Source organism: Orcinus orca, chromosome 17, assembly GCF_937001465.1.
Source record: "Orcinus orca chromosome 17, mOrcOrc1.1, whole genome shotgun sequence".
Classification (NCBI taxonomy): domain Eukaryota; kingdom Metazoa; phylum Chordata; class Mammalia; order Artiodactyla; family Delphinidae; genus Orcinus; species Orcinus orca.
Window position 1 is genome coordinate 36,817,445 of NC_064575.1, and position 144,179 is coordinate 36,961,623.

At 40.8% G+C, this 144,179-nt stretch overlaps 1 protein-coding gene and 2 pseudogenes across 1 annotated transcript; 1 reads left to right on the forward strand and 2 right to left on the reverse strand.

The window, feature by feature from the left end:
• Positions 1-9,821, forward strand: part of LOC125961806 (UDP-N-acetylglucosamine--peptide N-acetylglucosaminyltransferase 110 kDa subunit-like) — a 12,686-nt pseudogene extending 2,865 nt beyond the window's left edge.
• A 1,719-nt stretch (positions 9,822-11,540) lies between these two features.
• LOC125961679 (ferritin light chain-like) lies at positions 11,541-25,370 on the reverse strand (annotated as a pseudogene).
• A 4,398-nt stretch (positions 25,371-29,768) lies between these two features.
• On the reverse strand, positions 29,769-79,983 carry LOC125961680 (metabotropic glutamate receptor 7-like). Its single transcript, XM_049700484.1, has 8 exons — positions 79,859-79,983; positions 78,848-79,667; positions 69,510-69,591; positions 67,457-67,547; positions 64,969-65,030; positions 55,817-55,945; positions 44,871-45,169; positions 29,769-30,019 (listed from the first exon to the last, which is right to left on the reverse strand). Exons 1-3 carry the CDS (start codon positions 79,981-79,983, stop codon positions 69,556-69,558), a joined length of 981 nt encoding a protein of 326 aa, XP_049556441.1. The 3' UTR covers positions 29,769-30,019; positions 44,871-45,169; positions 55,817-55,945; positions 64,969-65,030; positions 67,457-67,547; positions 69,510-69,555.
• Positions 79,984-144,179: the final 64,196 nt, after the last annotated feature.

A 144,179-nucleotide genomic window follows, 5' to 3' on the forward strand; every position in this document is an offset into this window, starting at 1 on the left:
GTTGCAGCTTCCCAGCTCACTTGTTTAGGCTGTCTTGAGCTTATTGCTCAAAATAGACAAGAATATGAAGACATAGCTGTGAAACTGGGAACTGATCTAGAATACCTGAAGAAAATTCGTGGCAAAGTCTGGAAGCAGAGAACATCTAGCCCTCTGTTCAACACCAAACAATACACAATGGACCTAGAGCGGCTCTATCTACAGATGTGGGAGCATTACGCAGCTGGCAACAAACCTGATCACATGATTAAGCCTGTTGAAGTCACTGAGTCGGCCTAAATAATGACTGTGTGCACAGGAGAATTACCCTGTACCTGAGCCTCAACCTTCTGGGGGAAAGGGAACTACTTTTTCCTTATCTGTACAATACCATGCTGCAGATGGGTGACAGACAATGATAAGAAATAGCACAGCCAGACTTGCTTCCTGCATGATCATGATCACGATAGGGAGAGACACAAGAGATGGGAAACTGCTGTTCCACAAGGAGTCTCCATAGAATTTTGCAGCAGCCAGGTGTCTGGAAGGTCTGGAAGGTAAGTCTGGAAGGTCTGATCTCCCTTGGTCTTCCATGGGATGGATGGTTAGTGTGGAAGGGAGATAGAGATTGCCCAGCCGTTTTGTGATTATCATGGATTGATTGAGTCTTCTGAATTAATATTTTTCTTTATATTTTGGGTATTGGAGCTTTTAAAAATGTTTGGTTTCAGGTATTTTTATTCATGTGAAGTGTGTACGATTCTCTTGAGATAAGCTTTTAAGCTAAAATATTCCTTGTTTTAGTTTCTGAACTCGACAGATAAATGGGGACTTTGCTGGTATAGTCTTTTTATAGGTTTTGTAAACCACTTGAGCCTATATCAGTCATTTTAGTGTCTGACATAATGTTCGGAACTATCAGTGCTTTGTTGGTTTATAGATGATGGCTTAAATTCTTTTCCTGGTCCGTTTCCTTCTTCCCTTCCGCCCACTTTAAAAATTCTCCTGTAACTTGGCTAACAAAAAACCAAGTCTGATTCAAAACCTCCCAGAGTGTTTCTCTTAACCGCATCATCTGGTGCCAAATGAAGAGTCTTAGGAGTGATTATTAATTCTGAAGGGCACAGTTGTGGTACTGTCACTGATGATAATAATAATGGATTTTTGGCCTAGAGTTTTGACCTATTTCACCAGTGTTTTACCGTTGGCTGCCCCGCTATGCTGCTTCCAAAAGTCATAGTGTGTGTTAAGATTTTTACTTTCATTTCTAATGTTTGTTTGTTTTTTTTAGTGAGTCCTGTTCTACCTTTTTCTTTCAGCAGAAATGAAATCCCAGGTAAGTATAAGTATTCAAATATTTGATCAGTAAGTCACAGTTATCTCCAGTACATTAAATAACTTTCATCAAAAAACATGTTATAGGTAAAAAGCTCTGAAGGACCAGCTATGTATATGATAATTATGTTTCAGACCTTCTAGGGTATTATATATAATAACTTGTCTTCTGGACGTGGTCTTGAAGTCTTTATGGATTCAGTCTCAGTAGTAGCGAACTGCACTGCTACTTGGTTTGGAGTACAAATTAGACTTTAGCCCTCCTGGAGGTTGAGTTTTTGGTATTGAAAACCATAGGAATGAAATTATTGTATTTCAACAAAGGATCGAGGGCTTGAGGCTTAAACAAGGCAACATACGTGTGGGAAGCAGTCAGCCTTGAGGGCAGGTAAGGACATGCCAGGCATGCGGCCGCTGCTCGAAGGGACTGTCCCTACTTGTTCCCCTCCTTGTTCCATTCCATGGGAGATAAATCACCAGAGCCCAGAGATCAGAAAGAATGTAAAATGAGACAAGCAAAGCTGTCTCCCCCCTGCACATGCAGGTTATTTTTGATGCTTCTGGGTTTATGGGTTTCCTCCCAGGGAAGTTAACCTTGAGCCGAGACAGTCTGTAGATAATGTAAACCACCATCTGGCAACCTTCCGATTTCTAGTCTATATAATCTGCAACTGTAGCATAATAAAATTTGCCTTGCAACCATCAGTTGTCTTGGTCCTTCTGACCCCATCCGTCGGTGCTACTTCAGTTCCTTACCCCTTCCCTTCTGACCCTGGGCGGTGAGATCCTCTTTCTCCGGCTGGTCCGCGGCAAGTGGCACTCGAACAGGGACCTGAAGCGTGAAGGCAATTAAAAGAAAAAGAAAGTGCAGGTAAGAGAACCCTTATGCAAAATATGTGTGGCCACCAGTAAAAGTGAAACGAATAGAGGCATAAGGCAATAGTCAGAAGTAAAATAAGATGGGGCAAAAGGGCTCAAAGATGCATGAATTATTTGCTCAGGTTTTACTTTTGATGCTTAGAGCTCGGGGTAATAAAGTTTCTGAACTTTATTGTTGACTGAATTTTTACAGCATATCCATGGTGTATCTCCCTGGTTTCCTGATGGCGGCTCTGTTGACATAGAAATCTGGCAGAAAGTTGGAGAAGATTTAAAAAATTATTACGAGTCTCGAGGGCCTACTCATACTCCTGTTGTTACATATAGTTTGTGGAATCTGATAAAAATATGTTTAGATTCTTCTCATGATAGTGTTGATTTGAATGTAAAGTCAGAAAAACATAAGCCTCTGACAGAAGGAGAGACTGTATTATCAACTACTGTGTCGCCACTTCCTAAACCGAAAGAGCTAATTAATTTAAATATTTTAGATGAAGAGGAACATTTTGACTTAACAGATGAGGCTTGTAAACATAAAAGAGAGAAATATCCTGAGGATGATTTTCTAATGGCTGTGATAGATAAGTCAGTGAAAAAGCTGCAGGTTAATAAGGACTGTCTTCCTCAAAAATCCACATCTGTAAAAATGCTCAGTCCCTTGCAGCGCGCTGTACAAGGAGCAATAAAACGAGGAGAAGATCCTATTTTCTGTTGTCCCGTCATAGAAAGACCTGATCCTAATAATCCTCAACAAGCTACTAGGGAGCATCAGGCTCTCCCTTTGAAAGTTTTGAAAGATTGAAAATCTGCCTGTGCTCAATATGGGCCCACTGCTCCTTTTACTACTGCTATGGTTGACAGGAGAAGCTCTTCCCCCCGCTGATTGGAAGTCTATTGCACGAGCTTGTTTAAATGGTGGAGATTATTTAATATGGAAGTTTGATTTTTATGAACGGGCTGCTGAACAAGCAGAAAAGAATGCTGCCCATAATATTCCAGTTGATTATCATATGCTGATTGGGGAAGGACAATATCTTTCTTTACAAGATCAATTAACTTATCCCTTTGTTGCTTATCCTCAAATAAATCATTTGGCATTACAAGCCTGGAGGAAATGACCTTCTACACACAAAACTGAAGATCTTTCAAAACTTAGACAGGGACCTGATGAACCATATGCTGATTTTGTAGATAGGTTGTCACAGGCGGTGGGGAGACTCATTGTGGACGGACTCACTGGTACGATTGTAGTTAAGCAACTTGCTTTTGAAAATGCTAATAATGAGTGTCAGGCTGCAATTCGACCTTGGAGAAAACGGGGAACATTGGAGGATTATATTCACCTTTGTGCAGACATTGGGCCTACTTATATACAGGGTGCTGCTGTGGCTGCAGCATTAACTAAAGTGGGGTTTAAAAACAATCAAAAGAAAACAAAGACTTGTTTTAAATGCGGAAAGGCAGGTCCTTTTGCTAGAGAATGTAGATCTTTTAATTCTAACCCTAGTCCTTCCTTCCCTACTCAAAAACCTCCAGATGGTCAGAAAATCCCTGGTTTATGCCCTAAATGCAATAGGGGAAAACATTGGGCACAAGATTGTTGCTCAGTGGCCCACAAGGATGGGCCACCACTGTCGGGAAACTCTTCCCAGGGCCTTCCCCGGCCCCAACAAATAATAAGCGCAATGTCTGTGTATCCTCCTCAAATTATCAATCAGACATTAACCAAAAACAAAAACATACAATATCCTCGCTCTCCAGAGCAACACCAGGAAGCGCAGGACTGGAGCTCAGTACCTCCGCCCGATATGTATTAACTCCTGAAATGGGTCCTCAGGCCCTCTCTACGGGCATCTGTGGACCTTTACCCAAGGGTTTGATGGGACTATTATTGGGAAGAAGTAGTGTCACCATGAAAGGTTTAACTGTTATGCCAGGAGTCATAGATTCTGACTACGAAGGAGAAATAAAAGTCATGGCACAAACTATTAAAAATATAATAACTGTTTCTCCTGGTGATAAAATTGCACAATTGCTACTTTTGCCCTTTGTACCTCATGGACAAATTTTACAACATCAAAAGAGAGAAACAAAGGCTTTTGGATCGTCTGATGCTGCCTACTGGATTCAGAAGATAGGGAAAGAACGTCCAGAAATGAAATGAACCATTAATGGAAAGGTTTTTTCAGGTTTGTTAGACACTGGAGCTGATGTCTCTGTTATGACGCAGGTACACTGGCCTAAACGTTGGCCCATTAGTCCTACTATTACAGAACTTCACGGAATAGGACAAAGTTCTTCTCCTATGCAAAGTAGTCAGTTTTTTTTATGGCAAGATAGTGAGGGCCATTCAGGATATTTCCAGCCTTATGTTTTGCCTGGGCTGCCTTTAAACCTCTGGGGCCGAGATATATTAAAAGAAATGGGAGTATTACTTTATAGTCCAAACTCTCAAGTCTCTAATATGATGTTGGATCAAGGATTTCTTCCCACAAAAGCGCTGGGAACAAATCAACAAGGAACTGTCTATCCTATTGATGTGAAAATAAAAAATGATAGACAAGGTTTGGGTTTTTCTTAGGGGCCTTGGATTCTCCACTCACTGCTGATCCAATTACTTGGCTGACTGATGACCCTGTATGGGTGGACCGATGGCCCCTCACAAAGGAGAAATGAGAAGCTGCAGAACAATTAGTACTGGAACAATTAGGGCATTTAGAAATTTCCAGTAGTCCTTGGAATACTCCTATTTTTATTATCAAGAAAAAATCTGGAAAATATAGGTTATTACAGGATCTAAGAGCTGTTAATAAAACTATGCTAATAATGGGAGCTCTTCAACCAGGCCTACCCTCTCCAACAGCCATACCACACAATTATCATCTTTTAGTTATAGATTTAAAAGATTGTTTTTTCACTATTCCTTTGTTTCCTGAAGATAGAAAACATTTTGCTTTTAGCTTGCCTGCCTTAATTTTTAAGGAACCCATGAGGAGATTTCAATGGAAAGTATTGCCTCAGGGCATGGCAAATAGTCCTACATTATGCCAAAAATATGTGGCTCAGGCCTTGACTCCTGTGAGAAAAAGGTTTCCATCGTTATATCGCATACATTATATGGATGATATACTTTTAGCCACTGATAATATTTCTTTATTAGAGACTGCTTTTCAATTTTTACAACAGTCCTTACAATCATTTGGCTTGGTCATTGCCTCAAGAAAACTTCAAAGACAATCTCCATTTTTATATTTGGGAAAATATATTGATAACACTACTATTAGGCCTCAAAAACTGCAAATTCGAGTTGATAATTTAAAAACATTAAATGCTTTTCAAAAATTACTTGGAGATATTAATTGGCTAAGGCCTGCCTTAAAACTTACTACTGCTCAATTACAGCCTTTGTTTGATATTCTTAAAGGTGACTCAGATCCTTCTTCTTCACGCTCTATGACTCCAGAAGGATTTCAAGCTTTACAAATAGTCAATAGATCTATCAGTTCTACACAATTAACTAGAATTCATACTCACCTTCCTATTTTCTTAATAATTTGTCCAACTCCTCATGTGCCTACTGCCGTCTTATGGCAAACTGTTGGAATTATTGAATAGATTCATATGAAATCTACACCCTCTAAAGTTATTAACCCTTATTATGAACTTATTAGTAATTTAATAATGCAAGGTAGAACTAGATGCTTACAACCTATAAGTATAGAACCTTCTCAAATTATTATCCCTGATTCAGTTAGTCAACAAAATTGGCTTTTTCAACATAGTAATGAATGGGGTCTTGCTCTTGCAGGATTTTCAGGTACCTTGGAATGCCATTGCCCTGCTGATAAATTGATCCAATTCAGCAAACTTAACTCATATCTTTCCTTCTATAATTAGGCAACAGCCTGTCCCTCATGTACCTTTGGTTTTTACGGACGGTTCTTCTTCAGGAGTGGCCACTGTAATCATTGACGACGGAACAAACCTCGTTAAAGAAACTTCCTTGACTTCAGCTCAACGTGTTGAACTGTATGCTGTCATTATGTCTTTTAAACATTTGCCTTCTATATCTTTTAATTTGTTTTCTGATAGTAAATATCTTATTAGCTTGTGATTTCTTCTGGAGACTGCGAGCATAGGACATACTAATGACCCTGAATTATCATCCTCTTTTCGTTTGCTTCAACAGCTTATTCGTTCCCATGATGGTCCTGTTGCAGGTCTGTATATCCGTGCTCATTCTAACTTGCCTGGTCCATTGACTAAACTTAATGCGACTGCAGATGTTTTAACTCGATCTAAACGTGATCTTTATCCTGTACATTTTCCTCCCAAGAATAGAGTTGAAGTTACTCCTCCTCCTCAATCTCTTTTCCCTAAAGCAGGACATGTCCCAATTTACCGTACTCCTCCTTTCCGTTCGTCATGCTGTCAAGAATGGCTAATATACTGCATTCATTATCTCCATACTCTTGATACTCATGGTCCATGTCCTGGACACCCTCATATTATGGTAAGTTATGATCAAACTGCTTCACAAGCAGCACAGCAGTTGCACGCTTTACACCGTCAGTCAGCGGCTACATTACACACACAATTTTCCCTTACTCGTGAAGCCGCCCCACAAATTGTTAAGCAATGCCCACAATGCTTACCTCACCTTCCTGTTCCACATTATGTTGTTAATCCTCGTGGATTATTACCTAGACATTTATGGCAAATGGATGTTACTCATATCCCGTCTTTTGGGAAATTACAGTTTGTTCATGTCACTATCGATACTTATTCTGGTTTCCTCTGTGCTACAGCACAGACCGGAGAAGCTACTAAACATGTTATCACTCATTTATTACACTGTTTTGCTTTCATGAACCTTCCCAAAATTATTAAAACCGATAATGGGCCCGCTGCTTTTGCAACATTTTGTAATTCATTACAAAATTACCCATATTACAGGCATTCCATATAACCCTCAAGGACAAGGTATTATAGAACGTGCAAATAGATCTTTAAAGCTAACTATTGAAAAAATAAAAAGGGGGGAATTGTATAGAACAACGCCACATAACCTTATAAATGATGCTCTGTTTATTTTAAATGTTCTCACTGTTGACAAATTTGGCTGCTCTGCAGGGGGAAGGTTGGTGGCTGAGCCAAGATTGGCCTCTCAATCTCCGGAGGTCCTCTGGAAAGATCCGTTAACCAGCACTTGGCGTGGTCCTGATCCTGTGTTGATTTGGGGACGTGGTCACGTGTGTATGTTTCCCAGATCAGCGCCTGGACCTCGCTGGCTTCCTGAGCGCTTAGTCAAGCAAATAGATGGCTCGCCACAGCTCACCTAGTTCAGAAGATGAAGAAGCTCTGCACCTCTCCTGAAAATTTGACAGTGTTGATTGAGAAAAAGAAGAAGAAGAGGAGACCACTTGCCAGGACGACCCAAAGGAGTGATGTTCCAACTTGGGGAAAAATTAAACAACTGGTTTCATGAGCTCAAGAGTCAGTGAAACAACAGAATAATCCTGTTACACCTGTAACTTTATTTTTGGCTATGTTGGCAACCATTTCATGTGTTTCCTCTGTTAATGCAGCAACTTACTGGGCCTATGTACCTGATCCTCCACTATTACAACCCATATCTTGGTCTGAAGCAGAGTTTCCTGTATTTTACAATGATAACTGTTTATGGGCCTCTTATTGGGAATATAAAACAAATCAATATGTCTGTAAATTATACTAACTGGTTTAGTACCCATCCTGTCTGTCTTAGCCCATTGAATCTGGAAACTGGATGTGTAAAGGCTATTAGTTATGAGCATACAGATGTTTATGAGGGAACGGATCAATCAATTAGTTTGTCAGGCTCTCCAGGCATCCTTCGTTTTACAGGAACCAACACTACTCTTACATGCCACGCTACCAGCCGACGAGAGGATCTTAAGGATACCATCATTTGGTATAAAATGGGCAAGCTATTAATATTAGAGGTCAAATCTCATACGCCTCACCACTTAGGGATTCCGCTATTACTATAGCCAAGGTTACAGGTGAAGATTCAGGAAATTATTTCTGTATGAAGCGTTTACTTGGAGGACAAGGGATACTTATAGCTGAACATAAGGTTACTATGCTTAACAGAAAATCAAAAAATCAATTGCCTCCCTTTATGACCGTTAACTTTCCTGGATCCAATTTTGAACATTGCAATGCATCTTGGAATAATAACCAAATATGGTGTACTATAGATTATACCAAGGTGTCAATTCTTATCTCTTCTTTTCCCATCATAGATAGGTTTATCACATTTCAAAAGAACTGGGATATATGGAAACTAGCTCTAACTTATTCCAATACACCTGTTATAACTTGTGTTGCTCCTCCATATACACGTTTGTGTGGTTCTATTAACATTGGTAATTCTTCCAAAGGAGCATATAATATTAGCTGTGTTAATTGTATTTTTAGCAGTTGTATGTTCCCTTCTGCAGGAACACAATCTGTGCTTATACTAAAGCAACCCATGTATGTTATGGTGCCTGTACATCTGAGAGAACCTTGGTATGAAGATACTGGAGTACAGGCATGGGTGGAACTCTCTAAAGCCTTGCAGAGAGGAGACAATTTCTTGGGTGGCTAATAGTAAGTTTACTTGCCTTGGCTGCTCTGTCTGCTACCGTGGCTACTGCCGGTCTTGCTCTTTCACAGAGTATTCATCATGCTCACTTTGCTAATTAGTTATCTCAACATAGCAGTCTTGCTTTATCTTTACAAAGTCACATATATTTACGGATTAATAACAAGTTAGATGAATTTAAAAACGCAATTTTGGGGATTGGAGATCAGATGGCAGCATTAAAATTGAGGATGTGTTTAGCTTGTCATGCAACGTATACATGGATGTGTGTTACTCCTTAAAAGTACAGTGACTGTATTTGGGAATGGGAAAAAGTAAAAATGCATCTGCTGAGTGTTTGGTCAGATAATAATATTAGTCTTGATCTTAAGAAATTAAATGCTGAAATTCAGGATATACAAAATACACATCTTGATGATGTTTCGCCAGAAGATGTAATTCAAACTTTACTGGATCATTTAAAGTGGTTAAACCCTCAGTCTTGGATTACTGGAAGGTTGTCAGGATTTATTACCCTGGCCATAATTTGCCTATTATTGATAATAATCTTCTCATGTCTCTTTCGTATCCTCATGCAACAGTACACTACTCTCGGCACTAAACTTCATGGAATTATTTTGCAGCAAAAGTTAAAAAATAAAAATGGGGGACCTGTGGGAAGCAGTCAGCCTTGAGAGCAGGTAAGGACATGCTAGGCATGCCGCCGCTGCTCGAAGGGACTGTCCCTACTTGTTCCCCTCCTTGTTCCATTCCATGGGAGATAAATCACCAGGGCCCAGAGATCAGAAAGAATGTAAAATGAGACAAGCAAAGCTGTCTCCCCCCTGCACATGCAGGTTATTTTTGATGCTTCTGGGTTTATGGGTTTCCTCCCAGGGAAGTTAACCTTGAGCCGAGACAGTCTGTAGATAATGTAAACCACCATCTGGCAACCTTCCTTTTTCTAGTCTAGATAATCTGCAACTGTAGCGCAATAAAATTTGCCTTGCAACCATCAGTTGTCTTCGTCCTTCTGACCCCATTCGTCGGTGCCACTTCAGTTCCTTACCCCTTCCCTTCTGACCCTGGGCGGTGAGATCCTCTTTCTCCGGCTGGTCCGCGGCACACATGAATATATGTTTTTGTCTTGCTGTACTGCACCTGTGCTGTCTAGTAACAGATATTTTGTCTGCTAGTAGTGTTCTAGATTATGTCTTTCCAAAGCGCTGAGGCAGTGCACCTAGTCTGTAGTTGCAGCTGATGCCTGAATGTAGCCTAGCTGACAAATTATTGATTAGTAAGAACTTGAATTTCTCAAAGATTTGTACTGTTAACCAAAATCTGAGCAAGGAGTCTCAAAAGTAATTCTTAGCCAGAATTACATGTTAATGAACCATTTAACAGTGTGAATCAAGGAACATCAGTGTAAGGATTTCTTTTAATTTATTTTTTACCTGCTTGAAATATCAGTTAAAGTTTGCCAGCTTGGTTGCAGATGAACGGACGTTTGAAGTTCACCAAACTACTTAATGTGGGATAGGATAATAGACTTCCAGCGCCCTCAAGACTGCGACCTTGCAGCCATTTTACATAGCACATCCTCCTCCTATAGGGATGAACCTTTCCCTGGCCCGAAAAGTAGCAGCTCTGTTGAAGCTTTGCTTATTGTAACAGGCTTTTGTTTCCAGGTTACATGTCTGTGGAAGACTTAATTCTGAATAGAGATATAGATATTACTGGAAACTAATTGTTTTTTCTATTATACTCTGATTTATCAAAAAAGTAAAACATTTAAATGGTGCTACAGAAATTCAGAAGTTGTCTTGCAATCTTTAAACAATAAATGAATGAGTTGCCCTTAAAAAAAAAAAAGGATAAAGCAGTTAAGCTGTTGGTCCCACATCAGACAAATTTTCCTATACCTTCTGTCAATATTGTTAACAGAGACTGTTATTTTATTAATCCTTATGATCCCATGATTCTTTCTTTCATGTTTCAGGGCACAGCAGGTGAGAGAGTGGATTTGTTAAGCTGGGTGGGTTTATCCTTCTTTTATGCGTTCATTCAATTTTATGTTCATTTGCTTATTGTACACACATGGCAATAGAAGCTGCTAAAGCAATCATTGCTATTCTGCAAAACAACAAGGCACAGAAGCAGATGTCTTATTTCTGAGATTTCTCCCCCCAGGATTATTATGATTAAAGATCCTTTCCCCCACTCCCTGGAGAGGACAAGGGGCTGGCTGCTCGCTGGAGGTTTTTTAATGACTTGGGGAAAGGCTCAAATATCCCCCCATTATGGTAATCCACCCCAGGGGCAAACCACACAAGAATATTATGAATTTATTTTATTTTTCTATCCTTGCAAAGGTAATACTCAGCTCATTAGAATATGAAAACTATACTGTCAAATTTCAGAATTACATGGATGAAGAAAATCACCAAAGTGGCATCATATCACGTGTGTTATAGTTGTATTTACTATATTGACTATATTAACTGTGCTGTGTTAAGAATATATTGTATAACTAGATATTGAAAAGGCAAAATGCTGTAACTTATTTCAGAGAAAATAATTATGTTGGCAAACCCCAAATTGTACATTGTAGACAGGTCCTAGGAAAAGAAGATTTAATTCATAGTGGACAAGAGGTTAGCTTCTGTTTTCAGCCATGTGCTATTTCAAGAATTAAACGTCATGAATAATACAGGATATAAGAGGAATAGTCTAAAGACGGAAAAGCACATTTTGATTAGGAAAGAGAATTTATGGCTTAAGTCTTTTTTTTTTTTAAGGAAAACTGCCTTATTACTATGAGATAAGAAAATTGTTTCCTTCTTTTCTTCCTTGCTTTCTTCTTTTTCTTTTTTTTAACCTTTTTAATTTTGGATATTTGACCTCTAAGCTGAGATGACTGAAAATGCCTCCTCTGGGCATCAACCTTTTTGAAAGACTTTTTCCCCCTCCCTAAGGGCTATTTGTCTCTTGGAGGCATTGCCTACATTACTCACCAAGAGGCAAGCACTTGTCCTTGCACTAAATGCTGACATCTCCTGATAAGAGGGAGGCTGCAAAGTAGAAGAATTGAAGGTCAATATGTTGATATTGGTCTCAAGAGCATTGATGTACATTTGTGTATTGGGGAAGGGGAGAGAAGCTTGAGAGTGGGCCAGTGGGGAGGGGTAAATATTTTGTGATGCTGTCTACCTATGGGCTTATAAAGTTTACAGCTGCATTAGGAGGACAAGCATTACCATTAGCATGAAAAGTAGGGCAGACCTCAGTTGCAAAAGCTTCTAGCCATACACATAGGGCAATACGTAAACGATACACCTTATTGCATTCACCCATTCACCCTCCCCTGTTCATGCTAATTGGAAATTTCAATCCATTTCAGAGAAGTAACACAACTATCGATCATTTTCCCTGGCACGAATCTTCCTAGAGCTCACGCACTAGCCCATGTGTCTTAGATTTAATATCTGATCACTAGCTGGATTGAAGCCAAGAGGTGGTTCCCAAAGTTGCTGCACATTAGAATCACCTGGGGAACTCTGAGACCTCCCTGTGCCCAGGCTCCTCCCTAGACCTACTGAATCAAAATCTCTGGGGCTGGGACCCAGACACCAATGTTTTTCTTAAAAGCTCTTTAGGTCATTCAAATGAGCAGCAAAGCTTGAGAAGCAGCCCAATAACGGGAACAACTTATTTCACACAGATAAAGTGGGGCAATTCATATGTTAAAAGAACATGAATATATGTCCATGCCTCTCTCACGCTTTGTCACAGTTTACCCTTCCCCCTCCCCATATCCTCAAGTCCGTTCTCTAGTAAGTCTGTGTCTTTATTCCTGTTTTACCCCTAGGTTCTTCATGACATTTTTTTTCTTAAATTCTATATATATGTGTTAGCATACGGTATTTGTCTCTCTCTTTCTGACTGACTTCTACACTGTTGGTGGGGATGTAAATTGGTGCAACCACTATGGAAAACACTATGGCAGTTCCTCAAAAAGCTAAAAATAGAGCTACCATATGATCCAGCAATCTTACTCCTGGGCATATATCTGGACAAAACTATAATTCGAAAACATACATGCACCCCTATGTTCACAGCAGCACTATTTATAATAGCCAAGACATGAAAACAACCTAAATGTCCACTGACAGATGAATGGATAAAGAAGATGTGATATATATAAAATGGAATACTACTCAGCTATAAAAAAGAATGAAATAATGCCATTTGCAGCAACATGGCTGGACCTAGAGACTATTATACTAAATGGAGAAGGAGAAAGACAAATACCATATGATATCACTTATATGTGGAATCCAGAATATGATACAAATGAACTTATCCATGAAACAAACAGACTCACAGACATAGCACACAAACTTGTGGTTCCCGAGGGGAAGGGGGAGGTGGGGGAGAGATGGATTAGGAGTTTGGGATTAGCAGAGGTAACCTATTATATATATGATGGATAAACAACAAGGTCCTACTGTATAGTACAGGGAACTATAGTCAATGTCCTGTAATTAACCATAATGGAAAAGAATATGAAAAATTATATATACGTATAACTGAATCACTTTGTTGTACAGCATAAACTAACACAACATTGTATATCAACTATACTTCAGTAAAATAAATTTTTAAAAAAGAAAAAAACATGAATATATATATATATACACATATAGATATATATATATATTTCTTTTTTTCCTCTTTATTCTGTTTGTGTTTCAAATAGGCTTTTTTTTTCCTTCTGCAAAAAGCGTTATTGTTTCCATTTGGTCCAAGGCTTGGGAGAGGGCTCCAGGGCGGTTACAAAGCTGCCTAGTAGCTGCAGAGCAGGGCTTCAGGCAGAAGCTCTGATGCCAGAGGGGCTCCTCAGAGGCCGCTGGACTTCAGAGACTCCTGTTTGTGCTCGAGGGTGAGCCTTTCAAAGAGATACTCGCCCAGCACAGCCTGCGGACCAGCCAGCCTGCGGAGGTTGGTCAGGTGGTCGCCCATCTTCTTGATGAGTTTCACCTGCTCCTCCAGGAAGCGGCTCTCCAGGAAGTCACAGAGGTGGGAGTCTGCGCGGGCGGAACCCAGGGCGCGCCGATCTGATAGTGCCTGGTGCAGGCTCTTCTCCCTAAGAATGGCGGCTTCCACAGCGTCCTGGGTTTTACCCCACTCATCTTGAGAAGGCTTCCGCGCATCCTGGAAGAGGGCGCGGCCACAGCATTGGTTTTGCATTTTCAAGAGATGCTGGGCGCCCTCACACTTCTCCTCAGCCAGTTGGCGAAAAATGTGGCCCACACTGTCCAGAGTCCCATTGTTGCTGTCAAAATAGAAGCTCAGAGAGAGGTAAGTGTCCCCAGATGCATGTTGAACAGGCGGTGGACGGCGGCCTCCACCTCGATGGAATAATTCTGACGCACCTGGGAACTCGTGGTTGATCAGTGAGAAGGAGCTAAGCTCAAAAAACGGTGTTGGCCTGTCCTGGAGGCTGAGGATAGCTGAGTGGCTGATTCCAAAGGTTGCGACAGGAAGAAAGGTTGGAGGGTGGTCGGGGGCTGGAGCAAGGAGCGTCCCTGGGTCTGTTCATTCCAAACACTGTTGAAGCAAAAGACAGAACTGCAGGACTGCCGAGCGCACTGCCTCAAATAGGCTTTGATATAAATGAACAAGAAGTCCAAGCAAGGACAAAACTTACCCTTCCCCCCACCAAAATAGCTGGCGATACTAGAATCTAGACCTGGGAAGGGATTCTTCCATTACTTTCTGAACATTCCAGGCCACTAGAGCAGTGGTTCTCAAAGTATGGTCACCTTGTAACCAAGCAGTACCCTATGGGGCCTTCCTAGGACAGACGCATCCCCCATATCCTCTGCTGTAGTTCCTCTCTGAAGTACTCAGATAATAGTATCTCAGGCATATTTCTTGAGTTTTCAGATGCTAAAAACCACCGCCCAGTGGAAGAAATTAACTCCTTGATGATCATGAGCACGTAGCCCCCAGACCTTCTGGCACCTAAGGATGGATAATGTTACCTGCCCTGTGGCCTCCACATCAACCAATCAGAGGATTGTGCACGAGCTGATCACACTCCCTGGGACGTCCCTCCCTCACCTGGCCTTTAAAAATGCTTTGCTGAAATCCTTTGGAGATTTCAGGGTGTTTTGGAACTCGGGCCACCCCTCTCCTTGCTCGATCCTGCAGTAAACCTTTCTCTGCTCCAGACTCCAACCTTTAGGTTTGTTTGGCCTCTCTGTGCTTCAGACACACGAACCTGCATTCGGTAACAACCTGACCAGTTTTACCAGCGTCCCCTGATAATGTGTCAGATATTCAAGTTTTAGGGCCCTGTCCCAGCCCTATGGAATCAGCAACTCTGGTGGGGCTCAGTGATCTCTGTTATAACAGGCCCTCCAGATGATTTTTATTCACCTTAAAGTTTGAAAATATCTGCATTGTCAGCTGGCCAAAGCGTCCACCAGCAGGTGAAGGGGAGTGGTGCCTGGAAAAGATAGGGACCAGCCAAGGCAAGTACAGCAGCATTTGCCGTGGTAGTAATGGAGAATGCCTTTTCTCCACTGGTTGGCACACACTAGGATCTGGGAACAGTGGCAGGGTTATTTAGGATGCTTTACATTTCAATGTAGAGGGACCGCTGTCCTGGTTTGCCAGGGACTTCCCCTGTGTGAGCACTTTAAATCTCATCCTGGCAAACCCCTTAGCCCTGGGTTTGAAAAACGTAGGGAATAACATGAAATTTAGGGGAAACATGATCTAGGTTTTGGGCAAGTCACAAGTGCTAATTAAAGCTAAGCAAGTATGGACAACACTAGCGTTCTTTAGCCTTTTGCGGGGAGGTAAATCTGATTGGGTGAAAGGACTTACTGTTAAGAGATCTTTGTAGAAACATCCCCTTCTGCTTAGTCCGCTGGTTCTCAGTTCTGGCTAGACATTGGCATCGTCTGAGGAGATTTAAAATGATTTTATTGGTCTACGATGACCAACCGTCAGTGTGAGGGTTTTTAAAAAGTGCTTCAGATGATTCTAATGCACAACCAAATTTAGGTGCCACTGCTTAAGCTTTTGAACCACTGCTGCATATTTTCACCTCATCTTCCTATGAGAATATCCAAGTGTAGTTGAGGTTTGTTTTTTTTTCTTTTTCTTTTTTTAACTGTCTTACTATAAGATTTACTGTCTTAAATAAGGTTGAATGTACAGAAAATCTTGCTAGTCCATCTGGTATAGCTGGATACTTAGAATAATATCGTTAAGATATATACCATTTAAGTATTGTGACTGGCCTTTTTGAAATTAACATATGCATTGAATTAGTATGTTCTCTTTTGAAGTTGTTATGTTGGGGAGCTATACCTCTAATCTGCTGCCATTGCTAAATATCTGGACACCTCTTATTAGGAATTGCTTTTAGAAATCTTTAGGAATTAAAACCAAGATTGCTGTATTATTTGTACTGGAACCACAAAAACCTCACAGAGTTCCCCCGCTGTACCTTCTACCCCCATCTCTAACCCTTGGCAACTTCTAATCTGTTCTCCATCTCCACAGTTTTGTTATTTTAAGAATAATATGTAAACATAATCATGAATTACTTAATCTTCGGAGATTGGCTTTTCAAAATTTTTCCCTCGGCATCATTCCCTTGAAGTTCATTTCAATTTTTGCATATATTAATAATTTGTTCCTTTTTGTTGCTCGGTAGTATTCTATCATAAGATTTTATCACAATTTGTTTCAACATTCATCCACTGAAAGACATTTGGGTAGTTGCCAGTTTTTGGCTATTATAAATAAAACTGCTATGAACATTTATGTGTAAGTTTCTGTGGGAACTTAATTAAGTTTTTGTTTCTTTTGGATAAATGCTCAAGAGTACAATTACTGCGTTGTAGGGTGAATCTACTTTTAGGATTAAAAGAGACTGTCAAGCTGTTGATCAGAGTGGCTAAACCATTTTATTTTCCCACCAGTGATGTGATATAATTTTTCTATGTACTCGCCAGCATTTGATGTTGTCACTATACTTTAATTTTAGTTACTCTCTGATATCTCATTATGGTCTTAATTGGCATTTCCCTAATGGCTAATGATGCTGAGCATCTTTTCATGTGCTCCTTTGCCGTGTGTATATTCTCTTCCATGAAATGTCTGTTCCTGTCTTCTGCCTATTTTCTAGTTGGATTTTTTTAAGTTGTTTGGAGAGTTCTTTGTATATTATAGATACAAGTCATTTGTCTCATATGGGATTTTCAAATATGTTTTCCTACTGTGTAATTTGAGTTTTCATCCACTTAAAAGGATCTTCTATGAAGCATTTTTAACTCATTTTGATGAGATCCAATTTATCAGTTTTTGCCTTTATTGATCATACTTTTGGTGTCAAGTCTAAGAATTATTCCCCTAGTTCTAGATGCCAAACATTTTCTCCTATTTTTTTTCTAAAAATGCCCTGCTTTTACATTTAAGATTATGATCCACTTTGATTTAATTTTTGTGTAAGGTGTGGAGGTTAAGGTTCATTTTTTGTTTGTTTGTTTTTGTCGAGGGATGTCCAACTGTTTCAGTACCATTTTTTGAAAAGTCTATTCTTCCTTGATAGCTTTTGCACTGCTGTCAAAAACAAGTTATATGTATTTATGTCAGTCTATTTCTGGGTTCTCTATTCCATTCCATTGATCTATGTATCTACCCTCCATCATTACTGCAAAATCTTGAAATTGGGTAGATTAATTCCTCCCATTTTCATCTTCCTTTACAAGTTGTTTTAGCTATTCTTCAGCCTCTTCTTACCATATAAATCTTAGAATAAGCTTGTCTAGATCCACAAAAACCTTGAGGGCATTTTAAGAGTAATTGTGTTAAGCCTCTTAACTTGGGGAGAATTGACATCTTTATCATGTTGTGTTTTCTAATCCATGAACAAGGTATGTCTCCCTATTTGTTTGGGACTTAAAAATTTTTCTTCATCAGCATTTTGTAATTTTCAGTCTAGAGGTCCTATAAATGTCTTATTGGGCTTAATATTTAAGTATTTATTTAGGTCAGTTGTAAATGGCATCACATATTTTTATTTAAGCTTCTACACATTTGTTATTAATATATAATTTGATAAAATTGTGGTGATCTTGTACTCTAAATCATTTACAAACTAATATTATTTCTCAAGCTTTTTGTGGATTCCTTGGTATTTTCTCCATTTAGATTATCATCTCATCTTCAGATACAGACAGTTTTACTTTTCCTTATTCAGTATAATAGGGTATATTACTGTTCAACATTCAGTAGGATATGTTCCTTCCTATGCAACGTAGTAGGAATAGTCCTTTTGTCTTTTAAATAAACTTTTTAAAACTTTAACTTTTAAATTTATGTATTTATTTATTTTTGCTTTATTTTCTTACTAGAACCTCCAGTGATATATTTAATAAAAGTGGTGAGAGCAGATATCGGTGCCTTGTTTCTGATCTTACAGAGAAAGCATCCAGTCTTTCACAGTTAAATATCATGTCGGTATAGGTTGTTTGTAGATCATCTTTATGAGTTTCAGTATGCTCCTTTTCTATTCCTAGTTTGCTTGGAGTTTTTTTTCTTCTTTTTTTAAAATCATGAATGGGATTGGATTTTGTCAGATGCTTTCTCTGCATTAATGGATAGGATCACATGACTTTTCCCCCTTAATCTATTGGATATGGTGGATTACACTGTTTAATTTTCCAATATTTAACCAACTTTGCATAACTGGAATAAATCCCACTTGGTCATGGTATATTATTCTTTTCATATATTTCTGGATTTAATTTGCTAATATTTGGCTGAGGGTTTTTCAGCCAATTTCATAAAAAATATTGGTCTGTAGGTTTCTTCTTTCTATACTATCCCTGTCTGGTTTTGGTATCAAGGTAATACTGGCTTCATAAAATTAATTAGAAACTGTTCCCTCTACTTGTATTTCTTATCAAATCATGTAAAATTGGTGTTAATTCTTTAAGTCTTGGGTAAAAGTGAAACATCTAAGCCTAATCTAATCTAATGTTTTCTTATCGCCCAGTATATGGTATATGAGTGAATGTTCCATGGACACTTGAATATGTATTCTGCTCTTACTGAGTGTGTTCTTTAAATGTCAGTTATATTCCTGTTGATTGATGATGTTTTCAGTTCTTCCATATCCTTGCTGATTTTTCTGTCTGGTAGTTGTATAAATTGCTGTATTGAAGTCTCAAATAATAATTGTGGATTTAAAACTTTCTCCTTTTACCTTTTTCAGTGTTTGCTTCATGCATTTTGAAGTTCTGTTGTTTGGTGCACACACATTTAGTATCACTAGGTCATCTAGGTGGATTATTCCTGTTATCTTTATGTAATGACCCTCTTTGCCCCTAGTAATTTCCTTTGCTCTGAAGTCTACTTTATCTGATATTAATATAGCCATTCCTGCTTTTTCTGATTAATGTTCACATGATATATCATTTTCATCCTTTTACTTTGAACTACCTATATCATGATGTTTAAAGTAAGCTTCTTATAGACAGTATATAGTTGGATCATGCTTGCGATTTTTTAATCTACTCTTCCAATCTCTGTCTTTGACTTGGTTATTTAGATCATTTACCATTAATGTAATTATTGCCATGTCAAAGATTTGGTCTACCATGTTATTTTTTGTTTTGTCTTTTACCTTAGTTTCTCAATCCTGTGTTTCCCTTATTTTTCCTTCTTGTGGGTTACTTAAACATTTTTTAATAAGTCCATTTTAATTTAATTCATTTATAATCATTTGTGTATACTGTTTGTATAGTTTTCTTAGTGGTTGCTTTTGGCATTACAGTATACATATGTAACTTATCATAGCCTACTGGAATCAGTGTTTCATTACTTCAAGTGAAGTTTCAAAATTTTACTTCCATTTAGGTCTCTTAATATTCCCCAGTTTTAAAGTATGATTTTCTGTAGTATTTCCTTTCTCTACATTGAGAACCCCATCAGATGGTGTCATCACTTTTGCTTTGACCATCATATAGAATTTAAGAAACTCATGAGGCTAATGATAGTCTCTTATATTTACCCCATTTGTTTTCACCCATTCCATTGTTCCCCTTTTCTTTCTGAAGTTCCCAGTCTTCTGTTATTGTTTATGTTTTCATAACAGTAGGTGATATCTTGGATTTCCAGTGCAACTGGATATGAGTTTCAGGAAACACTGAGCCTGGCTCACTTAATGCTACTGAGTTGGAGGGTTTGTATATGTTGGGCCTGTTGGCACAGCAGATGCTAGCAGATTAGACTAATGTTGATGGGACTAGTGCCACAGGAGGATGGGTTCCCATTCAGGCTATGCTGCTGCTACAGTAGATCAAGTCCCCCTCTACCCCAAGTGTGGGCCAGTGACCTGCTGCTGTCACTGCTTTGTATTAGGCTCCTTTTGCCTCAGGTGTGTGGTGGGATCCCTTGGAAGCTGCTGGTGCTGCTGCTGTCAATCACAAGGTTAAATTCATTTCAGAAATACTTAAGTATAAATATATAGCCTGGCTCTTGTAGGACCTCTGTATTTTTTTTATTGCTTTCATACAAATTATCCCAAATTTAGTGACTCAAAACAACGTAAATTTATTACCTTACAAGTCTGACATTGGTCTCAATTAAGTAAAAGTGTTGGCAGGATCGACAGATGAATGGATAAAGATGTGGCACATATACACAATCGAATATTACTCAGCCATAAAAAGAAATGAAATTGAGTTATTTGTAGTGAGGTGGATTGACCTAGAGACTGTCATACAGAGTGAAGTAAGTCAGAAAGAGAAAAACAAATACCATATGCTAATACATATATATGGAATTTAAAAAAAAAGAAAAAATGGTTATGAAGAACCTAGGGGCAGGGCAGGAATAAAGACGCAGCCATAGAGAGTGGACTTGAGGACACAGGGACGGGGAAGGGTAATCTGGGATGAAGTGAGAGAGTGGCATGGACATATATACACTACCAAATATAAAATAGCTAGCTAGTGGGAAGCAGCCACAAAGCACAGGGAGATCATCTCTGTGCTTTGTGTCCACCTAGATGTGTGGGATAGGGAAGGGAGGGTGGTAGGGAGATGCAAGAGGGAGGAGATATGGAGATATATGTATATGTATAGCTGATTCACTTTGTTATGAAGCAGAAACTAACATGCCATTGTAAAGCAATTATACTCCAATAAAGATGGTTAAAAAAGAAAAAAAAGTGTTGGCAGAGCTACATTCTTTTCTGGAGGCTCTTAGGGGTGTTTCTGTTCCCTGGACTTTATCCGCTTCCAGTGGTCACTTTTAATCCTTGACTCAGAGTCCCCTTTCTCCACCTACAAACTCCAAAATGTTGCATCTCTCTGATTCTGCTTCTATTAGGACATCTCTCTCTTTCTCTTTCTACAGTTGGGAATGGTTTTCTGCTTTTAAGGACTCATGCAATTAGATTTGTTCCATGAGGTAATCCAGGATAATCTTTCTATCTCAAGGCCTATAACTTCAGTCATATCTGCAAAGTCCTCTTTACCATGTAAGGTAACATATTATTGGGTTCTAGGGATTAGGGTGAGGGCATTTTTAGGAGCCATTATGCTGCCTACCACACCCTTAACAAGTGACCTTGAGAAAATTACTGAGACTTTAAAGCCTTACTTTCCTCAAACATAAAATGGAAAGAAAGATAACTAGTTAATATCATGAAAGTGAAACAGTATATATGAAATCAACTAATTCAAAAAATAAGATTTCTTCTTTTTCTTTATGATTGGCATGATTCTCAGAGTTCAGTTACTTGAAGAGTTCCTTTTTCTTAAACAGAACTAAGGAATTTCAGGGTTCAGGTGCTGTAAGATTGTCTGAATTATCTGAGTAACAATTAGCTAAGCACAGGTGTAAAGCATTTGATTTACTCCCTGGTGTCCTTTATCTTCTCATCCCACTAAATCCATATCCCTTGTCTAGCTCCAGCCAGTAGAGTCAGAGCTTGTTTTACTGTTTAACTGAAGTTCAATTTAAGTTTGCTCTACATCTCCAGATTCTCAGCCCTGGTTGCATATTATAATCACCTGGGGAGATTTCAAGACCTACTTGATGCCAGAGTTTTACCTATCATGGATATTTGAAGAGGGACCTGGAATGAAATGCTCTAGCTTATGGTTTGGGGAGCCAAATCATAGTCTACACTGAGCCAAATCATTTGCGAGATCACCTCTAAAAAGCAATTTATCTGTGGTGACTGATGCTCTTCCTTTGTCAGTATGCTTGTCCCTCTTTGGGGGAAAAGAAGAAGGGGAAAAAAAACCCCAGCGGTTGGGCTCCCTGAATTATAACCTGATGCTGTGGAATTAGTGTTGGCTCAGAGCGCACATCTTCGGATACCCATTCTCTCGCCTGCTTCCTTGCATGAGCTTATATCCTTGGGCAGTTTTTCATCCACCACCCTCTTTTGCTTCTAATCTTAGCAAGTAAAGTCTCTCCTTAATGAAACAGCATTTCATGAGACTTACTGGGAGCATAGGTCTGTTCCAGACCTATCCTATGTTAGCTAAAGCAGATATAAGTGATGTATTTTTGGCATTCATCCTTGTGGGTTGGAGAGAGAAGACAGAATTTTATCCTTTAGGTGTCATATGACTGGGCAAATGGGCTCATTCCCTCTACTGCCTACCATGTAAAATACTGAGGGTGTTACCTCTAGAAGGTATCTTCTAGGTATCAAAATAGCTCAGATAAGTCATATTTCTCAGTAACAGGTGACAAAACTATGGCTTAGGTGGTGAATTTTCCATGTCAATTTGTCTGGGCCACCATGCCCAGTTATTTGGTCAAATATTATTCTGGATATTTCTGTGATGGTGTTTTTGTGTTTTTTAAAATTTTTATGTTTTATTTATTTATAATTTTTGGCTGCATGTGGTCTTCATTCCTGCACGTGGGCTTTCTCTATTTGCAGCAAGCGAGGGCTACTCTTTGTTGTGGTGTGCGGGCTTCTCATTGCGGTGGCTTCTCTTGTTGCAGAGCATGGGCGCTAGGTGCACGGGCTCAGTAGCTGTGGTGCACGGGGTTAGTTGCTCCACCGCATGTGAGATCTTCCCAGACCAGGGCTCAAACCCGTGTCCCCTGCATTGGCAGGCGGATTCTTAACCACTGTGCCACCAGGGTAGTCCCTGTGATGGTGTTTTTGGATGAAATTCATAATTAAATTTGTGGTGGACTTTGAGTAAAGCAGATTATCCTCCATAATATGCATGGGCCTCAACCAATCAGTTGAAGCTCTTAATAAAGACTGACCTCCCTGTTGCAAAAAGGAATTCTGCCAGAAGACTTACAGAAATTGAACTGCGACTCTTCCGAGAGTCTCTAGACAGCCTAACCTGCAGATTTTGAATTTACCAAGCCTCTATTATTGTGTGAACCAGTTGTTTAAAATCTCTCTCTCTTTCTCTATCTTTATATAGATATGGATATCTAGATCTATATCTGTCAGTATATATGGGCACATTGTATACACATGCTGTTGGTTCTGTTTTTCTGGAGAACCTTGACTAATACAGTGGCCCATATAAATAAAAGGATGAACCCAAGTTCACCCAGGTAGAAAGTAGTACGATGAGAACTGGAACTTAAGGCCTCATGACTCATTCAGCTGTGAACACTGACCCAGAACTGGCGTTCGCACACTCTGGCCCACTGATCAGATCTCGCTTGACTCCTGGTTTTGTACATAACGTTTGGCTTGAACACAGCCGCATCCATTCATTAACGTATTGTGCATGGCTGTTTCTGTGCTACGGCAGCAGATGGGCAGTTGCAATGGAGACGTATGGTACAGAAAATCCAAAATATTTACTATCTGACCCTTTACAAAAAAGATCTGCTGACCCCTGCTCTAGGATGCCATCTGATTTCTGATAGCACGGAGGAGAATAATTCATGCACATTGGGATAGACTGTTAATCTCATGTCCTCCTTAGGTCAAAGATCTCTTAAATGCTCACCCTTGCAATAGCCAGCTTGGGGAGCATTGTCTGAGGATGCAGAAATTTTTCTTGCAAGGTCTTTCCAATCCACACTGCTCCCTGACTATGGTTCTTAAAACCTATTTTTTCTTTAAATTTTTATTGGAGCATAGTTGATTTACAGTGTTGTGTTAGTTTCAGGTGTACAGCAAAGTGAATCAGTTATACATGTACATATATCCACTTTTTTTTTTTTTTCTTTTTTCAGTACACGGGCGTCTCACTGTTGTGGCCTTTCCCGTTGTGGAGCACAGGCTCCAGACGCGCAGGCTCAGCAGCCATGGCTCATGGGCCCAGCCGCTCCGCAGCATGTGGGATCTTCACGGACCGGGGCACGAACCCGTGTCCCCTGCATCAGCAGGCGGACTCTCAACCACTGTGCCACCAGGGAAGCCCCACTTTTATTTTTTTTTTTTTGGAGTCTTTTCCAAATAGCCCATTACAGAGTACTGAATGGAGTTCCCTGGGCTAATAAGAAGAGCAGGTTCTTACTAGTTATCTATTTCATGTATAGTAGTGTGTATATTTCAGTCCCAATCTCCCAATTTAGCCTCCCTGCCACAATCCCCTGGTAACCCTGTTTGTTTTCTACATCCGTGCCTCTACTTCTAAAACCTGTCTATTTTAAGCAACTACCACTCATTGCTTACTGTCTCTGGCTTCATGTACTTGATAATAAATCTACTTCTTGTTCTATCCTGGATGACATGTTCCAAGGACTGAGATAATATCTTATTCTACATAATTTGTCCTTGATATTGTCTATCTTGGGGTCTTCATCTATGTCCCAAAGAAGACAGTCACTCTGTCTTCTAGTACTACTACTAATACCACATTTTATGGCATGAATTTGACCCAATGCACTGAACTATCCCTTTAGAAGCTGTACGCAACCTGTCACTGGGTTTTAGCACAGGGGTAGAACTCAGATTAGTGATCATATGTAAACAAATCTACTTGACCAGAAACTTTTTGTCTCACCATTTATTACACAAGTAACTTCTGTCTTTGCATCTATGATGTAAATATTTTTAATTTCCTAAATTATCTGAAAAATTATTTAGAGCTTCCATTTCAGTAGGCATTGGAATTGCTGTGTTATGACTATTTCATTATTTTATTTCCAAGTGTTAAATTAGGCTTCAAGCTTTGGCCAAGAGTAGACAGGAAAGGGTTTCAAAGAAATGAAGAGTGGGAAAAACTTCTGATGCAAGGGAGACTTAATAAAGATTTGATTTTGAATCAATAATTTATAATAAAGGTTTGAGTTTGAATCAATAATTTATGTCATTGCAAAATAGCTCCCTGCTAAAATTCCATTCTTTGGTAATCATTAAGTACAGAAATTAACAATCAAAATATGCAGTGATCTTCTTCATTTTCTAAAAACAAACCTATATCTAGATGAGAGGAGAATTCATCTCATAACTCAGGCTCTGGACTTACGACTCCAAGTCCTGTCTTCTTTCAACCGTACCTGCTAAGTTTCTGTCTGACTTCTTGAGCATGAGGTAATGGCGTCAGCTTTCATCCCCTTCCTCAGTATATAGCTTGGTGAGTATGAGTAAGGGATCTAAAACTTGAGAACCTGGGTTCAAATCTTGACTCTAAAAATTTACTTGTTGAGTACTCTTGAGCATGTTATCTGTTTTTGCCTCAGTTTTCTCATCTATAAAATAGAGATACCATTACTTCTCTCAGGGAGTTGCTATGAGGGTGAAAGAGAAAATTCATACAATGCAAGAATTTATCAGTTCTTGGAACACAATAAGTACCGAAAAATAATGTTAGCCATTATCAAGGCCCCCTCATTTTATGGATAATATAGATTAGTTTATATAGGTCTAATATTTACATATGCATAAACATTTTGTACCTATGTGTGTGTATACGTTCTTCTTAGAAATTGAGCAGTCAACATTCACATCTAAAAATCTGTGCTCTGTGAAATGTAGATATCCTGTGTACAGACACAGTGCTATAGTTATCTATTGCTACATAATAAAGAAGTCCAAACTTAGTGGTGAAATAAACAAAAATTTTAATATGTGCCCAGATTCTGTGGGTCAGCAATTCAAACAGTACACAGAGGAGATGGCTTGTCTCTACTCCATGACTGATATCTGAAACCTCAGCTCATGAGGATTCAGATGGCTGGGGCTGGAATCATCTAGATAATTTTAATTCACATGTCTGGCCCTTGAAGACTGGGCCCAACAAGGACTGTTGACTGGAGTGCCTATAGATGGCTGCCCAGGTGGCTTGGACTTCTCATAACGTGGTAGTTAGGATTCAAGATAGAGTATTCCAAGAGAATGAGTGTCCAGGGTTGAAGCATTCCACGAGAATCATGCAAAAGCTGCATGACCTTTTATGACCTAGTCTTAGATGTTACATAGCATCACTTTCATTATATACTATTGCAGGCGTTGGAGACCTTTTTCCATAAAGTGTCAGACAGTCAATATTTTAGGCTTTACAAGCCATACAGTCTCTTTTGCAACTACTTAGCTCTGCTGCTGTGATGTGAAAACAGACACAAACAATACATATACTAAGGAACATGGCTGTGTTCCAATAAAGCTTCATTTATAAAAGCTGGTAGAGGCCTAGACTTGGCCCACCAGCCATAATTTACTGACCCCTGCTCTATTGTTTGAAGCCATGGAAAGCCTGCCTAAATTCAAGGGAAAATGCCCACATCTGGATGCGAAGAATGGCAATGAATCTGAGACCCTGTATTAAAACCACGACATATGGGATATTTATAAGAGGATCTGTCTGCATACCTTGTTTCTCCCATGTATGCTGGATATGAGGTATTGGGACATCTTACATCTCCGTAAGCCTGGGTCAGGGTCAAAGTTGGAACTCAGTGACCTTGATTTCTGGAATAATCAGTAACTCTAATTATGATTTGCTTACACTCCTTACCCCAATAAATATACCACAAAAGATAGATTTCAAGTAAACAATTGCTTTATGGCAGAGTTTTATTAAGTCTCCATTGACTGAATTATTCCATTTTGGTTGGAAAGCATGAGCTTTTTTCTTTCCTAAAGAGATCTGCAACTTTTCAGATGTGGCATTTCATTCTACTGAGAGGATGATGTAAGTTTTTATAAACGGAAAAAGCAGGGCAGGCTGAGTTCACTCAGATCGTACTAATGCTTACAGGAATAACCGAAACTGGAACACAGGCTTCCAGGTTTTCCTGTCCTGTGCTCTTTCCGGTAGGTGCTATTGTCTGCTGGGTCTGGCAGTAATAATTTCTGACCTTTACCTCTCTACGCTCTTGTGAAGTGGTTTGGGGCTTTCTTAGCTTTTTTATGAGTTTGTACTAAATTGTGTCCATAAAGTAGGCTGAATTCCTCAGGGAAGGACGATAGCTGTTACTGTGTTATTACTGCAAATGTTGTGTTGGTTACCTTTTTTTCTTTTCTTTTGTCCAGTTGTATCCTGAACTTAAAAGTTATATTATCCGAAATGAAAGATGTGCATCTGGTAGAAAAGACTAATTTAAGGGATGAAAATTCCTGATGATTGCTTCAGTCAACCCTTAATACACACTGAGCTTCATTAGTAAATAGACAACTCTCAGACCATTCCCTTGGAAGAGGTCGCATAATCAGCCTTTGTGTTGATTTCGCATTCTGTTCGGTAGAGACAGAACAAATTAGAATAATTAGCTGGTACAGGAAAGCACAAAGAACTTTCTTCTGTGTTTGTGATGCATCCCGTAATAAGGGTTGAAAATGAGACTGGAGGTAAGAACGTGAAACTCAGAAGGGCAAAGGAGAGAGGATATTGTTTCTTTGAAAATATTCTTTCAGTGTTGGCCCAGAAGAAATATGAAGCTGAGGAAATGTTTTTTTTTAATGATGATTTTTGTGTTGATGATGTGAGTGTGGAATTAGTAAGAATCAGGAAGCAAGCATCCTTTTCCACCAAGGACTTGGGAGCAAATGAAACCATAAATACTCCCCGCTCTTGGAAACCCTTTTGGAGCAGTAATCAGAGAAGGGTAAAGGCAAAGCCTCAGGGCAGAGGTGTTCAGAGCAAAGGGATAGGAGGAAAACAAAAGGAGAGTGGATATGTTTAGAGCTGTCATTTTGAAATTTACCTGCTTCTGATTCAGTGCTGCTTTGCTGCTGTTGGTCCAGTGGAAATCCTCAAAGCAGGAGCAGCCGTATTTTAAAATAATAAGGTTAGAGCAAGTGACTTTAATCCAGGTCTCTTTAGCTCAAAAGCACAGAGGAGAGTGTGAGGAAAGAGTGAGGCCACAAGGAATTGTTCACTGGGTACCTTTTCCCCAAACCTCACTAACTGTGAGAAACTGACCACTGGATTATGTGCCTTGAAGGAAAACAAAAATGTTGAAAGCAAAGAGTGTGGAGCTTGTTTAGAAAGCAAGCTCTATCCTTTGGTCACCTGCTGATGATAATAGCATTGGCTGAGACCTGACCATTTACAATGAAGGCACTTCTGTAGGTAATAAGTTCCAGGAGGGCCCGAACTGAGTATGTCTGTTTCAGCATTTAGCATGGTTTAGCATCTGAGAGGCCAGTACATTATTGGCATATAGTAGACTTAAAAATGAATATTTGTGGATTGTCTGAATGAGTGGATGTGTGTGATTCATATCCTATTTGCAGGTCCTATGCCCTACAGTGGATTTTCAGTGTCAGGTTGTGAAAGTATTTATGATGGGGATTGGCATTGTTCCCTATCTAATGGATAAAGATTACACGTGAAAGGCCTTTACATTGACATCCCAAAAGCCTCATAGGAATTACTTAACAAAAAAATAAAATTGGATTCTGTATAATTTCTGATTTGTAAGCTGGCCAGAACACTGGTATTTCAGCCAGTCCTCTGGTAGTTCCGATGACGTCCCCATGATCACCCAGGCATAATCAGAATGGCTTTAGGATTTGGGAGCCAAAATGTTCCTCAGTATTTACGGCATTGCTAGTCCATTTAAGAAAATGGACTATTGAAAAAATAGCTTCAGACACAATATGGCATTTTATGATTTAGCATGAAATCTGAGAAATATAGAGGTTATCGGAAGCCTGCAATGGTAACGTTCCCTCTGCTATTGAAGTTATTGTCTTTAAACAAAGATTCTACATCACTAATGCTATATATATATATTTTTTTATGATATTCAGGTTAATTTCCTATTCCCTCTAAGGAAGTAACTGGTTGGTTGGTATGAGAGATGGTGTGGCTTCCAAAGGTGAAAAGTAATATTTTGTTGTAATTTCCAGCTACCTAAGGATGGGAGAGGCCCAGGACACTGCAGTCAGTATATTATGTGGAGCAGGTTATATTGTGGTTTATTTATGAACTTTTACATGTTTATTTTCTATGCAAGTTTGTGTGCTCCTTTTTGAGTTTTGTAGATAAGTGTTTTGTAACTTTGGAATACTTGGAGTTTTTTTTATATATATATATATATATATAACATATATATATATATATATATATTTTTTTTTAATGTAGTAGTTAAAGCCGTGGAGAGTGTACTAGTCTACCTAGGTTCAAATTCTGGCTTTACCCTATGACTTCCCTGTGGCTTCCTCTGCTCACCTATTAAAAAGGAGGATAATAAGACTGCTGTGGTGAGTTATATACTAAGTGCTATTTAAGCATTTGCTATAATGATCATGTATACTCGAAGGCAAGGAACTTGCCCCTTGATCGTCTCTGTATTCCTAGTGCTTAAGAATTCCTAGTGCTTTCCTAGTGTATTGTCTTAGGATAGAGATAGCTCAGTATAGTTCTTCTCACTATAAAGTACTGTTACGTTGAAAGTCTTTGCTTGTGTACTAAAAATCTATGACATATCTGCTGAGGACAAGGAAAGGAATAGTTTTAAAACTGCAATGGATAACAAAAGATTGTATGATGTAATGCCTTTATTATGTAATTATAAAACTAACAAATGATCATGGTAGAAAATTTGAAAAACTCCTAGACAAAAGAGAGATCAACAACATTTGGAGTAACTTTCAGAGTGTAGAGCTGTCCATGAATATTAGTGCTTTCATATTTTCCAGGACTTTCAGTAGACTCTGCTTCTTAAGAGTCTATTCATGATATTTTACTTTAATGATGTTTTCATCATGGGGACACACACACACACAGAAATCTGTTAAAAAAAAAAAGAAAGACATGTAAATCACTGATGTTTCAGATGGCCACATGAAATAAAGTGAGAAAGGTCAACAAGCTGAAAGAATGTGGAGTAGCATGTCCTTAATTGCTTACATAATTCTGATAATTACCTCTTTGTGGATAAAGTAATTAATGGGGAATCTAATTCAAGAAAAATGTATGAACTGCAAGCCTTCTCGAAGCCAAGTATTTCTTTCCACAAAAGGTTACTTTCCTTGCCGTGCTTCCTTATTACCTGACAGGGAAAGAGTATTGTATGGCAAAGGATCTTCCTGAAGGAGGGTGCTTCCCACACTGATTGTCATAAGTGACTTCGGGATTACTGTTGCTGTATTACCAAAATCTTAAACTAGGATATTTTTGACAAATGCGGTCCTTAGTTAATTTTTAGAGCTACAAACTGTCAGATGGCTTTGAAATAACAATTGTCTGGCTATTCTTCAGGGTGATCACAATATGGGAATGACCTTGAGGTATCACTAAAAAGCAGGAAGGTGTGAGTCTTCCTTTGGTTCCAGAGTGAAATGCGAGTTGGAGTTGGAGTTGGAAAAGAGGCCCACAACCAAGTGATAGAGAAGGAAATGTGAGGTCATCAGTGAAAAACCAGGTTTAAGTTAAGGTGAAGAGGCATGAGGAAATGGTCAACTGTTCCAGTATTACAAAGATCATCAAGAAGCATATCCATGAATGTGGTTTGTATTGCAATCTGCTGAAAAAGAGACAAATATCCTGGCCTGGCGTTCATGGAGATTGTATTTTATTGATTCTGATAATAGATTATTGTTGAAAAGGGCCTCCTATAAATTATAACCATGCAAAGGCAGCAAGATAATTTTTTTTCTTTATGTATGTGTTTCTCATTCCTACTCATTTCTATCTTAGAGGAAGAGAAAATCACAACAAGCAAAGAAGTCAATTCTCAGCTATTCATTTTCAAAATAATTTTTTTTCCAAATTCCACTGGAGGCAATAAATAGGGTAACTGTTAAGATTTGTAAGGCTCAAAAAGCTAGATTTTTACAAAGTGTCGCCAAATTTTATTCTATAAATAATAGCTTTGCAAAGAATATATGGTGATGCAAAGTTGGAAAAAGCTGGTTTTTCTTCCGTGAATGGCTTCACTGTGTTGGGAGAAGAGGCACAGAAGAAATCAAAGAAATTAAACATGGGGTGAGTTTTCCTGATAGGCGGACTCTAGTGCTTTAAAATAGACTAGATAATCTATCTAGGGATAATCTGAGGGTAGAACAGACCAATGCCTCATTTCCAATCTGGTACCCTGGAAGAAAACAGTGTATTTTCTTTAAGGTCTTGAGAGGTTTTTCTTCTGCTTTGTTTTGGTTTTGGTTCATTTTGTAATCAACCTTATTAAGGTATCATTTACATACAATAAAATGCAGACATTTTTAGTCAACGGCTCAGTGACTTTTAATTAATGTATACATTTGTATAACTACCACCCCCATAAAGATAGATAACAATTCTAAAACACTAGAAAGTTTCCTCCCAGGCTTTTGCAAAAGTATCCCCATCTCCCACCCCAAGGCAACCACGGATCTGTTTTTTATCTTTAGAGATGACTTTTGACCAGTTTAGAATCTCATGTAAGTTGAATAATACAGTGGGTGCCCTTTTGATCTGGCTTCACTTGCTCAGCATATAGTTTTTGAGATTCATTCATGTTGGGATGTTTTAAACCAGGACTTTAGCCTGGGTGGCTGATGTTGTCTGAAGGCACCTATAGGTACATCTGAGTCTCTGGCATTGTCACTGTCTGTTCTTGGCTCAGTATTTTCAACTTTATAAGAAGCACAAGGTTGAAGTAAGGAAGATCATTGTCAGTATAATGGATGTGAAGTGGGTTCTGTTATATAACATTCTCAGCATAAATTGATCTGCTTGGAATCATTGTGTTGATAATGGACAAGGATACTCCTCCTCCAAAAACCTTGATACTATAAAACTTCTAAAGGACGCTGTCCTAGGACTCTTTTAATTTTCATGTTTTGGGAAACATTTCTGGAGAATTCAAATGCTCACAACCTGAAAGAAACAATTATTCACCTGAAAGCTGACTCTGCTAAAGTTGAGTTGTCTGACCTTTACATGCTGATAGAACCCAAATAGCCTTGCAAAACAATGCTCTCTTGTTGGATATAAGCATATAGATTGTTTAAGATGGACGTGTATATGCAGTAAAGTGAAAAAGCAAAGAATCTTTGAGTTTCCCTTGCTGGGTTTTGTTATTTTTTCATTTAAGTTTCTATAGCATATGCTAATAATTCAGGGAAACCTCAGGTTAGTTTTAGGTCCACTCTACATAAATGTTGAAGTACTCCATATCCACCTTTTTTCTACCTTCCTTCTTTTCTTCCATCTTTCCTTTGTAACTTCTTATAATCCATTATACTTAATCCTGCATTTGCTGAGGTGGCAATTAGTGTAGGAAAATACTGTGAAATTTTGCTGTTCAGAATGCATGTTGACCAAATTCTATATTGAGAAAAGGTCTGAATTTACCCAGAGTAACCCTTTCTCAGCGTCTTTGAATAAAGGGCATAGAAACTGGGCTATATATAATATCCTGACAGGTATGTAGAACTCATAGCAATTGCCCTAAAGAGCTTACCTAGCGTAGATGCATATGAATGCATTTAATAATTGCTTTATTGGCAGCAGTGCCAACATACACAGTCTGTTTTGTTTTATATCATTCTCATTACCTGCTGTTTACCACTGTATACATTGCTAATGGTGTGGTTTCTATGGCTTGTGAATTTCACGGCCAAATAATATGTAATCTATTGCACACTTTAGTGTAGAAGATGGAGACTCCATAACTTTTCGTGTGCTCTTTGCCCCTTTAGAATGTATTACACTGAGATCAGGCAAAGTAATAAATTTATTTCAAATGTGCGTGATAGCTAAACATCAATTAGGACTGATGGGCAATATTTCTGCTTCCAGCAACATAACAGTTTTTAAAGACTAAGCCATTGAACGTGGAGTCACTGAACATGGGACTCAGTTCACTGGGATCCTTCTTAGAAAAATAAAGGACAACTTGAATTGGATTTGTGTGGCTTATTCAAGTAGTAACTAATCACCTACATCTTGGTGAACTTAATTTGTCACAATTGTTTGGTATTTTATTAACTCTCTTCCCCTTCTTCCCCGACTCTCACGAGAACGGATCATGAGTATCTTAAAACATACTAAGTCGTCTTCCATCCCTGTTAATCTAACTACAAAAGCACACTTTCCTTATCCAATGTAACTTACTGTCTTTTAGAGTGGCTGGGATTTTAATTCTCTACAAAATTAAAATCAGCAAAGAGAAACATTTTCAAGGAGCCACCACATTGTAGCGCTTTAGAAAGAAGACTTTAGAATTAAGGGCAACTATATCATTTTATAGCTAAAGCACCTGAGGCCTAAAGTAGGCAGGTAACCATCGAGGTCAGCGAAAGGGGTTGAAGATCAGGTTTCCAGAAAGAGTCTAGAGGGACTCAATCTGAGCAGGTCAGAAACTGAAAGGAGGCCACGAATGTTCTGGGAAGGCTGGCATCTGGCCTCAAGTGTGGGATTCAGACAGGGAGCAGACCCGGGGGGAACTGAGCTTCTGCAGTAGGCAGAGAAGTCCACCTCCTCTCCGGAAAGAACCACTGACATCAGGGAGTTGAGGGGAAAGAGCAGAATTCCAGTCCACCTGAGAAAGCAGGCCAGTCTGATTAACTCTGAATTTAGGCTTATTTCAGATACTTCTTGAGAAAGAATTTGGACAAGAGCAAGTCCCACGCAGCCTCTTTTAAATCCATGCCCAGTATTTTCTGGTGGAGCTGCTTAAACCCTCCAAGTGACTCCAGTATTTTAATTTCGCTCTGTATTTAATTCCGACAGTACTATGATTGATTATTTAATGGGAAAATAAGTAGGGTCACAAAAGAGTGTGAATGTATTTTACAGGATGAGGATGGGCGGAGTGGAGCAGTCTGGAATAGGACACCAATAAAAAGGGATCTTGGTAAAGAAGAACGTCTATTAGACATGGAGAGGAATTCGCAAGGAAATTAGTGCCTGACACCACGCCCTTCTCTCTGCATGTTTAGAAGCTAGTTTCTAATTTTATTTTCATAGGAGATGTGCCTGTGATGAATTGTCTTTTACCTCCACACTATTTATCACATGGACATATTGTGAAGTTTGTGTGAGAGAAAGCAAGTATTAGAATGTGTCTTGCAAGGAGCTATAAACACTTCCTGGAACAATCTAGGGTAGAAGGAAAAGCAAAGGAAGGTGGAAACAAAGGAGAAAGACAGCTAATGATGCTGGAGTCTCTCGCTGGGATTTGTGGTATCTCTTTTTGAAACTAAGTACAGAAAGTCAGAACTTGACTGATTGTTTCCTCATCACGGTTTGTTTTCAGTTTTGCTTTTTTCTTGCTCTCTCATCAGTTATTCCAGCCATTGCTATGTCATTTTCAGTTTCAGTAAGCATGCCTGTCTTGTTTCCATTTGCATTATTCATGCAAACGTTGATTGAACTGATGACCCCGAGTTATCAAGGAAACATTAGATACACCAGTAGATACATTTCTTAATTTTAGAAAAAAATTACCGAGTGAAGGTTAAAATAACTCCTCTCAAATTTGTCATTTTAAAAAAACTTCTCCTAACATACAATACCTCATTGCCTAACAATGCCAGATAAATGAAGAATTCCTATGTATTCATGAATGCAGGCTAGTCTGTATGTTTTTTGGCAGGTATGACCGTTAACAAGGGTAACGGCCTGGTTTGCTGGCCATGTCCTGTCTCCTAGATAGTTGTAGTTTCTGTTGTCTTTCAGTTGGTCCATTGGATATCAGAGGTGAATTTATAAAACTATACTTCCCTTTACACTTAGTTTTTTGTTTTGTTTTGTTTTACTTGAAGTTTAGTTGATTGACAATGTTGTGTTTCAGGTGTACAGCCAAGTGATTCCGATATATGTATTTCTTCTTCAGATCCTTTTCCATTATAGGTTATTACAAGGTATTGAATATAGTTGCCTGTGCTATACAGTAGGACCTCGTAGTCTATCTACTTTATATACAGTATACACTTACTTTGTGTGATCCACGCTGGTCAGACCACATGATTATTTTCACTTCTGATATAATTTTTTCAGGTCCAACCTCAAATCTTTGATAAGAAGATATTTTTTAGCATGTGTGTGCTCTAAATCCAACAGTAGTTAGCAGAGATATGGTTTTGCACTAGGTATTCTTCGCTTTTTTGTTCTCGGCCAACCAACTGAAAATTAGCTTTTATTTTCTGGTTGGTTTGCTAGATGTTTATGACTATAATAAAAGTCTTACATTTTGTCTCATATCTTAAAACACAATCTGAATTAGCAATGGGTGTTGTGCTATTCATAGGCGCTGTGATATAAATATTGTATAAGTGAGATGTAATGCTTGGTGTACATAAGGGTTCAATAGTCCACCGTGAGAGTGCAGCCTTTTGAACAACCTCAGTGATAAGTGGGAACCACTTGTCCAAGACTTTTATTTAAGATGCAATACTCATTTCTATCCCCTTCAATACATTTTAAGTACCCCAAGCTAGAATAATGGGGCTAGAGGTGCAAGAAGAATATTATACCAAACAGGGGCAATATAAAAAAACATTACAATCAAAGTTTCCTTATTAAAAATATAAGTCAAAAACCTAAATACACTATTATTCCACAGAGTTTTAAGGTATATTAAAAACATTGTGATAGGATGTTTCAAAAATTATGGTACAATCCCCTTCTGACACCCTCATTCCTAAGTCACCACTTCAGCAGGACTGGGCTTTGGCATACTCAACCCACATGATGAGACAATAGCAAAAGAGCTTTATGGCTCAGTTGCCGAGGACTAGCCCACTAGGTTCTGAAGACAAGTGGACCAGGTGCTCCCACTGTCCAAGCCAACCACCGAACCTGTGAGTGAGGCTGTCTCAGACCAGCTCTCACTCAGCTGATCCATCAGTTGACTAAAACTGCATGAAGGAGCCCAGATAAAACCAAAAGTAAAACACTACCCAGATGAATCCAGTCCTAAATGGCCAAGTAATTGCTATTTTAAGCCACTAAGTTTTTTGTTGTTTTTTTGTTTTTTATATCTTTATTGGAGTATAATTTCTTTACAATGGTTTGTTAGTTTCTGCTTTATAACAAAGTGAATCAGTTATACATATGTTCCCATATCTCTTCCCTCTTGTGTCTCCCTCCCTCCCACCCTCCCTATCCCACTCCTCTAGGTGGTCCCAAAGCACCAAGCTGATCTCCCTAAGCCACTCAGTTTTGAGGTGGTTTGTAATACAGCAAAAGCTAATCTATACTATAATACAATTTGGTCAAGTGGGTTTATCCTTGAGAATGCAAGGTTGGTTCAGTATCAGCCAATCAATTCATGTGATTCACTGTATTAGTTAAATAAAAGGAGAAAATCATATCATCATTCTTTTTAGATAGAAGAGATAAAAAGCATCCCATGAGGTTCAAAATCTATTGGGTAGGGTAAATTTTATAAAACTAGATCCAAATAATAACTATCTTTCCTTGATAAAGGCTATATACCAAAAATACATGGCACATGTATACACTAACAAAAATTATTATACTACTAATTTTTTTAAAAAATTAGCATTTCCTTTAAGGAGAGAATTGAGATGAAGATTTCTAACATTACTGGTCTATTGGAACCGACCTTTTTGGAGCTGTGTATTGAGAGAAATAGAAAGAGAGAAGGTTTAGAAGAATATAGATAAAAATGTCATATTTATAGATCGTTTTGATTATGTATTTCATTGGAAACACAGGAAAATCAATAAACTATTAAATCTAAGAAAAGAGCTCAACATAGGGGCTGGAAAAAAATTAATACACCAAGATCAATTGTGTTCCTCCATAGCATCAATATCTAGATACAATACAAGATGAATTTACCATAGTAACAAAACCTATAGAGAGTATGGGGTTTCACCTAATAAATTATGCAGAAAATCTTCATAATGAAAACTTTATTAGAGGACACATGAGTAAAAGAAATTTATATCACAGGTATGGATGAGATGACTTACTATAATAATATAAATGTCCTTATATTAATCTATAAAATTAAATGCAACTGTAATAAAAGGCCAAGCTCTTTTTTTTTTTTTTTTTGAGGGACAGCATAAAAAAGTGATTCTAAAATGTATCTGGGGGACTTCAATGGTGGTGCAGTGGTTGAGAATCCACCTGCCAATGGAGGGAACATGGGTTCAATCCCTGGTCCAGGAAGATCCCACATGCCACGGAGCAACTAAGCTGGTGCACCACAACTGCTGAGCCTGCACTCTAGAGCCCACGAGCCACAACTACTGAAGCCCACGAGCCTGGAGCCTGTGCTCTGCAACAAGGGAAGACACTGCAATGACAAGCCTGTGCACCACAACAAAGAGTAGCCTCCTGCCCCACGGCTCGCTGCAACTAGACAAAGCTCACACGCAGCAATGAAGACCCAATGCAGCCAAAAAAAAGAAAAAAAGAAAAAAAAAGAGCAGATTGCTCTATCTCCTATAAAAAAATTAAAATAAAATAAAGTAAAATAAAATGTATCTGGAAGAATAAAGTTCTCCATACAGCTAAGGTAGTTTTGAAAAATAAGCTCAAAATGGAGAATGTGCCCTACACATTAAGATATATTGGGAAGTCATGATAGATAAGAACTGTGTGATGCCCTTGGAAGAAATAGCAAATAAGAAAACAACTCAAACAGGTGTCCTAGAAATAGAGCTATATACAGATAGAAAGTTGGCACATGAAAGAGATGGAATCATAGTCCAATGGAGGAAGTTGAATTACAGCTTTTGGGGAAACAGTCTCATTTTAAAAAGAGAGATGAGACTGGATCTTAACCTAGTGATATCACTTATGTTGTACCCAGTCCTATATAGCTCACCTAATCTTCACAAAAAAATCCACAAGGCATAAACTATTATCCTCATTTTACAGGTGGAAAAACTGAAGTATGAGAGATAAAATGACTAGCCTAAGAAGTACATGGTGGAGCTGGAACTTAAACCCCACAGAAATCATTCTATTAACCATTATGTTATATAATTCCACCTAATGTACAAAACTAAAATACAATAGTTTTAATATTTAAATGTGAAAAATAAAATCTAGAGAGAATAAAAGAAATTGGAAGGTAATATATTTGTGATTTCAGGGTAAGAGATGAAATAGATCTTTGAAAAATAAAGAAGCATACATTGTATGAAGCAAAAGTGATGAATTTAACTATATTAAAATTATAAATTTATTAATATAAAAAATCTGATTTAAAAGAATAGGCAGAAGAGCTGAATAGACATTTTTCCAAAGAAAACATACAGATGGCCAACAGGCACATGAAAAGATGCTCAACATCACTAGCCATCAGGGAAATGCAAATCAAAACAACAATGACAGATCACCTCACACATGTCAGAATGGCTATCATAAAAAAGAACAAAACTAACAAGCCTTGGCGAGGATGTGGAGAAAAGGGAACCCTGGTACACTGTTGGTGGGAATGTTAACTGATGTAGCCACTAGAGGGGTGGGATAGGGAGGGTGGAAGGGAGACACAAGAGGAAGAAGATATGGGGACATATGTATGTGTATAGCTGACTCACTTTGTTATAAAGCAGATACTAACACACCATTGTAAAGCAACTATACTCCAATAAAGATGTTAATAAAAACAAAAACAGAACAACCATATAATCCAGTAATTCCACTCCTGGGTATATATCTGAAGAAAACAGAAACACTGATTTGAAACGATGCATGCACCCACATCCAGTGTTTATAACAGCATTGTTTACAATAGCCAAGATATGGAAGCAACCTAAGTGTCCATCAACAGATGAATGAACAAAGAATACGTGCCATATGTACACAATGGAACACTGCTCAGCCATAAAAAATGATTAAATTGTGCCATTTACAACAATATAGATGGACCTGGAGGGTATTATGCTTAGTGAAATAAGTCAGACAAAGACAAATACTGTAATGATATCACTTATAAGTAGAATCTAAAAAATAAGACGAATGAATACAACAAAACAGAGAGATTCACAGATATAGAAAACAATTTAGTGGTTACCAGTGGGGAGAGGGAAGCGAGAGGGGCAAGATACAGACTGGGAATTAGGAAGTGCAGACAACTATGTATAAAATAAATGAGATACAAGGATATATTGTAGGGCATGGGGAATATAGCCAATATTTTATAGTAACTTTCAATGGAGCATAATCTATAAAAATATTGAATCACCATGTTGTACACCTGAAATTAACATAATATTGTAAATCAATTATACTTTAATAAAAAATTAGAATTTTATGTACAATAAAGGATACCAAAGTCAGACTGAAAAACAGTTGATGGGTAGAAGACATATACATTATCTAAAACCCAATAAAGGACTCAACATCTGAATACAAAAACTTCTACATCTCTAAAGACACACAATACTCAATAGAAAAATGAGCGAAGTCATGATAGGCAATTCACAGAATGGAAAACATGAATAGCAAGAAAGTATATGAAGACCTAACTTTTCTAGAATCAGAGCAATGCAGAATTAAAACACCTTACTTCATATGAATCCACACATGCCAAATTTCCAGAAGTTAAAATGCAAATTATGCTGTGGAGCAACTATGCCTGCGCACCACAACTACTGAGCCTGCGCTCTAGAGCCTGGGAGCCACAGCTACTGAGCCCGCGCGCCTAGAGCCTGTGCTCCGCAACAAGACAAGCCACTGCAATGAGAAGCCTGCGCACCACAACGAAGAGTAGACCCCGCTCGCTGCAACTAGAGAGAGCCTGAGTGTAGCAACGAAGACCCAATGCAGCCAAAAATTAATTAATTAATTTTTAAAAATGCAGATTAACAGCGTGTGGTGACAAAGGATATGGCAAGAGAGAAATTCCAAGTATTGCTGGTGAGGGGAAAATGGTACAGCTATTCTGGGGAGGAATCTGTGAAATAAGGCATATATATGACTTCTACCTCAGCCATTCCACAGCTGCACTGTTACTCTGCACTGTTACTCAAAGGGACATGTGGAAAGAGTGTATTAATGCCTATGGTGGACATAAAGTGTTGAAAATAGCCTAAGTATGTATCACCAGGGTAATGGATAAGCAAAATATGGTATTAACATATGGTGGAATATTAGACAGTGGCCAGAAACAATAATTTCTATGGAGCCACACATTTTAAAACAATAATTTTGTGTAGAAAAAATAAAAGAATAGGATGTGATTTTTAGTCGATACTACTTTTGCAAAAATTAGAAAATACAAAACAATTCGGTATTTCAAATAGATACACATGTTTAAAATAACTATGAAAGGTGAGTTGGGAAATTATTTATTAAATGGCCCAAATGGTGCTATATAGGGGAAAATAAAGGAAATAAATCTGGCAGAGGAACGTCGGGGCCAAAACCAATCTTAAAAGTATTAGAAAATAGAGTGACCATACACACTGATGATAGAGTGACATGAACTGAGGCATATGGTCCCTTTTGAGTAAATGCCTTAAATACAAACTAAAAAAATAATGTCATTAGATTTACAAGCACTATAAAAATATTTAGCAGTATTGCAATAGATAGTAGAAATATATAACCTTTCAACTTAAATAAAAACAAGACTGATGAAATATCATCTTTGTTCCCACGTCATCCATGCTAAGGAAGAAATAAAAATCAGCTTTTAAGATAGAATTTTTTACAATGAGAGATAAAAAACAAACAAAAAGAAACCCTAACTGTTTATCCCATGAAGGGAGAAAAAAACAATTTGAAAAGTCAGAGTAGAACTCTCTGAGGACAATATTTAACATCAATTTTTGTAAAACAATTTTAAGAAGCTGGTTTTGAATTGTTTATAGAGTTTCTAATTAGCATGCTGAGGAAATACAGGGTCCATCTTAATCCAGAAGCAAATAAAAAGTTCTGACTCTTAAAATTCTAGGCTCTAGAGTAGGTGCGTGCTGGTGTGCTGGTGTGTATGTGTGTGTGTGTGCACATTTGCTGTGTCTTTTCAATAAACTCAAGAGTACATAAGGGTGTATGTTATTACATTGTAACAATTCTTGAGCAAGTCTAACTGAAGGTCAGTAGCAAACAAGTAGATGCCGCTTGGGTGGCCCCCCAAACTCTCAGGTAATGAGCAGATCTGGCTTGGCAATCATGTTCTGCTTTTAGACATAATGCATTTTTTTTGTTCTTGTTAGCACTGAAAGACTAACTTGAATATTCTGCAACTGATGAAATGGACAACAGAGCAGTAACCTAGAGTTTACAAGTATTTGGGGCAGTAAAACTTTAGTTCTAGATTTAACTTGGATTTTAGTCCTAATTTAACTTGGATTTTCTACAACGCATTTTTTTCCTATAAACTGGAGGTATATACCACCATAATCCTAAAAAACCTGTGACTTTGGGCTTCAGGGGTCTAAGCCTTCTCTCTAAGTGACTGAAAGGTACAACTGGATATTAGACCTGTCTAAAAATTGTCCTCATATACAAGGGTTCAGCTTGATTTTTGGGTAGCTGTCATTAAAAAAAAAAAAAATGTGCAAAGAGCTAATGGCTTTTGCTACAAGACAAAACCATTTCTCCTGGACATGCAGTAATAGGAGGCAATGCCATGTGTTGGAAGCATGCACATATTTTATGATAGATATTAATCTGGAGGTTAACAGCTAGGTGCTCTGGTTGAAGTAGTTTATTTCAAACATACATATAATGTTAACCCACTTTGTAACAAAGCCTTCAGCATTTCATATGCAAATTTATTTTTCTTTCTAGTTTAAGCCCAAGGAAATCCCTATAAGTCTTGTCTCCAAAGAGTAAATATAAAGAATTCATAAGATTAAAGAGTTCTTATCAATTGTATAAAAAACTAGAAATGTACTAACTAGACAAAAATGTAGACGTCTAAGAGAACGTCCAACCAATAGAAAAGTAGAGGACTGCACTGAGATTGCAATCCTGAGAAAAATACATTATTTCTAAATGAAAAAGTAAAAGGAGATAGTATAAATTAAAGCCAGAAGAAAAATTTAAAATCTACAAAAATACGAGTCAATACAAAGTTAAAAACCCATGAATTTTACTATATACCCAAAGGCTTCACAAAAGATCTCATGAATATCACAAATTAAAATAAAACAAACAAAAGCCAGAAATATTGTTTTCCCCAAATTGTACTACTACCTGCTTATTGCTTCAGTGGTAAGAAGAAAAATTATCTTCAAATAGTTAAATTGTATACCTACTTATATTTTAACTCTTAGGTGGATCTTGTTATATAATATATATGATCTCTAAAGAAAACTTGTTGATTGTTTATTTTGGCATCTCTTAGGAAATTCCTATTTAATTAGATAAGTCTCCTTAGATAACTCTTAAATAAAAATAGATGCAAATACAGTATGTTTCATATCATTCATTTTAGACCTCTAAGAGTTGGAAAAGCTCAACCTGGAGAAGAAACTAGTTTTATTGAGGGAAGAAACTACTTTCCAGTTTAGAAGAGGAGGGATTATCCCATTTCTGTAGAGGAAGCAATCAGGAAGATACAAAAAGAATGATCCTTGCCTAGTGCTAAGGCCAGAACTACTGTGCATATTGTACCAGATCTTGTAAAAACAGCCACTGTGCTGGCACTCACAGGCCTGGGTCATGGTGTGTTCAACAATAAAACTTTGTTCCAAAGGATGGAACTCCTTCGGGCCAAAAAGCTTTCACGTGCATTATTCCATTAACCTCACTGTTTTGTTATGGGAAATGTGTTTATTTTTTGAAATGACATTGAAATGTATCCTTAAAAGAACACTTTAGGTCTCAACAAGATTCTCTTCTCTTTCAGCCAACACTTTACCTTTTAGAAATCAACAGTCTACTTCTTTCTTTAAATCATCACATTTCAAAGCTGTAGCAGCTAATAAATGTTAATGTAAGTTTTCCAAAACTGCAATCTCCCTAAATTTCTATGCTGTCTTCTTTATCCTGTCTTTTCAAGGTAAAGGTATCTTTCCAGTTTTCTTAGCATTATCAGGATTATGGATTTTGTTCATTGTTAAAGTTCGTTATTTATGGACATAAATTAATGTAAATGCAAAAATATCTCGTATTATTCACAAGCTGGCTGACTTAAATCACTCGCTCTTAAAACAACTTTACTGCTCTCCAATCTGTTCAAATGCACGGAAATATAAATTCAGGATGATGTGGCTTTTCTGCAATGCTTTCTTTTCAGGCTGCAGTCTACATGACAGCGTTATATTTTATCCTTGCTGCTGTTGTTGTTCAATCTATAAAATCTCTCTTGAAGACCCCCAAAACAGCTTGTAATTTACTTTTACTTTTGGTGACTCACTGTTTTCAAATTGCCATCTCTGAACATATCCCCCTTCCAGGGAAATTTATGCAGACTTTTTTTTTTTTTCTTCTACATACTGATTTACGCTAACCTGAACAATTTACCACTTCTACATCCATGTAGTAGCTCAAATAAAATGAGTTCCTGTGTTAATCCCACAGTAAACCTCGGTAATTCTCACATCACAGGAGTTGTAAACGTTTGTTAACAGAAAAAGAATGTTTTTCCCAAAATAGCTACATAACTCTTAAGACTACTCAAATTCCTAAATAATCCTTTTTACAAGACTCCCGCCAACTTTATTTTGATACATTAAACATGTGAAGCCTATTTTAAAAGGTATTTAACAGTGACTTCATCCAAACAGCTTCCTAGTTGTTCTCATAATGTCTTTTCTCTAAAGTTTTCAAACTGTTTTTAAACCAACTTGAATAGTGATGAATGTGAGCCGCTATCAAAACGCTTAAGAAGCATTCTGCCAAACAGGATGGGCAAAAATGTTCTAGATCTGCTCAATCTGACATTAGAGGTCATGCAACTTGAAAAATGAAATAACTATTTCCAACACTCATTGAGCCCTTCATTTTAAAAATAACTTCAGGGCTATTTCCACACTCTACATTTAATAATACAATTTTTTACAAAGGATGCTAGGCTCGGTGAAATCAGAAACTGATCTGCCACTTAAAGCTGGTGAGTCTATTCTTAATGGGCCTCTGGTAGATTTGGGATACTGACGATAGCAGTTTCATTTAAGAACTTCACTAGTAAAAAGAATGACATCCGAAAAGGACTGCTGGGGAAGACAGGGAAGAGAAGACCGGAGTCTCCTGAGAAGAAAAAGAGAAACGATTTAAATAAAGTCGCTAAGGAGGAAGGAGGTGGTGAGAGGCGTAGACAGAAGAGCGAGAAAGAAGATTTAACGAGGAAGTGAAATGGAGCGCAGAGGAAGGCAGAAGCTAATGGGGAAACAAATGGGAAAGGTAGTGTTTTCAAACAGGCATGCACCAGGAAGGGACGAGTTACGGCCTGGAGTAGCCCCAGTGCTTTCAGGTGAAAGAGATGCTCGCAGAGAACAGGGACAAGCAGTTTACTTCCAGGCTTTGGAGCAAACTAAAATTTCCTGCCCCGAGCCTCTCCCAGCCTCGGCCGAGCGCGGAAGCGGCGGCTGGGTTAGGGGCGTAGCCAGGAGCCAGGCCCGGCGTCCTGCTCCTCTGGGCTCCTCTGGGCTCCGCGGCCGAGGGAAAGAGGCGAGGATTAAGCGGGGAGAGGTCCCGGCCGCAGCTCGGTGGCACCCCGAAAACGGTCCGGGGCTTCGCGGCCGTTCCCCCTGCGGCGGGGCGCCCAGCGGCCTTACCTGGGGCGAGGGAGGGAGGCGAGGTCTAGGACGTCCGCTCGCGCCCGCCGCAGAACCCCTCTGCTGCACTCAGCCCAGGCTTCCAACGGAGGCGCGACCCTGGCTCAGCCGCCGCTTCCCCCTCGGGGTCTTGGCCACCGCCTCCGCCGCCTCCGGGGCTGTTTACACCGTTGGGCCCCGCACGCCGCCGCCGCCGCCGCCGCCGCCTTCTCTCCACCCTAGCGCCGTTGCCGATTCGGCCGCCGCCACCTCCTCCGCCGCAGCCTCGTCTCTCTGGAGCATCTTCCAGCCACCGAACCCTGAGAAACAGAGACTCCAGCCGCGCCAGCAGGAAACTCCCCCGCAACTGCTAGGGGGACGAATTGGTCAGAACACCGGCGGCTTTTCTACCATTGAGCAGCAGCCGCTCCGCTCCTTCTGCCTATGCAGACTCTTAACCCATAATTGCTTTACTCTTTACCTCTATTTCTGGGTTCTTAAATTAACTCTTACATCAGTGTTCTTCATTACTCAAATTATTTTTTCTTAGGAACTTTTCTTGGAAGTAAGTTCATGCTATTTTTGACAAGAAAACATTTGACTTCTGAAAGAATTCTTACGGAAATGGGTTTATATCCCAAATGCACCACCAAAAATCTTTGTGACCTTGCATAAACGTCCCTTACCATTTCAGGTGCTATCTTTGCTTGACTCCAAAGGGAACTGATTAAAACTATGAGCATCTAGCTGTTATGCACTTTTGTCTCAGTTTGGTCAATGAAACTCTCAAAAATCCATCAGATTTTCATTATTTTTATCATTAGCCTGTTTGTGTAAAATAAGTTACCATTTGTGGAGCCAGTGTTCTCCTTTATTCCGGCATCCAATCATTGTAAATATTTCTCATGGACACATTCTTAGAAGGCCTATGAATAACCTGGCCTCTTACTGATTCTCCCTTTTGGAGTCTTACTAGCCAGACTTCCCCAATAACTTTCAGAGAGAGTTTTCCCCCTTTCCGGGTCTTCTTTTTGACTTCTATACGCCATAGAACTTTCAAAAGTCATCACACCAATACTAATATTACCACATACCCTCCAAAAAGCTCCAAGCTGTTTATGCCTATTCATTAAGTTAATACTTTATCAAAACTTGTCCAATTGAGTAGTTTTAGCACAGATATTTTACACAGTTTAGCACAGACATGCTCTGTTTAAGGCTGACAGATCCATTAGGAATTAACTTTCTGGTACATTTTCCCTCTGACATTTTCCTCACAACTGCGTTTCCTCGTAACTGAGCCATCAGTTATCTCTTGCCTATAGAAAGGCAGATAAGAGAAAAGAAAGCTAAGTGAGAAAAGATATGTAAATAGACTAGCACAATATTGGACACATAATAAGTATTCAATAAATGATAGCAAGTATTCTTACCCTTATCCTCACATTAGTTTATATGTATTAAAAACTGATTACTGGACTCAACTCTTACTTCCATTTCTCACTAGATCCTCACAGAAACCTTGGAGGAAGCGAGGTTTTATCCCCATTTTACAGGTTGGGAGACTGCAGCCTAGAGGGCTTAAGTACCTTAACTGAAGTCATATAGTCAAGAAATAAGCCTATATTTGTCACAATCACTTGCCCATGCTTTGACGTGACACCACCACCCATCATTTACCCAGCTTCACCAAGGTACTACTAATTTTTTTACTCTTATTCTCCTCTCTTTGCTTCATACTGCCATTGTCACCAACCCAGTCAAATTCACTTTTAATTTTCCAATGTTAGTGAAGGGAGTAGAAGGTGGAAATTGAGGTTAAAGGAGGAAACTTTAATGTTACTCAAGGATGACTTCATCTTAACTTCCAGCCTTCGTCTACCCATTCTCTGCTCCAGTCACATGCAGAGTATTTGCTATCTCTTCCATAAGTCTTGACTTTTCTTGTCTTTATGCCACTTTTCTTTTCTCCATTTGCAATGAATCTCCCTTTCCCTTGGTTCTTCACCATTTCTTACTCCATACTCTCCATTAAAATTCAAATCTACCTTTAAAGTCCAACTCATATACCAGTTCTGTCCTGCAGTCTCCTGGATCTGCCAGGTCAGAACTAACCACTTGCTCCTCCGTGCTCCTGCAATGGCAATGATGTTAGAAGGGCGAGTGATTTTACAGCTCGCTCACCACCTGTGGGAAATATGTCCTATTTGCCCTTCCACATCCTTTCTCCACCCAACTCTATATGGATGGCTTGCATGGCCTATCTTAGTAAGTGTCCTTGCTCTGGCTTCCGTTTGGCTCACCAATGAAGAGTACCAATAGAAGATTGTAGGGAACGAAGGAGGGGAGTGAAGTTAGGGTATTAATTCTTGCCAAATTGCTGGGAGTTGGCTGCATCCCCCAACTAACATATAGTGCTTCTCTGTGGGGCGTCACAGCATCTTTGGGGAGGACTCTCTCTCCAGCAAGGCTTCCTTTCTCTTTCATCTCCTATAAAGTAGCCACACTTTTACTGAACCCAGGGCACTACACTATCTCTTGATTCTCTACATTGGGCTCAATTTATCCTTATTGATGTACCCCTGATTTCCTGCTGAGACCGTGTCTGATGAACTTTGTAATATGCTCTTCTAAGCTGTTAATTTTACAAACCATATTATTACACTTATTAGAAGAATGTCTTCAGGATGTGTCAGTAAGCTCTGATTGATGATAATCGTAAACAGCTAGAATTTATGGAACATAAAGTATGCTTTGGTTACTCTCTTGAGTACACTGTGTGCATTATTCTAATTAATTAAAATCACTATTAGCTAAGCAAGGCACACAGATGCTAAGAGGTTCCCAGAAGTAACTTGCTCATGGTCACTCCAGTGTCTCAGTAGTGTTTAGGACTCAGATCTGTCCAAAGCCTAAACCTTAAGTTCTAGGTCTAAGCAGTGGCTCTCAAACTTGAGTATGCATCAGCATCACCAAGAGAGCTTGCTGAAACAGGTAGTGGGCCCCACCCCCAGAGTGTCCGAGTCTGTAGGTCTGGAGCAGGGCCCAAGACTTTCATTTCTAAAAATTCCTACGTGCAGCTGATGTGCTGGTCTGGATACCAGACTTTGAGAACCACTAGTCCAGGCCTTTTAGGTCCAGAATTTCAGGTGTTAGAATAATTTTCTGGTGATAAATGTCCAAAAAAAAAAAAAACAGCACTGCATTTTTCTGTTTGTAAGGAGGTAATACATTCAATCTTAAAGAGTCAATAATGGAACTAAGTATTTAAGAAAGAAGAGTTATTCTCCAGGAAGATGGGAGGAGATGGACATTCTAAGGACAGGAATGCCCTTTCAGGAAACTTGCAAAGGGAACAGAAAAATAACATAGTAAGATTCTGCTATCCAGTGTTCACAGAACATGAGTGGGATACTCTTGACTGTAAAATGGGAAGCCAACTTTTGCTCACCATGTACATACCTTATTCAGTACAAATGTTTATTAAGAATCTCCAAAAGCTAGACACTAGGCATCAGGGCTACACTGATAGAGCAGATAAAGTGCCTGGCCTCACGGAGCTTGTGCTTCAGAGGATGTACATCAGCTAGATAGACTGAATGATGGATACTATATTGGGTTCACACTTCATCTCAAGAAAAAAATATATCCATAGACGTGATCCAGGAGTCAAATGGCAAAAGACCTAGCCTCAAAGTGAGTGTTAATTTCATTAAATGGTAGGTAAAAATTATTTTATATGCTGAGATAGACTCTGCTTAAAAGACACACTATTCCTCCAAACGTATTATTGAAGCCAGCTTATAAACCTGTGACTTTTTCTAGGAGAAATGTTGCCTTCTTTCCCAAGAAGGGAGCAGTAGGGGTCGGGGTGGAAATAGTTTCATCATCAGAGGCACAGTCTCACTACTACTGCTGAGCTCCAATTCGCAACCTTCTGAATGTTTTCCAGACTAAGTAATTTAGCAAAGTGATGAAGAAAAAATGGCCCATTAATCTTATGATGCGTGTTATAACTTCACTCTGGGTTTAGCATAGGAAAAATATTATTTGCATTGATTAGATATATGCTTTATGGCTGCATATATTATTCACTCTGAACATTCTAAAATTATTAGCTGGGTTGACATGATGAACTGCACAGGAGTACTTCTAGATGACATCTCAATGTCATCTGTTACTCACATCATATAGGTCTAGGAATCAATATGTATTTTACTCAATATGAGATCTTATTCCAAACACCAAAATATGCCTGTTTTTATTCGATGGTTATCATCATGAAACTACCAGCTAAACATCATTTAGAAAATTCAAAGCAAGTAAATTACTGTATTAACTGTCCAACTATGATTATGACTTTCCTCCACTTATAGCTGAACCTAATATAATGATCTGGTCAGTCTGACTAGGAGGATTTATTCATTAATTTACTCAAATGTTCTGAGGTATATTTTGAAGGACTTAAATTATGGTCTGGTTTGTAGGATCCAACAGTAAGGGTGCAGGTTTATCTCCTACAAGCTCTGTGACCTTGCCCAAGTGACTTAGCATCTCTGAGCCTCACTTTCCTAATCTGTAAAATGGAAACAATAATAGAACCCAAGTTGTAAAGCTGAAGGAAAAAAAGTAATATGGTAATGTATTTTGGCACAAAAGAGCAGTTACGCTGATGGTCATTATTTGTGAATACTGTTGCTAAGATTATTGAAAACCTGTTGTGTGTTAGGTGCTGTTCAAGGACTAGAATTTTAAGACTGTTCTTCACCTTTATCCCAGTTTTACCTGCAAAGTTCTGCCATGCACTGGAAAAACATACTGGTATTTCTAGGGAAGGGGACCACTCAGGTGACATTTTTGTTTTACCAGGTATATAAAGTATACAAAGGTTATAGTGTATCTTTTCAGTCCTTTGGACGTCTAGTTACCTTTCACTAGAATGATGCTAGTAGATCCTGATAGATACCTGAGACAAGGTCAGGTCAGTGATGTTGGTACCTTTTCTGGCTTAAGAGCATAGGGCAGGGCTTCCCTGGTGGCGCAGTGGTTGAGAGTCCGCCTGCCGATGCAGGGGACACGGGTTCGTGCCCCGGCCCGGGAAGATCCCACATGCTGCGGAGCGGCTCGGCCCCTGAGTCATGGCCGCTGGGCCTGCGTGTCGGGAGCCTGTGCTCGGCAGCGGGGGAGGCCACAGCAGTGAGAGGCCCGCGTACAGCAACAACAACAACAAAAAAGAGCATAGGGCAGAAACACAGGAAGAGAGGTCTTCCTTTTCCACTCCTGTTACTAAGAACCCTCTGGAATAATGACAATCTGAAACAGATCACTACATTGTTGCATGTTGTAGAATCAAAGCAGTGTACAAAGCAAAGAGCACTGGCCTCCATTATACTTGCATTTCACTCGAGATTCACTTTTCTAGACCGTGGAGAAAGCAGATGTTCCAACACTTTCCAGGTACTGGAATATTACAAGCTGGCAATCTCCACCACTGCATGTTTGATCACACTATTCCCTGCAAATGGAATGCTGTTCCATCAAGGTCAGATTGACCAGTGCAAATACCTGATTTTATCGTACAGTCAGAACCAAATTTAACTTACTGAAATTCTGCCCAGCTCAGGGTCTACCTTCTCTGTGAAACCTCCTGTGAGATCCCAAGTTACAAACAACTCTATCTTCTTCAGAAGACACTGTATACTATATAAATAATAATTTACATAAAAATATATGTATATGTGTGTGTATTTCTTTGTTACATTAAGTTACAGCTCCTGTGGTTTCTCTTCTTAACTAAACTGGACCCCCTTATCATCACAGTGGCCATGTACATCATTGTATCCTCCAAAAAATCCAGATAATAATATCATGGATTCAGTATATAGTTGTTTAATAGAAAACAATTAACTAACCACTGCAGAATACTAGTGTCTCTCAAGGTGTGTTCAGTGGATCATAAATCCTATGAGACAGTCCATGAAGGAAAAGATTTCAAATAAATTTGGGATCTGTTGTCCACTACATCTCCTTATCAGAGACTCATAATTCACAAGACTCGTGAAAAGCTCTGTAGCAAAGAAACTGTTGACTTAGTTTGACCCAGTATTTCTCTTACAAGAGTATCAGTTCTGGAGGTCAAGGACATTTTCCACCTCTAATACAACATCTCTACTGCCTAGTAGAGTGCCTGGCACTTAGTAGACACCTAATAAATATTTGAATAAGTTTCAACATACATTCCCCTTTTAAGCTATAGAAGAAAAACACAGTATATAGTAGATTTTGATTTACTTGGGGAGAATAATAATATGAATAGATAAATTTACACAAATCATTTTGAAGTATATATATTTGACAATACTTTTTTCCACAAATCTACACAATGGCACATTTAGTGGTGATAGTAAACGAACTACATTTGCTTCGGAAAACTTGCTAAGAAGGATGGCTACTAAAAACTACAACTTGAACTCAAAACAATTGATTTAGTTCATTGGTCCCCACTCCTTAGCAGTTTTAATATAGAAGAAAATAGACGCATATATTTCTTTTCTGCCATAATATGACATCACATAAGGAATGCTATGTTATTAGCTAGAAATAAGATTTGCTTTTGTTATTTTAGTACATGTGATCACATAAGAATAATTCTAGATTTTCCCCCTCCTGTGACTCTCACAGCATCCCCATCTAAAATAGACTTTGGAGATTTAGATCAAATGTCATATCAATTGTCCTAGACTGCTTACTATGTGCTTTCACTATAGATTTTAATGTCAATAGAGAAAGGAGAAGGAAAAGTCAGAGGGAAATGAAACAGGTGTATGCAACACCCCTGTCTACTACCGACATTTCTCAGAATTCTGGGGGAAGTTGCATCTATAAGTGGAAAGTTTTTCACCATGGAACTCACGGTGGTTGAACTTCTCATGAAGAATTTTTTTTTCACTACTGAAGAAAAATATGTTTGATTTTACCATAACTGAAAAGTTCTCCCATTTCTACTTCTGAGGTTTGCCCTCAAGACTACTGTTTACCTAATGGAAGTGACTCCTATGCATGGAGGAAAAAGTGCACCATTTGAAGGAAAAGCTAAAGGAGTGATATATTCAGGTAGCTCCTCATTCCACCAATGAAAACGTACACATAGATTTTCCACTTTACACCTCATTTTCCCCCTTATTTTCATGATTTTGAAATGAATATGTAGGGTCTGATGAGTTTGTCAATAATCTATAATTATTAGTGTTATTAAAATAGAATACAAATGATAAGCCATATGTAAAAATGCTGTGGGAATAAACTGCTATACCCCAAATAATACAAATGAGTGAATGGCAGTAAATGCTAAGAGAGATTAACAACATAAAGGATATTAAAAAAATGATGACCGTATTTCATATTTATGTGTCTTTTTCTCTCTCACTTTTTTTTTTATTGCGGTACGCGGGCCTCTCACTGTTGTGGCCTCTCCCGTTGCGGAGCACAGGCTCCGGACGCGCAAGCTCAGTGGCCATGACTCACGGGCCCAGCCGCTCCACGGCATGTGGGATCTTCCCGGACCGGGGCACGAACCCGCGTCCCCTGCATCGGCAGGCAGACACTCAACCACTGCGCCACCAGGGAAGCCCTTCCCTCTCACTCTTACTCAATTCCTAAATAACTAAGAGAATATGCTCACAAATGGTAAGCATGTTTTGGATGTTCGATGTGTGTTTGTGGGAAAGAACAAAAAAAAAAACTGCCTCAGGTCAAATATCATACAAGAGATGAATGAGATTAGAGATGGGACTGGGATTTGTGTTAGTTACTCAGTAGCTAACCAATCACAGATATGACAGTGCAGTGTAATATGCAAATATACTTTTAAACAACTTCCCTTAAGTTATCTACTGTCTGTAAAGACAATCACACTCAACTGCTCTGCACTTAACCCCAGAGCTTCTGAGTTAGAATCTCTTAGAAATAGGTACACGTTTCATTGCTTTGGCAACATTTACATGGCTCTGCATCAGGCAATACAACTGCTAAGACCACACTCTGGGAATTCAGGAAAGGCCAGTGTCCAGTTCTGGTCGTTCTACCACCCAACTGTGATCTAGGGTAAATTCCTGATAAAAAAAAAAAAGAAAAACCCTGAAGATTCTGAAACAGTATTTCCTACTTCACAGGGTCGTCATGGAGATAAAAGGTCAGTAGGATAAAGTGCCTCTCACCCAGGAAACACTGATAAATGCTACTGATGCTACCATCATCATCATCATGACCGATCACGAACATATTGCCACGTGGAAATTCAACATTCCCTGGGCCATTCACAACTTTCCTTTAAAGGACTCATATTCTATGTGGGGTCTTAACACCTTCAAATAACAGAAAATACAAGTCTTTACGCCTTTTTTTCTGTAGCTAATTTTGGCATCTTTCACCTCTGTCCACTTAAGTGTTGGTTTAGCACATTCTTGTCACACAAAGAAGCTACTTCCCAAAGAGAGGAACAATGTGTCAAGTGACAAAGACATTGAGTGAAGTCTTTCACATCCTAGATTGCCCACGGTACAGCTCAGCTGGTCTCTGGGTTGGAAGGCCTGGGTCTACTTTGCTCGTCTTTTACAGGGGAAGGGACATGGTCCTTAGCATGTGGTCTGTGAAACAGAGGCAGCTGCGGGTAGAATTATAACACAAGCAGAACTGGCTTCAATTCTTCCTTCTTAGGTCTTTTTCTTCTTGTTCAGCTGTTCAAGGAACTTGCCTGCCCTCTGTCCCTGCCAGGACGATGTTACGTCTGCCTGGATAAGTAGGTCACCATTGTATATCAGGAAAGGTCTTATTTGTAATCATCAGGAACCAGATACGGCTAATTTGAGCAGAAAGGAAACTTTTGGAAGTTTATGGTTAGGCCTCAGTAACTAGAAGCAGACGAAACAACCGAAAGCCAAGGCTATGCTATTGCAATTATAGGATCAGGCCAAAGTGATGTTGTAAGTCCTAGCTGGCCTTGCTACCAAGCAGCAACAGGAAACAGGAGGTTGACCCAGCACTGCTGGCCTTGCTTCTTTACATCATTTATTTGTAATTCAAAATCCAAGAGAGGGGTGCAGTTGGCCAACCCGAGGTCGCCCGACTGTTTTCCATCTGTAAGGGAGACTGAGCATGTGAGTAAACAGTGTATCTGACATGTTCAGCTTGTATAACAAGAGGAAGGCTCTGTTTCTCACCAAGACCCACAAAGTGGAAAACGCCCCAGAGAAAGGAATTTCAGATCAGATGCTTGGAAAGTTAAAAACAACAACAAACAAATGCAGATGTGGAATTAAAGATATGGAGTCATTAAGAACCTATATGTGGAGTGATTCAGACCTGAGTTCACATCTGGAGCAAGCTACTCAATCTTGCTGAGCTTCAATTTTCTTTAAAGGAAACAACGTGGAAGATGATATCCACATGTAACTTGTGGTACACATGAAGGAGGGTAGTACAGTATATGATGCCTGGCACATCCTATGCATTTTGTAAAACTACTAGTAGTACTATTATTATTGTTACTTATTATACAATTTATTGTAGAAATTAACAGGGAGAGTATTAATAAATGTTAATACAGTGCTAAGTGTCACATTTATGATCTCAACTAATTATTTGTTGATTCAACAAACATTCCACATATCAGAAAATAACCTGTTAGTGTGTGTATATATATATATATATATATATATATATTTTACAGAAGAAAAGAAACCCTGAGGCTCAGAAAGTGTAAACAATGTACCAAAAGTCACTCATTTAAGAGGTAATGGAATATTATTCAGCCTTAAAAAAATGAAGGAGATCCTTTCATTTTGTGACAATATAGATGAAACAGGAGTGCATTATGCTGATGAAATAAGCCAGACAGGATAAATGCGAATGATATCATTTATATATGGAATCTAAAAAGAAAAAAAGCCACACTCATGGAAATAGAGTAGAAGACTGGTTGCAAGGGGCTGGGGTGTGGGTGGGGAAAAGAGGGGAAGACTGGTAAAAGGGTACAAACTTTCAGCTGCAGGATGAATAAGGTCTGAGGATCTACTGTATAACATATTTACTACATCAATAATACTGTATTGTATAACTAACATTTTCTGAGAGAATAGAACTTAAGTGTTCTCACCAAAAAAAGAAAAAAAGGAAAAAGGTGTCATGAGCTGTTAGATGTATTAATTAACGTGATGGGAAGGATCCTTTTACAACGCATATGTATATCAAATCATCATGATATACTCTTTGACTATCTTACAATTTTGTCAATTATACCTCAATAAAACAGAAAAAAAAAGAGGTAATAAAGATGAGACTCCAATCCAGGATTATCCAGCTCAAAAAACTACACTGTTAATCATTACAATATAGTATCCATCCATATGTTGTAACTGTAAAATGCTTAACACAAAGGAAACGTGAAATAAATGGTACTTATTCTAACTCTAATGCTTACTAGATATTAGTTATGTGGTATGCTTTACTTCTAACTACAAGGGTATAAGGTGCAAATTCTTGCTACAGAACATAAAAGCCCCTGTGGTACCCTGTATGATAAACACAGTACCTGTAAATCTCTCATCTCTCAACCCAGAGTCTCCTCAAGTTGGAGGTCTTTACCCCATTTATAATGTGGGAATAATGCCTTTCCCACATTTGCACTGGGCATGAAAATTCATACTTCCAGGTGTATACTGAACCTCCACTTAGCTCCTCGTCACCTTGGAATCACCAGACCAAAGATCATTTATTCCATTAATATAAATGATATAGGGATAGAAGTACAGAATATACAGAGAGTGTTGGAGGAATCCAAACAACAAGTCCTCCACTCTCAAAACAAATTTTAGAGTTCCAAAAGTAAAGAGCAATGTTTGGAAATAAAACTAAAAATGAAACTAACATCTACAATTAGCCAAGTATTTATTATGGGCCAGGCTACTTACTAGGCACTTGATAAACATTACAGCTCATCTTCCTGCAGTCCTTCAAAGCATATAATATTGTTTCTATTTCATAGAGAAGAAAGTTGTATCTAAGCAGGTTAGTGATTAGCCCAAGACCACAGGGCTAGGCTGTAAGAAAAGAAGGCCAAAATGGTGATGGATGTTATAACTAGAAGATTATGGCTAATCAAATAAAAATATTCAAAACGGTCCTAATGTATTATTAGGATTTCTTTAGAATAACTTGGGTGCCTTAGTGAATACAGTAGTGGTAGGCACTACAGTCTCTTTAATTTGCTAATCATACAAATCTACTTTAATATTCTTGGTGACAAGGAGCTAACTACTGATAAGACAGCTTCTTCAGTTTGGGGGCTACTCCAGGGTGAAATGCCGGAACGTCTTACGGCCTGCAATGTTACCTAGTTCTACCAGGGGGAATAAAGCAGAACAAGTAGCCAGTGTTCTTGACAAATGGATACAGTTTCAGTTTTTCAAACTATGAGTGTCAGATTCATTCATTGTATCAGATAGATCTGTCAAATGGCTTTGCCCATTTACTAATGGATGGCACACTGCAGACACACGTTGGGTCAAAGGACTCAATGTCACCTCATTGATACTGTCATCAATATAATTTGTATTGGCATTTTGTCTCACCCTGACTTTAAGGACTCTGTGAGGAGATCCAGGTCTCCAGACCATGGACTGATCACCTCTGCTTGACACAGTATTCTCTGCTCATTTCCAGAGGGGACCAAGGATGAGCTCTTGTACTTCTGAGTCTATTCACCCTACCTGGCAACACATACTAGCTGGGCTGATTGGATCAAGCAGGAACCCCGGAGTTTAAATTTCCAGCTGCATTGGAGGAAACAGAGGCTATGCCCCAATCCCATAACCCCTCACTTCTTACTGCTAGCCTATCCTAGGCTGTTCTTGCTGATAGGAGTACTTCATGCTAAAAATTAATTTTGCTTACCTGATGGCAGTCACACAACCTCAAATGCCATTTTTATAAACAAGGCAACCACCAATGGAGTGTGGTTTAGGGTTTTTTCTTCTGTAGACCCTGCCTACCCTATAAAATCTCCCATTACTGCATCATGGAGACTATAATCCCTTTCCGAGGGAATAGATTGTTTCCAACCATAAGATGAAATAAGAACCTACATTTCCATACTGCCCAAAAGGAAATAAATTGATTACAAAATGCAGGAGAATGACTGATTTTCCACATTTGTTGTGTTCATTAAAGGGTTTTTGAATAGACTTGACAATATTAAAGAAGTTCAACACACACAAAATAAAAATAAATGAAGAGAAAAAAATTGCATTTACAACAAACAAAATAAACACATTGATATATAAAAGGTTGTTATACATCGATGAAAAATGGATGTCATAAAGTCACAAAGTAAAAAGTATTAACAGCCAATAAAGATATGAAAATAGGTTCAACCTTGCTATTATTAAGCAAAGAAATACAAATAAAATAATTCAGGTGTCATATTTTACTGACTAGAATGACAAAGTTTTAAAAAACTTGGTAATACTGGTATTGATATTGATAATACTGGTACTGATGAGTGTGTGTAAGAAACCACATTGGATGTTAAATTCTTGGTAGAAATAAAAAGCACGGTAACCTTTCTGGAAGACAATATGTCAGTATGTACCAGAACTGACAACCAGCCATTCAAGTTCTAGAAGTCCATTCTAAGGAAATAAACAAATGCTCAAAGACATATGAACAAGGATGCTTGTCTCATTGTTTAGCAAAGCAAAACAGGAATAATCTAAATGTTGAACAGTAGGGACTGGTTAAATAAATAATAGAATGCTGTTCAACCATTAAAAATGATGCTGCAGATTTTTATTAGGTGATGAGTAATCATACTTATATTACTAAATAAAAATGTTATAGAACTGTTTTGTAGTTTGATATAATAATTAAAGGTATTTTATACTTGCATTGTATTTATATGCACCCCGTCACAAAAAAGTTTCAAAAGATATCCTCAAAAATGTTACAGAGACGATTTATCAGAAATGGGATTTTGAGTTATTTTTCCTTTTTTCTTTAAATCCTTTCAATTTTGGAGTTTCTGCAATGAGCCTGTATTATTTTTACAATTAAAAATATTTAAATTTACAACAAAAGGATCTAAATTCCTCCAGTTTTCCATTTATTTTCCACCCTGGCTCAGGGTATTTGTGTAAAAAAAAAAAAAATCAGCTTATTTTCTCTTTTGTATCAATCTAAATTTACTTTTCATAAGTTAACATTTTACTCTGGCAAAAGTTTCACACAGGAAAATTGTTAAGGTCTGAGTATTCTATTACCTTTAAAAGCACTGGAAACTTTGAAATTATTTCTTTCAGAATTTTCATATAATACTGAAAGGCGGGGGGGAGGTAGCAAAATGAAGGGAAATAGATAGTAGTAGTCAACTTCAATTAAGAAAAAGCAACAAGAGGCAGTTTGTACTCTTGATATGGCAGAAGCCCCATGTGTCAACTCATGCTAAAAAATGTATATATACACACACATACATATGTTTGTGTCTATTATATGTATATGTGACACACACACATAATTAATCCACAGCCTTAGGCTAAGCACTCATTGTGGCAGAAACAACGAGCTGTTGACTACACTTTAATTAGCTCCTCCAGCCTGTAGAGGCATCACTAGGACCAAGATAGGAACAACATTCTCCATCTCCACTTGCATCTGGGTATGCTTCTATCCCAAAGAATGTGACCAGAGGTGACCTGAAGAGTTTATGTCTGAAGGATAACGAGTTGATAATTGTAGCTTGCAGCTTCCTCTCTCCTTTCCTTTTTAGGACAAACGTAGAGCCACTCGATGAAGGTGGTGGGTCCCTGAATAACTGAGCAGAAAACTGACCCTCAGACCACCAAAGTCCATACTACACTCCTGAGTGAGTGAGAAATGAACTGTCCATGTGTTGCTCCACTGAGGTTTAAGGTATATTACTTAGTGTTTAACTAACGCATTTTTTCTTTAAACCTCAGTTGCCTTCTCTGTAAAATAAAGTCTTTGAAAAGGATCCACTGTAAGTTTTTTCCACTGCTTATGTTTTTATCTTAGTTTTTAATTCTCAGAAACATTGCGCGCATTTTACCTTTTAAGTTAGTAAGTCTACTTTTTTTCCCACAAAGACGGGTTCTTCAAGTTATGGAGAAGTCATAGCAGACTGTTGCTTCAGTTTAAGATACGCATTCACATATGAGATGAGAAGGGTGAGGACCCAGAGAAACGCCTTTGACAGAGGGGAGTGAGAGCATACTGAAGAATGTTTAGTAATAAAGAATTCAGATGGGAGAAACGGATGGGTTACATCTAACAGATTTGTTCAAAGGAATTCTGGAAAGGCAAATATGTGAAAATGGATAGCAAAGACATGAAATGCCTTTTGTTCCCTAAATGGATTTCATTTCAAAGACGTGCATATTGCAAATACATGTACCATAACACTTCTCTGTCCACTTCTAGAATTTTCTAAAGCCTGACAGAACATCTGCAGAGAGAGGATGTCATTCCAAGATAATCGACTGCAAGTGACTAAATTAAGATAAAAATGTCCTTAACCTTGAACAGTTTTTAAAGAGATTTTAGAAGAAAGGAGCCCTCCAGGGGGTTGTATAACTTTATAATTGTACCCTTTCTAAAAGGCTATTTACAGATACATAATGTTTCCCCTCCATTCTTTAAAGTAAAATATAGGATTAAAAAAAATAGTTTGGGGGTAATATTTGTTTGGGACAGCAGGCACTGCTAATCAGTACCACTCTCTCCTTATTCCTTACTATCAGAGCCCTGGTTTAGGAGACCCCATTATCCTTAAGGCTAAGGTGGCCAGTTTAAAATCCGAGCTGATGAGATCTAAGTGCAAGTCTGCTGACCATCTGTGGTAAAAAATTTGCTCTCTGAGTTAGACACTGCCTGTTTTTTCTTACTTAATTTCTTTTTTTTCCTTTTCTTTCTTCCTGCCCAAATTGTTGGAACACTATTGGAGATTCTGGGGTCACTATGAAGCTATGTGGACGTGCTAGAGATGTGGAAGCTGGAAGAGCGAAGCAACCCAGTCCCCTGGTGATGCCCTTCAGCAGCTGGACTAACGCTAGAGGGACTATCTCCAAACTTCCTGCTACCCGTGGAAAGTAAGGTAAATCACTCATTCACTTTCTGTTACCTACTAACTGATCCAGAACTCTAACCCCAGGGTTCTAGAACCCTTCTCAGTATCCCATAGTCATACTCATGTTCCGGACTCCTGATCATCAGACTTGCTTATAGCAGATGTATGGGGAGGGCGGGCTCTTCTGGAAGCCCTCATACTTCCTCCCCTACCCCCACCACACACAAATAATGATCTTTATGTCCACTCATCCTTCTATCTACACTCAGAGGCCAGGGCCCCCAGGAAGGCTTCACTGACAACCCTTTACTCCTCTCTACATGCAGAAAGGGTAGAGGTGTGGGCTCTGGAATCAGACTTCCTAGACTTGAATTCTTAATCTGTTACTTACCAGTTCAGGACATGGGCAAAGTAGTTACCTTCTCTGGACACCCCTGTAAAAGAGGAACACTAAGTAGCACCTATGTACCTTACTGAAAGGATTAAATGAGCAAATGCAGGTAAAGTTCTTATAATTTTTTCTTGGGTCAATCAATTCTAGCTGCTATTGTTACCTTTGGCTAATTTAGGGCAGAGTCCCTTTGCCCTCCTTTGGTTCTCTGGGCCCGTCTCATTCACAACACACACAACCGCATACTGCAGAGTTTTGAAAGGTGGTTCTCAAAATGTGGTCCCTGGGCCAGCAATATCAGCCACACCTGGGAACTGGTTAGAACTCTGGCACTGGAGCCCAGCAATCTGTGTTTTAACAATATTCTCAGGCAAATCTGATGCACACTAAAGGTTGACGACAACTGAGAACATCTGTCTCAGACTCTCCTGGAGGCATTCACCAAAAATAGAGTTACAGGACCTTACACCTGACCAGCTGGAGAAGGGGTCTAGTAATTGCCCTGGTTATCATGCTTGTCATGATTTTTCAGCACATAAATGTTTGAGAATCACTGCCATTTTGAATGTGTGTTTCACTTGTCTGTGTTTCCAGTGGACTTTACTTCCTTGCCAGGGAGGTTTGTGAAGATTTGTTGCTGTTGTTTGCATTATTAGTTTTATTATGCTAATTCTAGAATCTCTGGTGCATAGTGCAATCTCAGGCAGGAAGTAGTGGCTCATTAAAACAGGTATCCCAAAAGTCTTAGTAGAACTTCAAGATTAATTCCTTCAAGAAGAGGTAAAATTGTCATTAGATGCAGATGATATGATACTATATAGAGAAAACCCTAAAGACTCTACATGAAAACTACTACAACTGATAAACGAATTCAGCAAGGTAGCAGAATACAAGATTAACGTACAGAAATTGGTTGCATTTCTTTATACCAACAATGAAATATCGGAAAGGGAATGTAAAAAAACAATGCCTTTTAAAATCACAACCCCAAAAATAAAATACTTAGGAATAAACCTCACCAAGAAGGCAAAAGACTTATATGCTGAGAACTGTAAGACATTAATAAAGGAAAGTGAAGATGATTCAAAGAAATGGAAAGACATCTCATGTTCTTGGGTTGGAGGAATTAATATTGTTAAAATGCTCATACTACCCAAAGCAATCTACAGATTTAATGCGATCCCTATCAAATTACCCATGACATTTTTCACGCAATTAGAACAAATAATCCTAAAATTCATACAGAACCATAAAAGACCCAGAACTGCCAAAGCAATCCTGAAGAAAAAGAACAACGTTGGCAGCATAGCCACCCCAGACTCAGACAGTACTCCAAAGTCACAGTAATCAAAACAGCGTGGTATTGGCACAAAAACAGACATATGGATCAATGGAACAGAATACAGAGCCCAGAAATAAACCCACACACCTCAGTTAATCTTTGACAATTAATCTTTGACAAAGGAGGCAAGAATATATAATGGGAAAGAGACAGTCTCTTCCGCAAGTGGTGTTGGTAAAGTTGGACAGCCTTATATAAACCAGTGAAGTTAGAACACATCCTTTCACCATACACGAAAATAAACTCAAAATCTCTTAAAGACTTAAACATAAGACATGACACCATAAAACTTCTAGAAGAGAACACAGGCAAAATATTCTGTGACATAAATCATACCAATGTTTTCTTAGGTCAGTCTCCCAAGGCAATAGAAATAAAAATGAAAATAAACATAGGGGACCGAATCAAACTTACAAGCTTTTGCATGGCAAAGGAAACCATAAACAAAATGAAAAGACAACCTACAGAATGGGAGAAAATATTTGCAAATGATGCAACCAGCAAGGGCTTAATTTCCAAAATATACAAACAGCTCATACAACTTGATGACAATAAAAGCAAACAACCCAATCAAAAAAATAGGCAGAAGACTTAAAGAGACATTTCTCCAAAGAAGAAATACAGATGGCCAATAGGCACATGAAAAGATGCTCAACACTGCCAATTATTAAAGAAATGCAAATCAAAACTACCATGAGGTACCACCTCACACCAGTCAGAATGGCCATCATTAAAAAGTCTACAAATAACATATGCTGGAGAGGGTGTGGAGAAAAGGGAACCCTCCTACAACACTGTTGGTGGGAATGTAAGTTGGTGCAGCCACTGTGGAAAACAGTATGGAGGTTCCTCAGAAAACTAAAAATAGACCTACCATATGATCCAGCAATCCCACTCCTGGGCGTATATCCAGACCAAACTATAATTCAAAAAGACACATTCACCCTGATCTTCACAGCAGCAATATTCACAATAGGCAAGACATGGAAACAACCTAAATGTCCGTCAACAGATGAATGCATAAAGACGATGTGGTACATATGTACAATGAAATACTACTCAGCCATAAAAAAAAGAATGAAATAATGCCATTTGCAGCAGCAACATGGATGCAACTAGAGATTATCATACTAAGTGAAGTAAGTCAGAAAGAGAAAGACAAATACCATGATACCACTTATATGTGGAATCTAAAATATGACACAAATGAACCTATGTATGAAACAGAAACAGAATCAGAGACATAGACAATAGACTGGTGGCTGCCAAGGGGGAAGCAGGTGGGAGAGGGATGAACTGGGAGTTTGGGATTAGCAGATGCAAACTGGTATATATAGATTGGCTAAACAACAACGTCCTACTATATAGCACAGGGAACTATATTCAATATCCTGTGATAAACCATAATGGAAAAGAATATGAAAAAGAATGTATATACATATGTATAACAGAGTCACTTTGCTGTACAGCAGTGATTAACACAACGCTGTAAACCAAGTATACTTCAATAAAAAATAAGTTAATTAAATTTTTAAAAAGATTAATTCCTTCAGAAGAACAAGTACTACACATTCACAAAAAAAGCACCCTTTGAAAGTTTAAATTTTTGAATTTCTTTGCCACTTCCTTAGTTTTGATCATCTTGGACAATATAGTTTTAATACGGACTTTTAAAAAGAATTGTGTTTCAGTGTTTGCTATCCTTAGAGAGACAGAAACAGATAAGTACAACTAAATACTTGTTTTTCAAAAGTTTCAAAAGTATAAGGGAAATGAAAGTAATTATATCTTCAAATGATTTTGGGGTATGTTTCTAATTTCATACTTCTGATGCGATTCAAGATTAAAACTGTATTAAGACATTTGAGACATGCCGCATTGGTATTAAATGAATTTAATTTTGTGTAAAGTGGCAGAAATATTTTCTTCAGCAAACATACCTGCAGATATAAAATCACAACCATAAATCTACAAAAAAGCAAGCTATTGAATGAAATCTGATTGGTTATTTCCCTGCAGTATGGATCTGCTAATAATTTAATTTACTACTTGCTAACAGAAGCCAAAATTTAAATATACATATATATATGTGTGTGTGTATATATCTATCTCTTCAATTTTAAATCATTCATATATATGAACAAGTATACATAACAATTGTTCATATATATAAACAATTTAAATTAAAGAAAGTACATCTGGTGGCCTATTTTTTCCCCCCGATTTCTAAAGAACACCATATTCTATTCTAGGCAGTGGAATGTCAATCCACCTTAAGGGTTGTTCAGTGAGCATATCTGAGAAACCACCGGTTTAGCCAATGATGTACTTATTGAGGGAGGCCCTAGTGCCACTGTCAAGAGCTTAGCCACAGGAGAGATAAGAAGGTACTTGTTTGGTTTGTGAAAAGAAGGAGTAGTGAGGAATGGCAGGTAGCTGCAGGCTGATGACACGTGATGTCCGTATATATGTAGAACCAACACACCCATAATTGCACCCATTTTCCATACCCAAATCCAAAGCCTTTATATCATTAATCCCAGGCAAAAATGGTAAGATTCATGTGTGTTACTATCCCACGGCTTCAAGATGCCTATAAACTCATATGAGTATGTCTTAGTTTTATCAGTGGAGGACAAACCAGGCTTCTATCACCAAGCCGCATTCCATAACAGGCAAACCAGTCCAAGACTTCTCTGAGTGCTGCAGGAGAGTCTATGGAAGGGGCGCTCACTCCACTGTGATGCCTAAAATGCCTTTGCACAGAGCAAACATTCAATACATGCTGAGTGAATGAATGAGTGAACTGGCTCATTTCAGGGAAATTCCATTCAACAGGCTGGCATTCCTTCCTACCCATCTTAACTGTTAAGCTTGCCATCAGACAAAAATTTAATTATAAAACGTTAGAGCTGAGGAAATTTTAGAAACTATCTACTCTCCAGAGGTATACAACTTTAATTCAGTGGTAAAAATCACTAGGAGTGATTTAGGAGTCTATCAGACCTCAGTCCAAATTCCACATCTACCATATTTTGGTGAGCAAATAACTACTTCTGAGGCTCTGTTCCATATATGCATTATGGGATATCATAATAATACATACATTAATTGTATGACTATCAGGGGATGAAATGACACAATCCATTTGCCATGGTCGGCTAAGTAATTTGCACCAAGTAAGCACTCAAGACATTAGCCAATATTCATAGCGGAGAGATGAAAACAAAACTCTGGGACTGATGCCTACCCTAGTGGCCCCAGTGGTCATAATGACTTTCTTCCATTCAGCCTGCTCTCTTCTCACTAAGACTAAGGAAGAGAAGATGAATAAATTAGGAATAACAATTTGAAAATGGTTTTATACTCCCTGAATGAATGGAATTATAATAAAATGATTCATGAGTTCTGCAGAAATATGATGAGACTTTAGATCTTTATGTTAGTTCTCTACAAAACCAATTGATGGCCCTAAGATGTACCTTCCCACCCAGCCCCATCCTTACCAGGATCAAATATCATTGTAAATGGAAAAGTCAACAACACATAATCAACAAGCTAAGTTACAAGCCAGTGAAGTCTCAGAGCTTTGATAGAGAAAATTCAGATTTATCATTATATGTAAAAATAAGATGATATGAAGAACTCAATCTAAAAAATATTACCTGGAGATCTATAATCTCTACAATAGTGCTATAAAAAGTAAAGAGCTAGAAATCTATTTAGATGGTTTTCCTTATAAGAAAGCACTTTCTGTATAACTTTTAATGTACTATTGATGAGAACAATTCAACAAAATTCAAATAAATATCTGCAGATGTCCTACAAGAAGAAAAGAACAGAGTTAGATGTGACAGGGGATAACTGGACTTCAGGATGAGTAAGACCCTATACTTGACCTCAATAAATTAACATGAAATACAGTGGATGAGTCATGTACAGAATGTCAGAATTCTAAAAGGCCAAGCTAAGTACCAAAAGGAACACGTGGGGACTCTTAAGAAGGAAATAAAATATTGGTTAGTTGATTACGAAAAGGCAGAAGGGAGTAGGTTCCCTTTGGCTGCTCTTTGAAGAGATCACTTCCTTTCCCACCTAGTCCTGAGGCTAGGGTGGCATGGGCAATAGAGGAATGTGGGGACTGAGAATCATTTCTACTCTCACCAGAGTGGCTGGAAGCAGATTTTCTTACCAGGATGTAGTAGTATGCTAATATTTAAGGGTTCTTGAGGTCAGAGAGAAGGGTTTGAATACTCCGGCTCCATCTCTTGCTGTGGGTCAAGTTTCTTACCTTTCCAACACCTCGGCGTCTTTATCTGAAAATTGGGGACGATGATAATGTCTCCCACCTGAGTGTGAGAACTACATGATATAGTGCATACGCAGGGCTAAATTTGGTGCCTGGCAAACAGAAAGTGCTCAGTACGGCAGGCGAGTGTAGTGACAATAAAGGCAAAGATGACGGGGGTAGTGCCGGTGTTGCTTCTGCCCCCAGAACAGGCTCTGACTGGGAGAGAGTTAAAGCACCTTTGGGTTCATGGGGGTTTATATATAAGCAACGGTTGATCAATGTGAGCTGGTTGTCCAAATGATTATGTGCAATCTAAGAAAAAAATGGGCCTCGGATCTGCTCAGCTACTTAATAATATTAGCAGCAGTAGTAGTCAAAGAAGCTAAATTTTATTACGTGTTTATATGCCAAACAACGTGCTGAACGTTTTAAAAGGATTTACTCACTTATTACAACGAGGCTATACGCTAGGTCCTGATAATGTTATTCGTCTCTTTCAGATGTTGACTGAGCCTCAGACGGGTTACAAAAGCACCTAAGATCCCCTTGTCAGTACATGACGGAAATGAGTTCAAATCCAGCCTGTCTGACTTGTTCTTAATCACTAAGGTATGAAATTAAGCATGTTGCCCTTTGCCTGATTCTCCTTCTGAGGCCTGAATATTTCACTTAGCTCTCTGAGTGCAGAAGAGAGAAAATTCTCTCTCCTTGACCCAACTTGGCATCAATATCCAACTCCCCTTTTCAAAATGGGTTGCTTCAACGAGCAGCAATGAATGCCGGGTCGTGGACCAGTCACCTTGATGACTAAGAGTCAGACACTAGGGAAAGAAAATGCTCTGTGACAAACCTACCCTTGTACAGAAACAAGACAGAAATGGGGGGACAGGGCAGAAGATAATGGAATAAGGCATAGGAAAAATAGCACCTGGCATTGTGACAGTAATAATAATAATAGTAGTAGTAGTAGTAGTAATAGTAATAATAATAGACTTTACTATGCTCTAGGCATTGTATTAAGTGCTTGGTGTAAGTGACTTCATTTTAACATTGAAAACAAGTCTATGGGGATGAAATGTTATTAACATCATTTTATAGGCAGGAGTATTGAGGTTCAGGTAATCAGGTAAATTGCCCAAGCTCATATGGTTAGCAAGTGGAAAGCAGAGATTTGAACCAGCACCTACACTCCTAACCATTATGCTATAACCATTATGCTGAAGACGTAAGAATTCCAATGGTCTTTCCCCATAACCCACTCCTGCACTCCAGACTTAAATAGTCCAAGATCAAGAGAGAGCAAGCTTGGAGTTGCCACTCTTCAGTGAGTGTCAATCATTTCAAAACAGTGTATTTGCTAACAAGATGCAGTTCCTGTGATAATCTTCTCAACCAGCTATCAAGAAACAGGAAGCAAAGATTCAAGTAACAGTATGTTCCTACTTACGAGGAAGGTGGGACAGCACAGTTGACACTGGGCTTAACTGTTCTGGAAAACGTGGTCCCAGTAGGCATACACGCTGGTACATTTTCCCCACCTACCAAATACAAAAGAAGTATTTCATTTCCATGTTGCTCTTCAAAGTTCCACCTCATTCGTGCCTGTCATTCATCCTCTGGCCTCTTCCTGTCTCCATTTCTGTACAGAAAGGTGCTGAGTCTCTGCTCTCGGATACGAAAAGGGTGTGTTAGGAGAGGGAGCCATGGTACCTCGATGTCTTTTTTTTTTCATCTTAATTCTATTATGCCAACTCCACTGAACTTAATTAGAGTGAATACAGAATTACACAATTACCCTCTGTTCTAGTCTTCAGATGTTATATTTTGATAAAATTTACGACATGCTGCTCTCCCCCTGAACACCAGATGAACACTAGAAATGGATGTGTGTTGACATAAAATCTGTTATAATTACAATTAAAGTATAGCTTACATAATGATAGTGTTAACATAAAATTATAGATGTGTAGAGACAACGTGGTCATGCATTTCTTAGTATAAGTACATGCTTAGACCAATATCTGTTAGCGGAATGAAGATGGAAGAGAATTTTGGTTAAGCCACAAAGGCTGTTTAAGGACTTGCAGATAGCTAAGGAGAACTGAAAGACCAGTAAGATAATATTTCCCCTGCCATGTCTGCAAGTGCAAAGTGAAGGGAAGATGTGAAAGTAAGTACCCCATGGAAATTACAAGACAAATACATTTTTTTCCTTGAGTACCTGGGTAAATGCTTAAATTCTAATGTATATCAGTGATGCAAATTTTCAACTGAGTTTGATAAATCATAAAATAATAATTATACATATATGTATATAAAACTGCATGGAACTAGACAGTTCAGAATTACTTCTAATTAAAGAGGTACCCTATGACAACTAACTTAAACCTTACAAAATATGGTTCCAAGTACCCTATCAGAGTGAAAAGCAGGAGACTGAAAGGTTTAGTGTAAATGTTTGTAGTCATGGTGTCTTAACTAAAACTACTGTGTCACAAATACTATTAAAATAATTGTGACATTTTATTCACTTTTACTGCAAACAACAAAACAAACTATAGGTATTTTTTCATTTCAGGTAATTATTTTAGCTAACAGTTATTAAATGTTTTGAGAAGACAGAGTGCTAATTGCATTACTTCATTTTACCTTTAAAATAGCGCTTCCATGTAATTATTCTTAATATCTCCATTGTATTAAAGTGTATCTCTAGTTTAGACCTTTCTTCAGAACTGCAGACTTGTGTATCCAACTGTGTACTCAGCATCTCTACTTGGACGTCACGAAAACATCTCAAATCTTATACCTCCAAAACTGGTCTTTAATCCCCCAAACATGCTCTACCCCAAACTTTTTCCATCTTAGGTGACAGTAACCACACCTTTCCAGTTCCCCAGGCCCTACATCTCAAATTCACCCTTGACCCCCTCTTCCTTTCCATTCTTGCATTCAATCTACCACGAAATGCTGTCACAACCTTCCCAATGTGCCACTTCTGAGAATTACCAGCCGCTAGCAGCCTGGTGCAGGCCACCAACATAGACCTCGAGGATCCTGTAGTCGCCTCCCGAGATTCTCCCTGACTCCACTCTCTCCCCACATCCTCAAGACCACAGATAAGAGTTATGCTTTTCAAACAAGAGACAGTTCATGCCACACCTCGGCTAAAATCCTGCCCCTGGCTGCCTACATTTAGAGTAAAAGACACAATGCATGCGATGGCCTCCCAGGACTTACCCAATCCATCCCATCACATATCCGACCTCCAGCCCTCCTGCTGTCTCTTCCTCCCCACTGACTAAGTCAGCCAGGGTGGCCTCCTTGATATTCCTCCAAGCTGCCCGGCATATTTCTGCCTTAGAGTTTTGGGACTGGTTATTCTTGCTCCCAGGGAGTGGTCTCCCCATCATACATTCTGACAACTCCCTCACTTCAAGTCTTTGCTCAAATGTCAACTTATAAAATCCACCCTGACTACCCTATTTAAAATCAGAACCTACCTGTACACTCCTCCAGCACTCCCAACCCAAGCCTCTTCAGTGAGCTTCACATCCTTTTCCTTATCCCGTAGCGCCCATCAACCTGTGACAAAGCATAGAATTTATTTATAACATCCGTTTCCACACGAGAGTGTAAGGAGGGAGAAAGCATGCAAGAAGGAGCACGCAAGGCAAAGGCTCTTGTCTATTTATTCATTGATACGTCCAAGCATAGAGAACAGGAAGATGCTTGATAAATAGTCCTGAAAAAGATACAGATGAGGAAACTAGTAGTAAAGCTCAGAAAGTTTAAGTAACTTCCTCAAGGTTCTAGAGCTAGAAGAGGGTCACAGTAGAATTCACACTTGGGGATGTCGAACTTCAAATCTCTTAGCCTCTCTGCTATCTTTTTTTTTTTTTTTCTTCTTTGCGGTACGCGGGCTTCTCACTGTTGCAGCCTCTCCCGTTGCGGAGCACAGGCTCCGGACGCGCAGGCTCAGCAGCCATGGCTCACAGGCCCAGCCGCTCCGCAGCATGTGGGATCTTCCCGGATCGGGTCACGAACTCTCAACCACTGCGCCACCAGGGAAGCCCCTCTCTGCTACCTTAAGTCCATGCAATTCAGGATTTGTTTTAATCAGTGCCATGGAAATTCTCACTCCACTGAATAGGATCACTAAAGTGTTCTCTGTCTAGATTTATATATATATTTTCCATTTAAACAAAGGATACAGAAGAGGGGAATTCATCATGGGTTATTGCGGTAATTTTACAGCAATTTCAGCAATAATGACATTTAAGTAACAGTGATATTTAATGATAGCATAATAATAATAAAATAATAGCTCTTAAATGTATTGAAGACGAATCGCATGCTAAACTCGGTGCTAAAATATTTCCATGTATATTTTGTGCAAAATCCTTATGAATATTCTATCAGATAAGCTTTATGTGTAACTCCACCAGGCATACTTCTCTTATTCCGCTTTCAAAGATAAGGAAATTGATGAGAAGTGTGGTAACCGTTTGATCAAGATGAGACTGGTAATAAGTTGTGAGTATGAATTTAAATTCAGGTCTAACTCCAGAATTTGATTCTCAATCCATACATGAAAATTCTGATAATTCCTTTGATAAGGGTATGTTCTCTCCTGGAAAACATCCCCCATTATGTCTGCCTGTGCTCATACCTTCAGGACACAGTCAAGTTTGAAACATGATAAAAACGTTTAAATAGTGTGCTTTAATAAATGGAAATATCTTCATCTAAACAATAACACAAAAAGGCAGGCTGAGCCCTTTGAAGTGGCTTCGTTGCTATCTTCCATCCAGAACAAGAGAAGGAATCAACAGCTGCAGAGTAAAGAAAGCATGAAACCCAGAGATGGAGGATTCTGTAAATGACCAATTACAAGACTATTAAGCCACACTTTCATAGCAAGAGGCAAAATATTCCATTAAACTGAAAATTCTTCTACCCCTCACTCCAAGGCCCACACAAACATTAATGTTGCATTTATTAGGATGTATTTCCTGTGCTCTATCAACTTGACTTTCAGCAACTGTATTAATACAGTCCTTTCGCTTTGCACATATATCTGAATGATGGATTCCATTACTGGAGTTTTGTAGAAAGAGTGGAGTGAATGAAGTAAAGTTTGGGAAGAGCCATCATAATCCATAATGATGGGCACTGAATCAGGACAAGAAGAAACCTCTCTTCTCATTTATTTGAATGAAAATTCTACTATATATTTATTGCCTCTGTACAGGGCCATCTGTTGAATAATGGAAAACAAGCATCTTTCATTTGGAGGCAGGATTTGTGTGCTCAAGTTTCGATGGGCCTGCAGAACTAATCTTGTTTTAGAAATGAAATAAAATGTAATTTCTTACTGTAAGTAGATGTGGTTAAGCAACTGGCAACTTTGATGTCTTTGAATCACTGCAGTTTCAGGGTAGGCAAATCTATAATTATTTCAAGCACTTCTTTATTGGTGCAACAATTGAGCAGTGTACATAGTGGTCAACAACCTGGGCATTGCCAGACGACTCTAAGTTTGAATCTAGACTTTGCCACTCACCAGCTATGTGACTTTCAGCTATGAGAATCACTTTCTTCAGCTTTACACTGTGGATTATTATATGCCCTTTGCAGAACTACTATAAGAACTAAATATATATGGGCACAGTGGCTCATAGTAAGGGCTCAAATTAGTACTGTGGTCACTACTAGTAGTACTGAGAAGAAATTAGAACTTCTATTCTCATAAAGTGGGATATCTGTCCCTTTATCATTGTAATTTCATATCATTTTACTTTTGACCTTATAATTTAATAGCTTGATCCAAGAAACATTTAGCAGTAAATATAATTGAAAGAAGATTACCTGTCAAGCATGAAATACTGTAGTATCAAGTGTGCTGGCACAATACTCTTCTCAGATAATTAACCTGTAAAAATATGTTATTGTCTTTTTAATTGAGCACATTGAACATATATATTTACTGTGCCAATTGGCGAAAGGTCCATTAATTAATCAGTCTAACTATATGTTGCATAAATGTCTTCTAAACATAATCGTATATGTATTTTATTTGTTGGGAAAATGTGTTTGAGATTGTTCTTTTCTGCCTATTTAAAGTAAAAGAGGGTGAGAAGTAGAGTTAGGCTTAATGTACTTTGTACTCCATTATGCCATGAAAATGCTTCTGTGCCCTGGAGACAACAACAAAAGATTTGCTTTAATGACAAGAATCAAGTATGTTCTAAAGCTTCCAGGTAGGAGGCGTATAGGTTGCAGTTTATATCAGAAGTCTTTGCTCTCTCTCTCAACTGCATCTAGATGGGAAAGATGTGGTCACAAATGCTTCAAGGTGATATAGTAAATGTTGGAAAAGAGGGGGGTAGGAGGCAGAGTGTTGAATATCTCAAGCCTGAGCTAGAAGGATTTTATTTAAAGAAAATAGCGGATATGATTTTTCACTTAAGGAAGCAAACCTGACATTAATGTAGGAAATTAGCTCTTTTAGCTATGATGCTTTCAAATGCACATGGCTGAAAACAAATTCAAAGGAAATTTAAAAACAAAAACCAAACAACAACAACAACCTCAACAAACAAGTCCTAGAAATTCAGGGATGCAGCCAGATACAGTTGGATCTGGAAGTTCCAGAGTATCAGCAGGGTTCCAGCTCTCTCTCCATCGCTCAGCCCTGCTTACCTCTGCAAGACTTTATTTTACAGAAAGTCTCTCCTTGTGCTGGATGGTCACTGAGAGTCCCAGAGTCATATCTCCCCAGCTTAGAAATTCCAGAGAGAAAAGACAATTCTTCCATTTTGCTCTGAGACAAAAGTCCTGGGGAGCAGTCTGATAGACTTAGCCGAGGTCAGATGCCTACCCATGAGCCAATCACCTGCTTTACTGGAGTTCAGTCCCTGGGCGACTCATCCCCGGGGCCCCTCAGGAGGCAGGATGGCATTATCTGGCAGTTCTCCAAGAAAAGCCTGCTGTTTTTGTAAGATGAAAGGGGAGAGGACATGGATAATGAAACCTGTATCTGCTTCTGTAAAATCCACAGAATCTTACTCCCTGCCCTGTGTCGATGACCATGCAGTAAGCTGACCCAGGAGGTCATTTTTCCCACAACAGTCTTTATATATATGACTAAGGAACACACTGGTAAAAGAATAAGGGAGAAAGTCTGAGTATGACAAGTCAGCTAGACTGATATTAACTAAAAAAGCTGTGTGAAAATATCCTTAAAAAGTTGCCCCCAACTCACTCGAAGTCCAAAGTTGGAGCTGGAAATACAATGTCATGGAGTTTGGATAAGAACAGGTTTTCTCCAAGCTGAACTATGACACAGAGATTAGAGACTTCTAGAAACTCTATTTTTCAAAGAAAAAACATCACATGAGAAAAATGAGGCCTAGAAAAATTAAATGACTTAAGCTAATTAATGGCAGGACTGAGACTAGAGTATACTTTGTGTAATTGGCTATGGCCTTTTTTTTGTTTTTTTTTCTTTGTTATCACTTCAGAACGAGACAAACTTAAAGAAAGGAAACACAACCAAAACTCAGTGGTTGGAAAAGAGATGGATGTGAACGCCCACATGTTTCTTACGTATAAAGTTACCCCTCGCAGTGTTTTGGAGAAGAAAACGCTGGCTCTTCCCAACGTTGGTTACATACACAAAGATTCCAAAGACAAGACAAGTGCTTTGCAAACAAAGTAACTAGAACCAGCTCAGGCTTCCCCGCGCCGGGTCCTACGTTCCACGGTCAGAACCACCAACTGTATCCCCCCGGGGAACAAGGTGATTCAAAAAAGCTGGCGTCTTCAGAGAAGGGAGAAAACTTAGCCGGGAAGAGAGTCAGGAGGAAACTTGCTCAGCTTCTTGCTGGGGTCTGAAACGATCCCAACAGAGTCCTTAAACCCCTCAGGTTTCCCCAATCAAGCACCCTCGCCTCCAACCTGGGCCACCCCAGATCTGACTATCAGACGACAGAAGTCTGCGGACGCACGGAGAGCTGACCACCCCACGAGAGGGACCTACGCGCGGCCGCGCCCACTCACCCGCCGCTCCCCGGGAGACGGGAGACCAGCCCGGGGTCCAAGTCCTGGGCGTGGCAGACCCGCCCCTCTCCGGGCCCGGCTCCAGCTCACCTCGGCGCGGCCCGCCTGGGCGCCGCCATCTTGACCACGAAGGGGGCCTCGCGCCGGAGGCCCCTGAGCGGGCGCCCTGAGCGGAGCCGGAGCGCCGGGGAGCCCCAGGTCGGCGCCCTACGTCCCCCGCGCGCTCGCGCCCCGTCCACGAGCGACGACAGTCCCGCACGCAGCGCCCGACCCAGGCTTCCGTGGAACCGGCGCCCCGCGCAGCCCGCACCGCGGCTCAGGCGGCGCCGAGGGCGGCCCGGGCGGAAGAGCGGGCGCAGGGCACGCGCTCGGTAACCTGGCAACGCGGAGCAACCCGGCGTCTCTGGCGAACCCCAGCCCTCTATCGCCAGGAAGCATGGACCCCCGCACCCGCCGCCGAGCCCGCGCCGCCCCTCGGTCGCTCCGCCCGCCGCTGCCCGCTGGCTACGGTCTTTTAAATCCATGATACAACGTCTATATGTAACAAATCTGTTAAACCCTAAATGTTTATGATATTCAAGTAATCCATTATCTGAATTATTCTTGAAGATAAAACATCTAAAGACTTCTTAATTGTATGGGTATACATACATAAAATACACGTGGAGGTAACTTCAAATATAGTATGTGCCTGTCTCTATTCCTTCCCTCTCCGCTCTTTTAAAAAATGCCCCTTTAAAAATTGCCCACTCACCATCTGTTAGGTAAATTTGCTGAAACACAGTAAATGTGGAGACAGAAATTGTTATAGAGACTATTCCAAATGGCACTGACACCTGTATTTATGAAATTTTTAAAAGGGTAAGTTAGAGTTGTTTTTAAAAAAAAAAAAATCCCACTATAGTAACACCACATCATCCTAGGTGCCCAGTTCTATCCAATTACATAAGATGGAGAAAGAGAGAGAGAGAGAGAGAGAGAGAGGAGAAAGAGAAAGAAGAAAGGAAGAAAACCAAGTACTTATGTATAAAATGTTGCTGCCAAAGTTTGAGATTATACTCAAGCATCAGTGAACAGAAGGAAAACACAAATTTACAAATGTATTTCATTTATGGTATGAGGGACACAGGTTTAGATTTGCAACACGCTCCCACAAGGGTCAAATTGACCACTTTTTTCTATCTAGTTGCTCTTGAGAGAACAAAACAATTGAAACAGATGCCATTCAATTCCAAGTCTATAGCTTAGACCATGTCACTGCACATGAAATATTGTTCATTCAGAGTCAGCACATAGCAAGAGTAATTTATACTCTCAGAGTGTTTGCTCTCAAGTCAATAGCAGAGAAGCCTTGAATAAAAACGTTCCCATTACTTTCCATTGTAATAGATCTTACTTATAGCCCATGAAACAATGGTCAGAGGAGATTTATTCTTTGCACACCATATTATATAATCTCTCCACTTTAAGCCATCCCCCACTCGGCGATTATTTTTTAAATATGTTACTCGTAGTCAATATTAATTTACATTTAATCTTTCTTAGCATTAGGAGAGTAGTATTTTGTACAGGCTCAGAAACAAATCTCCCGAAATTCCTCCCTGATGCTCCCTTCAGGCTGGAAATGCATTGCAGGGTGGCTGCAGTGACTTAATTCTAGTTGGCAGAGCCCTGGCCACACACTAATTTCATTAGCCTCAAACTCCTGGATTTGAAAGATCCACTGAATATGATTCCTCTCCTCTGACATGTCACTTACTAACCAATTCAGTGTGCATACAGAGGAGAGAAAGGACTTGCTCAGCTCTGGCCCACCGGCAGGCAGATGAGAATTCCCAGTCAGAGACACTGTTTACATCTGAGTGGTCATTCTTGCCCGGGTCCTCATTTTCAGGAAGGAAGTTCAATCCAGGCTTTGCTGGCAGCTGCAGCATTTGTTACATCCATTACTAGCTCCTTGTTCCTTCCTGCCCCCCAGTGCTTAGCAGTCACTAAGTCTTCCTTCCCCCAGCCTAGAAGCTTACCTCACCATAAATTTTTATCTCAAATGATAGGTTTGGCACATTCCCCACAGCAACCCACAGGGACTGGGGAAAGGAAAACTCAAATCTCTGGAGAGCTAAGAATTCAACCATTTAGAGGAGTTTCTTTTATACAGGACAGTTTTCATTGAGCTGAACCCTGCAATCCCAGAGAAGATTCACCTACCCGTTCTTTTCCTCTTTCCCTAGAGTGACTGTGTCTTTGAACAAGGGGTCTGTGTTCCACTATTCTCTCTATTCATTTTGCAGGTTTACAGAGGCTGGGAAACTGGGGACTGGACTTACATGCCAGGAGCTTCTAAGATCACACGCAAAAATAAGGCTACTGGAAGAGATTGTTGGAATCTATCTCTGTATATTTGAACATGGGCAGTGGTTAACCAGGATACTCACACCGAGCTTATATCCAGCTTGCAGCACAAGCTACAAGTTGGTGCATCCCTCCTACTACCAGCCTCTTCTCAATAAATGCAGGTGAAAACTGGGGGCTCTTTTCCCTCAGCTGTTCAATCCAAATGAATAGCTGCAATTTGCAAATTAGAGGAAAATGACAGTGTTTTCTCTGAATGGTTTTGGTCCCAACGCGCACTGCTAATGCTGGCATTCAGTTCCTTTCCTTCCCAGCCCAGGGAACGGGGGAACTAAGCATAAGGCAAGCGTTCTCTTTTCTTGCAAGTGCCTCAGATCCACACACCAGAGAAGGAATCAGCTCCCCCTGGAATCTTTTTCAGCAAACACAATCCTTCACCTAGTCTGCAAGCTCTCTCTTGCCTTTAAGATTTCACTCTTTTTTCGACAGGCAGGCCCATCTGCAAGCACCCAAGCTCCAAGTGAAGGCACCAAAATAAGTTTTAAAATGTCAAACGACAAATGTGCCTTCAACACCCAGAGCTCCAGTAAAAATACTGTGAGTTGCCCCTGTGGTTCTCAGGTGACCTCTGGCCTCATCCTCCCTGCAGCGCTGCCTCCACAGGTTCTCTAGTTTAAGCTCAGAGGTAAAGGAAGTGCTTCTGGGTTTTGCTTCCAACAACCCAGGCTCTTCCTGAAAGCATTACCTCAAAGTGAAGGCTGCCCAGAAGCACTTTTGGCCTTGCAAACATCTAGAGGTGGCATACTCAACAGGTGCTAGGGATGCTCAGAGGCTCAGAGGGGCCATACCAGGCTGCAGCTTTAGACAGGCACCCCTCCTTCTGGCACAAACACAAACTTCATACCCCTGGGTGCTGATGTAGTGACAGCTTGAATCTCACAAGGAGTCCCCTCCAGAAACCCAACATGCTTCAGGAAAGGCACTTGAGAGGGAGCCGACTTTTTAGCTACGGGGAGCATAAGGGTCAGCCAGAACATCTGGAGAAGGGACTAACTGAGCTTGGGTCCTACCAGGCAGGGAGAGAGCTGTGCATTAGGAAAGGATCACTTCAAGACAGAGATGAACAAAAAACCTGGAGATAGGGGTAGAGAAGGAAAAGAGAGGCAGAAATTGAAAGGGAGAACATAAAAACAGAGAGACCAAAAAAAAAAAAAAAAAAGCAGGGAGAAAGAGACACAAGGAGAGAGACACACAGGAAGAAAGAGAAACAAGAGAACCCATAGTCACGCAGACCCTGAAACTCAATTTCTTCATCCAGAAGCCATCCATCTATACCCAGGGCGGCACAGGAGCCGTGGGGCCGAGGCTGCGGGAGCAGGCGGTGAGAGAGCACTGCAGCACCGCCCACCGCTCAGCGGGCCCGATCCGCCGTCCTCGCATCTTCCGCCGTTGCCCGCCTGCACCCGGAGCTAGAGGACCGCCCGGCCTTGCTCAGCGCACCCTACTGCCTCCCTCCAGGCGCCTTCTTGTCTGGCTCTGAGAATCGTCCTCAAAACCCAGGACTGGGGTTGGGGGCTGCGTTAGGGAGGTCGTGGGAAAGGATGGGCACAGGGTGAGTGCAGAAAAAGCGACTGTGTCTCGCAGTTAGCATGAGCTCACCTCCGGGCTCTGAGCTGGCAGAAGTAGAAAGCTGATCGCCCGGCTCCTGCCAGTGGCCGGATCGCAAAGGCAGTTTAGACGGTGCAAACAACTGCCCAGAGCAAATCACCCGGGGGCACGTCTGCGGGTGGCTTCTCCCCGCTTGAGGACAGTCCCCACGCCTTCCGCCCCATGCCCTCGCAGAGATAGGTGACAGGTCGGGAAATCCAACCCGAGCGAAATGGGCAATTCACGTCCAAATGTAGGTGAAGACCTAGCCTTCGGTTTAACAACTGCCTCCCTAAGCTCTTCTCGAAATTTTCCAAGGCAGCTGCAGCTTGTCGGGCGGCTTGGGGCAGGGAAGCTGGGGAGTTGAGAAATGCCTAGTTTCTAGGCGTCTTCTCATCTTTCATATTCCTTGCGCCTAAGTGGCTCTCACAGGAGCCCGGCACTTTTACAAGCCTGTTTTGGAACCATATTTCACTCGAATGCAAACCCATTTAAATCATCGCCTTGTTTTTCGGAGACTGTTTCTTGTCAATGGGGCCATAAATCCAGAATGTCAAGCCGGATGGAGTGGAGCGCGGACAGGGGAGAGATGGAAGGGAAAGGAATCAAGCAGGGAAAGTACCTCCTCGGGTGAGGTGGGAGGGATTCGGCAGGATCTCCAGGGTGGAAATGAGCGAAGGCTGACCAGACCCCGCACCCCTGGAGTCCAAGCCAGCCTTCAGGATAAAGAGCGCGGGGAGCTACGGCGCGCTCTGCCCCGGAGGGAGCGCCCCCCTACCTGGAAAAGCCTCAGGATGTTGGCTACCAGGATGGAGACCGAACTCCCCGAAGCCCCAATCACTCCAACTACTTTCTCGGGCTTGACGAAAACCGGAGGCTTGCCGTTGGTGCAGCGCACTTCGGAGGTGTCCTTCTGGATGAGCGCCTGGACGAAAGTGAGCGACTGTTCGAGCGCATAAGTGTCCCTGGAACAAGTGTCCAGGATCCGCGCTCCCAGCGTCACGTTGGGCAGCAGGTTGGGATCGCTGTTGATCTGGTCCAGGGCGTAGAGCATCGCTTCCAGCCTGTGGATCCCGTTCTCCCTCTTGATGTCGCCGCAGGGCACTCCGCTGGGACCCTTCGCGTGCACCGGGAACAGCCCCCCGAGGGTGACGTCCCCCTCGATCCGAATGGAGTGCGGGGCGTACATCTCCTGGCCGCGCGCCGCCGCCGCCAGCGCGCGCAGAAGCACCTCCAGCACGCAGCAGGGAAACTTCATCAAAGTCAGGGCGCGGAGCAGCTTCCCCAGCTGGACCATGCTGCTCCCGCGGCTGCGGTGGTGGCGGCGGCACTCGAGGGGACGGTGGCGGGCTCGCCGGAGTCCTGGCCCCTTGGGGTGAGCTCCTCCGGGGAAGCCCAGGGTCTCCTGCGGGCGAGGAGGGTAGGGGCGCCCGGGGAAGGGCAGCCGGCGAGGGTGGGGGGTCCCGCGGCGCCTGCCAGCTTGGGGCGCCGTGCGCTCTTGGGTTCCCCGGCCAGCGCGCCGCGCTCGAGCTCGCGCTCGGTGGCTTGCAGCTCGAGCTCTCCAACAGCCCAGCACTGGGGAGAGAGCGAGGATGGCTCTCGCTTTAAATGCGCGTTCGGCTCCCTCTCCTCCTCCGCCCACTCCCTCCCACCCTCGCTCGCTCTCAGGCTCTCCCCACCCTTCCCAGCGCCCACCCTCCCCAGGGTTTTGCATCATCACGCAGGGAGGGGCTGCGTGCTGAAGTAAGGGGGGAGGGAATGGATGGGCGGCTGTGGGGGGGCGGAGTACCTCCGATTGGGAGTTTCGAGGTCCCCAGGGAATCTGGGGATTGCAGGTCGCAGGCGAAGGCTGAGCTCCTGCTTCGGTCTCACTGTAGAAGCCGCTCGCTCGCCCGCCTGCACCCACACGCACATTCTAGGCACAGGGTGGCATCAGCCCCGGACAGGGCGGTTCTAGCTGGGGCTGACTGCTTCCAACCCTGAGGTCCGGAGCCGGGACTGTCAGCGCCGGGAGAATGCGAGGTAGTCGAAGGTGATGCCGCCAAGCATGAAGGGTAGTAGGGAGACCCCAGTCTGTACTGCTAATTCGTCTGTGCCAGTTTTTCCTAAGAAAAACACACATACACACAGGAGGCTGATTTATGACCTAAAGAACCTTTACGCAGAGACTTCTTCGGGGCCAGGCATTGGGCTAGCCTGTAGGGAAAGACGCCAACAAGAAATGCTGGGAATGGAAATGCATCTTTGGTCTTCAGGGGTTACTGTGGCCGGAGCCGGATGAAGTAACCCTGGTCTCCAGTAAATCTGTGGCGGATTCGCTCCTTTTCTTCCTTTCATCGCAAGAGATGGAACAACTGAGAACTCTGCAGAGCGCACTTTCTTCTCTGGCGCTGACAGGTGTAAGGCTCCCTCCTACCCAGTTCCAGAGATGCTTTTGGGCTGATGTCAGGTTTCCTCGGGCAGGAAATAGCAAGAAAGAGGTGGCAGTAGGAGGAGCAGACAGAAATCTCCCCATCGATCCAGTGATCCAGTGATCCATTCTTCTTTTTTTTTTTTCTGGCTGAAGATTTGGGGGGTTTGGGGAGTGGAATCAGGATGCCAGAGCAGGTTGTAGTGCAGTTAGGAAGCTGTTTTTCAAAGGTGTCCCCTCCTGCAGGTCCAGCCCAAACTTGGCCCATTAAAGCAACAAGTGGCCCTAGTTCCTACACAAGGAAGGGCAATGTATCTGCCCTTGGTGCCCACGTGTACTGCTTATGGTGGTCTCTACTCTTGCTGAGCCTTTCTGTTGGAGTGCAGCGAAACTGCCTTATACAGAATTGAGGGCGCAGAGAAAACAAAAACAAGACTATACTTTCTGTTGTAATGTTAGTGTACTAAAGAAAAATGTCCTTGCACATAAACAAAACAACACACACACACCCCCCTAAAAAGTCAGAAGTTGGGAAGTTGGTTGTCTCTTCCACCAACCACCTGTCTGACCTTGGCACTTCTGTTCCTGTGCCTGAGTTTTACTTTGCCCATCTGTAAAATGATGAAATTGAATTGAATGTTTTACACGTTAACTTCTAACTTTCAAATCCTCTGTTGAAATAGGTCATGCACCTTTGGCCATGGTGTTCTTTTTAGACCAATATCCTTTGTTGCTTTATGTGTAGGGCACCCGCTTTTTGATACCCAAACAACACTTCAAACATTTCCTGGTACAGAGGATTTTATTTTTTTTCTTGTTGACCACCCATTTATCTTCCTTCTAGGGAGAGTCCAGTCCATCATTTTCTTTTCAGACATGCCCCTCCTCCAGGTTTCAATACTTAAGGTTTGAGGCAGAAAAAAACCTTCTGGCTACAGTGTTCAAGGAAGGGAATAGAGGCTAAGAGTTATGCAGGGCTAATCCCTGGACTTCTGCTGGGGTAACGAGGTTGATGACATAGGGTTACCACTGTCCAATAGACAATCCATGCCGGAGTTAAAAGAAAAAGGAGCCTCCTTCCTCTAAATGCTTTATGTATATCTTTTGGACAATGTTACACTATTTGATTTTGTAAAAACATACCATTTTACTGCCATCTTCAAGAAAAGTGATGTAAAAACTATGAGAAGCTACCCCTGTATACAATGTGATCATCCATCACTCATAGATGTGATGCCCTGCTATATAAGTGCACACCTTGTGCAACCTTATGCTGTGATGCGCCCACCCCTTCCAGCCAGCCCTGGAGCTGCGAGCGTATAAGCCCGCAGCTGTGCCAGAAGCTTCCACATAAACAGGGAGATATTTGGATCCCATAATGAGAAATACCAGAGAGGAGAAAAGGCAGAGAGAAGAAGGGGTGGGGAAGAGAGAAAGGGACCTGGTTAGAACATGTGAACTCCTGGATCCACATGTGCCTGAAAGATTGCCTCTTTCTTTTCAATTATAGAGTATTTTATTTCTGTTGTTTGAAGTCAAAATATCCTCTTGTAACTCACCTATTCTGCTATTCAATACATTGGATCAAAAAGGCTGGAACAAGTGCAATAGATATCCTGGTAAGGCAGCATTAGCTAATTTGGAAAGGGGGAAAGAAGCAAAGCACTAGAAAGGCATCCTTGGGACACAAATACTGTGATCCTAGTATTTAGGCATCAGTACCTGAGGCTGTATTTGATAGAGACTGTATCCTTATTTAGTTTTTAATTTAAGGCTATTTAGTAGGCACTTGGTGCCAAAAAATATATTTGAAGAGCTGTGTTACAAGTGAGAACACTTGATTTTTCACCTGCCCATGTGCAGATCTATGTTCTCCTCTTCCATTTCCAGGTCACAGCTTGCAATTGCTCAACAAATAGTTCTTGGCTGACTGTTGAATGTTGCCTTATTCTGTGTTCTCTCTTTGCTCTCCTCATTCTCCCCAAACATCTGGCAGCAATCATTATCTTCTTTTTGTTGCAGTCATCTGTGTGCATGTTTTATTTCCCTTGCTAAGCTGGAGATCCTTGAGGGTAAGGGGCTAGGTATTATAAGGGGCTAGGTATTATTTATCTTTTTACCTCGGACAATGTTCAGAATGGTGTTTTGTACCTAAGAAGCACTCATGTGTTGAATGAGTCAGAATTGGTTTGCCATTCCCCACTGCCTTTATCTCACAATAACAGAAACATTAAGTGGGCAGAGCAGAACCGACGGCAAATAAATTGTCCTCTTAGTCACAGAATGCAGTTTCTAGAACTTAAAGAATAATTAGTCGATTTTGAAATAATTTTGTTTTACAAAAATTTCGTAAGATTGAAATACTCTAACCTTAAAGCTCTCGATCAACTCTAAAGGAGGGCTTTAATTGGCTCTTCCTGAGTCAAGTGTTTATTCCTGGGCCGATAACTGGGGCCATTGTCATAATAGAAAATGTGATTTGTTACCAGAGAAAGAGGAAAGTGATGCTGGGCTTGCAAGATATTTATATCTTCAGCCAGAGTGCATAGGATCTGGAACTTAATTGGTGACGCAGTATTTGTTTGAGATTATATGAATGAAAAATCTTTGTGTAAGAGTGATTAATCTAAAACTTGGCCAGTCATTGTCCTAGTGTCATATTAAATTGCAGGAGAATCTAGTTTTAGGCACAAAGATCATAAATATAAAATGTGTTCCCAGGTTTGATTCTGTGTAGTCAGTAATCTATACTCACCCACTCATTAATAAAAATGAAAGTTAAGGACTCAGTCCTAACTTATATGCTTAGCATTGTATTTTGCTAACAATCTCAGTTTTATTTTCTTTGTTCTCCCCTGTCCATCATCTTCTGCAGAAAATAATGTCTCCACTTCCAATTCCCTGTCTATTTAAATCCAATTTGTAATTTATAAAGTTGTCCTCCTTAAGGGCTGCTGCTTCTGCCACGGTAATGTACTCTGGCCATTATTATACTCTTCCATCTTTCATGGAGGTCTCCATCCATAGGTTTTGTTTTCATAGCTTTTTTTTTTTTGGCGGTACGCGGGCCTCTCACTGTTGTGGCCTCTCCCAATGCGGAGCACAGGCTCCGGACGTGCAGGCTCAGCGGCCATGGCTCACGGGCCCAGCCGCTCCGCGGCATGTGGCATCTTCCCGGACCGGGGCACGAACCCGTGTCCCCTGCATCGGCAGGGGGACTTTCAACCACTGCGCCACCAGGGAAGCCCTATACTTATGATTTTATATTTGCTTATTTACTTTTGTCTCCCCCCTCAGCTCAAGAGAGACTATATTCATCTGTGTTAATCACTGCTGTGTTTCCTGAACATGCCTATAAATCATGCTGAAGAATGGTGCCTGAAATTTGGTAAGGGATCAATCAATTTTCTTGGCTGGATGAAGAAATGTGTTCATAAATTAATGAACAGATCTTCGGGGCTTCTGACTTGAGGACTAATGGGAAGAGGATGGCAAATTGTTGGGACAGGGTACTGCAAGAAGTAGTATTTGGAGTACTCTGATAGCTATCCTAAAAGATAAGATTGTGTTCATTTAAGTAGTTCTAATGAGAGAGCTGGGAACTAGGGACACACAGCATTAAGGTTTTTATAATGCATTCTGTAGAGTTCTTTTTTTTTTTTTTTTTTTTTTTTTTTGTGGTACGCGGGCCTCTCACTGTTGTGGCCTCCCCTGTTGCGGAGCACAGGCTCCGGACGCGCAGGCCCAGCGGCCATGGCACACGGGCCCAGCCGCTCCGCGGCATGTGGGATCTTCCCGGACCGGGGCACGAACCCGTGTCCCCTGCATCGGCAGGCGGACTCTCAACCACTGCGCCACCAGGGAAGCCCTGTAGAGTTCTTTTTAAGTCTGTACAAATATCATTGAAAATATATGCATACATATACACCTCTGTTACTTTACTCAGCGCTTTACGAGAGTCCCTCAAGGAAGGGGTAGTAGCAACTCTCAGTATCCTTCCTTTATGATGAGCTTAATTTATTCAAAGTTACATCATAATTTATTTGTAACTGTGAAACTAGACTTAGTTATTGAATAGACCCTCCCTAGAAACGTATGACATTAATAAAACCAACAAAACTTTGTTCAGTTTCCAATGATAGACACTACAGACTCAATTATGGGCCATCCAGTTTAATGAAGGGAAGAAGTGATTGAACAAATATAGAGCAAACAGAATATGAAGTTTTATCCTCCATTAATATTAGTAACGGATAGTGTGGGCTCCAATGCCTTCAAGATAGCTTGAGACCATCATCTCTGTGTCATGGGCAGGGGGATGTTCAGCCAGGATGTCTTTCACTGTCACTGAGAAAAATTTCCATAATATATAATGATACCTACTGAAACTGATATGGGGCATTTGGGTAATAAGGAATCCATTAGCATATTTTTCCGGAAGCCTTGACTACAAAACGAAGACAGTAGATTTGGACACTTTCAGCCATGAAGTTGTTTGGATAGTCATCTTTATGCCTAATGAAATAAGCTTATTTCATCTCTGCAGCTTCCCGTATACCATTTTCCCACCTCTGTTTTATGTTTGGAAAGACTTTTAGAAATTGAAAGTCAAGTTAAAAAGTGAGTGACAACTTAAATGATATATGGAATATTTTGCTGACTTACAAGAGCATGCAGAATTAAATATGACCCAGTTCAAATGTTTATTTTAACGTGTATGTTGAGGTGGCGTTTCCAAGGTGCCAGAAAATGAGAATTCACCTTCCAGTGTGTGTTACCAGTTCTGTTCATTGCACAGAATCATCTTCATAAAACATACTGTTTTCTATGTACCTGGTATATATCTCAATTAGTTTGAAGAATTTCTCAGATACCTCTTAATATGTAGTGCTCCAATTCCAATCTTGCCATGTCCTGTACCAGTGACACAGCACACAGGAGTTTTATTTCTCTTTATTTCTCTGGGTTGTTCAGAACGCAATGAAAGAACAATGGAATGGGATCCAAGAGATCAGGGTTCTTGTCCCAGATTTACCATAAAATAATTGTGTCCTCTTGGGAAAATTATAGTCATTCTAGGTCCCTTTACTTTACTTTGACAGAGCTGCACTAGATGACCCCAAATAATATAGCACTCTTTCAGTAGTCGCTTAGATGTTATTGGTATTCTGAAACAAATGAAGACAATGACACATGGAGCTGTGCAACATCTCTGTAACTCTGTTGTCTTAGAGTTGCCTCCATTTTACAGATGATAAGATGACTGTGCATAGAAGTAGATGTTTGGAACCAGCGGTTCCAAAGTAAGTGGAGGTAAACCACAAATTTCCCTCCTTCCTGAAGCTCACTTAGCCAAAACATAGGCTTCTGAATATTAAGCTGTAAAGCATATTATCGGTACATTTTAAAAGAAGCTATTCTTCTAGGATTTCCAATTAATAGCAGGAGGTTTTGAAATTCTTAAAAGATCATCGAATTTTGTGAGATTTACAGCTCTATTTTCCTGTCAAGCAAGTTGTATTAGTGCCAGACAGTCATCTGAGCTTCTGGATGCTTCTCTGAACCTCTTGCAGTTTTCTTCTTGCTATCTGAAATTCATGCCAGATAAGCCTTTTTCTAGAGCGTATGTACAGACTTGTGTATTTTTATATAGGAAAGTGATGCAGTGAGTCAAGTCGGGGGTTAAGCCCTCATTCTCAGAGTGGTATTGAGCTCCTGGTGAAATATAATCATCATTTCCTCAGAATCGAAAAGCGGTTATCTCAGGTGTATAAATAATCCCATTAACTATTTATACATTTACGTATGATACATGGATTTATTGTACCTACGAGGTGTGTTCTCTTTGGGAAGTACAAAGCTCTTAGAGACATAGGTTGTTCATTTTTTGCTTTCCCACAAATACTGTGACCCTTTGAGCAGGAAGGTCTATATTTTACTAACATCTAGAACCAGCAGTTAACACGGTGTCTAAGATGTAGTCAATAAATATGAAATAGATAAATGAACACATTTTTATGTAAGGGCCAGGACATGGACAAATAGAAATTTTTCATTTTCAGTCACAAAGCAACAACAGACATAAAAATGATACAGACAACAAGTGCTATGGTCATTCAAAGAAGGCATAGAATAGATAGAAGGATCTCCTCTATGGCACAGGGAACTATACTCAATATTTTGTAATAACATCTGTATGGGGCACCTGCTCCACACCAGGCCCTATGACAGGTGCTTACATACTTTCCCTCTCCCCCATCCTATGGGGAAAGTACCTCTGCTATAGATTTAACATTTGCCTCCCCCAAAATTCATATGTTGAAATCCTAACCCCCAAAGTGATGGTATCAGGAGGTGTGGCATTTGGGAGGTCATAAGGTCATGAGGGTAGAGCCCTCATGAACAAAATTAGTGCCCTCATAAAAGAGACCCTGCAGAGGTCCCTCGACCTTTCTGCCATGGGACGTTACAGAGAAAACACGCCAACTGTGACCCAGGAAGAGGATACTCACCGGACTGTGAATCTGCTCGCACCCTGATCTTAGACTTCCAACCTCCAGAACTATGAGAAATAAATTTCTGTTGTTCATAAGCTACCCAGGCTCTGGTATTTTGTTACAGCAGCCCAAATGGATAACGATCACCTCTGTCCTTAGGTTTCAGACCCAGAAACTCAACTTTGTAGAGGTTACGAGAACCCTAAAGCCACTCAACCAGGCAGAGGCAGATTTGAAATTTAAGTCTCCAATTCCACATGTAAGTCTATCAGACCCTGTCTCCAGACATGATGTCATGAACAAGAGCTAATGCAACAAAGAGTTTACACGCAGCAAAACAATTAGCAAACAAAGTAAGAATATAGTAGACCGACTGTTTTGGTCACCCAATAGCCATTCACCACTCTTCCAGTTGAACAGAAGCCATGCCCCATGGGCACATTCAGCCCTGCTGTTTTCACTTCCCAGATTTGAGGGGTAGGAAATTATTATCCCTCCTGGCCATCAGCACCCTGACCTCTACCACCCACCGGGCCAGCTTCAAGAACAGCTGGATCCACCTGTTCAAATGAAACAGGTCTGCTCTCTGTGGTGTTGGCTTGTAGTTCAAGCAGCTCTCCCCACATGATAGCAAAGCTGGCTCCCAGCAGTTGCAAGCATGAATCCTACCAGCCTAGCAGTCCCAACAGATACCTTTTAAGTATTTGTTCCCCAAAGCTCCAGTTAAAAGTCCTAGGCTGATTCCAATTTGACCTGCTCTGGACAAACATTTTCTTTACAACCAAGAAGGCTGCCAGACAAAATACAGGATGCCCGCCTCGTTAAAGCTGAACTTCAGATAAACAGTAATTTTTTAAGTAGAAGTATGTTGCATGCAATGTTGAAGACACCCTAAAAAGTCGTGGTTTTCATCTGCGGTTCAGCTTTAACTGGGCGTCCCGTGTGGGCTTTGCCGGCTGTGGTGGGCGCCAAGCGGGGTCGGTGGGGACGGGGGTGGGGTGGGGGGCGGACTGTGGCCCGAGCCGGGTTGCACACCCAGCCCACAGCGTGCAGGGAGAGAGGGGCAGCCTCATCTCCGCTGCAGGAGCTGAGACGGGGAGAAGGGGAGCGCCCCAAAAGGAAACCAGCTGCCCCTCCCAGGAGAGAGGAGATGGCTGTTCAGCAGCCAGAAACAGCAGAGGAGCCAGAGCACAGAAGCGGCGGCCTCTGAGGACGCGGCGCACATATTTCTGGTGGGGAGGGGCACGCGGGCCTGTCCGTGGGAAAGAGGGGAGCCCGCGCCGGCCCCTCCGCCTCCCGAGCCTGTGCGTTTCCCTAAAAGAGCAGCAGCTGTGCAGACTGACGGTTCACAGTTGTGATAAATCGCCTTAGGAAAGCACTTCGATTAAAGTCACATCTAACTAGAACGCAAGAAGTCACCCCTGAACAAATCAATGGCGAGAGGGGCAGCTCTGGGCGCGCACCCACCCCGCTGCTGTTTTGCTTTGCCCGCAGGACGAGGGACGCTCACTGGGTCTCGGCGACAGCGCGCTGTCTCAGCTGGGGAAGAGGCGCTTCCTCAGGACACATGCAAAACCCAAAGTGTGAAAGGAGGCCTTTATTCCATTCCTTTGGGGGATTTCTTAATGACGTAAAGCCCAACTTGGTTTCAGATCTGCCTGTCGTTTCCGTGACAGAACCTTCCTGGGGGGTCCACCAGCAGCGGGGTGGCCAGGCGCCACAGGGCTGTGCTCTCCTTTCCAAGCCAGTTCATCTCAATCTGTAGCATTTTCAGAGAAACTCTCGGATAGGTTTTCTCCAACAGGTTCTTTTTCCTTCACTTTATAAAGTCATTCTCCTGCACAAAATGAACGGCCTGAAGACATCACTGAGCCTCTTTTTCTCCCAGGGTCAGGGCCAGCACGGCCCCCAGACCACAGGGGCGCAGGACCTCACAATGGGCTTCAGGCCTTCCCCTCCCCTCCCGCCCCTCCCACCGCGCCCTACCCCTCCCCTCCTCCCCTGCAGAAATCACATCCCTTTCTCCAGACTCCCCACTTCAGCTTGACTTCCAGCAGATCTTTACCCTGCCAGTTAGTAATTCAGGACTAATAAGGTGATTGCTTTCATTTATGGTAGCAGTTGTGGGGGGGGGGGTGGATGAAATGGCTTTGCCCCTATTCTTGTTGGAAAAATAAATCACACCCACTGTCACTTGAGATCTTATTTTCCCCCCAATCAAGCAAATTAGCAGCGTGGTTCATTTTCCCAGCATTCACTCCTGAACAGACGGCAGTGCCCTGGAACGTGGCTTAGAGCTGTGTGGTCAGTGCAATTGTTTGGGGCTGTTTGTGCCGACAATGAGAAGAGACGCCTTGTCTCCGGAAAGAAAAGTGGCCCTTGTCTTGCTTAGGCCAACGAGCTGCCCAGAGCGCTGCCCGCCTGGCTTCTGAGGAAGATGTACACCGCCATCTAGTGGATATGGGGGCTCACTGCAGTGTGCTCGTTCTCCCGCCTTTCCTTCTGGCAGGTAACAACAAGAAATAATGCTTCTTGTAAGTTCTCAAAAATAGGGGAGGTCTTATATCACCAGGAGTGAAATGTTTGCCTCAATGTCTGTAATGAAAGTGCAACCCCATGCTTGCACAACGTCTGTCTTGTCAGTAGCCCTCTTTCATCCCGATGTTTAGGTCCAAGACAGGATCGTCATTGTCTGAGCAATGGGTATCTCTCCGAAGCTGGGTAGTTCTCCCCTGTCCCAAGTAGTGTGGGAGGAGACAGTCAGCACCTTCACAGACGCCTTCATCTCTGCAGCCTCGCCATCACTCCTCATCTCGCCCACAGCAAGCCCGATTCCAAAGTGCACAGGGTAGAGGCGTTCGAAAGTTGGCTTGTTCAACCAGGGGCATTGCCACTTCCCAGAGGGAGCCAGAAACACACCCACATCCTAAGACTCTTTTCAGTCTTGGCGTTGAGCGGGTTCCCACTCTGTCCCCTGACTACACACAAGTCAGTGTCTTTTTCCTATCCGCTCATTCTACCTACATGAAGAGCACGTTGATCTCCCCAGTTTTAACACAGGAACCATGATTTTCTTGGGTTTTGTGTATGTGGGGGGAGAGAATGGGAGAGAGAGCAAGTACATCCCAATATGGAAGGGCTTGGGGCCGTGGTTCTCAACCAGGGGCAATTTTGCACCCAGGAGACATTTGAAAGTGTGTTGGGACACTTTGGATGGTCACAGCTTACGCGAGGCTAAAAGTCCTTCCATCACAGGACAGGCCCACAGCAAAGAAGCATCCAACCCCACCCAGCAGTCGTGCTGAGGCTGAGAAAGCCTGGTTTAGGCTCGCAGATATCGCCCTCCAGCAAGCCGGTTGGAACACTGATTGTGCTCAGATGGCCCACACTGCAGAGGCTGTGGATAGATAATGCATCCTCTCCCAAGTCAGTACTGACCGCCGTTTTTCTTCTTTTAGACTCTTCCATTTTAAACATAATTTAGCTGTCTCTTTTTCTTCCCTCTGCTCTGCTGAGAAGAGAAAGGATTGGAAAGCGGGAGGGGAAGGTGACAGAAAAGGAGGATTAGAGGCCTGACCTGTTTCTCCTGGAGAAGCTGGGCACATTCCTCTCTCACACGTGCTTTGTGACCCAGCAAGGTACAATTAAAAGCACAATAATTTGCTTGTTATTCAAGCAGGCATTAGTCCGGGTAATGGCGTGCTTGGTGTAAGACATGGATTTCCGTGTTCGGAGCTAAGCACAGGACTAGCTGAATTCTCCATGGAGAAATCTTGATTTGTTCAGGTCTTTCATGTTTTCTACAGAGAAGGGATTATGTCTTCCTAAAGAGGGGCGTTGCTTAAAAAGCTACAAAGTGTAAGAAAAGGATTTAGGGCAGAGCGGCCTGTGGTTACGTAGTTGAGGGGTACAGGGAATTTCAGAGCCAAGGATTATTTAAAGCCATAGAGTTAAAAAAATAATTGCTTTAGGGACTTCCCTGGTGGTGCAGTGGTTAAGAATCTTCCTGCCAGTGCAGGGAACACGGGTTCGAGCCCTGGTCCGGGAAGATCCCACATGCCGTGGAGCAACTAAGCCCGTGAGGATAGGTGCCAACTGGCACTCACCAGCCCAAGAGGTTTGTCTGCTCAGCCGCGGGGGTGGGCGGGGCTGCAAGCTGAGGATCGGGCTTTAGTCGGAGCGCAGGGAGAGGACTGGGGTTGGTGGCGTGAACATAGCCTGAAGGGGTTAGTGCACCACGGCTAGCCGAGGTGGGGGGGTGGGGAGTCCGGGAAAAGATCTGGAGCTCCCGAAGAGGCAAGAGACTTTTTCTTCCCTCTTTGTTTCCTGCTGCGCGAGGAGAGGGGATTAAGAGCGCTGCTTAAAGGAGCTCCAGAGACGGGCGCGAGTCGTGGCTAAAAGCGCGGACTCCAGAGACGGGCATGAGACGCTAAGGCTGCTGCTGCCGCCACCAAGAAGCCTGTGTGCGAGCACAGGTCACTATCCACACCCCGCCTCCGGGGAGTCTGTGCAGCCCGCCACAGCCAGGTTCCCGGGATCCAGGGACAACTTCCCCGGGAGAACGCATGGTGAGCCTCAGTCTGGTGCAAAGTCACGCCGGCCTCTGGCGCCGCAGGCTCGCCCCGCACTCCGTGCCCCTCCCTCCCCCCCGGCCTGAGTGAGCCAGAGCCCCCGAATCAGGGGCTTCTTTAACCCCGTCTTGTCTGAGTGAAAAACAGACGCCCTCCAGCGACCTACACGCAGAGGCGGGGCCAAATCCAAAGCTGAGCCCCTGGGAGCTGTGAAAACAAAGAAGAGAAAGGGAAATCTCTCCCAGCAGCCTGAGAAGCAGTGGATTAAAGCTCCACAATCAACTTGATGTACCCTGCATCTGTGGAATACATGAATAGACAACGAATCATCCCAAATTGAGGAGGACTTCAAGAGCAAGATTTATCATTTTTTCCCCTTTACCTCTTTTTCTGAGCGTGTATGTGTATGCTTCTCTGTGAGATTTTGCCTGTATAGCTTTGCTTCCACCATTTGTCCTAGGGTTCTATCCGTCTGTTTTTAAAATTTTTTTCTTAATAATTATTTTTATTTTAATAACTTTATTTTATATTACTTTATCTTCTTTCTTTCTTTCCTTCCTTCCTTCCTTCCTTCTTTCCTTCCCTCATTTAGACAAAGAATCATCCCAAATTGAGGAGGTGGACTTTGAGAGCAAGATTTATGATTTTTTTCCCCTATTCCTCTTTTTGTGAGTTTGTAAGTGTATGCTTCTGTATGAGATTTTGTCTGTATAGCTTTGCTTCCACCATTTATCCAAAGGTTCTATCCGTTCGTTTTTTTTCTTAATTTTTTTCTTAATAAGTATTTTTTAATTTAATAACTTTATTTTACTTTATCTTATTTCTTTCCTTCCTTTTTCCTTCCTTCCCTCCTCCCTTCCTTCCTTCCTCCCACCGTCCCTCCCTCCCTCCGTCCTTTCTTTCTTTCTTTCCTTCTTTCCTTCTTCTTTCTTTCTTCCTTCCTTAAATTAAATTCAATATAGATATTTAAATTTAAGGTAAAATTAAATTATAATTTGAAATTATATGTGGAGTTTTATTTCCTAAAGAATATTTTGGAAATTTCAACTCCTATTTTAACTTATATTTTCAGAGAAGGTATTTGGTCCAAATGAAGAATATCTTCAATTATTGTTCTTCTATTGCAAGCAAAAAAGGATTTATACTTCTTTTCATGAAATATGGTTGTTTGACAACAGAAGGATAAATATTTTATATTTTTAGAAACAACAGTCAGGCTACTGATATTCTTAATGAGTTTTAATAAATCTGAATGCTTCTTATCATCTACTCTTTAGCTGGTACCTGAGGAGTTGTATACCTCCCTGAAGATATGTGCTCCAGACCCATAAATATGCAGTTCACAGAGCCCACCACCAGAGGACAAAAATGAAGTAAAATCTTGAAACCATGTAGTGAAAATAGTGGGAGTTTAAATAAAAGCAACATTTCACAGTATGCTTTTCTGACCAACGTTATATCTAATACCCTAATGGATTATATGTACATGGATTCTGAAAAGTCAGCAGCACACTTCACTGGTCAATTTCTATGATAAGGGGAACGGAATTTGAGTGTAGAAAAACAGTATACTTACATCTTAAAATTCCACCCCTACAGAATCTACTCACTATTGAAAACTGGTAAGAATAATAGCTTTCTGTGTCTCAGTGACCAGTTAACATTTTCAAGAGTAGAATTTATCTTCCTATGATGTTCAAATACACAGGAAAAATGCATATCTAGGACAATGGATAAACTCTATATGACATGAGAAAATATTCAAATGGAAAAAGTATAAGTATCTACAAGGCACAGTTTTATATGCATTAGTGTGGATATATACATAAAGAAGCTCTAAGAAACATAAAAATCACTTCCAGGAAGTAATTTTAGGTAGAAGAGAATTAACATGGATGAGGAAGAAAAGAGAGTTGGTTTTAAAATAGTTTCATTTACTTGTGTTTTTTTTGTTTGTTTATTTATTTTTTTATTTATTTGGTCTTTGGAATATAAGAAAACAGTGGCTTTCAGATCAGTATCCCAGTGGAACAAAGGGACCGAGGTCTATCCTGGAGCCCAGCCATTGTTTGACTATCTTGTAATAATACTGGTGAAATACAACCAAATCATTTGAACTATAAGCATCCTCTCTGACAATAAATTTAAGACACCAACATTATATATTAAGGAAAGTAAAGAGAGAATACTGTTTTCTTTAGAGAGAAAATACAGATCCTGGACCAAATCAATAATGTCAGCAAACCTCATGGGTATAAAATATTCTGCTGCCTATCATTTAGAACATGCCTCTAGAAGAGGGAAACTGGGCGATAATTTCCCCAGATTTTATATTTAATTCAAATATTTTAGATAAGAGGCATCTCTAGTAAAACACTGTATTATTGATTCTTTCCAATATGATAGCTCAGAGGAGTTCCTCTTTCCTTCTCAAATACATATGGGGAAATGGAGGTGGGTGTGGGTTAGAGGAAGTATCTAAATAGAGCATAATAATCAACAGTTTGTTTTTTTAAAATAGAAATTTCTATTCAAATTGTTTCCAGAGACAGAAACACACAGAGACAATTCCATGTGACAACAGTGAAAGAGACCAGAGTGATGCAGCTGCAAATCAAAAAACTGCCAACACCAGTGATTGATGGCCACCACCAGAATCTGGTTAAGACAAAGAAGGATCCTCCCCTTGAGGCGTCAGAAAGAACATGGCCCTCTCAACACTTTGGGTTTGAACTTCTGGCCTCTAGAGCTGTGATAAAATAAATTTCTGTTCTTTTAAGCTAACAAGTTTGTGGTATCTTGTCATGGTAGCCCTAGAGATGACAGTATTTGATTCCTGAGCTGGCAACTGTATTTTGACTATGTAATGACTATTCCAAGATAATCAACAGACACAAAGATAAAGGCAAAACTGAGACTAAGCCCAGTTCTTTTTATTCCCAGAATAATAAATGATTTTTTAATTAATTTAGATCTCTTTGTCTAACCCCTCTGCTTTTCAGAAGAGTATGTGGGACCAATCAAGTATTAATATGTTATACTTTCACTTTAATTCATCTCAAATTATTTCTAATTCCCCTTATGAGTTCTTACTTGACCCATGAATTATTTAGGAATATATTCTTTAATTTCCATTTGTGATTTTCAACAAATTTCTTTCTGTTAACGATTTCTTATTGCATTCTGTTTTCATCTGAGAGCACTCTTTGTATTGTTTATGTCCTTTAAAATGTACTGAAATTTGTTTTATGGCCTAGCATATAGTATATCCATGTGCATTTGAAAAGAATGTATATTCTGATGCTGTTGGGTGGAATATTTTATAGATGGCTGTTAGGTCTACTTGATTGATAATGCTGTTCAAGGTTTTTATTTTCTTGTTGATTTTCTGTCTGTTCTGCTATTGAAAGAAGGGTATTAAAGTATCCAACTATTATTGTAGAACTGTCTGTTTCTCTTTTCTGTTGTGTCGATTTTGCTTCATTGTATTTTGAAGTCCTGTTGTTAGGTGCTTATAAGTTTATAATTATTATGCATTCTAGATGGAATAATCACTTTATCATTTTAAAATGTCTTTGTCTCTAGTAAAAATTTTCATCTTAAAATGTAATTTTATTTTATTTCCATTTCTCTAGGAGGTGGGTCAGAAAGGCTCTTGCTGTGATTTATGTCATAGAGTGTTCTGCCTATGTTTTCCTCTAAGAGTTTGATAGTTTCTGGCCTTACATTTACATCTTTAATCCATTTTGAGCATATTTTTGTGTATGCTGTTAGGGAGTGATCTAATCTCATACTTTGACATGTACCTGTCCAGTTTTCCCAGCACCACTTACTGAAGAGGCTGTCCTTTCTCCACTGTACATTCCTGCCTCCTTTATCAAAGATAAGGTGACCATATGTGCGTGGGTTTATCTCTGGGCTTTCTATCCTGTTCCATTGATCTCTCTTTCTGTTTTTGTGCCAGCACTATACTGTCTTGATTACTGTAGCTTTGTAGTATAGTCTGAAGTCAGGGAACCTGATTCCTCTAGCTTCGTTTTTCGTTCTCAAGATTGCTTTGGGTATTCGGGGTCTTTTGTGTTTCCATACAAATTGTGAAATTTTTGGTTCTAGTTCTGTGAAAAATGCCAGTGGTAGTTTGATAGGGATTGCATTGAATCTGTAGATTGCTTTGGGTAGTAGAGTCATTTTCACAATGTTGATTCTTCCAATCCAAGAACATGGTATATCTCTCCATCTATTTGTATCATCTTTAATTTCTTTCATCGGTGTCTTATAATTTTCTCCATACAGGTCTTTTGTCTCCTTAGGTAGGATTATTCCTAGATATTTTATTCTTTTTGTTGCAATGGTCAATGGGAGTGTTTTCTTGATTTCACTTTCAGATGTTTCATCATTAGTGTATAGGAATGCCAGAGATTTCTGTGCATTAATTTTGTATCCTGCAACTTTACCAAATTCATTGATTAGTTCTAGTAGTTTTCTGGTAGCATCTTTAGGATTCTCTATGTATAGTATCATGTCATCTGCAAACAGTGACAGCTTTATTTCTTCTTTTCCGATTTGGATTCCTTTTATTTCCTTTTCTTCTCTGATTGCTGTGGCTAAAACTTCCAAAACTATATTGAATAAGAGTGGTGACAGTGTGCAACCTTGTCTTGTTTCTGATCTTAGTGGAAATGGTTTCAGTTTTTCACCATTGAGGATGATGTTGGCTGTGGGTTTGTCATATATGGCCTTTATTATGTTGAGGAAAGTTCCCTCTATGCCTACTTTCTGCAGGGTTTTTATCATAAATGGGTGTTGAATTTTGTCAAAAGCTTTCTCTGCATGTATTGAAATGATCATATGGTTTTTCTCCTTCAATTTGTTATTATGGTTTATCACATTGATAGATTTGTGTATATTGAAGAATACTTGCATTCCTGGAATAAACCCCACTTGATCATGGTGTATGATCCTTTGAATGTGCTGTCGGATTGTGTTTGCTAGTATTTTGTTGAGGATTTTTGCATCTATGATCATCAGTGATATTGGCCTGTAGTTTTCTTTCTTTGTGACATCCTTGTCTGGTATTGGAATCAAGGTGATGGTGGCCTCGTAGAATGAATTTGGGAGTGTTGCTCCCGCTGCTATATTTTGGAAGAGTTTGAGAAGGATAGGTGTTAGCTCTTCCCTAAATGTTTGATAGAATTTGCCTGTGAAGCCGTGTGGTCCTGGGCTTTTGTTTGTTGGAAGATTTTGTGTGTGTGTGTGTGTGTGTGGTACGCGGGCCTCTCACTGTTGTGGCCTCTCCCGTTGCAGAGAACAGGCTCCGGACACGCAGGCTCAGCGGCCATGGCTCATGGGCCCAGCCGCTCCGCGCCATGTGGGATCCTCCCAGACCAGGGCACGAACCTGTGTCCCGTGCATCGGCAGGTGGACTCTCAACCACTGCGCCACCTGGGAAGCCATCTGGTCCTGGGCTTTGGTTTGTTGGAAGATTTTTAATCACAGTTTCAATATCAGTGCTTGTGATTGGTCTGTTTATATTTTCTATTTCTTCCTGATTCAGTCTTGGCAGGTTGTGCATTCCTAAGACTTTGTCCATTTCTTCCAGATTGTCCATTTTATTGGCATACACTTGCTTGTAGTAATCTCTCATGATCTTTTTTATTTCTGCAGTGTCAGTTATTACTTTTCCTTTTTCATTTCTAATTGTATTGATTTGAGTCTTCTCCCTTTCTTTCTTGATGAGTCTGGTTAATGGTTTATCAATTTTGTTTACCTTCTCAAAGAACCCGCTTTTAGTTTTATTGATCTTTGCTATTGTTTCCTTCATTTATTTTTCATTTATTTCTGATCTGATTTTTATTATTTCTTTCCTTCTGCTAACTTTGTTAGTTTTTTGTTCTTCTTTCTCTAATTGCTTTAGGTGCAAGGTTAGGTTGTTTATTCGAGAGGTTTCCTGTTTCTTAAGGTGGGCTTGTATTGCTATAAACTTCCCTCTTAGAAGTGCTTTTGCTGCATCCCATAGGTTTTGGGACATTGTGTCTGCATTGGCACTTTTTTCTAGGTATTTTTTGATTTCCTCTTTGATTTCTTCAGTGATCACTTCGTAATTAAGTCGTGTATTATTTAGCCTCCATGTGTTTGTGTCTTTTACAGATATTTCCTGTAATTGATATCTAGTCTCATGGCGTTGTGTTCGGAAAAGATACTTGATACAATTTCAATTTCCTTAAATTTACCTAGGCTTGATTTGTGACCCAAGATGTGATCTATCCTGGAGAATGTTCCATGAGCACTTGAGAAAAATGTGTATTCTGTTGTTTTTGGATGGAATGTCCTATAAATATCAATTAAGTCCATCTTGTTTAATGTATCATTTAAAGCTTGTGTTTCCTTATTTATTTTCATTTTGGATGATCTGTCCATTGGTGAAAGTGGGGTGTTAAAGTCCCCTACTCTGAATGTGTTACTGTCGATTTCCCCTTTTATGGCTGTTAGTATTTGCCTTATGTATTGAGGTGCTCCTATGTTGGATGCATAAATATTTACAATTGTTATATCTTCTTCTTGGATTGATCCCTTGATCATTATGTAGTGTCCTTCTTTGTCTCTTCTAATAGTCTTTATTTATTTATTTATTTTTTGCGGTACGCGGGCCTCTCACTATTGTGGCCTCTCCCGTTGTGGAGCACAGGCTCCGGACGCGCAGGCTCAGCGGCCATGGCTCACAGGCCCAGCTGCTCTGCGGCATGTGGGATCTTCCCGGACCGGGGCACGAACCCGCGTCCCCTGCATCGGCAGGCGGACTCTCAACCACTGCGCCACCAGGGAAGCCCCAATAGTCTTTATTTTAAAGTCTATTTTGTCTGATATGAGAATTGCTACTCCAGCTTTCTTTTGGTTTCCATTTGCATGGAATATCTTTTTCCATCCCCTCACTTTCAGTCTGTATGTGTCTCTAGGTCTGAAGTGGGTCTCTTGTAGACAGCATATATAAGGGTCTTGTTTTTGTATCCATTCAGCTAATCTGTGTCTTTTGGTGGGAGCATTTAGTCCATTTACATTTAAGGTAATTAGCGATATGTATGTTCCTATTCCCATTTTCTAAATTGTTTTGGGTTCGTTATTATAGGTCTTTTTCTTCTCTTGTGTTTCTTGCCTAGAGAAGATCCTTTAGCATTTGTTGTAAAGCTGGTTTGGTGGTGCTGAACTCTCTCAGCTTTTGCTTGTCTGTAAAGGTTTTAATTTCTCCATCAAATCTGAATGAGATCCTTGCTGGGTAGAGTAGTCTTGGCTGCAGGTTTTTCTCCTTCATCACTTTCAGTATGTCCTGCCACTCCCTTCTGGCTTGTAGGGTTTCTGCTGAGAGATCAGCTGTTAACCTTATGTGGATTCCCTTATGTGTTATTTGTTGTTTTTCCCTTGCTGCTTTTAATATGCTTTCTTTGTATTTAATTTTTGACAGTTTGATTCATATGTGTCTTGGCGTATTTCTCCTTGTATTTATCCTGTATGGGACTCTCTGTGCTTCCTGGACTTGATTAACTATTTCCTTTCCCATATTAGGGAAGTTTTCAACTATAATCTCTTCAAATATTTTCTCAGTCCCATTCTTTTTCTCTTCTTCTTCTGGAACCCCTATAATTCGAATGTTGGTGCGTTTAATGTTGTCCCAGGGGTGTCTGAGACTGTCCTCAGTTCTTTTCATTCTTTTTTCTTTATTCTGCTCTGCAGTAGTTATTTCCACTATTTTATCTTCCAGGTCACTTATCCTTTCTTCTACCTCAGTTATTCTGCTATTGATCCCATCTAGAGTGTTTTTCATTTCATTTATTGTGTTGTTCATTTTTGTTTGTTTCATGTTTAGTTCCTCTAGGTCCTTGTTAAATATTTCTTGCATTTTGTCTATTCTATTTCCAAGGTTTTGGATCATCTTTACTGTCATTATTCTGAATACATTTTCAGGTAGACTGCCTACTTCCTCTTCATTTGTTAGGTCTGTTGTGTTTTTATCTTGCTCCTTCCTCTACTGTGTGTTTTTCTGTCTTCTCATTTTGCTTATCTTATTGTGTTTGGGGTCTCCTTTTTGCAGGCTGCACGTTCTTAGTTCCCGTTGTTTTTGGTGTCTGTTCCCAGTGGCTAAAGTAGTTTCAGTGGGTTGTGTAGGTTTCCTAGTGGAGGGGACTAGTGCCTGTGTTCTGGTGGATGAGGCTGGATCTTGTCTTTCTGGTGGGCAGGTCCACATCTGGTGGTGTGTTTTGGCATGTCTGTGGACTCATTATTATTTGAGGCAGCCTCTCTGCTAATGGGTGGGGTTGTGTTCCTGTCTTGCTAGTTGTTTGGCATAGAATGTCCAGCACTGTAGCTTGGTAGTCGTTGAGTGAAGCTGGGTGCTGGTATTCAGATGGAGATCTCTGGGAGATTTTTGCCGTTTGATATTATGTGGAGCTGGGAGGTCTCTTGTGGACCAGTGTCCTGAAGTTGGCTCTCCCACCTCAGAGGCACAGCACTGACTCCTGGCTGCAGCTCCAAGAGCCTTTCATCCACACAGCGCACAAGAAAAGGGAGAAAAATTAGAAAGAAAGAATTAGTAGAAGTACAAAGAAAGGAGGGAGGGAGGGAGGGAGGGAGGGAGGAAGGAAGGAAGAAAAAAAGAAAGAAAGAAGATAAGGTAAAATGAAATAAAATAACATAAAATATAATAAAGTTATTAAAATAAAAAAACAATTATTAAGAGAGAAAAAAACGGATGGATAGAACCCTAGGACAAATGGTGGAAGCAAAGCTATACAGACAAAATCTCACATGGAAGCATACACATACAGACTCACAAAAAGAGGAAAAGTGGAAAAAATCATAAGTCATGCTCTCAAAGTCCACCTCCTGAATTTGGGATGATTGGTTGTCTAAAGGAGGGAAGGAAGGAAACAAAGAATGAAGATAAAGTAAAGTAAAATAAAGTTATTAAAATAAAAAGTTATTATTAAGAAAAAAATTAAAAAAAAAAAAGACTTATAGAACCCTAGGACAAATGGTGGAAGCAAAGCTCTACAGGCAAAATCTCACAGAGAAGCATACACATACACACTAACAAAAAGAGGTAAAGGAGAAAAAATAATAAATCTTGCTCTCAAAGTCCACCTCCTCAATTTGGGATGATTCGTTGTCTATTCATGTATTCCACAGATGCAGGGTACATCAAGTTGATTGTGGAGCTTTAATCCGCTGCTTCTGAGGCTGCTGGGAGAGATTTCCCTTTCTCTTCTTTGTTCTCACAGCTCCCAGGGGCTCAGCTTTGGATTTGGCCCCGCTTCTACGTGTAGGTCGACGGAGGGCATCTGTTCTTCACTCAGACAGGACGGGGTTAAAGTAGGAGCTGATTCGGGGGCTCTGGCTCTCTCAGGCCGGGGGGAGGGAGGGGCACCGAGGGCGGGGTGAGCCTGCGGCGCCACAGGCCGAGGTGACATTGCACCAGCCTGAGGCACACCGTGCGTTCTCCCAGGAAGCTGTCCCTGGATCCCGGGAACCTGGCAGTGGTGGGCTGCACAGGCTCCCCAGAAGAGGGGTGTGGATAGTGACCTGTGCTCACACACAGGTTTCTTGGTGGCAGCAGCAGCAGCCTTAGCGTCTCATGCCCGTCTCTGGGGTCCGCGCTTTCATCTGCGGCTCACGACCGTCTCTGGAGCTCCTTTAAGCAGCACTCTTAATCCCCTCTCCTCGCGCAGCAGGAAACAAAGAGGGAAGAAAAAGTCTCTTGCCTCTTCGGGAGCTCCAGATCTTTTCCCGGACTCCCCCCAGGCCAGCCGTGGTGCATTAAATCCCTGCAGGCTGTGTTCACGCAGCCAAACCCAGTCCTCTCCCTGCGCTCCGACCAAAGCCCAAGCCTCAGCTCCCAGCCACACCCGCCCCGGTGGGGGAGAAGACAAACCTCTCGGGTTGGTGATTGCCTGTGGTCACCGATCTTCTGTGCGGGAATCTCTCCACTTTGACCCCCGCACCCCTGTTGCTGTGCTCTCCTCCGCGGCTCCAAACCTTTCCCCCTCCGCCACCCGCAGTCTCTGCCCGCGAAGGGGCTTCCTAGTGTGTGGAAACCTTTCCTCCTTCACAGCTCCCTCCCACTGGTGCAGGTCCAGTCCCTATCCTTTAGTCTCTGTTTATTCTTTTTTCTTGTGCCCTACCCAGGTACGTGTGGGGGGGGGGTTCTTGCCTTTTGGGAGGTCTGAGGTCTTCTGCCAGCGTTCAGTAGGTGTTCTGTAGGAGTTGTTCCACGTGTAGATGTATTTCTGGTGTATCTGTGGGGAGGAAGGTGATCTCCCCGTCTTACCATTCCACCATATTCCCGGAAGCCATTTGGCAACTTTTAAAAGTGAAAAAGACAACCGTGGTTGAACAGAAAAGGAAAAAATGGGACTTCCCTGTTGGCGCAGTGGTTGAGAGTCCGGCTGCCGATGCAAGGGACACGGTTCGTGCCCCTGTCCGGGAGGATCCCACATTCCGCGAAGCGGCTGGGCCCGTGAGCCATGGCCGCTGAGCCTGCGCGTCCAGAACTTGTGCCCCGCAACGGGAGAGGCCACAACAGTGAGAGGCCCACGTTCCGAAAAAAAAAAAGGAAAAAATGGCTACATACTTTAAAAAACAAAAGACACAGCAAAGCAAAACACACTCTGACATCAAAAAACATTTGTTCGATTTAAAAATCTCAGTGTGGGAAGATGGCGGAAGAGTAAGACGCTGAGATCACCTTCCTCCACACAGATATATCAGAAATACATGTACATGTGGAACTGCTCCTATACAACACCTACGGAACGCTGGCAGAAGACCTCAGACCTCCCAAAAGGCAAGAAACTCCCCATGTACCTGGGTAGGGCAAAAGAAAAAAGAATAAACAGAGACAAAAGAATAGGGGCGGGACCTGCAGCAGTAGGATGGAGCCGTGAAGGAGGAAAGGTTTCCACACACTAGGAAGACCCTTCGCGGGCAGAGACTGCGGGTGGCAGAGGGGGGAAGCTTCGGAGCCGTGGAGGAGAGCACAGCAACAGGGGTGCAGAGGGAAAAGTGGACAGATTTCCGCACAGAGGATCGGTCCTCACCAGCACGCACCAGCCCGAGGCTTGTCTGCTCACCGGCCAGGGCAGGCGGTGCTGGCAGCTGAGGATCGGCCTTCGGTGTGAGCACAGGGAGAGGACTTGGTTTGGCAGTGTGAACACAACCTGCAGGGGGTTACTGCACCACGGCTAGCCGGGAGGGAGTCCGGGAAAATGTCTGGACCGGTCGAAGAGGCAAGAGACTTTTGCTTCCCTTTTTGTTTCCTGGTGCGCAAGGAGAAGGGATTAAGAGTGCTGCTTAAAGGAGCTCCAGAGATGGGCGCGAGCTGCGGCTAACAGTGCGGACCCCAGAGACGAGCATAAGACGCTAAGACTGCTGCTGCCGCCACCAATCAACCTGTGTGCGAGCACAGGTCACTCTCCACACCTCCCTTCTGGGGAGCCTGTGCAGCCCGCAACGGCCAGGGTCCCGGGATCCAGGGACAACTTCCCAGGAGAACGCACGGCGCGCCTTAGGCTGGTGCAACTTCACACTGGCCTCTGCTGCCGCAGGCTCGCCCCGCAATCCGTACCCCTCCTTCCCCCCAGGCTGAGTGAGCCAGAGTCCCCGAATCCACGGCTCCTCTAACCCTTTCCTGTCTGAGCGAAGAACAGACGCCCTCCGGCAACCTACAAGCAGAGGTGGGGCCAAATCCAAAGCTGAACCCCGGGAGCTGTGCAAACAAAGAAGAGAAAGGGAAATGTCTCCCAGCAACCTCAGGAGCAGCAGATTAAATCTCCACAATCAAATTGATGTACCCAACATCTGTGGAATACCTGAATAGACAAAGAATCATCCCAAACTGAGGAGGTGGACTTTGAGAGCAAGATTTATTATTTTTTCCCTTTTCCTCTTTTTGTGAGTGTGTATGTGTATGCTTCCGTGTGAGATTTTGTCTGTATAGCTTTGCTTTCACCATTTGTCCTAAGCTTCTATCCATCATTTTTTGTTTTTTTTGTTTTACTTTAAAAAAGTATTTTTTTAATAATTATTTTTTTATTTTAATAACTTTATATTATTTTACCTTACTTTATTTTATTTTATTTATCCTCTTTCGTTTTTTCTTTCTTTCTACTTTTTTTCCCTTTTATTCTGAGCCGTGTGGATGAAAGGCTATTGGTGCTACAGCCAGGATTCAGTGCTGTGCCTCTGAGGTGGGAGAGCCAACTTCAGGACACTCGTCCTCAAGGGACCTCCTAGCTCCACGTAATATCAAACGGCGAAAATCTCCCAGAGATCTCCATCTCAACACCAACACCCAACTTCACTGAACAACCAGCAAGCTACAGTGTTGGACACCCTATGGCAAACAACTAGCAAGACAGGAGCACAACCTCACCAATTAGCAGAGAAGCTGCCTAAAATCATAGTAAGTCCACAGACACCCCAAAACACACCATCAGACGTGGACCTGCCCACCAGAAAGACAAGATCCAGCCTCATCCACCAGAACACAGGCACTACTCCCTTCCACCAGGAAGCCAACACAACCCACTGAACCAACTTTAGCCACTGAGGACAGACACCAAATGCAATGGGAAGTATGAACCTGCAGCCTGCAAAAAGGAGACCCCCAAACACAGTAAGATAAGCAAAATGAGAAGAGGGAAAAACACACAGCGGATGAAGGAGCAAGACAAAAACCCACCAGAGCTAACAAATGAAGAGGAATTAGGCAGTCTACCTGAAAAGAATTCAGAATAATGATAGTAAAGATGATCTAAAATCTTGGAAATAGAATAGAGACAATGCAAGAAACCTTTAACAAGCACCTAGAAGAATTAAAGATGAAACAAGCAACGATGAACAACACAATAAATGAAATTAAAAATACTCTAGAAGGGGCTTCCCTGGTGGCGCAGTGGTTGAGAGTCCGCCTGCCGATGCAGGGGACACGGGTTCGTGCCCCGGTCCAGGAAGATCCCACATGCCGTGGAGCGGCTGCTCCCGTGAGGCATGGCCACTGAGCCTGCGCATTCGGTGCCTGTGCTCCACAATGGGAGAGGTCACAACAGTGAGAGGCCCACATACTGCAAAAAAAAAAAAAAAATTACTCTAGAATGGATCAACAGCAGAATAACTGAGGCAGAAGAATGGATAAGTGACCTGGAAGATAAAGTAGTGGAAATAACTAATACAGAGCAGAATAAAGAAAAAACAATAAAAATAACTTAGGACAGTCTCAGAGACCTCTGGGACAACATTAAATTCACTAACATTCGAATTATAGGGGTTCCAGAAGAAGAAGAGAAATAGAAAGGGACTGAGAAAGTATTTGAAGAGATTATAGTTGAAAACTTCCCTAATATGGGAAAGGAAATAATTAATCAACTCCAGGAAGCCAGAGAGTCACATACAGGATAAATCCAAGGAGAAATATGCCAAGACATGTATTAATCAAACTGCCAAAAATTAAATATAAAGAAAAATTATTGAAACCAGCAAGGGAAAAGCAAAAAATAACATACAAAGGAATCCCAATAAGGTTAACAGCTGATCTTTCAGCAGAAACTTTGCAAGCCAGAAGGGACTGGCAGGACATATTTAAAGTGATGAAGGAGAAGAACCTGCAACCAAGATTACTCTACCCTGCAAGGATCTCATTCAGGTTTGATGGAGAAATGAAAACATTTACAGACAAGCAAAAGCTGAGAGAGTTCAGCACTACCAAACCAGCTTTACAGCAAATGCTAAAGGAACTTCTCTAGGCAAGAAACACAAGAGAAGGAAAACACCTATAATACCCAACGCAAAACAATTAAGTAAATGGGAATAGGAACATACATATCGATAAGTATCTTAAATGTAAATGGATTAAATCCTCCAACCAAAAGACACAGACTGGATGAATGGATACAAAAATAAGACCCATATATATGCTGTCTACAAGAGACCCGCTTCAGACCTAGAGACACACACAGACTGAAAGTGAACGGATGAAAAAAGATATTCCATGCAAATGGAAATCCAAAAAAAGCTGGAGTAGCAATTGTCATATCAGACAAAATAGACTTTAAAATAAAGATTATTAGAAGAGACAAAGAAGGACACTACATAATGATCAAGGGATCGATCCAAGAAGAAGATATAACAATTGTAAATATATTTATGCACCCAACATAGGAGCACCTCAATACATAAGGCAAATACTAACAGCCATAAAAGGGGAAATCGACAGTAACACATTCAGAGTAGGGGACTTTAACACCCCACTTTCACCAATGGACAGATCATCCAAAATGAAAATAAATAAGGAAACACAAGCTTTAAATGATACATTAAACAAGATGGACTTAATTGATATTTATAGGACATTCCATCCAAAAACAACAGAATACACATTTTTCTCAAGTGCTCATGGAACATTCTCCAGGATAGATCATATCTTGGGTCACAAATCAAGCCTAGGTAAATTTAAGGAAATCGGGGCTTCCCTGGTGGCGCAGTGGTTGAGAGTCCGCCTGCCGATGCAGGGGACGCAGGTTCGTGCCCCGGTCCGGGAAGATCCCACATGCCGTGGAGCAGCTAGGCCCGTGAGCCATAGCCGCTGAGCCTGCGCGTCCGGAGCCTGTGCTCCGCAACGGGAGAGGCCACAACAGTGAGAGGCCCACGTACCGCAAAAAAAAAAAAAAAAAAAAAAAAAAAATTTAAGGAAATTGAAATTGTATCAAGTATCTTTTCTGACCACAACGCTATGAGAATAGATATCAATTACAGGAAAAGATCTGTAAAAAATACAAGCACATGGAGGCTAAACAATACACTACTTAATAACAAAGTGATCACTGAAGAAATCAAAGAGGAAATCAAAAAATACCGGAAACAAATGACAATGGAGACACTGTGATATAAACCCTATGGGATGCAGCAAAAGCACTTCTAAGAGGGAAGTTTATAGCAATACAATCCTACCTTAAGAAACAGGAAACATCTCGAATAAACAACCTAAACTTGAACCTAATGCAATTAGAGAAAGAAGGACAAAAAATACCCCAAAGTTAGCAGAAGGACAGAAATCATAAAGATCAGATCAGAAATAAATGATAAAGAAATGAAGGAAATGATAGCAAAGATCAATAAAACTAAAAGCTGGTCCCTTGAGACGATAAACAAAATTGATAAACCATTAGCCAGACTCATCAAGAAAAAAAGGGAGAAGACTCAAATCAATAGAATTAGAAATGAAAAAGGAGAAGTAACAACTGACACTGCAGCAATACAAAAGATCATGAGAGATTACTACAAGCAACTCTATGCCAATAAAATGGACAACTTGGAAGACATGGACAAATTCTTAGAAATGCACAACCTGCCAAGACTGAATCAGGAAGAAATAGAAAATATAAACAGACCAATCACAAGCACTGAAATTGAAACTGTGATTAACAATCTTCCAACAAACCAAAGCCCAGGACCAGATGGCTTCACAGGCAAATTCTATCAAACATTTAGAGAAGAGCTAACACCTATCCTTCTCAAACTCTTCCAAAATATAGCAGCGGGAGCAACACTCCCAAATTCATTCTACGAGGCCACCATCACCTTGATTCCAATACCAGACAAGGATGTCACAAAGAAAGAAAACTACAGGCCAATATCACTGATGATCATAGATGCAAAAATCCTCAACAACATACTAGCAAACACAATCCGACAGCACATTCAAAGGATCATACACCATGATCAAGTGGGGTTTATTCCAGGAATGCAAGTATTCTTCAATATACACAAATCTATCAATGTGATAAACCATAATAACAAATTGAGGGAGAAAAACCATATGATCATTTCAATACATGCAGAGAAAGCTTTTGACAAAATTCAACACCCATTTATGATAAAAACCCTGCAGAAAGTAGGCATAGAGGGAACTTTCCTCAACATAATAAAGGCCATATATGACAAACCCACAGCCAACATCATCCTCAATGGTGAAAAACTGAAACCATTTCCACTAAGATCAGAAACAAGACAAGGTTGCGCACTGTCACCACTCTTATTCAATATAGTTTTGGAAGTTTTAGCCACAGCAATCAGAGAAGAAAAGGAAATAAAAGGAATCCAAATCGGAAAAGAAGAAGTAAAGCTGTCACTGTTTGCAGATGACATGATACTATACATAGAGAATCCTAAAGATGCTACCAGAAAACTACTAGAACTAATCAATGAATTTGGTAAAGTTGCAGGATACAAAATTAATGCACAGAAATCTCTGGCATTCCTATACACTAATGATGAAACATCTGAAAGTGAAATCAAGAAAACACTCCCATTGACCATTGCAACAAAAAGAATAAAATATCTAGGAATAATCCTACCTAAGGAGACAAAAGACCTGTATGGAGAAAATTATAAGACACTGATGAAAGAAATTAAAGATGATACAAATAGATGGAGAGATATACCATGTTCTTGGATTGGAAGAATCAACATTGTGAAAATGACTCTACTACCCAAAGCAATCTACAGATTCAATGCAATCCCTATCAAACTACCACTGGCATTTTTCACAGAACTAGAACCAAAAATTTCACAATTTGTATGGAAACACAAAAGACCCCGAATACCCAAAGCAATCTTGAGAACGAAAAACGAAGCTAGAGGAATCAGGTTCCCTGACTTCAGACTATACTACAAAGCTACAGTAATCAAGACAGTACAGTGCTGGCACAAAAACAGAAAGAGAGATCAATGGAACAGGATAGAAAGCCCAGAGATAAACCCACGCACATATGGTCACCTTATCTTTGATAAAGGAGGCAGGAATGTACAGTGGAGAAAGGACAGCCTCTTCAATAAATTGTGCTGCGAAAACTGGACAGGTACATGTCAAAGTATGAGATTAGATCACTCCCTAACAGCACACACAAAAATATGCTCAAAATGGATTAAAGATGTAAATGTAAGGCCAGAAACTATCAAACTCTTAGAGGAAAACATAGGCAGAACACTCTATGACATAAATCACAGCAAGATCCTTTCTGACCCACCTCCTAGAGAAATGGAAATAAAAACAAAAATAAACAAATGGGACGTAATGAAACTTCACAGCTTTGGCACAGCAAAGAAAACCATAAACAAGACCAAAAGACAACCGTCAGAATGGGAGAAAATATTTACAAATGAAGCAAATGACAAAGGATTAATCTCCAAAATTTACAAGCAGCTCATGCAGCTCAATAACAAAAAAAAAAACAACCCAATCCAAAAATGGGCAGAAGACCTAAATAGACATTTCTCCAAAGCAGATATACAGACTGCCAACAAACACATGAAAGAATGCTCAACGTCATTAATCATTAGAGAAATCCAGATCAAAACTACAATGAGATATCATCTCACACCAGTCAGAATGGCCATCATCAAAAATTCTAGAAACAATAAATGTTGGAGAGGGTGTGGAGAAAAGGGAACACTCTTTCACTGCTGGTGGGAATGTGAATTGGTACAGCCACTGTGGAGAACAGTATGGAGGTTCCTTAAAAAACTACAAATAGAACTACCATATGACCCAGCAATCCCACTACTGGGCATATACCCTGAGAAAACCATAATTCAAAAAGAGTCATGTACCAAAATGTTCATTGCAGCTCTATATACAATAGCCTGGAGATGGAAACAACCTAAGTGTCCATCATCAGATGAATGGATAAAGAAGATGTGGCACATATATACAATGGAATGTTACTCAGCCATAAAGGGAAACGAAATTGAGCTATTTGTAATGAGGTGGATAGACCTAGATTTTGTCATACAGAGTGAAGTAAGTCAGAAAGAGAAAGACAAATACCGTATGCTAACACACACACACACACACACACACACACACATGTATATATGTATACATATATATATATGTATATATATGGAATTTAAGGGAAAAAATGTCATGAAGAACCTAGGGGTTAGACAGGAATAAAGACACAGACCTACTAGAGAATGGACTTGAGGATATGGGGATCGGGAAGGGTAGGCTGTGACAAAGCGAGAGAGAGGCATGGACATATATGCACTACCAAATGTAAAGTAGATAGCTAGTGGCAAGCAGCCGCACAGCACAGGGAGATCAGCTAGGTGCTTTGTTACCACCTGGAGGGGTGGGATAGGGAGGGTGGGAGGGAAGGAGACGCAAGAGGGAAGAGATATGGGAACATATGTATATGTATAACTGATTCACTTTGTTATAAAGCAGAAACTAACACAGCATTGTAAAACAATTATACTCTAATAAAGATGTAAAAAAAAAAAAAAAAGAAAAGAAATTCTGTGGAGAACGAAGAATGAAGCCGACCACGGGCTGTCCCGTTCCTTCCCCAGAATCTCATAGAGCCTGGCTGTACAACCTAACCCCAGGTTCCATGCAATATCCCTCCACGCTCTCAATACATTTCCTTTTCATCAGCAATAGCTATTAAGACTGTGGTTTAAATTGGTTTCCTACCCACCCCTTTCTCACAGGCTGGCTTCCGCCCTACTAAAGCACCCTCACCAGCCCCCCAGTAGATGTATCCCTATCTCACCCGAGGTCCTGGCTGTTTTCTCGGTCTGCTATTCTTCATGCTCCACAAGTACGAATAGAATCTGACCGCCAAGTCTTCTTCACACTCTGTCCTCTGTTGGTTTCCATGACATTGTGCTTCCTAATTTCAGCCTCTTCCCACGTCTTCTCCCAGCCCCTTCTCTCTCCTCGGTGTCCAGTCCTTGATTGATCTTTGGCTCAGTCAACGGGCTTCTACTCTTCTTTGTATATAGTCTTTCTAGTAATTCTTTCTCTTAGTGGCCTTACCCAATACCAGGCCTATAGTTTCTAACTGTACTGTTTAGCTCTTACTTGTCCATGAGCTCGCTCAAATTCAACACGTACAAAGCAAAACTATCTCTGCATCCAAATTTTCCTCAGTTACCTGCCCTTTTTTTTTCTTCAATTTTCTATACACAAGAGACATCAGAACTTATTTCTGACTCTACTCTATCCCTTAAGTGGAATCTGTACTATAACCTTGCAGGTTTTCTCTTCCAGATAGCTCTCAGATTTGTTCTATCCTCCCCATCCCCAATGCCATTACCTTTGCCCTAGCACATATTACTTCAACAGACCCTTAACTGGTCTCTTGTTTTCCACATTCTCTTAATCATGTCCATTCTGTACATCACTGCAAAATCTCTCCCGCCTCCCTTGCATTGGGCATGTGATTCCCCTATTCAGAACCAACAGTGGATTCCTCATCACTAGTATCCACAAATATTTACTGAATTCTTACTATGGGTGCTTGCGTGTACAGATGCAAAACATCTTCTAGGAGCCTATGATACAATTATGGAAATTACAGAGGACGTAAGTTTTAAAAGATGTAAAACCACGGTAATATAATGTATCAAATTAATGGTGCAAATAACAGTGCCAAATAACCTCCATTCTATGGAGGATGTAATTACAAGGTTGGGGAAGTTAGAAGAACGGGAGACATGACAGAGAGGCAGTAAGAAAAACATTCTATAGAGAAACTAGCATCAGCAAAGATCAGAAACTCTCAGTGCATTTTCAGGAAACAGGAGGAGGAAGCCAGGCTGGTGAAGATAGAGGGGAGGATATACCATGTAGAAAAATTAGAATAGTCAACGAGGCAGGAAGTTAGCTAATTGGTTGGAGAAGAGTGACCAATAGCCCCATTAGTCAAGAACGTGGGGCTAAGACATTTTGTCTAGTGCAAAGACGTTCTGTAGTGTGAAGAGTGCCAGACGATAGCATTGGAAATTTTGATGGAGAATCCAGAGTTCACTGGGAGCCCCTGAAGGCTTTAAAACAACCAAAGAAGGCCATCAAAGAGGTGTTTCAGGGCCCCGAGGACAAGGACCAGATCCAGCCTGCTAACATAGTGCTGAGCACGTCAGAGGTACTTAATATTCAGTGGTGCCTGTCAACGAGAAATGTGATCCTTAGGGGTAGGGGGAGAGCTAACTTGGGGGTAAGGAGGGTCATGATAGAAACAGAAGACTAAATAGGAAATGCCACTGGCAAAATAAAAAAAAGAGCTGTGTGGGACCACATTGCTTATTTATACTAATCACCATTCTTCAAGCAGGGTAACAATGAGAGCACAAGCTTGTGGGCAGGAATAAGCATAGTTACCAGCATCATGTTCATCATTTTAAAATAACAACAGGAACCATAACTTACATGTACTGAATGCTTACTGTATGCCAGACACTGTGCTACGTGCTTTTCTCCAGGCTGAAATGCTAGCTATTACAATACTGAAATGTTGTCACATGCATTACCAAGCAGCTATTACGCTGAGCATCCTTAGGGAGCCCCCACTGCCCTGATCATCTGAGCTCTCCCCACTACTAGAACCTCGTGTGTCCCCTCCCTCCAGGAACTAAAAACATAAAAGGAGGCTGCTAGGACCCCTCTTCAGCGTTGTGACCTGTGCCTCTTCTGATTGGTCAATGCCCCCATTGAATATTTTGAAAATCAGTGCTGTATTCCACTCATTAGCCAACTTTATTCTTACACTAGTCTTATATTCTGCAAGAGCAGACTAAGGCTCAAAGAGGTCGGAGACTCGAAAGGTCATAGCTCATTAGGGACTGAGCACAGATTCTATCTGACCCCAGTTTGCACTCTTGGTCCCCCTCGTAGGGCAGGTTTTATGCTGGAGGTTGTAAGACCTCAGGCTGAAAAGACCGGCCACACTAAGTACAACAACAGAGGAAATATGATTTCCAGAAACATCCTGTTCTAACAGGTCATAGAAATCCCCCAATTCTGTTAAGAACATCAGGCTCCTTAGTCCACAATCCATACTGAATATTGGTAAGCCTGCTGGGTGAGCCCGCACTGCTACGTTTATGCAGAGGGTAACATTGCCTTCGGTGGTGACATTTAGAGCGGACTGTTTCATCTTCATCTTGCAGAAAAACCCAAATTCCTTTCTTCCATTCTTAAATTTAACTGATCTCATCCCAGATGCTATGGTTATTTGCCTCTAGCTTCCAAAACACAAGTAAATGGCAATACCATCTGTTAACAGCCAGCTATGTGAAAAGGTCACCAGCCTCTCCCATTGTCTCTTTACTCCAAGTTAAGAGTTATCAAAACAGAGAGATGTTTATTTAGTATGAACTCTTGAGTTTCTTCTGGTGGTAAAAGGAGGGTCAGAAAACAGGACTCAACTTAGGTTGCCATAATATATGACTATGAAGTCAGAAAAAGGACAGCAAAAGCCTAAGGAAAACAAGAAATACTTACAATAGGAAAAAAGCAGAAATTAAGGAATTCGAAAACCAGACTAAGTAAGTCTTTCTGTAAGAAGTCCATCAGCTTCTATAGGAAAAAATATACAGATCAATAAATATGTAGACAAATACTGTTTTTCATTGTTTCAATAGGTCAATATAGAAAATGCTCAATAGGCTGTATGAGCATTTCAAAGGGCTCCAAAAGGCACTTGAGGAAATGCAACATTCATTCTTGAATTTTTTTAGACGGGTAATAATATATATGCATAGCGAAATACCCAGAAGGGTATACAGAAAGATATTCATCAAAATGTTAAGAGCATTTATCTCTGGGTGACAGAATTTGGGGCCATTTTTCTGTCTTCTTTACACTTCTCCATACTTCTTGAATTGTTTACAATGAGCATTTATCATTTTTATAGTCAGAATAAAACTTCTAAAGCCATGTTCATTTTTCTAACTGTCCCAAACATGATTCAGTGTGAAACAAAATACACACAAAAAACTACATCAAATGCAAAACCAATCATAGTCGTATTTGCTTTGTGACAAAGTAAGAATCACACATTTTGTATCACAATGGAGAATGAAAAGAGAGATCTCATGAAATTACCTACTACTCTCCTGTCAGATTACTCCCCAACACGTGGAGGGCAGTGGGATCCCAATGAGTGAGTGAGCCCAGTGGCCTGAGAAAGCCAACCAGAGGCTGACCTCACCTCAGAGACTGGGCTGATAGAGCTCACAGGGAGCTTCACCTAAATGTCACTGTGCTAGCACCTAAAACAAGACCTAATGACCACAATTAATTTTGTATAAACAAGTCCAATAGAACTGAAGACTAGTGGATGAAGTTAAGTTAGTCTAAACTACCCTTAAATTAATAAGCAGACTTGGGAAAAACACTCCCTCTCAAATTTTTAAAGGCCTCTTTCTAGTCATTAATGGAAAGTGCATGAGGGCGACATCTATACATTTGTAGGCATAAACCCCTTCTTTATGTGGGGTCACAGGGATGGGCATGCAACCCAGACCTGGCAAGTTGGCTCACCCAGTACAGGGATTGGTCCAAGAGATGGGCACATAACCAACAGGACCAGTCAGTATCCCACCATTCAACCAGAGACTGGGAGACTCTGGGACCATGTAAGCCAGCAGCCAGTGGGGCTCATCTTACCACCACTTGGAGATGTACCTGAGAATGAATCCAAGGGAAAGCAAGCAGTCTAGAAACACAGAGAGACAATGCTGAGGAGTTCTTATGACATGCCAAGCACTATTCCAATCACTTTATGTGCATTAACTCATGAAAAATTTTAACAATCCTATCCCCATATTACCTATGGAAAAGGAGGCACAGAGGGCTTCCCTTGTGGTGCAGTGGTTGAGAGTCCGCCTGCCAATGCAGGGGACACGGGTTCGAGCCCTGGTCTGGGAAGATCCCACATGCCGCAGAGCAACTGGGCCCGTGAGCCACAACAACTGAGCCTGCGCATCTGGAGCTTGTGTTCCTCAACGAGAGGCCGCGATAGTGAGAGGCCCGTGCACCGTGATGAAGTGTGGCCCCCGCTCGCCGCAACTAGAGAAAGCCCTCGCACAGAAACGAAGACCCAACACAGCCAAAAATAAATAAATTAATTAATTTTTTAAAAACCTGAGACATAATTGGCTATAACATTATTAAAAAAAAAAAAAGGAGGCACAGAGAATTGAGTAATTTGCCTGAGGTCACTCAGCTAGTAAATAGCCCAGCCGGGATTTAGACGCAGGTGCTAGCCACAATGCTGCAGTTGCCTCTCCAGCCCAGGCTTACACTCAGCCAAATCCATCCTCATATTTCCTACTTGTCAGTTTTATGGTATGTGACCCCTGGTCTGCAGAGTGGTGCTGCTGGGTTATTGATCTGAGAAGGGCCTGTTTGTCCTCTGCCAGGTTTTAAGCAGCCTTTTACAGGGGCACGTAAGAGGTGCTCCCAGGGTGAGGCAGAACCCAGAGTATCCATGGCTGACAATTGCAGCTATGGAGACAGAGTCACCACTATCCTTGCACATCTGACCTCACAGTTACAACACAGTCACCAGCCTACCTGACGCTCAAACACAGTAAGCCTCACACAGACAACAAACGAAAAAATAAACTGGAATTCGTCAAAATTAGAAACTCTTGTACATCAAAAGACACTATGAAGAGGGGAAAAAAACCCCACAGAATGAGAGAAAATATTTGCAAATAATTACATCTGATAAGGTATTACTATCAAGAATGCCTATGGGCTTCCCTGGTGGCACAGTGGTTGAGAGTCCGCCTGCTGATGCAGGGGACACGGGTTCGTGCCCCAGTCTGGGAAGAACCCACATGCCGCAGAGCTGCTGGGTCCGTGAGCCATGGCCGCTGAACCTGCGTGTCCGGAGCCTGTGCTCCACAACGGGAGAGGCCACAACAGTGAGAGGCCCGTGTACCACACACACACAAAAAAAGAATGCCTAAAAAACCCCTATAACTCAACAACAAAAATATAAGTAACCTGATCCAAAACAATGGGCAAAGGATTAGAGTGGACATTCCTCCAAATAAGACATGAAATGGCCAAACACATGAAAAGATGCTCAAAATCACTAAGCTTAGGGAAATGACAATTAAAACCACAATGAGATACCACTCCGTGCCCATTAGGATGGTTATTACCAATAAAATGGAAAATGAAAAGTATAGGTGAGGATGTGGAGAAGTTGGAACCCCTGTATATTGCTGTTGGGAATGTAAAATGGTGCAGTAGTGGAAAACAGTCTGGCAATTCCTCACAAGGTTAAGATAGCATTATCGTAGGATCCAGCAATTTCACTTCTAGGTATATACACAAAAGAATCAAAAGCTGGGACACAAAGACACTTGTAGTCAATGTTCCTAGCAGGTGGAAATAAGGCAAATGTCCATCAACAAATGAATGGATAAACAAAATGTGGTGGGTATACACACACACACACACATACACACACACACACAACTGAATACTAATCAACCTTAGAAAAAGAATAAAATTCTGAAACAGGCTACAACGTGCATGCACCTTAAAAACGTGCTAAACAGAAACAGAATCACAGACATAGAAAACAAACTTACGGTTACCAGAGGGGAAATGGGGGCAGGCGGGAGGGATAAAGTAGAAGCATGGGATTAACAGATACAAACTACTATATATAAAATAGGCAAACAACAAGGATTCACTGTATAGCACAGGGAACTAAATTGGATATTTTGTAATAACCTATAATGGAAAAGAATCTGAAGCTGTTCACCTGAAACTAACACAATATTGTAAATCAACAATAAATAAAAATAAACAAATACTAATTAATAAATACCTTGTGCTAAGTTAAATAAGCCAGCCACAAAAGGACAAATATTGTATGACTCCATCGAGATGAGGTACCTAGACTAGTCAAATTCACAAAGACAGAAAGCAGAATAGAGGTCACCAAGGACTGAGGGGAGGGGAGAATGGGAAATTGTTATTTAATGGGTTTCTGTTTGGAATGATAAAAAAGTTCTGAAAAGGATTAGTGGTTATGGCTACACAACACTGTACAAATTGTGAGTTACTTAATGCCACTGAATCGTACACTTAGAAATGATTTAAATGGCAAATTTTATGTTGTCTGTATTTTACCACAATTAAAAGAAGCATTAAGCTATACAGAAAATCTCTGCCCATTCAAAATCAAATAGCAAAATCTGAAAAGGGTCAGGCGACTAGATAGAAGAGAATCTATTCATTTAGCCAGAAGGATAGAAGAAAAAAAAATATTTAGGCAACAAACGGTCAGCAAAAATTGGTAAATCTTCAGGACACACGAACAAAGCTTTAAAACAAAAAAAAGCAAAGAGCCTAGAAAAGAAACTTTCAGAAAGAATTAAATACAATAATGTTTACCTATTAGATATATGCTCACAAAGACATGTGCCAGGATAATAAAATAAATGTTCAAAATTTCAGCGACCAAAGCAGTGGAGAAATGAAGTTAAAATGCCCTGGTTTCACATGGATCTGAATGCAGAATAGAGCCTGAACATTTTAATTACAGCCAAAGTCTATCCAGGGAAACTGCAATGTCCTTGGGAGCTTTCAATCCTTTCCAAAGGGCTAACACAAAAATTTTTAAATATAAGTCTGCCATAAAACTATCCATTAGAGACCAGCATATTTTAATAAAATGAGCTGCGAACTCCATAACTGCAAAGCAAGGTCATGGGATTGTAAATTACTCTGCAATCCTCTGTCTTCGACTGGAGCATTTTGGGTTCTCCCAAACCTTTAACTTGGCCCACATTGGGTAAATGGGGGCTGGGGAGTCATAACACTACAGGAATATTGGTTTATTTAAGAGGAGACTAGATTCAACCCCAGGATGTGCCATTAAGTTACTGGGTGACATTGGGCAAGTCACTCAATGTCCCTAAGCACCAATTTCATTTGTGTGAAATAAAGAGACTGGACAAAATAACCTCTGAATTCTCTTTAACACACTATGAGTCACATTTTTTAGGATAATTTTTTATTCAATTTATTTAAACTAAAAAAAGAAAGGACAAAAAACAATATGAGTCATCTTCTGTTCCATCTTTTCTCTTGGTGACATCTTTTTGCTTCTCTTTTCTAAATACGTCAGTATCCAAATTGAAAGCTGCAGTGTTTCATAAACTTCTCATAAAAATGTTATTCATTCAATCCCTCTAAACTTACTCTCCTTATCTCCCAGTTGTCTGCACCCAAAGATGATTAGAGAAACCTCTCTTCATTGTATTTATTTGTACACATCACTTCAATCTGCAAGAATTTGCACCTAATTTCATTTGCTTCTAAAAATTTCCAAATTCTCTTGTATGAATACTGTGCATAATCTTATTTTAAGACTAAATCCTTTTCGCCAAAAAAAATGCACGCTTTAAAGTGTTTACTAGTTTTATTTTTTCCATTAAAACAGGAAAGTGACATATGGATAAAGAAGTATGCTAAATGAATGCAGATTTGATACGGATGATTTCCAGCCAACTGCTGCCCTTTCTCTCCTGGCTTGATGGCTAAACACCAAAATACATTTCAGAGCTGTTCTCTTTCCTCATATATTTCATTTGAGAATGAATTCATTTCTGTTTCAAATGGTCCCATTTGGGAAAACCTAGATCCCATCAACAACAGCTTGAGAACAGAATCAAGGAGTAGAAAGGCAAGAAACAAGAGAGGCATGGACATATATACACTAACAAACGTAAGGTAGATAGCTAGTGGGAAGCAGCCTCATGGCACAGGGATATTGGCTCGGTGCTTTGTGACCGCCTGGAGGGGTGGGATAGGGAGGGTGGGAAGGAGGGAGACGCAAGAGGGAAGAGATATGGGAACATATGTATATGTATAACTGATTCACTTTGTTATAAAGCAGAAACTAACACACCATTGTAAAGCAATTATACCCCAATAAAGATGTTAAAAGAAAGAAGAAGTTTTAAAAATTAAAATAATCTTTCTTCAGTCTGTGTAGAGAAAGGAAACTCTGGCTCTCAGTGTGCAGTCAGTCTATACAGGGAAGATTCTATTCTTCTTTTGTATTAAGTAATCAAACAGTTTAATAACATTTATTAGTCTTTAGTCAGGACTAAACTCCACAACTGACCTCCTTCCCCTGGTGCAACCACAAGCGGTGGCTGAGTTGTTAATACAGTCCTGCTCTGACATGCACATAATAGACCTGCCATGCCTGGAATTTTCTCAATATAGCTAGAAATTGTGTTTAGCAGAATTTTAAAAACAGAAAGACCCCAGCTTTTAATTATATAGGCAACTATATTTATACCAGCATCTGTATTTTATATGAAATTTCTTAAATTATTATTACAATAACATTTTAAATAATGAAGACTATAAAGCTAGATCTATGGAAATACTATATGAACCAATCCAGGCTCGAACCAAAGTGGAACTCAAGTGTCAAAATAAATCCCACTAATTTGATTCATTCATTTATTCATCAAACACAGATTGAGCAACATCTTTTTGCAACTATTCTAGGCATTGTGGGGGACCTATAAAGCTTACATCATCACATCCCATGGCAAAATGTAAAAAGTGCTTCTGGGAGGCATAAAGACAGTTCCTTCCCTGCTGCCCCTGAGAAGCCCCTTACAAAGATTCTGATGACCTGGGAAACAGAGGTGAGGTCGTAGCTTCCTCCAGACTCTAACAAGCCTGTGCCAAGAAGGCATTATGACACCTTTGACCCAAAGATGGACGTCAACATGGATATACGGCTGGAGGGGAAAGCTGAGCTCACCTCAGGACAGACAGGACCTCTGCATGTAGAGCCAGTCCCTCAGCTGTTCGGCCCTGACCTCCCCTGGAATCCCAGAAGTTGAGAGAAATGAGACACCTCTGAGAAGCCATTACGAGAATAGAGACTAGAAAGGCAAGAAAGAAGCCCTACCAATAAAATTAATCTTTCCTCAGCCTAAATCAAGACAGGATGATCTGCCTCTCAAGAGCTCATTCCATCCAAGAAGCAGAGAGAAGATGAAACACAAACTAACTCTGAGCTAAAAGAAAGAGGAGTAATGCTCTCTGAGGGGTGGCAGAAGAGGAAGGAGTAACAAAACGAGCCCACATTCCAGAAAATCCTGGTTTGAACTGTGGGAAGAAATAACACATCGGAGGGAAAAACAGAACAGCCCAAGCTGCCAATGAGTGACCAAGAGATTAAACAGCCTGAGGAACTGATGACAAGTAGATTTCCAATTACAGCAGTGATATAATTGAGCACACAGGATCACTCATCCCCAAAGACTAGAAAAGACTCAACTCAGTCTGAAGGCAAGTTTTTACTTTAGAACTCACAAGTTGCTCTTGCAAAAAATTCTGCCCCACCGTTTCTTCTCCAGCCAGATCAGATATGTGCCCCACAGACAGCCAGGAGGTGAAACGAGTGTCAGCAAGTACTGATGAGTGGCTTGAAAATCCAGCTTTTAGAACCTCTAAGTACAGAAGTCTCACACTCAAGAGAGGAAGATTAAAAGAAGTTGGGAGTGAAAGGACTCACCAGTTGTCTGTTTGGGCTGGGAATAGAAAGACACTGAAGAGCTGGAAGAGCAGAGAGAAGCCAGGAGTAGAAGTCCCAATGTTGGGCAGAATTATCATTGGCAATGGAAGGCAAGGCTGTGAAACACCGTGAGTCATAGCCTTAAAGTTAGAAGAGCCAAATCCACCCCACACCCCAAAATCTGCATTGCTCAGCTAGACCCAGCAAACAGACCCATGATCATCTTGTCTAGAAAAGCATATGATAGCACTCCCTGTGGGACATAATCCCTTTACTGATACTAGCTTTGACCCAATTCCATCCTCCCTTGGGTTTCCAGTAAAATCTTCTGAAACTGTAATTTTCAAAAAGTGAAAAACATGACTCTCATCCAAATATCAAATGAACATGTGTCAAAGATGTTATCCAACTTGTTAATTAATGAGGGAAACATTAAGATGGTAAAGCTCCTTCAAAGAGCATTTTCAGGATCTAGATTTTCATAAGCATGTGGAACAACATTTGAACAAGATCACGATGTTAAATACAAAACTGGCTAATGACCTAGAGAGCAATAAGCCATAACCTTTGGGGTTATCTATTATATTGGACAGAAATTATTTGCCAAATCTACATGTTAACACGTGACTTCACTGAGTCTGGAAATTTTAATGAAAAATAATGGTTGGGATGAACAAAGCATATTCTCCTGCCTAAATACCCCTCAGGTGGAGCTGCTAAACTATGTCCCTAGATGATGTTAAAAGGACATATTACCTATCTTTCTGTCTTACTTCCAAGTTTTAAATAAGTTTTCTTAACTCCTTGGTGCTTTACTTTATAATAGAGCGTAGGCAAATCTCATTAACCACAGAAGCTAGAGAACCTCCCCTCCTCAAATTTTTTAAAACTGGACTGTCCATAGAAAATGTTGACCTTGGCCTTGACTGACTGGAAAGAGGAATGGTGTATGAGGAAAGAGAAGAAACTCCTGATTTGAAAGGTCACTCAGATGGCAATGGGAAACAACTAACCCCTGCTAATCTTAGCCATCTGCCGGCCTACCAGACCTTACTGACTATGTCACTCTTAAGTCTGGAATTCAGAAGGGGAAGTTGTTCACCTTCCTCTGTGCTGATCAACCACCTGAGTATAGTTCCCTCAAGATGGAACCACTGCAGTTAGAAATCCAAAGGTATCCTCTGCAGAAGCAGCACTTCTCAGGTGGATGAGGTACAGACTACCCTTTGAGTGTGGTACAAAAAGCAACTCCAAGGATCCCTCAAAGAGATCAAGTGTTTAAATCAGTTGGTGTGGATCTCCAGACGTCTGTCCAAGAAGATGCTCTTGGTGCACCCAACTCCACATAGGACCAGGAGTAATTAACTATCTCACCTAGAACTTATACCAGAGAAAAGAACCCAGTATCTTTCAGTGAATATTGACCAAAACCAAAACACTTCCCTCCTTGACTCTTGGCTTTCATACCCTGTTTTGCATATGATTTTTTTTAAGTATTTTCTGTTAGGACAAACAAAGGGTCAGTAAAAGACATTTCACACAAAGACACAGAGTTGTACCCTAGGAACAAGATTGAGACAGGTGTGAAAGTAAGTGCCAGGTATACAGAAGAGATTGGTGGTTCAAATGAATTTTGCCAAAGGATTTGCCTGGCATCTATTAGTTCTTGTACTGGCTTGAAGTGGTGGTAATATGAAAGGTACCTTGTTACTTCCTAAAAGTAAGACTCAAAACCACAATGAGGGACTTCCCTGGTGGTCCAGTGGTTAAGACTCCACGCGGGTTCAATCCCTTGTTGGAGAACTAAGATCCCGCATGCTGCATGGCAAGGCCAAAAAAAAGAAAAGAAAAGGAACCAAAACCACAATGAGATACCACTTCATATCCACTAGGATGGCTGTAATCAAAAAAACAGAAAGTAACAAGCATGATGAGGATGTGGAGAAAATGGAACCCTCATACATTGCTGGCGGGCATATAAAATGGTGCAGTGGCTGAGAAAAAAAGGCAGTTTCTCAAAAAGTTAAACGTAGAATTACCATAGCAGTTCTACTCCTAGGTATATACCCCAAAAAGTTGAAAACAGGTACTCAAACAAATACTTGTACACATATGTTCACAGCAGCACCATTCACAATAGCTAAACAACAGAAACAAACCAAATATCTACCAACCAATAAATGGATAGACAAATTGTGATATATACATACAACGGAATGCAACGGTATTCAGCCATAACAAGGAATGAAGTATTGATACATGCTACAATGTCGATGAACTTCAAAAATATTATGCCAAGTGAAAGAAGTCAGTCACAAAAGATCACATGTATGGTTCCATTTATATGAAATATCCAGAAAAGGTAGATCCATAGGGAAGGAGAGCAGAACCATAGTTGCCTTAGTAGGGGAGAAAGGAATGGGGAGTAACTACTTCCTGGATATGGGATATTTCATTTGGGGCAAGGAAAATGTTTTGGAACTAGATAAAAGTGTTGTTTGTACAACACTGTGAATGTGCTTAATGACACATAATTGTACACTTGAAAATGACTGATTTTATGTTATTTGAATTTCACCGCAGTTTAAAAAAAGAGAGGAAATATCAACAATTATAAAAATAGTGTAGATTTCAAACAGAAAAGAGCAAGTTTACACAATGGCCTTCAAAACGTAAAAATACCCAGAGTAGGGTTTCCCTGGTGGTGCAGTGGTTAAGAATCTGTCTGCCAATGCAGGGGACACAGGTTTGATCCCCGGTCCGGAAGATCCCACATGCCGCGAAGCAACTAAGCCTGTGCGCCACAGCTACTGAGCTTGTGCTCTAGATCCTGCGAGCCACAACTACTGAGCCCACGTGCCACAACTACTGAAGACCGTGTGCCTAGAGCCTGTGCTCCGCAACAAGAGAATCCACCACAATGAGAAGCCTGTGCACAGCAACAAAGACCCAACAAAGCCAAAAATAAATAAATTAAATTTTTTTTAAAAAAGAAAATACCCAGAGTAAACTAGAGTTTGGACAGAAGAGGGAGCAAGAAACACACAGACATACAGAATTTACATGAAAGAAAAGTTCTGAAAATACAATGATTTTTTTTTTCCCCCAGGATCATGTCACTACTCTCCTCCTTGGATGAATTGTTATATCTTCTAAAAATAGAATTTAAAAATAAATAAACTCTTCAATACCGAGAAAGAAATAGTGAACACTCATCGAATTTACAGCTTGAAGGGTTGGCCTGAGAGGTCATTCAGTCCAGCTGTCCTTATTATACAAACGGGAAAGCAAGAGAGACTCAGAGAGACTGCCTAAATGCCTTTCCCAAGGTCGCACAGCAGAGCTGGCGCTAGCAGCAGCCCACGGTTGGTTGGAGACCATGCTTTCCAAGATAGAAGCTCCAATTATGTTCTCTGTGGTTTTATTTTTTTCTCTTGAATCACATATCTAAAATGTTTCCAGGCCTATAGCAAGTCAGTGTCAGCCACTCCCTCCTCAGCTTGCCAGTATTCACAACCAAGGACAATCAGGTTAAATTTAACATCGCTAGAGCAGCCTTACATGGAAAAGGCCCAAACACGCAGCCTAGCGTGTGTAAGAGATGTCAGCAGAGTACGCCAGCGCACTCTGGCCTTATTCCTAGGGAGGGGATGGGGGATTGAGAGACTGTATGTATGTGCAGCCTACCTGTCAACTAGGGTCAACACATCCTTTGAGAGTCAGTCCAAAGGGCTTGACCTCCTCTCTCAGATCCTGTCATCCAGATCATTCCTTCCAGCCCTTGCCTTCTGCACTAGAGGGCAGATGAAGCAATTTTCCCAAACAATGACCATTCTCTCCCAAGCCCAGCTGTCTAAATAACGTTGCTGGGTTTTTTTCCCAACTGCATATATGTCCCGGGACTTCTTTTGAACTTGCTGGTGCATTCCCTTCCTCCCCTCCCTACACCAGTTACCAGAATGGGTCACTTCTTTATGGGGCCTCCACAGAAAGCAGAGTCTGCAGTAAACAGATATTTTGACTCAAGGTTATAATGCAGATAAGGAACGGTCACAGCCAAAGCATAACTTGAAAGTTTCCTACCCCAAGAGGGCTACCACAAACTGGATACCAGCGCCTCAAACACTGCTATTTAACTTTGCTAAAAGGGGCCATTTGTCTTCATTAAATTTTCAAACTTTTAGCTCCTGAAATACAGTTTTCTTATTAAATGTGGATTTATGTCAATGCCATGAGGAGCACCTAATCCAGCATAATGTCGTGCCAGAAAGGCCTCTCTCCCCTAATTATTTAATTTCGAATAAAAGTGGGATTTTATTTTGGGATTAAGAGTGGGCTCTGGAATTAGAATATTCATGTTCAGATTTTGGCATCACTTATATCTATGTGGTCTTAGGCACCATACATAACCTCCTATGACCTCAGTTTGCTCATGTATAAGATGACATAACAATGAGCACCTACCTCTTCAAGCCACTTTGAGAAAATAAAAAGTTTGCAGTACATATATGAGTGCCTGGCACATTCTAAGAGCTCAGTAACTGTTATCTATTGTTATCCTTCCCTAGGCGGGGCATGGTAATTACTCTTCAGTCAGGGAGAAGAACCCGCCCGCAGTCAGGAGTACTCTACTGCTAATATTTTTTGGGCAACTGATCTTCAGGAACAGTTCATACACTAACCTGTCTGTTCTGAATTTCCACAGGCTCCAAAAAGATTCATGAGTTGGAGAGCCAGATCTACAGCCCTATGCAGATCTTATTCCCTTTCTAACATCCCAGAAAACCTCTGCTTGAATATCTCCAGCAAAAGGAAACTGCCCCTTGGCTGTCCATGTGACTTGTGGATGGCCTACTCTTTCTAATTTTGTCCTGTGGGTCCACCCAGCAGAAGGTACTTAGCCCTTCAAACACGTAAATACATTATCAAGTTTCTAGGCTGAATAACCCCATGTTCCTAAAGTGTTATCCCAGGGCCTGATTGATACAGTCCCTTCTACAGGAACTCCTGCTTGTTAATACGCTTCAGAGCCGCCCAATTCCTGGAAGGGAGGCTCCCCTAAGGTGAGGTCAGGCTGGGGAGAGGATTGTAAAGAAAGCCAGAGGACCAGATCTTCTTCATCATTCTACCCACTAACGTGCACCCCCATCACTCTACGCTTCTGAGAATCTTCAGAGATATGGCATCAGCTTTTTTCAAACATTTCCTGAGTTGGATGAGATGTCAGTGATCTTGCAGTGGGGTACCCTAACTAAGCAATTTATCCTTTCCGTATAACTTTAGGAAGGGAGGAGAAAGGAAATACAGAGTGTTCAGTGAATATTATGTGTCAAGCTCCATGCTGAATTTTTTAAAATTGTATTTATTTTCACTATTTATTTATTTTTGGCTGCGTTGGGTCTTCGTTGCTGCGCATGGACTTTCTCTAGTTGTGGCAAGGAGGAGCTACTCTTTGTTGTGGTGCACAGGCTTCTCATTGCGGTGGCTTCTCTTGTTGCAGAGCACGGGCTCTAGGTGCGTGGGCTTCAGTAGTTGTAGCACGCGGGCTCAGTAGTTGTGGCGCACGGGCTTCACTGCTCCGCGGCATGTGGGATTTTCCCAGACCAGGGCTCGAACCCATGTCCCCTGCATTGGCAGGCGGATTCTTAACCACTGCACCACCAGGGAAGCCCCATGCTGAATATTTTTCATATGTTACTTCATTTAAATAAACCACAAACATAAGGGGCATTCTAATTACATTCCCCATTTTAAAGATGAGGAAACCGAGACTCAGGAAAGTCTAAAGCTTGCCCTCAATCACAGAGTGCTTAAGCAAGGGTATGAACTCAGGCCACCCAATATAAAGTCCCTTGTGCTTTCCTCTCTACCAGACCTGTCTTCCAGGGCTCATCTCAACTTGCTCAAGGACTCAGCTACTACACAAACTACTCACTTACACTGAGCCTGCAATTGCTGGCCTTGACTGGGCTCCACCAAGCTACCATAGTACTGAAGTATCCCTCTAGACCAGGGCTCAGCAAAGCACAGCCTGTGGGCGAAACCTCACCATTGCCTCTTTTTGTAAATAAAGATTTAGTGGAACATAGCCACGCCCATTTATTTTCATACTGTCTATGGCTGTTTTCACACTGCAATGGCAGAGACTGTATGGTCTGCAAAATCTAAAATATTAATGAGGTAGCCCTTTCTTTGCAGACAAAGTTTGTCAACCCTGCCCCAGACCCACATTATATTGACAAATATCTCATTATCCCATGGACAATCGTAAAACCACAAGCAAGAGGAACAATGGAATCATAACCCTTTGTTATTTCTCTCATGGACCTTTCTTACATATATGTCTATAAGCTGGTACTTTTTCCACATTAACCATAATCTACTTTTCTAGGATAGGCTACACCACCTCAGAACTATTGTAACACCTGTTTCAATCTCTATTTTCATGTGGTAATTTCTCATTTGCCATAAGAGGTGGTGTGTGGACAGCGGTTTCTATTTTTCCAGCATCCAGGCAGTTACCTTTCCCACCGTGAGCAGCTTTGGTAGGACTTTCAGTCAAGGTGCCCTGCCCTCCTCTAACCAAAGATAGGCTTGAGACCCAAATGGCCCATTAGGACTCCTTTCCCACAATTTCACATCTGGAATATCATGACTCATGGACAGAAATTTAGTGAGAGTTGATTTGTACCTGCATCAGTGCCCTTCCAAGACTCTTCATTCCTGCTGCTCTGCAAATTGTCCTTTCCAAGCCTCGTTCTTCAGATGTAAATTCCTTTTTAAATTAAGTTGGCCAGATCAGTGTGTCACTTGTAACCAGACCCAGCTGATACAATAGGTCCATAAAAACCTGCAGGGTAGGAGAATTTGTCTCTAAGGAATCTGATTCCTTCTGAAGAAAATAGTACTAGGGGAGAAAGGTCTTGATTTGAATGTATAAAACCTTAGAAGAGGGCTTCCCTGGTGGCGCAGTGGTTGAGAGTCCACCTGCCAATGCAGGGGACATGGGTTTGTGTCCCGGTCCGGGAAGATCCCACATGCCGCAGAGCGGCTGGGCCCGTGAGCCATGGCCGCTGAGCCTGCGCATCCGGAGCCTGTGCTCCGCAACGGGAGAGGCCACAGCAGTGAGAGGCCAGCGTACCGCAAAAAAAAAAAAAAAAAAAAAGGTATTTTTAATTCAATTATCAAATGCAGAAACATATAAAGGAATATGAACACCATTTCACAGATATTAAATTAGTCCCAATAGTTAATGACAGTGATTTCCTATTGCTGACGTAATTTTAATTCTTTAGGACTAGCAGCTGATTTCTTTGTGACAACATAGTACACCATTAGTATTAAGCATCAGAGACTACCTCTCCATGGCTTCCACTTGGGGACATCTGCTCATCTGTGATGGCAAAGGCACAGGTGAGGGTTTTTAATGCCTTTAACATGTAACTGACAAGATAACAAAGCAGAGCTCACTACATCTGATTCTTGACATTCACACCAGAGGGTGTTTGGGGATGCTAGGAAGGTCCCCAAAGGAGAGAAGAAATGAAAATTTCCTCTGCGAAGGCAATTCCTGCATCACTTGAACTGTAGGAAAGAACTCTCCAGATCATTTAGCCCACCGACTATCTGAGGAAGGAATCCCCTTCAGAAAAAACCCTGAAAAATCACGTGTCACTAGAGCTGTCCAGGTGAATACCATCAATGATGGTGAGCTCATTACCTTTAAGGCAGCTTGATTGATTTTTAGATAGCACAAATTGTTAGAAACTTCTAACAACTCTGAATTGAATAAAACCACACACACAGAAAACGCTACTCCCTCTTCCTTGTGGCCATCCTTCACACCTACCTTGATCATACTTTTCATAGCCCACTAAATCTTCTCAACTCCTAACCTCACACCACAGAAGCTCCAAATCATTTTTAATGTGGATGCATTGGGTTTTTACTTTCCTACCTGTAGAGGTCAATCAGGTCCTGTCAGGAAAGGTATGGCTCACTGAAATTTAGTAACTTGAGGACAGTTTAACAAAGGGACCATTTACAAAAGTGTGAGCACAGGGTAGGGAAACTAAAAGGGATTGTACAATACCCCAGGGTATTACCACTCCAGGCTTGAACGAACAAGGAAAGCAGTTAGCAGAACTGGATACAGGGCCAGCCAAGTAAAGAAGATTGCCTGGCAGGAGCTGTAACCTTCAGCTTCAGAGGGCAGCCTCACAGGGCAGGGCTTGGTGGAATAAATACCCCTCCCTCACTCTTCTCCTTGACTCTAATCTCCTGCCAGAGGTTTTCACTGGCTAAACGTAATTGGAAACTTGAGGGAAAGGGAGCGCATCAAAGCACTTTATACAAGTTAGATTCCTGGGGCACAGAGCAGAGCGGTGAGCAGACCTGAGGGGCAAATGGAAAATATCTAGCACAGAAGACATCTCATGTCTTGTCTGCCCAACATGCATTCACTTTTATTCTGGTAACAATACCTCAATTTTCTTCTAGGGAACCGCTTCCCACCCACTCTCCTGTCACATGATTTAAGCCCAGTTGATCACACCTCGAACAGCAGGAGAGGTCATGTGACTCAGGACTCAGGTCTGTCCAATCAGCATCACAACCCTCTTAATAATAGTGATTGACTCAGAGATAAACATTAACTCAATGAAGGACAATGCAAAGCAAACACTGTTCTTCTGCAGGAGACGAATGTTCTCCTTTCCCCCAGATTGGTGGATATTAGTCTGGAGCTACTGGAAGCCACAGTGCTCCCCAAAAGAAGAGCCTGGATAAAGAGAAAGTTAACTCAGAGGAAGGCAGAGCCAAGAGCAAGACTCAGCCCTGATAACATTGTTTGAGTTCCTGAATCCAATTGTGCCTGAAATCTACCCTGATTATCCCAGCCTGAAATTTAAATGATATTGAAAAGTTCCTATATTATAAAGACACTGTTGGGACATAAGTTCAAAGTCTGGCTCCATCACCTTCTAGCTAGGCGACATTGGGAAAACACTTCACTTTATGATCTTCAAGTTCCTTGACTTTAAAACAGGAAATTATAATGCCCTGCCACACTCCTAGGCTTATTGTGAGTACTAAACAAGACCACAGATTTAAAGGTCCCTTGTAAACTGCACGGCACTGTACGAATGTCACAGATTCTTCTTCAGGTCACCCCCACCTTCAGATGTGCCACACTCGGGACCTTGGTAATGCGGTGTTCCACAGTCAGGGGCACACAACATTCTAAAATTACTTCCAAGGCTGAGTAATGACATATTGGAAAGCAGCTCTCAAGAGCAGTGGCAATCTCCACATTGCCAAATAGAAAAAAAAAAAAAGAAAGAAAGAAATTAACAGAATCGGCTTTATTTTAAAGAGACAGACTGGAATCAGCAACTAAGAAATAAAATAATGAGAAAAATTCCACCGAATTAAAAACTATGTCTGAAACAATGTCAGGGCAGAGAAGATGAGAAACAGGCAAACTGAAGAAAAGTGGTCCATGCTCTGGGGTGCTGTGATTCAAGCTGCAATAGTCACAGCTGGGTAGCAACAGAGTCAAAATCAAAAACCATGGAACAGACAAGACGGAGTGCTTCCCTGAGGACAGAGAACTGTTGAAAGGAAAAGCCCATACGTTACAACTATAAAATACTGGGAAAGAAATAAAGCCAGAGGCCAGCAAGTGTGGCAGTAAACCCAAGCTCAGAAAAACAGAAAGATATCAAAGGTCTCACTGCTGAAGCCAACCTGATGGTGAGCAGGGAAGCTGAGAGCACTTCACCAAGTGGCTAAACCCCATGTGGAAATTTCAAAACTGAAATGGGAAAAATCCAAAGCACAGCTAGGAAAATGTGTTACCACAGAGGCAAAAGAGAAAAACATATGTGCAAAATGCTTCAATGTGCTTCTCAGGAGCTCACCTCACAAATACAAATACCAGGCTTGGATAAAGCACTTGGCTTTTTGCTGGTCCAGCAACTCGATTCTACTGTAGATTAAAAGCAAAGAGCAGAGGAAAAATTAACTTGAATTTATAATCCATATGCCACGTGCACCATAGTTTACCAATGGACTAGAAACTGAAAGAAGGGTTAAGTCCAAAGGAAAGTGAAATCTTTCTTGTCCAACTGAAGAAACATAAAGTGCTCAAAAGAAATGTATATTTCAAAAATGATTTTCAGCATCTGAGCAAAGGACTGTGCTAAGTGCTACATAGGACGGGAGATGAAAGAAACATAGTCCTTCCCCCTGCCCCGCCTCACCCCCAAACAGCTAGTAATGCAGTTGAGAATGAAAATCCCACTAGACAAGACAGAATGTAGAATGGAACACAGTGAGTAAGACAAACCAGACTTAGGTGGCTATAGAGCAGGTTTCTGCTCAGTGAAAATCATGAAAAAAGAGACTCACATGACAATTTTCTTCCCTTGTTTGAGTGGGCAGAGGAAGTGAATAAATCAGCTTGAAAGCATTGGTTGATACTTTCCTCTGCCTCCCAACTACCCTTCCCCCAAACACAGCATCATCAAGTCCTGCCCCTTCCACATCCAGACTGTACCTCGAGTCCTTCTTCCCTCAATCCCTGTTGCTCCTACCCTTGTTCAGGCCACTGTACTCTCTTGCCCGGACCACCCAGATTATCAGCTTATTCCCATTCTCTTTCCCTTATTATCAGTCTTCTACCCAGCATCCAGAGTAATGTTTTTAAATGTAAACTAGAGCAAAACCCTTCCATGGCTGCCAAAACTACAATGAAGTATCAACTCCTTCAAGACCCTGTATCTTCCAGCCTCTGACCACTCCTTCAGGTTCATTTCCTCACTCACTCCAGCTTCACTGACTGCTCAGTTCTCTGAATGCCCCACACTCTTTGCCACCAAAATACTTTAGCATATGCTGTTCGCTGTCTGTGATGCTGTTCCCTCCCACTCTTCCCATAAGTCTTATTTGCCTGGAAGTCTCAATTTAAAAGTCACTCCCTGAGACAAGTCTTTCTGAGCCCCCACCATAAACTAGGTCTCAGAGCACCATGTACTTTTCTTTATCATAGTTGGTAATTACGTATTTATTCTGTGTCTGACTCCTCACAATACTAAAAAGCGAGGAAATTTTCTTCTTGCTCCCCACTATACACCCAGGTCCTAGAATAGTTTGTGGCACCCAGCAGGGGATCAGAAAATATTTGCTGAATGAACATACATGCTCAGCACTAACATGGTGTACAAGAGTAGAAATTATGTCCTCTTTATTCAAAGTGATTCCAATCTAATATATGCAAAACAAATGGAAGCAGAAAAAAATAGAAGAAAATCACATGGAGATCAGATTATATGGAAAGTGCCACAGAGGTGCATAGGCAGTCCATGTATCTTTTTTTTTTTTTTTACGGTACGCGGGCCTCTCACTGTTGTGGCCTCTCCCGTTGCGGAGCACAGGCTCTGGACACGCAGGCTCAGCAGCCATGGCTCATGGGCCCAGCCGCTCTGCAGCATGTGGGATCTTCCCGGACCGGGGTACCAACCCATGTCCCCTGCATCGGCAGGCGGACTCTCAACCACTGCAGCACCAGGGAAGCCCCCATGTATCTTAGAAAACAGAAACACTAAATAAAGAAAAGGTATTCTTTTAGGTCATTTCTATCTTCAGGGAAATCCCCATGGAGTCATTGGTAACCACAATTTTCTACAAAGGTAGAACCAAAAATAAAGAAAAAAAAAAAGCAAAATAAAACCCACCTACCTGTCCATAAGCAGAGACCAAAGGATCTCGGCTTACTAACCCAGCATTGCAACACACGGATAGCCAACTGTGCCAGCAGCACTGAAGCTGTGCTGGCCGCCAGTGCAGGTCCCAAATTTGCACCACCTGAGCAGTACAGAAATTAGAAGAAGAAAGTAACGCCAAAATTGGTTCCACTTGGAGACATAGCCTTGGAAAGCATCACACTCACACTTACAACAAGGAACAAGCTAGACAAACGGCAAATTAACAATTTTTCATGAACTCATCAGAAAGCGGAGGTCACGGAGCCAATAACCAACCCAGAATCTGAGGAAAAACAGGCATCCACAGGAAGAAACAGGACCCAGGCCTTTGCCTGGCTGGGACAAACACCTCTGGACACCATATAAGCCATTAGGAAGAATTGAGCTAGAAATGTTTAACAAATTGCTGAAGGCCAATCGTAGGCTTGCTAAGGGCTGCAGTAATAGGAAAAGCTGGGTGAACAGTATGTGGGAGCTTCCTGTACTATCTTTGCAACTCTTCTGTTAAGTCTAAAATTATTTAAAACAAAAACTGATGGGGGACTCATGAACACTACTGAGTGTGGACAGAGGCAAACAGAAAAAAACATCTCATGGGAGGTCTCCCATCCCAGGCATGCATGGTACTCTCAAAAGAATATCCATGTAGATGACCTCACTCACCTAAACTATGAAAAAAAAAAAACAGGAATTCTAATGACTCAGCCCACAGAACCAACAACTAGAAGTTCTTCACCCCTGAAAAACTACAGATATATTTATTTTGCATTCCTAGAAATTATAATAAAGGTTCACATCACATTAATGGAAATAAATTCAGAAGGGAGGTATGGGATGCATGGAGCAATGGGACGCAAAAAACCAGAACACCCGTTGGTAAATTTAAGTAAGAACTGACTATAAAAATAATGAGGATGGGGGCAAGGGGTATATGAGAACTCTCAATACTTTCCACTCAATTTTGCCATGAACCTAAAACGGCTCTAAAAAATAGTCTACTTTTTAAAAAAATACATAAATGATAACTTTTTTGTACTGAAAAACAAAATGGAATTAAAATACTAGATAAAAATGGCACAGAAGATGGAAAAGCCTCTCACAGCAGACCATGGGAGGAGTATTTAAACGAAGTTAAAGCATTCTAAAAATACTAATCTTGTTCAGGAGGAAGACAGAAATATTGATTTACTATAGACTTTGTTAAAAAATATATGATTAAGTACTTCCGTTTAAAACTCAGGTTCAAGATGGCAACACACACACTGAATCTACAGATACAAATAGAACAACTTCCTCTGAAAAAACCTAAAAACTGAGCAACTTCTATAAATGGGGCCAAGGAGAAGGCCCACAGGCAGCACGTGGGAAGGGCTGGGACTCAGTCTCGGCATAAACGCCACCCCTACTCCTCCCCCACGCCCCCTCCCCGCCCCAGTCAGGAGGGAACTCAACAGCCAGAGTGTCTCCGAGGAGCAAAGGATCTGAACCCCACACCAGGCACCCCAACTTCCAAGACCTGCACCTGAGAGGCGAGCCCCCAAACGTCTAGCTTTGAAAACCAAGGGGCTCTTATGCCCAAGACCCACAAGGCTGTAGCGACGTGAGAAACAGCTTTTCCGGGCCTGGTGCTGGGACTCACCTGCTCCAGGGCCCTGTGCGGAGCAGCCGCTGGGCGCCCAGACTTTGTGGTCGGGAGGCTCGTCTGCTTGTCCTGCAGCTTCGGCCTGAGGTCAGGCCTCTGATTTGACACACATCTGGGGCCTTAAGGGAGTGCTCTCTGCCTGGGAGACTGGCGGGCGCTGTCTCCGGACCCGTCCTCCGCCTAGCCCAGCCGGACACCAGCTTAGCGCCTGAGAACATCCACCGCCTCCCAGAAGGGAGCTCCTACGCGCCTCTGCTGCCCAGGGCGGTCTTTGCAGAGGCGGCCAAAAGATGCCCCGTGATCACCTGGCTCTGGGAGCAATTCCCCATTGGTCAGAAAAGTAGCCAGACCTTAGAAAGGTACTAAGCCTGCCAGGTCTCAGAGTTCGTAATGGTGGACAGTGGTGGAAACTCAGGATGCCAGAGCTCAGGCTTCCCTAGGTAAACACTTGCTTTCTGCATTTGTCAGCTTGAGTGAAAGGCCCTGCATGCTTTTTGCTTTGCAAACTTTCCCTCATCTCTCAAGTTGCACCCCTTCAAGAAGTGTTCCCTGGCCCCTCAGTCTGGGCTTCCACAGGACACAAGGCACACCTGAATCTTAGCCCTTTACCACAGTGGATGTGTTACTTTACCTGATTCCCAATTAGACTGAAAGACCCCTGAGGGTAGAGGCTAATTCTTTTTTTTTCTTTCTGTTTTTAACTTATAGTTGATTTATAAGTTTCAGGTGTACAACATAGTAATTCACAATTTTTAAAGGTTGTAATCCATTTATAGTTACTGCAAAATATTGGCTATATTCCCTGTGCTGTATAATATATTCTGTAGCTTATTTATTTTATAAAGAGTAGTTTGTACCTCTTAATCCTCTACCCTATCTTATGCCTCCCCCCAACCCTCTCCCAACTGGTAACCACTAGTTTGTTCTCTGTAAATCGGTTTTATTTTTTAGACTCCACATATAAGTGATATCATACAGTATTTATCTTTCTCTGTCCAACTTATTCCACTAAGTGAGATACCCTCCAAGTCCATCTATGTTGTTGCAAATGGCAGAATTTCATTCTTTTTTATGGCTGAGTAATATTCCATTGTGTATATCTACCACCTCTTCTTTATCCATTCATCAGTTGATGGACACTTAGGGTGCTACCACCATATCTTGGCTATTGTAAACAATGCCACTATGAATGTTGGGATGCATATATCATTTTGAATTAATGTTTTTGTTTTCTTCAGATATACAACCAGGAGTGGAATTGCTAGGTCATATGGCAGTTCTATTTTTAGATTTTTGAGAAACTGCCATACTGTTTTCCACAGTGGCTGCACCAATTTACATTCCCACCAACAGTGTAGAAGCATTCCCGTTTCTCCACATCCTCACTCATATTTGTTATTTGTGGTCTTTTTGATGATAGCTATTCTGACAAGTGTGAGGTGATACCTCATTGTGATTTTGATTTGCATTTCTCTGATGATTAGTGATTTTGAGCATCTTTTCATGTGCCTGTTAGCCATCTGTATGTCTTCTTTAGAAAAATGTCTGTTCAGTTCTTCTGCCCATTTTTTAATCAGGTTTTTTTTTTTTTTTTTGATGTTGAGTTGTATGAACTCTTAGTATATTTTGGATATTAACCCCTTAAGGGTCATATCATTTGCAAATATTTACCTCCATGCAGTAGGTCATCTTTTTGTTATGTTGATGGTTTCCTTTGCTGTGCAAAAGCTTTTAAGTTTAAGTAGGCCCCATTTGTTTATTTTTGCTTTTGTTTCCTTTGCCTTAGTCAACAGATCCAAAAAAATATTGCTACAATTTATGCAGAGGCTAATTCTTAATAGACTTTTTATTCCCAGGTCCTGGCACAGCTTGTTTGTGAATGAAAAAGAATTAGACACTCCTTATGAATCAACAGAAGATAACTCTATTTCTTAATAAGCCTCCGCACCCAATTTGTGTGGGTTTTTTCCCCACACCAAGCAGTCTTCCAACACCAGCTGGGTGTCCTACAATTTAACTCAGTCCTAACACTATCTACCTGGAGATAACATCAGATCCCACAAGTTAAGTGCTCAGTCCTACAAGAGTGCTGCCCCCCGCCCCGCACTTCAGATGCAAGTTCAGTTTGTCACTAGTGCTTCTGACAAACCAGCTATAAATTGGATGTTCCAATAAACCCCTCTCTGGGTTCAATTAATTTGCTGGAGCGGCTCACAGAATTCAGAGAAATGTTTTACTTACCAGATTACTGATTTATTATAAAAGGGTGTAACTCGGGAACAGCCAGATGGAAGAGATACATAGATAGGGCAAGGTATACGGAAAGGGCCTGGAGCTTCCATGCTCTCGCCAAGCACATCACTCTCCCCAAGTCTCCCCATGTTCACCAACCCAAAAGCACTCCAAACATCACTCTTTTGGGTTTTTATGGAGGCTTCATTACATAGGCATGATTGATTAAATCATTGACAACGGATGATTCAACTCAGTCTCCAGACCCTTTCTCCTCCCAGGAGGTTGAGGGGCAGGGCTGAAAGTTTCCACCCTCTGTTCACACAGCTGCCTCCACTGGCAGCCAGCCCCCATCCTTAGGAGCTTTTCAAAAGCAACCTCATTAACATAACAAAAGACACCTTTATTGCTCTCTTCACAGAAAATTCCAAGGATTTTAGGAGCTCTGTGCCAGGAATAGGACAATGACCAAATATATATTTCTCATTATAAAGCACATTATCACACTTAATAATTACCATTACCACAAACAACATAAATTAAATGTTCTTAAGTCTTCATGGTCAAATTTTTAAAGCTGTTCTGAATTGCAGATCATTTGTAAATGAATTTCTTTTAAATTAAGAGGGTATTGACATTTCCTGAAAGGAAATTGACATTTCCTGAGAGGGTATTGACATTTAAATTAAGAGGGTATTGACATTTCCTGAAAAATGTTTTCAAAAATTTATCTGTATGTGTCCTAGTTGCATTCATTGTGCTAACAGAAATACCCTACATGAATTCTGTTTCCAAAGTTAATTTGGCAAACATCTGCTACAAGAAAATGGTCCAGCTGGTTTTTGACATGTAGTGACAATAAATAAGTGGTCCTTTTCACATATTGCATGGTGTTTGCTGCAGTTTTCTATTAAAGGGATGTGGTTTTTAAAAGAGAAAAAAGACCACTTAATTTCATGGCCACCCAAGGCACATGGAAACATATGTGACTCATGTGTCTAAACGCCAGACCACTCTTCATAGATTCAAATGGGGTCACATTGCCAGTAATATCTCATATGTTACTGACCCATGTCTCTTATAATTTAACATCACTTACCACATGCCTTACATGTATTAATCTTTTCAACAACCCTATATAGTAAGTATTATCTCGATTTCCAGAGAAATAGTCCACAATTATTAGTTAAGTGGTAGAGCATCTGACACCAAAGTCCATGTTCCTACTGTCCACACACTCTCCACACCAGTGGTTTCTCACTACCAGGTTTCATGCCCAGTGGACAAGGCCTTCTCTGTGCAAACTTGCATGAGGGAACCTTGTCATGCCTCTGAAGCCCATTGTCTGTCCCCTCCCATCAGACAGAGTGGCACATTTGTACCCACCCTGCAAGCTCTCAGGCACAGAAGAACCATCCAGAAGTGCAGAGGATGCCTCTCTCACCCAATCCAGTGTCCCTCTTTTATATCCAAACAGCAGTTTACCATAGTATCTCTCAGAGCATCTTCTGAAACACTTTCAACTCTGCCTCAGATCCCTCTCTCCCTATGCCGGACCAGAGGACCAAATCTAAGACAGACACTGCAATTCTCCTTCCCAAGGAGCAAAGGTTTTTATCCAAAACCCAATAGCAACCTGATCAGTGCACACTGAGCTGGGTTAAGAGGCAGGCAAGCGCTGAGTTATCATAGGAAATGTAACCAGACAGAAAACGCTGTATTCATCGAAACTCCTTCCATGAAGAATGTGACATGTGGTTGAGAGGAATAGGTTAAAAAGTCACTTGGAGATGGTAAGATCCCACAAGGGTGTGTAAAGGTGGTAGTTAAATGCCTGGTAAGAAGGGGTGGTGGTGGTGGGGCGTCTGGTTAGCCTCTGAGTTTGACTTGTTGGGGGAGGTGAACAAGCTTGGGGCTAGACGGGAAGTGTTCTTGTCAAGGGCTAAGAGCTGAGGGGGGTGGGTCTGCCTCTCCCACAAGGAGCGCTTAACCTTTCCCCAGCTGAACAGGAATTTGAAGAGGCACCATACTGAGAGCCTGAGAATGCCATACAAGCCTGCCCTATAGTTTCCAGCAGTAGGTGTGGCCTGGGCTGCTGCTATGATTCCTACCTTCCATATAACTATTTCTGGAAATGTTTAGCTTTCTTAAATTTAACTCATTTTGTACTTTCAATATTTATAGCACCTGCTTTAAATAGAGCCCTAGGCTATTGTTGTGAGAACACAAGAAAAACATTAGCATCTGGGAAGCTTCAAATGAAGGAACAAAACTATTACATACAAAACACTTAAACAACATAAATGCTTAACTTAAGTAACATTAAATAACTTAAATAACACTAGTGAGCACTTAGTATATCTGACACTGTGCTGAGTGCTTTATATGCACTATCTCATTTAATGTGTGTGTGTGCACGCGCACGCGCGCACACACGCACGCACACACACACAGAATACCTTGAGGTAGGTACTAGTATTATCTCCATCTTACAGGTGAGAAACCTAAGACTAAGAGATATTAAATAATTTGCCCAAGGTCCTCCAGCTAACAAAGAGCAGAGCCACTAGAAGTCAGTATGTGAAGGAGATCCACCAAAAGGTGTGGGCAGAACTCAATGGAAGGGATAAGAATAGAAGAGCTGTTGAAGAGGGTCAGAGTGAAAGAAAGCCAGGAAGACAAGACATGCAGTGGAAACAACTTGAGTAAGAGTGCAGATGTCAGAATAAAACTCCAGAATCCAAACTACGACCTGCAAGACAAATCCAGCCCACCATCTGTTTTTGTGCAGCTTAGTTTTGCAAATTAAGAATGGCTTTTGGCTTTTTAAGTGGTGAGAGGAGAGGGAGGATCAAAACAAGAATAATATTTGTGGTGCTTCCCTGGTGGCGCAGTGGTTGAGAGTCCGCCTGCCGATGCGGGGGACACGGGTTGGTGCCCCGGTCCGGGAAGATCCCACATGCGGCGAAGCGGCTGGGCCCGTGAGCCATGGCCGCTGAGCCTGCGCGTCCGGAGCCTGTGCTCCGCAATGGGAGAGGCCACAACAGTGAGAGGCCCATGTACGGCAAAAAAAAAAAAAAAAAAAAAAAAAAAAAAAAAAAAATTATTAGTTCTAAAATTAGAAAAAAGGCCATAGTTTATAAAACAACAAAGAGGGAAAAAAGAAAATATTTACAAAACATATATCTATCCATTAAATAACTTTGATTTAAAGTATATAAACATTTCCCACAATAATAAACAAACAACACAATTTTTTAAATGGGTAAAATATTTCAACAGATATTTCACCAAAGAAGAAATGTGAGTGGCAGATAATTGCCTGAAAATATGCTTAAAATAATTTTACTCATTAAGAAAATTTCCATTGAAACCACAATGAGATACCACTACACAGCTTAAAAAGTAGCTTAAAAAAACAAACACACAAAGGAAAAACAAGTGATACAAAGAGTTTACAAGGTGAAGTGCCACTGGAACACATACATTTCTGGTGGAAATGCAAAATGTAACACTTTGGGAAAGAGTTTGACTGTTTCTTCTAAAGAGAGACATAGGGAATTCCCGGGAGTTCCAGTGGTTAGGACTTTGCGCTTTCACTGCAAAGGGCGTGGGTTCAAACCCTGGTCGGGGAACTAAGACCCCACAAGCCAAGCAGTGCAGCCATAAATAAATAAATAACAAATAAATAAATAAATAAAAGTTAAACATATGATCCAGCAATCCAAGCCCTGGGTATTTAGCAAAGAAAACTGAAAACACACGTCCCCACAAATGTTTAGAGCAGATTTATTCATAGTAGCCAAAACCTAGAATGAAGCCAAACATCCATCAACAGGTAAATATATAGATAAATAACACATGGCACATCCATACGATAAGATTCTCAGCAATGAGACAGAGTTAAACGAGCAATAAATAGAACCAAACTACTGATATATGCAAAACTATGGATCAACCTCAAAAACACTATTGTAGGTGAGAGAAGCCAGATACAAAAATCTAAGCACTATGTGATTCTATTTGTATGACATTTTATAGAAGGCAAACTACGGTATAGGGGTTGAAATCAGATAAGCGGTTTCCAGGATCTGGGGCTGAAGGAGTCAATCAGCGTTGCCTGGTTTTGAACTTTATATGAATGGAATAATACAGTATATCTTTTTTCAGGTCTGGCTCCTTTTGGTCAGCAGTACATTTGTGATCTTCATCCATATTCTTGTACAGAGATATTATTTGTTCATTCTCATTTTTATAGTATTCTATGCATAACTATGCCATGATTTACTTATCAAATTGACTGCTGGTGTCACACTCACATTTTAAAATTACAACATAATAGCCTAATTGGCTAAAGTTCTTTTTTAGTTAGATTCTTAAAATTCTTAGTTTTAAATTCTTATTTAAGTCTTAGTTAAGCTCTACAAAATCTAAATGGGATTTTCCTTACCAAGTCACCTCTTAAGCAGATATTAAAACTCAGTATATATATCCATACCATGCATTGATTTTTTAATGAAAAATCCCCTTGATCATTTGGTCAGTTTGGGTTTACCCCCAAATATTATCACATCTGATTTGCCAGTACCTACCCACTCCTAGATTTTCCCCCATCAATGGAATTTCTTTCTTCTTCATGGATTTTCTAATTTAGAGCTGGAGATACTATCACCCTTCCCATTTATGACCGTCAATAATTTCAGAATATTTGTCTATTAGATTATGGTAGTCTTGGCCTTCTCCCCAAACATCATCAGGATACTCCCTGAAGGAAAAGAAAGAGGAGTGTTGGTTGTCAGTTCACACACAGTTTAGATGATAAGGGATTCTGCCCCAAACAATGACCATAATTAACTAGGGTAGCTGAGATAGAAGGCAAAACCTGTGAGTACATTACCTTCAATTACTGTGGTAGATGGAGCCACAGGTATATGAGTTAATTTTAAATGAAGAGGTTCTGGCAGGAGTGTGTTTCTGAGTCTCCGAAACCTGCACACATCAAGGTAACAAGGATAGGTTTAAACTTGGTTGAGTATTGAGTTTTTGCATTTTATTGTTGCAGTGAAAATCATGTCATGAACACTCCATTTATTTCTCTACATAAGGATGTTCCTAATTAATCTGTTATTCAAAAGCCACCAGTATTATATTAGTAGCTGCCATATTTCATGACACTGACTAAAGCCCAGAAGCAGGTTCCTGTGGCCCAATTAAGTTTTTTAAAACCTTTTACTCAGCGGGATGCTGCCTACCTGGATCTTTGAATGAAAGGAGATTAATGAAGCTGCAATGCAGATGATTATATTGAAAGTGATGAAGAATTTATTAGAAAGACAATCATCACAGGCTGTACAGTATACGAGGCATAAAACTGCTAAAAGTAATGACAGAGTATAGTTTAGGCAAGTAATGGGCAGTAGTGCTACAAAAGGAGAGCATGGAGATATATTATTTAGTAATAAAGTTCTCATAAAAATTGAAATATGAGGTGGAAAGATTAACACGGTCATACAAGTCATCTTTAATGTTCATAGCCAAGTTCTGGCTTTTAGAAAGAGTAAACTGAATTTATGCTTGTGACAACATGTAAGTCAAAATGCTTATTTATACATTACATGCAAATGACTGCAGACCTTTGGTTTGCAGTTACCAAAGTAATGTTTAGTAGCATTTAAATTTATTACATTAACATTGGATCAGGAGCTGTATTTCTACCTGCCAAATGACTAACATTTGTAGGTCCTATCATCAATAAATAGACTATAGTTCACAGACCCCTGCACTGCTAGTCCCAAATCAATGAACAAAAGATTTCACTTTTTGTTTTTCCACCTTAAACTGAATATAGATGTGTTCTCGTTTACTCCATCCTAATATTCTAATATTATTGACACAAACCTTTCGGTCTTCTGGTATGTTTGCTTCCACGAAGGGGATGCATAGTGCTCTATTTAAGAGCAAGGGCTTTTGATGGAAGTAGACCTAAGTGAAAACCCTAATAGCCAATTACCAGCTGGGTGACCTTAGTTCAATGACTTGATAACTCTGGTCTCATTTTTCTCATCTGTAATAGGGACATAATAATACCAGTCTCATGGTATTATTACAACAATTCAATAAAGTATATAAAAATGTATCTAGCCTATGGTAACTAACTCAATTATTATCATCGTAATTATCAGTATCAATACATTCTGGGAGTTTCCATAATAGAAAGTGGCATCAAAATTCTTGAAGGAGAGGCAAAACATACCTTATTCTTCACATAGTCTCATCTCAGCTTCATTTTTTAAAGTTAAAGGTCTGAAGGTTAACTTGTGTCTAATGAGGTATGTAAGTAAATTGACAGCCATTTGGATTTAACACAAATGTTTTATAAAAATGCTTGTCTTTTACAATTTCTTAGAAGTGGGTATAAAATTGGAGCTGTAGAATAAAACCAATCTGAATTTTGAGAAAACATAAATATTTACAAAACATTTTATTCTGAATTTGAAACCTTTCCTATTTCATGTCAATCACGTAAAGAATGGGAATAAGATTTCCATTTTAAACACAGTAGTAACAGAGGCCTTAATAAGAAAATGGCATCTGAGTAAAGGCCTGATAAAAGTGAATATATAAGCCATATGAAACTCAGAGGAGAGATTTCAGGTAAAGGGAATACCAGTGCAAACACCCTAAAATGCAAAGGAGGGTGTGGTCAGTGGAAGTAGTTCACCATGGTTGTAGTCAATAAGTTGTGCATTGTATACAGAACATCTTAAATCAATAATAAGACTGATTAAATGTTTATTATCTTCATGAACTGACAAGTGTAAACAATATCAGTGATAAAATACTCCTCCCTAAAAAAAAAAAAATAGTCTATTGATCTAAGATCTAAACAACTGCTGTGGTTTCTATCGAGCTCAATGGCCTGCTGCCACTGGCCCATCTTTGGAAACATACCAAGAAGGAACAGCACAGGACAAGTGTGTCTGGATCAGATTGAATGGGAACAGGAGCTGTAGATGAGTGGGTCAATGATCAATAGCGTGCTTAGAATATGTACGGCTTTGTAAGCTCTGTTTGGACTTGAGCTTTTACTCTACAAGATGGAAAGCCATTGGATGGGTTAGAGTAGAGGGTTTTCAAGATATTACTCATACGGGCTTCCCTGGTGGCGGAGTGGCTGGGAGTCCGCCTGACGATGCAGGGGACACGGGTTCGTGCCCCGGTCCGGGAAGATCCCACATGCCGCGGAGCGGCTGGGCCCGTGAGCCATGGCCGCTGAGCCTGCGCATCCGGAGCCTGTGCTCTGCAATGGGAGAGGCCACAACAGTGAGAGGCCCGTGTACTGCAAAAAATATATATATATATACATATTACTCATGTTTTCAACACACTGATTGCAGTATTGAAAATCGACTTCGGGAGGGGAATGTGATAGTTATGAAAGAGAAAACTGAACTAGATGGTGATTGTTCTCACTACATCCTATTCACGCCACCGGTGAAGGATGAGTCCCATACCCTAAATAGTACAAAATGGCTGAAGATATGACATTCAACTTTGAACAGATGAGATTGACGGCAGTTTATTAGTCAAACATACTCATAACCTGGGAGAGGAGGACTCCACACACTATGCAGGGCAACACAAGAGTTACAAGAATCAGCAGGGGCTGTTGAAGGCAGACTTTGTAGTAACCAGAGACAAGTGGGCCACCCCCATTCCAGTTCACATCTTGAGGATGTGATTGGTTTGTCTGAATAATTTTGCAGACTGACAGAGGAGTAAAATATATTAGGTTCAGATCCAGATGGGGTACAGCTGGTCTGGTTAACAGGGGAACTACCTGGGTGTGAAGTCTTTCCCACTGAGCATGGAGCATATTAGCAAAAGCAGAGGAACTCACAGATAAGCTTCTGGGGCTCTGTGATACTCAAAGATGTCAAGGAATACAGTGATAGCTTGGGATAGAAGTAGAATTGGTGAAATTAGTAAGAAAAGAATTGATGCAGAATATATTTTGAAGGTAGAGCCAACAAGAATTGTGGAAGAACTGGATGTGGAATTTGAAAGAGAAGAGTCAAATATGACACTAAAGTGTCTGACTCTAGCAAATGAAAAGATAGTGTCGATTACTGAGAAGGAAAACTATAGGAGTAGTAGTTCACGCTTTATCCACACAATTAAAAACTATGTAGATGTACAAAACATAAACTTTTAATGTACTTATATGGAAATATCTCAAAATATAGTAAGTGAAAAAGCAAGGTACGTGGTATCCAATATAGCATTTAGGATTCATGTTTTAAAAGGGAGAGAAAAAAATAGATATTTGAACTTGCCAGGACACACATTTTAAAAATTTATATGAAGTGTGTAGGAAGCAAAAAACAAGTAATAATAAGAATTACCTGTTAGAAGGAGAGGATAGAAGTTAATTGGGCAGAGATTGGGAGCAAAAGAGGAATATATTCACTATAGTTTATGGTTTCTGATGTTTGTACAATGTGAATGTATTTTTTAGATAAAAATAAATGCTTAAAAAGATATAGGGAGAAATTCTGTTTGAAAAATGTATATAGCTGACAGTCCC

Coding starts and splice junctions, on each gene's coding strand:
- LOC125961680 (XM_049700484.1), bottom strand. CDS start 79,983: ATGTGCGTGTGGGTGCAGGCGGGCGAGCGAGCGGCTTCTACAGTGAGA. Junction 79,668..79,858: donor CTCGAAACTCCCAATCGGAG/GTACTCCGCCCC, acceptor ATTTAAAGCGAG/AGCCATCCTCGCTCTCTCCC. Junction 69,592..78,847: donor ACATCCTGAGGCTTTTCCAG/GTAGGGGGGCGC, acceptor GCTTTGTCACAG/GTTGATGGGCGCTACGGGAT.